This window comes from Procambarus clarkii, chromosome 32 (assembly GCF_040958095.1).
Source record: "Procambarus clarkii isolate CNS0578487 chromosome 32, FALCON_Pclarkii_2.0, whole genome shotgun sequence".
Taxonomy (NCBI): Eukaryota; Metazoa; Arthropoda; class Malacostraca; order Decapoda; family Cambaridae; genus Procambarus; species Procambarus clarkii.
Genome location: NC_091181.1, coordinates 37,671,171 through 37,791,170, shown reverse-complemented (window position 1 = coordinate 37,791,170; position 120,000 = coordinate 37,671,171). Strand labels below are relative to the sequence as shown.

At 39.1% G+C, this 120,000-nt stretch overlaps 4 protein-coding genes across 7 annotated transcripts; 3 read left to right on the top strand and 1 right to left on the bottom strand.

Annotated features, from left to right (window-relative positions):
* The first annotated feature begins 2,520 nt into the window (after positions 1 to 2,520).
* Positions 2,521 to 20,491, top strand: LOC123759459 (glucose dehydrogenase [FAD, quinone]). Its single transcript, XM_069335256.1, is given in 14 exon segments — positions 2,521 to 2,875; positions 7,423 to 7,679; positions 7,882 to 8,084; positions 9,700 to 9,892; positions 10,629 to 10,760; positions 13,480 to 13,604; positions 14,362 to 14,418; positions 14,641 to 14,754; positions 15,193 to 15,349; positions 16,264 to 16,421; positions 16,917 to 17,094; positions 17,207 to 17,280; positions 18,126 to 18,277; positions 19,071 to 20,491. Coding segments are annotated over 13 exon segments (1,827 nt in total). The 5' UTR covers positions 2,521 to 2,875; positions 7,423 to 7,540; the 3' UTR covers positions 19,216 to 20,491.
* A 2,908-nt stretch (positions 20,492 to 23,399) lies between these two features.
* LOC138370640 (ribosome biogenesis protein SLX9 homolog) lies at positions 23,400 to 31,870 on the top strand. Its single transcript, XM_069335254.1, has 5 exons — positions 23,400 to 23,577; positions 24,350 to 24,526; positions 28,073 to 28,245; positions 28,945 to 29,149; positions 31,273 to 31,870. The coding sequence occupies exons 2-5, from the start codon at positions 24,378 to 24,380 to the stop codon at positions 31,391 to 31,393; spliced, it is 648 nt and encodes a 215-aa protein (XP_069191355.1). The 5' UTR covers positions 23,400 to 23,577; positions 24,350 to 24,377; the 3' UTR covers positions 31,394 to 31,870.
* A 1,174-nt stretch (positions 31,871 to 33,044) lies between these two features.
* Positions 33,045 to 39,498, bottom strand: LOC123759458 (uncharacterized). 2 transcript variants are annotated; one of them, XM_045744550.2, is made up of 5 exons: positions 39,153 to 39,498; positions 38,000 to 38,110; positions 36,856 to 37,011; positions 34,348 to 34,456; positions 33,045 to 33,158 (listed from the first exon to the last, which is right to left on the bottom strand). In XM_045744550.2, the coding sequence occupies exons 1-5, from the start codon at positions 39,279 to 39,281 to the stop codon at positions 33,085 to 33,087; spliced, it is 579 nt and encodes a 192-aa protein (XP_045600506.2). In that variant the 5' UTR covers positions 39,282 to 39,498; the 3' UTR covers positions 33,045 to 33,084. The 2 variants fall into 2 exon arrangements, with proteins under 2 accessions (XP_045600506.2, XP_069191356.1); XM_069335255.1 differs by lacking the exon at positions 39,153 to 39,498 and adding an exon at positions 38,905 to 39,050.
* An 8,644-nt stretch (positions 39,499 to 48,142) lies between these two features.
* Positions 48,143 to 107,351, top strand: LOC123759456 (LIM domain kinase 1). 3 transcript variants are annotated; one of them, XR_006773043.2, is made up of 19 exons: positions 48,143 to 48,298; positions 49,339 to 49,444; positions 52,750 to 52,864; positions 56,422 to 56,552; positions 58,518 to 58,600; positions 58,781 to 58,889; positions 70,098 to 70,127; positions 78,414 to 78,546; positions 79,872 to 79,980; positions 81,381 to 81,507; positions 83,557 to 83,692; positions 87,728 to 87,823; positions 89,379 to 89,636; positions 91,224 to 91,330; positions 93,296 to 93,401; positions 93,891 to 94,045; positions 94,608 to 94,714; positions 95,890 to 96,668; positions 102,989 to 107,351. XR_006773043.2 is itself a non-coding variant. In XM_045744546.2 (18 exons), exons 1-18 carry the CDS (start codon positions 48,271 to 48,273, stop codon positions 96,309 to 96,311), a joined length of 2,358 nt encoding a protein of 785 aa, XP_045600502.1. In that variant the 5' UTR covers positions 48,143 to 48,270; the 3' UTR covers positions 96,312 to 107,351. The 3 variants fall into 3 exon arrangements, 2 of the variants coding, with proteins under 2 accessions (XP_045600502.1, XP_045600504.1); XM_045744546.2 differs by having other exon boundaries at positions 95,890 to 107,351; XM_045744548.2 differs by lacking the exon at positions 70,098 to 70,127 and having other exon boundaries at positions 48,144 to 48,298; positions 95,890 to 107,351.
* Positions 107,352 to 120,000: the final 12,649 nt, after the last annotated feature.

Here is a 120,000-nt window from a genome sequence, read left to right as displayed (position 1 = left end):
CTTCCATACACACAAACAAGAATAAATAGTGTGAAAAAACAGTTGAGAGGCGGGCCCAAAGAGCCAGAGCTCGACCCCCGCAAGCACACCTAGGGGAGTAAACACACACACACATACGCACGTGTGTGTGTGTGTGTGTGTGTGTGTGTGTGTGTGTGTGTGTGTGTGTGTGTGTGTGTGTGTGTGTGTGTGTGTGTGTGTGTGTGTATTCAATATTTCCAAGAGTATGTCAGGTAATTATTATACGAAAGCTAAGGTAGGGAGATGGGTGTGGCATTCTTAATAAAACGAAAGTGGACGTTTTAGGAATAGTCAGACGGTAACACATACACAGCAGATGTTAACACGATGTTCCAATTACATATACGAAGACACCAACAAACCATGCAAAGATGAACTACAGAGTGCACCAACAACCGTACACAGTACACCTTACCTGAATCTATTAGATTCTATTGAATCTATCTACCCCTTAGAGGAGAAATGACACCATGGCATACTCCAGAGACAAGAAAATTATCAGGAGAACTGTATAAACTACTACGTCCATATAGCAATGAGAAAGAATATGAGGACAAGGATATAAGAGAATGGCGCCCAACCACTTGGAGGTCGGGAATCAAACACTGACTTGCAGGACGCGATACATTGCTATACCGACCAGTCCAAATGCTTGGGTATCACACGCCAGAGTCGAATATACAGGATAACGTTAGCAGCATACCCTAAACTAGTGAGCATAAGAACAGCTTTCAAGAACGTCAATAAAGAAACATTCAGAACACTGTACACCACCTACGTGAGATCAGTCCTAGATAATGCAGTCCCGACGTGCAGTCCTATTTCTAAAAGCACACAAGGAAATTTTTTAAAAAGTTCAAAAGAATGTAGCAAGACTCGTCTCAGGATATCGAGGAAACTATATACAAAGGAGTCGTATAGATGTGAGAAAATTCTTCAGTATAAAAGTCATAGGATAAATATATTAACTAGAAGAAGAGGCACTAGAAGCTACCTACCCACATCCCCAATTATAAAATTACACATGATCATGTGACCCAAGAAGATTAGGAGTCATTGCATTAGAGGACCAGCTGAAGAGTCGGGGCGCAAGAGCTGATCCTCGACCCCCTGTTGGTACAAATACATGAGCCCAAATAAGCAAGTACATACTTGTGGCCGAAACCACCCAGACAACAACAACGTATTTTCTGTGGAGCGTTTGAATTTCCTACAAGGTTAACTATTTTTTTTTCTGAAGCAGAATCATTGTTGTTATTCGGTTTAATAACACATCATCGCCCAGGGTGAGTGAATACCAAGGTGAGACATCAACAGGGGTGAGAAACTAACACGGTGAGACATCAACAGGGGTGAGAAACTAACAGGGTGAGAGACCAACAGGGGTGAGAAACTAACAGGGTGTGAGGCTATTTCGTTAACTTACGTACGAGACCACTAGGCGAGAGACTACCAAGGTGAGAAACCATTAGAATGAGAGATCACTATGTGAGAGACTTATTAAGGTAAGAGACCGGGTAAGGCTACCAAGGTCTCTTACAGATCACCAAAGAGACTTTGCACTAGGATGAGAGACTACCAGAGTGAGAGACCACCATGGTGAGAGACACCCAGGTGAGGACCACTAGAATGAGATACTACCAAGGTGAGAGACCACGAAAATGAGAAGTAATCAGGGTGAGAGACAGACTAGCATGAGACAAAACGAGGGGGGGGTCGTGAGTCGGGATGCGACGTAGTATACATAATTCGTTTTGCCGAGGGACAAGAAGCCTGTGTTGTGTATGGTGTGTGTGTGTATATATATATATATATATATATATATATATATATATATATATATATATATATATATATATATATATATATATATATATATATATATATATATTCTATAGTAATTAACTTTTTTCTTCACCTTGAAATTACGAAAATGAGTTTTGGAGAACTCTTTCAGCTAAGCCCTGATGCTAAGAAAATAGTTAGAGGGATAGAAGCCCTAAATCAGTAGTAAATACAGAATATGCGGTCATATTCAATGAGACATGTTTAAAGGAAAACCTGCTGCCAGTATACACCAATATATATATATATATATATATATATATATATATATATATATATATATATATATATATATATATATATATATATATATATATATATACTCAAGAAATATGGACCAATAGGCCCTTTTCAGTTACTTCCATTCTTCCCTTTAACTTACAAAATATTATACCCACTGTTTCGTGTTCTGTCTTGTGTTGAAAGTTTGTTTTCATCTCATCCAAAACTGTTGTAATATATATATATATATATATATATATATATATATATATATATATATAATATATATATATATATATATATATATATATATATATACAAGACTTCGTAGAGACACAAATATATACACAGTATATCCGTAGAGACCTACCAATAACAAGGACTTTATAATTAGGTGAATGTCGCGCGTAGAAAGCAGGAAGCACTCTGCCAAGGTGAGGGACAGGGTTAGGTGAGCGCCGGGCGTGAGCCGGAGTACCTAGACCTACCAAGGGTGGCCAGTTCGTCTCTAGCAGTCACTTGTCGAGCACGCCTTGACGCGTCGCTGCCTCACTCTGGCTCCTTGTGTTCACCGCTATTGAAAAAATATAGAAGGTTCTGTTAACTCGGTGTTTGTGTGAAACTTAATGTTATGCTTTCAAAACGTGATGAATTAAACGTCCTGATCATCAGTTTCCGCTAATTTAAAAGTGTAAATATGCATAATAATAATTAACGTTTTTGGAAACTCTTGAGAAAATTTAATTTGTTATCAGTGATAACCCATCAACACAGACTAAACTAACAGGTGAGTTTATTTTTAACGTTGTAAGATGGCCAAAATTATTAGGCTATTGGATTAGGCTAGTGTTAGACTACTGGTCGGGCTACTGGGTCAGACTCTGGGTTGATGAACTACTGGGTTAGACTACTGGGTTGAACTACTGGGTTAGACTACTGGGTTGAACTACTGGGTTCAACTAATGGATTGAGCTACTGGGTTAGACTACTGAGATGACCACCGCCAAGGAACTTCATTAGCAGCTTTTTACAATAGATATTCTTCCTGTAAACCATGGCAGCCTCATCTTAGCCAATATTCGGGTTACATAGCAAGTTTTGGAGACTTGACTCATTGAGTCACCAAAGCGGAAGCTCGGGTGAGGAAGTCACAGGAATTTCAAGTCTAGGAACCGAGCTTCATTTTGTAGCAACGGGCGGGTGGCCTTGTGACATATGCTGGAGTCATACAATCCTCAGGACAATGTCAGAGCACAATGTGTTAAACGCTGACACCAATGTCATATGTTCTATCAATATCATGTGTTGCGCTAGTGTAATAAGTTGCGCCAGTGTCATTTGTTGCACCAGTGTCATATGATGCAGAGGTGTCAAATGATGCACCAATGCCATATTCTGTGTCAATGTCATGTACTCTATCAGGTGTTCTTATCATTCAATCTGGACACTCACTAACCATCTGGGAGACCACAGAACAATTCGGACGTCCCCAGATCGGTTAGGACGTCCACAGACAGATCAGGATACCCACAGACCATCTGGACCTCTCAGCTTATTCCTCCGGTCCACACACTAACATTGTGTGTTGAAACACACTCACACACACACACCGTAGGAGACCAGTGGGTAGCAAAGTTAAGAACGCAAGGCAAAAACAAAGAGAACGAGGTAGATCTGTGACTGATGAAGGTCAAGGGGAACAATTGTCTTTAAATATAAATGTGACAAGACATCCAATTATAACTTGATTTCATATACAAATATCTGCTACAGAATATATGTTTATATATATATATATATATTGGTAGCAGTCTTTCTTTTCAACATATTTCGTTGAAAACGACAGAAAGTTTTAGATTTATTATTCTGGTACGAATCTTCTCGATAGTCCTTATGTTTTTCTTCACTGAAGCAGGAAGTTGAAAAATTAACTCTCCAAAGTTCATTTTTACTTTTTATTTTCGTCTGACGCCTAGTGATGTGTTTCATAAAGTCTCACCTCACATCCTCAAAGACAAATTCTACTGTGTTGTTGTTGTTATTGTTGTTTAAGATTCAGCTACTGGGAAACAAAAAGTTCCAAGTAGCACGGGCTATGGTGAGCCCGTAGTGGACTTACCTGGCACAGGAGTGGGTGCTCTACTGTACTTAGTGTCTGGTTATATCCTCTTATGGTGAGGTGGTTAGGTGACATATGGATGAATGACATTACATGGGGATATTAATAAAGTATTAAATGTATTAACATAGAATGTTACATGTTGGCAGCTTATGTTCTTGCTGCTTCCGTTCCTGTTGCTTGCAGGGTCATTCGGTCCAGCTTCTGCGTTGGCCCGGGGTCTTGAAGAGGGTAGAGTGTAACTGTGTATTAGCTGGTCTAGATGTCTTGATATGCGGCGCTTCACTGATGTCTAAATCGTCTGTTGTCATTGTATCTATCAATTATTTCCGTGTGGCTCGTCAAAATATTCCTGGTGATCGTCTCGTTGTGTGTAGCGATTATATGTTCCTTGATGGAGCTCTGTTGTTTGTGCATTATTAATGCACAATTGTTTGTGCGTTGTTAATGCACAATTGTTTGTGCATTGTTAATGCACAATTATTTGTGCATTATTAATGTACAATTGTTTGTGCATTGTTCCACCCATTGTTAGCTCTGGGTGGAAGCAGGTGGATGAGGAGTTATGTAGAATAAGGCAGATTTGGGTTAATAATGGTTTCTCCAATGGTTATGTCGAAGACATCATAAAAAGGAAGGTGGTGAGGTGTGCAACAGGCGACGGAACAACCCATATCACAATACCCGTTCTTCTAATGAAATTGTTCTACAGAAACTTCTTTTCCACGGCCTACAAAACGGAGGAAAGAGCCCTAAAAGAGATCATTGAGAGGAACGTTACCCCAACTGACGTCAACCAAAAGATAAAACTAACAATATATTATAAGAATAAGAAAACCGCCAACCTGCAAGTAAAGAATTATCTCGACACCAAGAAAAAGGCCTTGAAAGAGACCAACGTTGTCTACGCCTTCACGTGTCCACTTGGGGATTGTCAGCCGTAACGAACTCAGTATATAGGCAAGACAACAACGTCCCTCTTTAGGCGATTAACAATGCACAAACATCACGGCTGTCCACTCCACAAACAGTGATGAATATTGGAATATTTATAGTAATAAATATAATTTTTTGTGAAAAATTTCTGAATAATTTCAATCATATTTAATAACCCTGACCATTTGCTTCTGACTCAGCCGGGAATGTAACCCGGGCCCTTATAATTACGAGTGCTGTCCGTTCAATGCGTGTCAGTGTGCGCTCACATGCGTCCGTACATGCGTGTGCGTGTTACGGGCGGGGCAGAGTGTGTTAACAAGTGTAAAGATTGGCCTTCCCAACTCAATGCTTAATCTACGTATTCCCCACCACCACCATTGGTTGTCTTGGGAAGGGTTTGATACGCGCTCTTTCCGGTACAATCCCCATGATAAATACCAGTTAGAACCAATGATGGCTCACTAGGGACAGAGAGCGCCCTGCTGGACAGCACCTGTCTTACAGAGCACGCAGTACAGACAGCCCCCGGTGTTTACCAGCGCACACTACATAGCCCAGGTGTCTACCAAAGTACACTACACAAACCAGGTGTGTCTACCTGAGTACACATTCCTGTGTACCCAGCCAATCAAACCGGCGTCTGGGTTGATAACTTATACTCATTTTGTTAGTGGCAGTGCACATCCGTACTCATCCTGTAAATGGTAATTTGTGTACATTCATACTCATCCTGTGAGTGGTAGTTCATTGAGCACATCCATGCTCATCCTGAGTGGTAATTTATCATACACCCCATACTCATCCTGAGTGATAGATAGCCTATTGTGCATAGTCATACTCATCCTGAGTGGTAGTTTATTGTGCACATTCATACTCATCCTGTGAGTGGTAGTTTGTGCACTCCATACTTATCCTGTGAGCGGTAATTTATTGTGCACCCCATACTCCTTCTGTTAACAGTTTTATATTGTGTGCTCAATACTCATCCTGTGAACGATAGTTCATTGTGCTTGTAGTACTCATCCTCTTAGCAGTTTGGTATTGTGCACCCAATACTCAACCCGTGAGCGGTAGTTTATTGTGCACTCCCATAGTGTCCTCATACTAAAGAAATATTTCCTCACATTATGGCTCATCTGAATTTTCGAAGTGCTCATGAGGTCAGTATTCTTGTCCTGTGACTGTAAGGGTGAACTTGCGCATACTGATGTCGAGTTCCTCATTAATCTATGCATTTCTCACGCTAGATCACTGACCAGTCCTTCCCTTGCTGCTAATATCATGCACATAGCCTATCGGCAAGTCATTTCCGGATGAACAAAACAAACAGAGCATGTGTGATCACCAAACAACAGGTATCCAAATAAATATTGCACAAAAACATGCACAAATACGAACACTGTCTGTCTTATCACCTGCGACAAAACTCCAGTTAGGAATTTATTTATTAGCGAATTTTTGTTTTGTTTTTATTATTAAATTAAGGCGCAGCGTAGGACAGGAATGTCAGTGGGTGTGGGGCACAGGAGGGGAATGGGGAGGAGAGAGGGGAATGAAGGTGAGTGAGGAGAGGGGGATGAGGGTGAGTGTGGAGTGAGGGAGAGGACGAGTAGGGAGAGAGGGTGAGTGGGGAGTGAGGGAGAGGGTGAGTGGGGAGTGAGGGAGAGGGTGAGTGGGGAGTGAGGGAGAGGATGAATGGGGAGTGAGGGAGAGGATGAGTGGGGGAGTGGGTGAGTGGGGATGAGGGAGAGGGTGAGGATGGAGGGAGAAAAAGACAGGTTGATTATAAATCGAGCGTCTTAGGAATGAGGTCAGCGGCATCCTACAGACAATACTGTTTGAGATCGTCGCAGCACACAATCCCTCACCGCGAAAAAGATGTTTCCATTATTGGGTGGGTACAGGTGTGTACATTAACATAAGGTGATTACACAGCTGCATTTCCTGCCGTCCCAATGCTTGCCATTGCCGCCCTGAAGGAAAAGTTTGGATGGGCGCACGCGTGAAGCATGGAAGGTGAGTCTTGTTCACCCTGATAATGCTTACGCGATAACCTCACGCACTCCAGAAATAGATTTAGGCACCTCTAATAAATATTATAATTGCACTTAAAAGCAAACACGCAGGCGGTAACCAAGAGCAGGGTTCAGAAACTTAACCAAAGAGCTGTAGTTCATCCCCCACAAGTACAACTAGGCGAGTGCAGCTAGGTAAGCACACAAAACAATGAGCATGTGAAGACAAAATATGTTATATTTAACGGTTTATCATTGCAGGGAGACTGTGACGTCGGCCGGGGAAGATATAAGAGTCGTCACAGCAGGTGAAGGAGCGACTGAGGAAGCGAAGGGGGACCAAAGATTTTTTAAAGAACGAAGGAAGCAGCTAGGGAAGATGACCCAGTTATCGGGGGCGCTGCGAATGATTCCTGCAGCGCTCCTGCGGCTGCTGGTGGCGTCCTTGCTGCGGGAGGCGGGCGACCAGCTCCACGACCAGTCCCACGACCTCTCACCGGCCTACGACTTTATCATTGGTACGAGTCGCTTATGTGTATTTGGGAATTTAAACCAGGTGCTAGAACCTGTTAGTTTTTTAAGAGAATATCATGACGCGTGGGGCTTAGAATGGGAGAACTGAAGTCATCGTGAAATACACTGTTATCGCTGATGTTACATTTACCATTATGCATGATTGTCTACAGAAGTTGAAGGTAAATTAATATGTGTGTGTGGCAGTGGGCGGCGGGTCGGCTGGGAGCGTGATGGCGGCGCGGCTGGCGGAGGTGGCGGAGTGGAAGGTGCTGCTGCTGGAGGCCGGCGGCCAGCAGCCTCCGGAGAGTCTGGTTCCAGCCCTCAACGTCGCCTTGTTCCAGAGCGACGTCGACTGGAACTTCCGTAGCACTCCTCAGAAATACTCGCTTAAAGCCTTCAAAAATAATGTGAGAAGTTATTTTGCTCTTAAAATAATTCAGACTTGGTGTATTTATATCTCTATACCTATAAATTAAAATGTCTCTGTTGTGCTAGGTTGCCTGTTATTAGCTGTAATAGAGGAGAGCCGGGAGGGGTGGGGGGTGAGAGTGGAGGGAAAGCTACCGGGCCGGTAGTTCACCCTGGCCCAGGCGTAGCACAACTACCCCCCTTCCCTCCCTACACTCCTCCCCTTCAACGATTGTTTTTTATTGATTGTTGCCGCCGAAGGCAGCTAGTTTATTGTGAACCCCATACTCATCCTGTGAGCGGTAGCGCAAAAGCATTACAGAGGGCACAAAAGGTCTTTATCAGACCTCATCTTAGATTATTACAATTTCATCTATCCTTCACCCCTTCAACGAGTGCCAAACGTACCTGGGCACCGGGTCGACCCGGACAGAGAAAGAGACCCGAAGACAGAATCAAAAAGAGTGAGAAACAGACAATAAACACGCAGACAGAGATAAGAAGCCAGAGACAGACATAAAAACCACAGGTCGATCTGCGGTGACTGGCCACAGCCGGGTATTCCATCAAGAGTGTGTGTACACATATAGTGCACTAAACTATTTAATAAATACAATAGGATTAACTTAAAAGCAACAGTAAATATTAAATTCTCCAAGGAAGCACAACTCTATTGAACAATAAAAGTTATAGCCTAGCCATCCTACATGTCAAATAACATTCAAGGATCACCTCACAAATACATATAAAACCCAGATATCTTTCTCTAACTATCAGCCACTCTCCAGGTGCTAACATGGCCACTTGGCCACAGCAAGAAGGGTACGCGAACAAGGGGACACAGGTGGAGATTGAGTACCCACATGAGCCACAGAGACGTTAGAAAGAACTTTTTCAATGTCAGAGTAGTTAACAGGTGGAATGCATTAGGCAGTGATGTGGTGGAGGCTGACTTCATACACAGTTTCAAATGTAGATATGATAGAGCCCAGTAGGCTCTGGAACCTGTACACCAGTTGATAGTCGGGACCAAAGAGCCAGCGCTCAACCCCCGCAAGCACAACTAGGTGAGAAATGATCCAACCTTCACATAGCTCACAGTATTTATCTGTCTACACTCTACTACTAACACCAGTAGCTCTCAACATGCAATATTACTTACTACAAAGGAGAATAGGGAACATCTCTTCATTAACAAACCAGTTTTGTAGAGTTGGGGGTGACCAGAGACGCAAACCACACAACTACGCTCCCCCATGACGAACAGTGACTGCTGGCGCCCTTCCTGCCTCGGCGCCAAATTGTGTAAAGGGATATCAGCCTATTTGTATATGTTCGTTTTTTTAATATTTTACTTTGCATTCCAATGACTCCTGATATTACCATTATTTACTGTTAGACAAGTGCTGTAGTCTGCCTTATTAACGAACGATTATTAACGATTAAGTTGAGAAATATTTGGAATTTACAATTAGCAGTTAAATTAAAATTCTTCAAACAGCTGGTGTGATAAGGTGTCATGGTCGCTAATTTAAACACCGCTGAGAGACTGTCTCACTGCACATTTATTTGGCTATGTGATTACAAGGTTTATGGGACCCCTACCTCGGCCAGAGTATACCATACCCCCGGGGGCGCACGGCTGGCGGTTCCTCCTCTATCAACTCCATGATCCACGTCCGTGGCAACCGGCGAGATTTCGATAATTGGGAGGCGCTAGGCAACCCCGGCTGGCGCTATGACAGCGTCCTCAAGTACTTCAAGAAATCAGAGGACTTTAAGGAGTGTTAAATAGCGAAACAGGTATGTGGACAGACATGAGAACTTGGCATAACATATAAGGGAACACCCCCTGCGTACACAATACCAGAACCACTTCTACAGCGATTGCCTCATAGGACTGATTAATGATGGAGCTTATTTAATAAGCTAAACCAGCGATTCGGATGGGTTAGTCCTGGAGTTTATTAACTAAGCTCCACGGCTAACACATTTGTAGGCTCTGCGCGGCCGAGCATGCACCAGGCTTTGATAAAAACTGTGCCCATTTGCACCACGAGATTTCTGTACCTGAATTTTTATTTATCTATTTCTGAATGGAAGGATTGCTTTCTCTTGAAATTAGGGACCTTCTGTTGAGATGAAGACCCCTGTCTATTTAGGTGAAGGACCTCTATATTGAGGGGGAAGGATCTCTTCTGATTTGGAGAATCTCTGTACTGAGGTGAAGGGATTTTCTCCAGTTAAGGAAAGTGTAAATGACAGATTATTTTCTAAATTTTGGAAAGGGGAAATTTTCAGGCTGTAAACAAAATAATCTAAGGTTAAGTTTTCAGAGAGGAGACATTAATTTACGAATAAACAATAACCCAGGTTTTAATGTTCCATACTACTTCTTCCACTAAACATAGCAGAAGAACAAGCGAATTCCGATAGCCTATGTCAATCTAGAACAGCTATATAAAAAAGCAAGAACGAGATAGGTTAAAATCATTAATTTTTCTTGTTGGAAATAACCTTATACTTCTGGACACGTTGCAGAGAAATACCACGGCGTGGCGGACCCCTGACCGTAGAGAACAAGCGCTGGAACACTCCGGTAGCCTGGTCCTTCCTCAAGGCCGGCAAGCAACTCGGCTTTGACGTCATAGACCCCAACGGTCCCGAACAAATTGGTAATTATTCATAATTAGGATTTTTATTATAATAATATTTTTATTGACAAAAATATAACAGGCCTACCATTTTACCTTATTTGCTCTGGGGCTGTTCTGAAGGTATATATATCATCAACCTCGAGGAGTTAACATGAAGGTCGTCGTAACACTTGCTTACTGACCGACTATGGAACAAGTATACTTTAGTCCTGAACATAGTCCACAACTAAAGTAAACTCTCAGTGTATACAAAAAAGTGAGGAACACCTGTCGGTGTATATTCATCTCCGGTTTTTGTTTTTGTCATGAGTAAATCATTAAGTTCTTTACATACACTGAGAATATACAGCCAGTCCTCCTGTTTAGTTATCACTTAATAGTAACGATGAGGACCATAGTACATATATGAAGTAGTGAATAATTAGAAAGTAGAAATTTTTACTATTGAATTTAGACAAACGGGAAAAGGTTTTGTATTTATGTTGCAAAGACAACCTAAACTAACCTAATTAAACCTTCCTAGGCCTAATAAACGCTACTTAAGGCCTAATATAGCACATATATGTGCTCTACTAGTCCTAGGATATTTACGTTTGTTTTTTTAGTCTTATTTGTTTCGGACTATGAAGTGAATAGTACCAAATCCATAATAGTACCAAAGTGTATAACTAGTACCAAGTTAGGCATCTGTTATGGGAGTGCATACAGTGAAAGGTCAATATATACTATACATTGGGGTCCTATATATTGACCTATACAATATGTAGGTAAATTTATATACAGTATAAAACTAGGCTTCCTCGACAAAACGATTTTTTGGCTAAGATTTCTGGCAATACATTATTTTTATAGTAATACACATTTCTTTAACATTGGTGATAGAATTATCTCCAAATTCTACGACTTTTTTCACATTTAATAACATTGTGACGGAAGCAATCGGCTTGAGAATGGTCCAGGACGGACCGAAAGGTCGTCGTCCCTTCACCTACTATTGTGTGGTCTGGTCAACATTTTGACGGAAGGTAATGTCAACAGTTCTGCTGAAAGCGTTTACAATTGTCAGATCTACTTAGCAAGTGATGCAGACTCTCAGAGGAACTTGTAGCCGAGCCTAAGCCGAGCACAACGTCGAGAATCTGATGACCGTATTAAATTACTCATAAATATATGGCGCTTTCTTGAATAACAGTATGACGATAAAATAATAGTGTGAATTTTATTTTACACATGCTAAGGACCCCATCCTCAGTAACTCTATCTTGGAGTGATCACAATGAATTATTATTAACACAACGAATTGTTATTAGTTATTAAAAATTAATAATTATTAATTAGTTCATTATGCCTGTGCTCTGCTTCAGAAGAGGCAGATGGAGCGGTAAAGATATATTCGTTTTCTTTCATAAACAATATCATAGAAACGGGTTTTTGTAGATAGCCTAAATTTTTAAAACATTTATCACAAGAAATATATACAGTAATTCATAATTATATATTTCTTGTGATAATTTTTGTATCGAGGGACAGGCAGCCAGTGTGTATTTAATGTTAGGCTTATATCGAGTCCCCCCCCTCCAAAGTCGAATTACTGATCCTCCCCACAACAATCTGACTAACTCCCGGGAACCTATTTATTTTTAATTTTTATTTATTTATTTGTGTATTTATATATACAAGAGTTTTTACATGCTTGTAAAGCACGCATAGCGTTTCGGGCAGGAAACGCACATTTACTGCTAGGTGAGCAGGAGCAAATAGGAAACGTGCCCAACCATTTCTGCCCTACCCGGGATTTGAACCCGAAATTCCAGATTGTGAGTCGAGTACTTACCCGACTGTACTACTCTTAGTGGCCTCGACGGAAACAGGTAGACGTCGGCTTGTCAAGGACTTCTCCGTTCCTCCTAAGGATTTTTTTTTCTAGCTGAATTTTAAACTGCCCGCCATTGTGGTTGGTTGAACTTGAAGCTGTTGCCCCTTGTGTGCGTATTATTAGTTGACCTTCTAAAGAAGTGATCTAGCTTAGTATCTTCCTACTTGTTCAACATTTTAAAGCTCTTGACGAAAAGCTCCATGTCATGTCTGGCGTGTAGTGTTGTTAGTGCTGTGGTCGGAGAAATGTGGGATTGTAAATTTCCAGGCATAGATACCATAGTTGAGATATGGATAAATGAGGGAATAATAAAGAGCTATCAAGGTAGGGGAAATATGTAGGATCTGATTTTGGAGAGAATGCCTACTGTTTTATAACCTTTTTTGTTTATATTTCGTATATAGCAAAGGAAATTCAGCTTGCTGTCAATGTGAACACCAAGGAATTTTCCATCTACTTTGCTCAAGATTTGGATAGTGTTACTTCTTAGGTTTGTTTGGTTTGTGGACTTGTTATTAATTAAACAATATGTAAAACGTTTTTATCAGTGTTAAGGGGGAGTTTGTTAGCAGTCAGCCACATTTTTTTTTTAGTTCAGTATGTAAAAGGTCATTCAAAATAAGTAGATTAGTATGGGAGAAAAATAAAGGTTGTGTCATCAACAAATTGAACTGGCTTCGAGTGTGGAGTGGCATTTTGAAGATCATTGATGTAAATGAGAAAGAGAAGTGGACCAAGTATACTACTCCGAGGAACGTCAATGTTAACTGGTCTGTATTTCCACAAACCCTTGGGAATAAGCCTCTCGACCCCAATGTATATGTAGACGTGTGTTAATACAACGTGTGTACCCCCCACTAGGCTTCTCCATAATTGACGTGACCATGCGGAACGGGCGGCGATGGTCGACGAACGACGGATATCTCAAGCCTGCAGCCCGGATCAGTCCCAACCTGCACGTAGCCCTCAACGCCCACGTTGTCAAGGTACACTTCCGTTAACAACGCAGCGTTATCTCACACCTGTCGACCACTCGCAGCAGGTGCATCGAGTGTATACCAAAAACATTATATATATATATATATATATATATATATATATATATATATATATATATATATATATATATATATATATATATATATATATATATATATATATATATATATATATATATATTTAATATAGATGGCTGGATATATTTTTGTCTCTTAATATGCCCTTTCGTATTATTCAAATTACTAGTTATATTAGGAATAAATATGAAAGGTATCTGAATCTGCCGAGGAATTTCTGAAATATCTGAAAAAATGCCGAGGTAGGTCATTATTGATCAACACTGTAGCACAGTAGTCTACGTCCTTGACTTACAACCGAGGAGCTGCCCTGTTTGAATGTTACATTCAAATTGCATGTCCATTTTTATCTATATCTCTGCCTGTTACCCCAATGTACACTTACATAATTAATCGGGCATAAGTTCATAAATGCTAAATAAATATTTGAAATTTTACAAGATATGACAAATATTTGTGATGGTGTTAGTAGATGAACGCCTCAGAATATCGGGAGATTGCCTCTCTCACTTGCGCTAGGATAATATGAACACAATTGACTTTGAATGAGGCTATATCAGCGAAAATATGTCCACTGAATACTTCAGAATAGTTTATATTCCACAAGAAATTATTTCCATTCGGCATTTTTGTCAATGAAATTATTCACATACCTAATTGTTTTCAGATACTGTTTAACGAGGAGAAGAGAGCGGTGGGTGTGAGTTTCGAGCAGGGAGGCAAGGTAAGGCGTTATCTTTGTTTTGTTCGTGAAGGATTCGTATACTCATCCAGTCATATGTACTCTTTAAATATTACACATATTATATTATATATAGAGCTCGCTATATATAAATACCAAAAATAGTCTCAGTTGCATGACATACTGATGGGGGGTTTACTCTCAAACTGTTGTACTTCTCTGTGAAGATAATTATAATACAAGAGGACGGTGGATGTTCTACAGGTGCGTACAGTACAGGCGCTGAAGGAAGTGGTGTTGTCTGCTGGCGCTGTTGGCAGCCCACACCTGCTACTGCTGTCAGGTGTAGGACCTGCAGGACATCTCCATCAGCATGGCGTTAGTACCCATTCCCTTACTCTTTTGCCATAATTTATTTCCATAAGTAGCTTACAACATAGGTATAACCTAACTTACGCCTAATTTTGTACCGAAACAAAGTTCAGAAATTTGTTTTATATAAAAAATCAATATTCTGTTATATGGTCAATTATCAACACACCAAATGCGCTTTATTTTTAGTATGAGGCATTTATTTATCATTAGTGCATATTTATGTATATTTAAATGTGGACAGCTTATACATATGTATTGGAACACTTCCCGCTCGGTGGAGTAATTGCCACTGCCATGGGGGGAAGTTATATATAACGTTGGTTAGTTGTACATTGGTTAGTTATATACATCCTTTGACTAAGCAATGGACGTTAACAAACACAATGCCGCGTATCTATAGATTAAGCTGTCAACGTTGGCCTCTATGGGATGCTCCCTTAGATTCCGGTTGTGGCGGATGTGGCCGGGGTCGGCCAGAACCTGCAGGACCATCCTGCCGTGGGTGGCCTGGTCTGGACCGTGAAAAAGGGCTCCTCCTTCAACTTCTTAAGACTCATCAACCCGAAGAACATCCACGACTTCCTCCGCAACGCCCAGGGTTGGTGGTGACTGCGAGGGGTGGTGCGAGTCATGATGATTGAATTGTGGCATCGTGTACCTACCTCTAGTTTAACTTCTGGCTCCTACTCTTGCTATTAGCTTATTTTATCAGAACTTTATGTGTCAATGACGATGGTTATTTTCTGTTGCCAGTGTTGTGCTTGTTTGGCATATATAGGTTTCGAGTCGATAACAAAATTTAATTTTGAGAACTGAGACAGAATGGTTTTAATTATTAATGCATATGCTTTTATGTGAAGTAAGTGATAATCTCTTCCTTTTTTTTGCAAACTGTTATTCTATAATATAAATAAATTTTAACTCAATAAAAAAAATAGATTTTCAAGTTTAAAACAAATTTAATTATGCTAAATTATTTTTTTAGACGCAAATAAAATAACAAATTTGACCAACATATTAACTGGGAATATTATTGTCTTTTTTTCGCTCTCTTTCTTTCTCCGCCAACCCCCTGCCCAACGTGCCCAATAGGCTAACGTGCCTGTTGGGCACGTACTCAACAGCAATTACTCTTAGAAAATTGGTAAGCCTAGCCTAATGCGTCTGGACTCCAATTTTAGACAGAGACAAACAATGAATGGTCTCCAGGCCTTACATCACATTAGAACTCTTTGACCCGATTTCGAATTTGCATTACCAGGGCTCACCCCTTCCCCCCCCCCCCCCACTCCTAGCGTAAACAGTTCCATAACCACTTCACCAGGGATTGCCTCATAAGGATTTGTTAACAAGTTCCAGGAATAACAATTACATGCAATTAACTTCTATTTCTATTATTTTAAATAAATTGAAGGTGTATATCTTTTCACTTATTAGACTTTTCATAATGAGAATGAAATTCCCAAGAGGAAAATACATTCATGTATTTATAGATCCATATGCTATGGACAGGTCCGGTCACATCGCCAATAGGAACAGAGGGGAACGCTTGGGTGCCATCAGCAGTTGGTGACCCCTTATGGCCTGAGATCCAGCTGGCACTTGTCACTGGTACCCCGGCTCAGGACCGCGGCCTCCTCGCCCCGCAGCTTCTCGGCTACAAGGATGAGGTATGGGTGAGATCATTATTTTTAGGTCCTAACCAATGCAGGTCTCATGTTCCTTTTTCGTTCAGTTTTGGCATAAGACTGTCATCGTGTCATAGAATCATATCATGCATAAACAAAAATGCATCGAATATATATATATATATATATATATATATATATATATATATATATATATATATATATATATATATATATATATATATATATATATATATATATATTTTGCCAGCAAACTAAGTGCTAATATATTGTAATTTTTTACGGAGGGGGTTGTGAATCGCACAGTCGTTAACATATTCATTTAATGGAGTGTTAAAAAGTTTTACCTTAAAAATTATGAAAATGTCTGGCAAATAATTTCACTCGGCCCTGCGGGTTGACTAGTCACGTGTTGACTAGTTCATGAGTTCAATCAACTTATTAAAAACTAAAATAAAACGGGAGTTGTAAGCAAACACTTAGGATTTTTTCCCCCGTTGTGACTGTGGTGGCCAGGTGTACAAGGACTACTACGGAGACATCCTGGGCGAGGAGGGCTTCACGCTGGTGCCAGTGTTGAACCGACCTCTGAGCAGGGGCAGCCTCACCCTCGCCTCCCCGCACCCACACCATCACCCTCTCATCAACCTCAACTTCTTCAGCCATCCGGATGACGTTACCACCTTGGTCAGAGGTTAGTGTGGTTATGTATAGGCTTCTGCCGATAATTTTGGTGGTGTTTTATGTTTTCTGTACTCATAGGCAAGATTTATATTTAAATTAAGAGTTTATTCATTTTATTTCAGGTATTAAACTGGCGCTGAAGGTCGGGGCGACTCCAGCATTCACCGCCGACCACTCAGCCAAGTTTCATGATAAGGTGAGCACTCACGCAACACTCACTCCCCGCCCACACACACACACGAACTCCCCCCCACACACACACACGAACTCCCCGCCCACACCACTCGCATACATACTCTCAATAATAATAATAATAATAATAATAATAATAATAATAATAATAATAATAATATTATTATTATTATTATTATTATTATTATTATTATTATTATTATTATTATTATTATTATTATTATTATTATTATTATTATTATTAGGAATTTTAACTGTTATGGTTTTTGCTGACAGTTCTTGTGACAACCGTAACCCTTGGCTGACAGTTCTTGTGACAACCGTAACCCTTGGCTGACATTCTTGTGACAGTTCATCGAGCCTAGATCAACAGCTGACATCACATACAATGACAAGAGTCAGCGGCTGACAGTCCATTTGACGACCGCGCCCTTCAGCTAATAACACAATGATGACCCTAATCAGCCGATGACGTTACACTGGACGATCTTAACCAGCCGAAGACGTTACACTGGACGACCTTAACCAGCTGATGACGTTACATTGGACGACCTTAACCAGCTGATGACGTTACATTGGATGACCTTAACCAGCTGATGACGTTACATTGGACGACCTTAACCAACCGATGACGTTACATTGGACGACCTTAACCAGCCGATGACGTTACACTGGACGACCTTAACCAGCCGATGACGTTGCACTGGACGACCTTAACCAGCTGATGACCTAGTACTGGACGACCTTAACCAGTGGATGACAGCACATAACAAGTACACAGTACCGACCATCGTCTGGCCTACGAAACTCTCTACACTTGGTACTCTGAAGGCACGTATTGGTCGGCAGGTGCTGAGTGGATGCGCGCACGAGAAGGCGTACTCAGACGAGTACTGGGAGTGCTACGTGCGCCACATGGCCACCACGGCCTACCACGCCGCCGGCACCTGCAGGATGGGACCGCCCTCGGACCCCCTGGCCGTCGTCGACCACAGGCTCAGGTGAGACTCTTGGGGTCATGGTCGCTGCTGTGGGACACTGCGACGATGCTACGGGTTGGGATGAGTGGGTCTTCACGCCCTCAGGTCTTGAGGGGGTCTTCAGCAGCGGGAAGTCATGAGCGGAAGCGATAATAGATGATAGTTTATAATTAGAATAAATGTAAAAGAAGATTTCATGTGGGGAGACTTAGTAATCAGTGAACGAAGAGTCCGGTATAAAATAATATTTGGTGCAATAAGTAATGGTAATGTCTTCTTACAGACATAATAACATAGGATAAAAACCTACACGTGTGTTTGTGAGATTTATGTAAAGCATTTACACCGAGTCTTTAGCACTCTCCTGAGTACTGAAGGGCTCACCATAGCCCTTGCTACTTGGAACTTTTTGTTCCAGGTAGCGAATCTTAAACAGCAAACAACATCCTGAGTACTTTGTCATTATTATTATTAACATCTTTATTGACAAAATTAATTACAATTTTGCCTAATCTGAGGAATTTGATAGTCTTATTAAAGTGAAGATAATGCTGGTATTCACTGTCACTGGTATTCACAGGACAGAGGATCATACATAAGACAATAGGTCTAAACTGTAGGCTGAAGCACAAATATATATCATGGTTACAATCAATGTTTTAATATATGGATATGGTCTGAGTGTGTGGTTAGGACGAGACTTGCATCTCAACGTCTAATGAGCTCAGTAGACGTTGAGATATTAGAGAGAGCGACTGGAGTGTAGTGAGATGATAAGGAGGGTGTTGAAGGCGTGTTGTTGTGTCGTACACAGGCTGCGAGGCGTGTCTGGAGTGCGGGTGGTGGACACCTCCATCATGCCACTCGTGGTCTCCGCCAACACCAACGCCGCCACCATCATGATCGCCGAGAAGGCCGCCGACCACGTCAAGCAGGACTGGGGCGTCCCCGGGTCATAGAACTCATGCCCGCCATATTTTTTTACGATTGTTTACGATTTATTTTTGTGATTGTAATTTTTGCACCGTGTGTTTTTATTGCTAAAACACAAGATTTCCTATTTATACTTTGTTGTACCAGGGTTTGATTGTCGCAGGAGGACAGAAACGTCATGGAGAACGTTTCCTTCCATCCGATGTCTTTGTTTACCTAACTAATTTTAATTTGTATCTTCATAAAGGAAATGTTCCCAACCATTTCTGTCCCGCCCAGGAATCCAACCTGAGATCCCTGATTGTGAGCCGATGGCGAAGCCAATTGTACTACGAGACCCGAGGGTTTTCCAAGTGTCGAAATTATGAGTTAATGGCGAACAGAAAATACCTGAATTTCCTTGTCAGTGATCATACTATCATGCAAGAGGAGCCACACATCTATGGTTCATCCAATAAACAAGTATCTCTGGGAATTCTCATTATCTGCCGATGTAGACCTGACCAAATGTAAACTGTGTCAACAAAATTATTCGCACACCCTCCGTCACTATGCGATGGAGCGCGAAAAGATACGTGAATTCAGAGACAATTCTATAACCAATGTTCCAACGATGTGTAAATATTTCATTCAAAATGATCTGCTACCAAAAATTTTAGCCAAATATCCCCAGTTTGCTAACTGTAGGTAGTAACTAAGTGAATGTAACCTATCCACCGCTGCCCACTGGATGGGGGGCGGTGTGCAGGACAAACATATCAATTGTGACACTAACTCTCCACATATGTCAGTTGCTTAATTTAGAAACTGTACTTGTGGTCGATCTCGAACCCATTGTTGATGTGACGAATTATGCTGAATTTTGTAACTAGCTCATCAAGATTGTAAGTTGTTTAGCTAAATTAATTGTGTGGTTCAGTCCCTGAGCCTATTATGTGCCTCTGTAACCCTTTCACTACCACCCACAAGATGAGTATGGGATGCATAATAAATGAACTAAACTAACTAGTGTTACGGAAACCCATCCAGTTACTGGCCAGACCTAACAGTGTTTAATCTGGTTGACCGAACGAGGCGATTAACATACATAACAATGGTTGCATGTAAAATTAACACTATTCTCAGTCAGATTTACATATTTTCTGGGAATGACATAGTAGCAATTTCACTCCATTGGATTCTCTTGTTAAATATATATAAAGATTAGTAATAGAATTTACTAATTTTCACTCGCATGTGAAATAGTATTTTATAAAGTGTACTGTGTTCGTAAATTTTTATCGAATAAAAATTACCAAACCATATTGTACTTTTCTTATCTGTTACTATGTCCAAACTCTGGAGAAAGTATCAAATCCACCTGAAGGAACCACCTAGAGATATGAGATATACAAAAGGGAATTAAATTCACCTTCCCAGGAAATCAGATCAGCCAAAAGCAGCTATGAAAGAAAATTTCCTCAGAACATTAAGAAATATACCAAGTTTTTTGTATGCCTATAAGAAGTAATCCCAAGACAAAAGCCTCGGCAGGCCCCGTAAAAGATTAGACCAACCAAGTTATAATTGACGATAAAATGGCAGCCAACACTGAGTAAATACGTCAATGTATCAGGAAGGATGGTATTAAACAAATAGTGAAACTCTAGCCAAATAAATCCCCAAGGCCAGACGAAGTGTTTGCCAGGGTGCTAAAAGAATGCAAAGAGGAGCTATGCGAGCCGTTGTTTACCATATTTAATAAATCATTAGTCAGGCAGAGTGCTAGAGTCGTGGAAGGTTGCTAATGTGGTACCAATTTTCAAGAAAGGAGCTAGATCACTTGCGTCAAACTATTGGCCAAATAGCTTAACGTCTATTGTGGGAAAGCTGTTTGAATCGATAATTGCAAATACCATTCGTCTTCACTATGAAAAACATAGATTAATAAATGATTCACAACGTGATTTTACTAATGGCCGTTCATGTTTAACAAATTTGCTATCATTTTATTCCAGGATAGTTGAGGCAGTTGATAGTGGTAAGGTTTGTGATGTTGTATACCTTGACTTTAGCAAAGTTTTTGATACAGGGCCACATGAAAGATTGATTAAAAAGATGTGGTCCCGGGTTCGATCCCGGGCGCCGGCGAGAAACAATGGGCAGAGTTTCTTTCACCCTATGCCCCCTGTTACCTAGCAGTAAAATAGGTACCTGGGTGTTAGTCAGCTGCCGCGGACTGCTTCCTGGGGGTGGAAGCCTGGTCGAGGACCGGGCGCGGGGACACTAAAGCCCCGAAATCATCTCAAGATAACCAAGATAATATAAAAAATAATAATATAAATAATATAAGAAATTGGATAAGTTTAGTTTTAGGAAAGACCTGGGTAAATATTGGTTCGGTAACAGGGTTGTTGATTGGTGGAACCAATGACCGCGTAACGTAATAGAAGTAGGATCCCTTGATTATTTCAAGCGTAGGTTAGATATATATATATAAATGAGATTGGGTGGATATAAGTAGGAGCTGCCTCGTGTGGGCCAATATGCCTTCTGCAGTTACCTTCATTCTTATGTTTATATATAATAAGGATGGAATTGAACTTACATAGTATTGGGGGATAGAGTTCTTGAGAAAAATGTAGCTTAGGCGATTAGACTTATGGGAGGTGGGGGAGCTAATGAATTAATCCAATTAGGTCAATTGGTGGGAAGAAATTAGTTTTAGTTTAGTTTATTTATTATGCACCCCATATCCTTCCTGTGGGTAGTGGAAAGGGTTACAGAGGCACATAATGGACTGAGGAACTGAACCCCCAAAATTCATTTAGCTAAGCAAGTAATAGTCTTGATGAGCTAGTTACAAAATTCAGTGTACATCGTCACATTAACAATGGGCTCGATACCGACCACAAGTACAGTCTCTAAATTAAGCAATTGTTTTACCCGAGGGCTACTAACACTTTAGCGGCCTCGAAGGAAACCGGCGGCTTATCAAAGGTCCCCCAATTTATCCTGTGATCTTTTCCAATTGGATTTTAAAATATAACAGTTTTGGCATTTACGTCTTCGGCGGGTAGGTTTTCCAATGTTTTATAACCCTATGGGTGTAAAAGCATCTCCTGTAAGTCCTATACTGTGACTTGTTGAGCTTGAAACTATTGCTCCTTGTTTGTGTTACATCTAACCTTTTGCAGACGTTGTCCGCATTAACATCCTCCAAATTGTTCAGTATTTTAAAAGCTTCGATGAGATCCGCCCTGTCATGTCTGGTTTGCAGAGCTGTTAGCCCAGTGGCCCTCAACTGTTCCTGGTATGAGAGTTCACTTAGCTCTGGAATGATTTTTGTTGCCCGATGTTGCACTTTCTCTAGAACGTCCTTCTTAGTGTCCTTCTGAAGATGATGTCTCCATGCGTGGATACAGTAATCCAAATGTGGGCGCATCAGAGATTTATACAATTGAATCACTACCTGCTTTTCCTTAAAGTCAAAGGTACGTTTGATTATTCCAAGTGTTTGGTAAGTTTTTTGACTGTTACTCCTACCTGTTGTTCAACTTTCAGTGAATGTTGGATTTTGACTCCAAGGTCCTTTTCTTCATCAATTTGCTGCAATGAAATGTTATTAATTTGGTAGTTGTGCAATGGGTTGCTATTCGCCATATGCAAAGTCTTGCATTTATCGATATTAAAAAGCATTTACCAGTCTACTGAACATTTGTGGAGTTCATGTAGATTTCTTTGTTAGGCTTCAATATCATTTTCATTTCCCACTTTACCATAGATCATTGTGTCATCTGCAAATTTGATGATATGGTTTGTAATATTCTCATCTGTCATTGATGTATATGACAAAAGGGGTTGGCCCCACATATGTCAGTTGCTTAATTTAGAACCTGTACTTGAGGTCGATCTCGAACCCATTGTTGATGTGACGACTTATATTGAATTTTGTAACTAGCTCATCAAGATTGTAACTTGCCTAGCTAAATGAATTGTGGGGTTCAGTCCTTGAGCCCATTATGTGCCTCTGTAACCCTTTCCACTACCGCCCACAAGATGGGTATGGGGTGCATAATAAATGAACTAAACAAACTAACCTCGTCGAATCATATTAATAACACCATTATAATTGTGTATTGTGCTCTACATATATTACTCTGAAAACCGTACCAATCGCTAAATAACAAAATTGGGCTACTTTAGTTACAAATTCGCCACCTTTAGTCCCTCAAGTGGCCACTGTGAGCCAGAGAACACGTTGCCACAACAACAGTCGCTGGCAGGACCCGCCTCGGGCAGCATCCCATCCTCCTCAACCTGATATAACAACAACAAACTAGTCGCCACACCATCCCCTGCCACACCACAACAACCACAGTAGCGTTGCATATAACACACACAATTAGGTGAGTACAGTGATGAGCATTGCCATACCACACCTATACAGTGATACATGCCACACTAACCACAGTGACGAGCCACACCACATCAACCATAGTAACGAGCTACACCACACCAACCACAGTGACGAGCCACGCCACACCAACCACAGTGATAAGCCACCCCACACCACAGCAACCACAGTGATGAGCCACCCCACACCAAACCACACCAACAACAGTGACGAGCCACACCACACCAACCACAGTGATGAGCCACCCCACACCAAACCACACCAACAACAGTGACGAGCCACACCACACCAACCACAGTGATGAGCCACCCCACACCACACCAACAACAGTGACGAGCCACACCACACCAACCACAGTGATGAGCCACCCCACACCACACCACACCAACAACAGTGACGAGCCACACCACACCAACCACAGTGATGAGCCACCCCACACCACACCAACCACAGTGACAAGCCACACCACACCAACCACAATGACAAGTCACGTTAAGGATTGGTGACCATTTATCTTTCTATGCTAAGGGTTCAAACCCTCGCCAATATCAGTCATATGCAGAGGTGAAAGGGATACATAATCCAGCTACACCAGGGAGTTGGATTTCGGTATCTGTTGGGAAGACATATTCATCGTGTGCTTTTGCAGTTCCATTCAGTTATTAAAGTTTCATTTAAGTGTATATTCCCTAAAATTATAATAATTATGCTCATTAATTTAGCAAGAATTTAATATTAATCCACATTTCTTTATTCCCTTTCAGGAAATTACATTAATCAAACTTTCTCAACATGGGTAAAGTAAAAAGACTTAGACAGAAGTTCCATACTAGTTTGGCAAAGGAAAGAAAAAGCAAAGAAAGCAATGATCTTCCTGCTCCAGGGATTTTACAGTTGGTGCCTATGGTTAAGAAAATTGAAAGTGATGAAGCCACTGCCAGGTACAATATACTATACAATTAAACATGTAACTGCTGCAAGTTACAGGTTTAGTTTTCCTTATGTAATCATAATGGAATGGGGAAGAAAAGGTGCCCGACCACTTGGAAGGTCGGGGATTGAACGCCGACCTGCAAGAAGCGAGACTGTTGCTCTACTATTCAGACCAAGTGGTTGGGCACCATTCTTTTCCCCCCATCCTATTCCAAATCCTTATCCTTTCCAATTGTTATATAGTCATAATGGCTTGGTGCTTTCTCCTGATAATTCCTGGGGTCAGAAATTGCCATTAAAATAATTTTTATAATAAAATGTGTAGAACATTGGTATGCTAAAATGTATTGGTGTTGCTAATATTAAATTCTTAGAACTACAAAACACAGTCTTTGCTGTTATTACACTGTATACACACATTAAATATAACTACATTTTTTATGCACCACTAAGCAGGTGTGGTGTTTTCATAATCCAAGCATAACATAGTGCCAGTCAGTTGGCAGTGGCACCTGACAAAGTAATGTGCCTCTAAATATACTATGCACAATGCTACTATTTTTATCAGAATCTTAGGCCATTAAATATTGAATATAAATAATTTTCCACAAGTTAATTTTCTAAAAGAACATGAGGTACCGTTTCATGATGCATACACTCTAAGCTGCGGATCTACCTTGCGCTGTGAACATCATGACCAGCATTGGGTTCACTGATATGAGTACTGTACATAGTATTTATCACTTCTATGATCTGTGACATTATCATCATTAAATAATTGCACTTCCTTATTTCATCATTAAGTGATGCAATGGACATGAGCTGCAGAGCAGTACTTTTGAGTTGCTGCATGCACTACTCATGGCCAGGGGCACTACTCATGGTCGTGCTCTCTACTGAAGCCCTCGCACCGAGGAGAGGTGCCCTCAATTTTTTTCCAAGATGGCATCTGTTTACTGGAGGCCTCAGGAAGCAGATTTGAGCTACATGTACCTGCAGGAGTTTTTAAATCTTATGCAGTACAGTACTTTAAAACATTCCTGACTGTGTCGAGCAGTTTACGGATAATTGATGAGAACATCCCTGGTTGTGTCATGCAGTGAAGGGTTAATGAAGCTGGAAGTTGTTTGGAGGGGATAAGATAAAAATCATGAGTACAGTATCTGTATAGTATATTTCTTATTGCAAGTTTATGCATACAGTACAATACTTTAATTTGAAATTGCTGGGATACACTTTCCTGCTCAAAGGGGGGAGCATGGTTAATTCAATACACTAGCATCCTGGGGCTACCCGGATTCTGATTCGATTCCTGTCCTGGTCCAATGATTTTCGTAATGATTAACTATGCATTGGTCAGGTTGCTACAATTAGAAAGGCAATTAAATAGTTGTTTAGAAGTATGAATAAGAAGTACTGATAGTATTGAGCATGCTGCTAAGGCACTGGGCTACCTACCTAGTATTGTACGTACAAATTAAACAAAGAAAAGGAGAATTATTGGTCCATGCTGTCATGCCAAAAACTTTATTTAATACTACTTTACAGTACTTGCAGAACTACAAATATTCTGGGTTTTTTAAATACATTTTGTTATATGTGTACTTTTAGTTAATTATGATGTATTAAATTGCCTACATTGCCAGGGGCTAAATAAATGTATAGCCTGCACAAATGTGTATGTGGGCATATATATGCATAATTGCATATATGTAGACATCTTTGACATTTGCATTTATCACTGAGATAACCTTAATCTATAAGAAAGGTCTTCATACATTCATACCCTAAATATATTTTACTAGCCAGTTTAATTCCCATCAGCACCTCATGATACATTTTCTATATATTCCAAAGCTTTATGCAGTTTAGGACCTCTTATCCAGTTTAGCCCCCTTTTATCCATGCTAACCCCTATCTATCCAGCTTAGCGATACAGTATGTACTTTACTGGTGCAAATTCTCCTTGCAATCCTGTCATCCAGCAGCAGTCTTGATATCAATCATAATATCTGCATATCTATACTGTACCTCCAAATATTTCTTGAATAACTAGTCTATACCTATACTGTAGTTTGTTATAGATGAACACACTTGTGGTGGAGCCTTAATTGATACAATAATCCATACACTAATATTTGAGCTGCTACTGATTGCTTAGGTTTTTTTTCAGCTGAACCTAGGATAGAACTGTAGGCCATTCAATAACTGTAGGTATGTGGTTTAGAATTAAGTGTTCTAATATGTAAAATATGCCTAAATAGGATCCTCCTTCATTTTAGGCACTAGGAAGTGGGTATGTCTAGTTTGTCTTGCACAACCCATCCTCGACTCGAGTCCATTACATTCAGTGGTCAACCCCACAGACGCATTCATAAATTTTAACATGCTGTTCATTCAAAACAGGAATTTTCTCAAATATAAATTAATATTATAATATATTAGCATATTGTGCATTTATAGGCATAGGTTAGGTTAGGTGTTTAGGTTCTGTTGGTGATTATTTCTATTTGTAGTACATTGGTGAAGCATTTACAGTGTTGCATTTCAAACAAAATTCGTCAGTGAAGCACTTGTTCTGGAACTGTTCGAACGTCATCAGTTGTGGGTCGTGTGTAAACTGTTTTTCATTCATAAACAGGGGGTTTAGCGGGTGAATGGAATCACTTTTGGGTCTTTGTTTGGAGGACGGGCTGCTTTGCAATAATCTGGTAAGGTTGGGTGTTCATTTCAGGATTCATTTACAGTCAGCCACGTGCTTTCCGAACCTCTCGGGATTGAGACTGAACGGATAACCTGTTGTGTTCTGATAAGTGGTTCATCATCCTGAAAAGCTAGGTGGAAAAAATTTACAATTTTGTTGCAGAAATTTGTCAGTGTTTTGTTTATACTCACCAATATAAGAAGTTCTGATCCACTTGTTAACTTGAAGATTATAATTGATGGAGCATTTTTATTTAGATAGAAAAGGTGGTGGTGGATGATGTTAATATTGGGTTGACTGAAGTGGAGAGTAATGGTGATGAGGTAACCTCAGCAGACTGCCTTTCACTATGTACAATGATGTACCTAATGCCATGGTAGAGTTTAAAGCTGCCGAGCCATCCATTAGTGTATGAACACTGCTCGAGTGGTGCTGTGTATGGTAACTTGGCAAACTAGTTCCATCTTTATTGCACATTTTTATTCAGACTGCCTGCCGCCCCACCAGTTATCCAAACTAACCCAAATCGGATAACAGGCATTTTTGGAAAAAAGGCGTTCGTAAATAACGTGGCTGACATCACACAAGCTCATTTTTCAGGTTTCATCCTCAGGGAGTTTCATCAGGGAGATGACTGGTATACAGTACTGTCCATATACCTGTTTTCATTAGCAAATTTCCACGTTAGTAGCTTTTGATGCAATTAGTGTAATTTTAAAAGGTTTATTTTGTAACATAACTCTTCAGACTCATATTGAAGTCTATATTTTCAATAAATTACAAAATACTGTAACTATTTAATATATATTTTTTCAAATGTAACTAATTTGCTATATTTTATTTTTTTCAGTGGTAACATGTTTGCAGGTTTACAGATCAAACTAGGGGAAACAGAGAACATGCCTGCCTCTAAAACTGTGGATACATCAGACACGCGTAGTATGACAAGTGTGTCCTCTAATAAGCAGAGTAGATGTACTAAGAAGGAAAGAAGAAGACAGAGACATGAGGAATTTATGCAAAGTAAGTTATACAGTAGTAAGATTGATAATATAATGGACTCTTAGAGGCATTACATAGCAAAGTTGGGGGGAAAAAAGGTGGTGAAGAGGACAGTCATGATCAGCTTAAAATAAATCATTATTAAGAGCATAGGTTAACCTATGAATACAGGTGCGTACCCTAAACAGCATACATTATGGTGTGAATTCGGGCACACACAATTTCATGGGCTGCCAAGCCAACACTGAATTCTTTGGCAAATGTTACATTATTTTACGTAAAAAGTCACACCTTTAAAAGTACTGCACTGTACAGTACTTTTACAGGCCTTTCCTATTGATATAATTTTGCTTGATCGCGCTTATTTAAGTCTAATTATATTTGGAAAAATCCAGTCCTGATCAATACACTTAAAATAAAGGCATGTCAATGTGTGTGAGAACGTGGCCTCATTTCTTAAATCAGTAGCCTTTGCCCTTACATCCTAATTTGGCCCCCCTGGTACATCATCCTCACCATGGAGGTTCTTTATCCAGTTAGTTTCCCTGTGGCTGAAGTCACCATTTACAGTATTAATTTTGTTTCATTTGACAGTGTTATTGGTCTTCCTTATCTACATTCCCTTCACATTTTCCTCTACACTTCTGCCTCTCCACCCCAATGGAAAGGTGAATTTGGGAAATGTAAGTGATACTAATTTGTGTCATTATTTTCAAATAGAAATCGACGTCATCCGGGCTTCAGCAAAAGCCGAGAGGGAGCGCAAGAAGCGAGAGAAAACTGCCATTGTTGGGGATATGCATCCCTTGCTTAATGCTTTGCCCTCATTAGAAGAATTAATTGCTACTTCCACTAGTAAAACAGATGTGCAGGCATCAAAGAAAGTTAAAGGAACTAAGAAAGTGAAAGAAAGGCAAAAAGACTTGTAAGTAGATTACTATTTTTATTGCTATATTAAAAAAAATTATTACCACAAAAATAATAATTGTATAGTACATTTCATAAATATTAACTTGTTGCATGTTTTGAGTAATGAGGGGCTGATTAAAAGCATTGTTTTTTGTTCATGTTCAGTGTCTTCTTGTCACATATTTTATTTAAGAGTTGGACTGTTCAAAATCCAGATTACATTGTTTCAGATCCAGTCCAGATTTCCAAATAATTGCCCTTTTCTTGGAGAGTCCCTTGTGGCTCCCCAAGAAAATGTTTTCTTGGTGAACATGATTAATAATGAATTTTAATCATGTCTGCCACCACTGGGGAAGCTCCCATAAAGTCAGCGAAACAAAACAGACCATTGCTGGTTATAAGAAATATTGATACCTCAAAATCACTAAAAGAACTCTCCCAATAATGTTAACAAATAATCAGAACTTCTTGCCCCATCTTGTTTGTTGGGAGCAGGGAGGCAGACTGGGTCAGCTGGCTTCTTCACCCATAGTTCTGTGATGATGGAAAAAACCATCCTTGACTTCCTGGGGAAGGAAGGGTGGCCCACCCTCATCAAGTAGGTGGTGCTGCCACCTGTTGGTGGGCAGCCATAACTATTGGGTTAAATCTAGTATCTAAGGGAATCATTTGTGGACTCATTTGGCTGTTTCATTACACTGTACTTTACTTTCTGTGAACTTTGCAGTTGTCTGTATTTCTGTGCTTATTTTCGGAATGTTTTCTCAACTATGGTAATAACAATAATCCCCTGCTCTTTGTGCCCCTGTGAGGTTGGGGCCAGGTTCTTTAAAATATTTTGTTCTCTTTTTCATACGAGATCTATCTGTAGGTAGTTATCCCAGTCTGCCTCCCTCATCTCACCAAAAAAGGTGGGGCGAACGAGCTTATGATAAACGATGAATTTTTTATTGTTTGTTTACGTTGTTGGGAGAGTTTTTTTTTTGGTGATTTAGAGGTATCAATATTTCTTATAACCAGCAGTGATCTGTTTTGTTTCACTGACTGTAGTTTCATGGAGCCACACTGTGCACCCCTAGAAATTAGGAATAATGAAAATATAAAATTCTAATAATTCAACATAGAACTTTGTACAACACTTGCTTAACTTTAAGACACATACTGCTAGGTGAATAGAGGCATCGGGAGTAAGGAAACGTGCACAAATGTCTTGTCCTGTATGGGAATTGAGAGATCTTCCAGTTGTAAGCTGACTGCACTGACTACTGCACTTGAAGTCGTGTATGTAAAATGCACGTAATATCTAACTTAATTTTACTGTAATTTAAAAAAAAATGCTGAAGAAAATACTCAAATGAGTTCAGAGATAAAAGACTAAGGTGTTTTATTAAACGCACTTATTTTTTTCTACAAGACAGTCCTCACAATTTTATCAAAGGTAGTACAGTACCGTTATCTATACCTGTATAGATAAAGGTACTATGCACTCACACCCACTCTTGCACATCAATAATTCTGAACCACTCACTCATCAAACATCTGCACATTATTTTAAATGAAGGCATTTTTGTAATGTACAGCTTTATCATATCTTTGAATGTGACTGTTTTTCTCACATCTTTCAGTTTATAAATCACATTTAATAAAACACACAGTTTTCCCAAAATGTGACTTCATTGTTATAAGTGTTGACTGTTCTTAGTTACCCTGTTCATTAAATATATACAGTAGAGTATGCACAAAATTATTGTTTTATCACTATTCATGTGAAAATTTGTAAAAACTGCCAGTCTTCAAAGACAGTATAATACATGAGTTTAGTGTTCATTTATTAAAGAAAGTAAAAATGTTGCTCCTCTTTGGTCTATCCTGGACCATTTGAAAGTCCCAAGTTTTTACTTGGTCAAGGATAGAGTGAAAGATCATGGTTTTTACTACTATAATGTGTAGGTTTAGTGTTCATTGTTCTTGCTGTACTGTATTTCAAATGTATGTTTTGTCCTGGGTTTATTATAAGGTCCCAGCATAATAATAAACACTGCCCCATTGCTTAGGCATTCTAGAGGAATATATGTTGTTAATTTTTTCTAAAGTACCATAGTTTGCTTTGGAATGCTAATAAATTTGTACTCCTTTCAGCATATCAGATGTACAAATGTTTATGGCAATACAAGAAGATCCAGTCTACAAAAATGACCCGTTTGGTGCAGTTAGTAAGGCGATTGAAAACAGAGTATTAAATGCGCAAGAAGATTCTTGATTGTGTATTGATTGCAGGAATTCAGTTAAGTGCTGAATACAATGCAAGTTGGGTGTGTGGGTTGGAGGAATTCACACAAAGAATATTTAAAGTTGTGAAATGAATTAATGTCATTTTTTGTTTTTAACTTTTTTGTATGTTGCTCTTCCCTTATCTCTGGAAATGACTTATCATTAAGTGAAAGTAGAAGTTGGGTTTGTAATGATAGTTAATTCAAACTTTTTCAAAATATTGTGTGCTCATAATCATGTTGAAAATTTGTGTCATCATATTCAAAAGGGACCATTAAAAAAAACAATTTTGCATAATGTTTTACGGGTAATTTTAAAATTTAAAAATCAAATCAAGCAAACCTTAATAATACTGCACTTTGATAATACTGTACTTTGTAAAATGTTGAAATATAATTTGTGATATTACCAATTTTACAAAATGTAAATTTGTTGGTTTATATTAAAGAGCTTTCATTTTAACAATGTTAAATTGTATTTATTTCTTACTGGCAATTTCTACTGGATACAAAGAATATAAATTGTTAGTACTTATTTTATTCACAGGAATTCCAAAGGATAAAAGTTTCAAGGATGTGATAAGATTATTGGATTTATAATACTGAATAATGACAGCCATTATAAGAGTACTGTACTAGTACCTGTACTGGGTAAAATTCAGACTCGCAATCTATAGTCTCTCACGTTGAAAATAGCAACTGCAGTCATTAGAATGTTCTGGTGTTTTGAGCAAATGACGACTGTAGGTGTTACAAAAATATTAAAGGATTAAGAAAAGCTGCTGGTGAAAGTACTGTAGTACTGGATATGAGAGATATGGTATGAATGACAGGGCCAAGACGATGAAATGTACATGTTAGTAGAATCCCTGGAAATTGTTTAAAAAAAAGGGGGGGGGTGGATGGTAGAAGCAGATAACCAGTAATTTGGAGTGGAACAATGCATGAGAGCGAGTGTGATTGATGGGTGCCTACTAATAGTCTCAGGAGACTATGGAGTTGTGCTCAGGTTGTCGGTCTGGAGTGGCCTCTCCAGAGTGCAAAGTCAGGGTAGGTTGATACAAGGGAGTTTTACCTTGAAGTTGGTAAAAAAAAAAAAAAAAAAGACACAGGGACTCCAACCCAGAGACCACTGTGGTCGGTGCCAGAGAAAAACCACCCCAGCAAGGGCAAGAACGACTAGCCTCCTAAAGCAGAGCTTGGGCCGCATGAGCCCCAGGAGGTGGATGTGCGAGCCCCGCACCTATGGGGTCCAGACAGAGATCGTCACAGCCCTCCTTTCACCCGAAGCCACCTTTTTTCATGACCCAGCAGAAAGAAGAGTAATAATTATTAATTACAACAATTATTATTATTATAACAAGAACCTCCTGGAAAAGCTGTGGCATCCTCCTGATGGGGAGCTCCTAGGAGGAAGTAGAGAATTGAGGCTATTTATAAATATAGCCATGAAGGCGAATACTTCAGAAAAGTATTATCATTGTGGATGTCGATATTAGCCAGGTCAGTATTCAAAGTGTATATATATATATATATATGAGAGAATATTTTATATGGAGATTTCTTAACTTGCATTACAAGTTTCAGTATTATTCAAATTATAAAAACACTATGTAGAATCAATAGATATTGTTTACAATGTGGAAAGTTAAACTTTATTATTACAGTACAGTACTCCTCCTCACTCCTCAAATTTGGTCTCCATGTCATCGTCGTCGTCGTCCTCCTCGTATACCTCGGAATCATTAAGCATTCCTGAAATATAAACAGAGCATTGAAAACCAAAGGAAAAATATAATTAAAAAAAAAATTATGCTAAAATTTAATCGAATGATGCACATAAAAATTAAAATTATGTGCATAAATTAGTAGTACGTGCAGTTGTTTTCATAATACAATATGTGAAAAAGCACAGCATAAATTTTTAAAAGATCCTCTAATCAGGCATGCCAAACTGAGGGTCCCCCCGAGGGCCATATGGATCACATTTGGGTTTCATGAAGGCTCTGAGTGTAGAATCCGATTGCATTTCTAATGGTTCTTTCTTCAGCCTTGGCAACATCAAAGGTGAATAATGTGGGCCACGTGCAGCCCGTGGGCCTCATGTTTGACATGCCTGCAGTTGTAAGTGGATGGTAAATACTTATTCTCAGAGTAACCAAGAAATTGTACGTCAATAAATTTTAGCTTTGCTGCTTTCGAGATGCGTTTGTGCTGTACTACAGTATCAGGGATTTTTTTTTTTTAGCTGGTATCACATCTTGATTTAGAGCAGTGCTCTTGCACCAAAGCATCCATTTGGATTAAGCAATTCATTATAAATGCTGGTATTTATCATTACAGTATTTGATTTTTAGAATTTTAGTGCAAACTATAAACATAACAAATTATTTTGAAAAGATATAATAGAAAATTAGGGCTATGACAATAGCCTCTTTTTTTTAACTTTCCTATTAATCAAGCCCTACCTGTACCCAAACCTGCCATACTTAACCCTCAATATATACACTTACACTATATCACTGTTCTGAGGCAATTCTCAGTCTTGCCACACACTAATTTATCATCACAAACCAGTGTTGACTGCTTCACCAAAATGTCAAATTAACATGCAATTTATTTTGCAGATATTTAAACCCTTTAATTCTTGAAGGGGTTGATATACTGGACATACACAAACTTCTAAATAAAGTCACCCTCATCAACTGTAATACAGTAATATTCCCACATAGTAACAATGAATTTTGGAGGGTCGAACCTTGCAAAACATTTTCCTTCATTTTCCTGTTCCGCAAGTGTTAAGTGAAAACCTATAAAAAGTGTGAAAGTTTCTTGCATTATTTACTGTCTACTGAGTTATGAATGGAATAAGAATAACCGATATATTTAAACAAATTTAAATAACAATATTATGTAATGCAATAAAGAACTATACTGTACTAACTTTGAATAAGAGGTGCAGCATCCAAGTTTAGAGTACTCTGGTTAATTTGAAGTTCATTCATGATTATATTTTGTACACCCGTTTCACGAGACATATTATTGAGAATCGTCTGTAAAACAATGAACAAGATTATTACTACCGTACATAATAGCACGATAACTACATCATCCTCATCATCACTGCCCTACTTCTCACCTTCAAGGGGTAGTGATGTCAACACACAAGAGATAGGAAAGCAAATATAAAAATTAACATTAAATATGGTTAGATCTTGGCTGATCGAGAGGGGGGCAATGTAGACCCATCCACATCAGTGTGGTGTAATGAATACAGGTGGTGCAGTGATTACAGAGCAATGTAATGGGCACAGGGATACAGGGGACCGAGATTTGGCTCTTTATGCCCAACTTTCTAGCCTTTTATACCTATACGCTTGTTTCATCCCTTGATGTTCAAGTTCTGATGGAAATTGTGGTTGCAAGATTGGTGGTGATGGTACAGGTGGGAATAATGGTGGTAACAGTGGTAATGATAATGGTGGTAGTGTCAATAATGATGCTAACAGTAATGATACTGATATTGCAAATGGTAGTACTGTAGTGGAAGTGACAGTGATGATGGTAGTGATGGTGATGATAGTTTTGGTGGTAGTAATGGTGACAATGGTGTTACACTGGTAAATGTTGGGTGTGTAGGATAATGATAAGTCATCTCTGCTATTGAGCTTCTTAAAAATAAAAAGTATACTCTGGGAGTGCTACTGCCATAAACTGAAGTCTAAGCATACAATTCAGAGCCTGAGGAAGTCTACAGGTCAGTGTGTGTGAAAAAAATAAATAGTAGTAGTTAGTAACAGTTGAGAGGTGGGCCGAAAGAGCAGAGCTCAGCCCCCGCAAGCACAACTAGTTGAATACTTGTATATGCTTACATCTTCAAGTAGGTCGTTAATATAAATTAGAAAGAATGATGGTCTCAAGGGACCTCGTTCTCCACTCTTCTCCAGCATGACACACTTTCTTCGACTATGACCCTTTGTTTCAAGCCAATATGCTAAATCATTCTCTATATATAATATGGGCCCCACAAATTTGGAAACAACAGAGTATCCCTTTGGGAAATAACAATAAAGATACAAAAACAAAAGATTAGATCAGATTACAATACTCTATACAATAATTTATGTGAAATAATGATTGTAAACAGTGTTAAAGTATATATTTGAAATGCACTTTCAAACACACACCACCAATACAGGTTTAGGGATGGTAAATCTTGCCTCACACATTTAACAAGGCAACAAAACTTAAAGAGAAGGGTGGGCAGATTGTCAGAAAAGCTGGGCATTTTATACTGTAAAACGTCTTTGACACAGTACCCCATAAGAAGCTGATGCATGAGTTACAGAACCAGACAGGAGTAACAGGTCAGGTGCTCCATTGGATAAAGGAGTACCAAGGCAAAAGACAATAAGTTACTATGATGGGGGAGGGGTTATCTCTGAATGGCAAAATGTCACTAACAGTCCCACACAAACTGTCCCACTACACAGTTTCAAATGTAGATTTAATAGAGCTTAAATATGTGTAAATCATTCAGAACCTTGTATATAAGCATACATCCAAGCAATCCTGGAGTATGTGGCTCTGGCATGGAGTCCGTAGTACAAGATGAAATTGGAGAATGTTCAAAGGTATGTTACCTGACTAGTCACAGAACTACTTTGAGGTACGAGTTACAAAGAGAGACTACATGACTTGAACCTCACATCACTGGAAGACAGAAGCATTACGGGAGACTTGATTACCACATTCAAAATTATCAGGGGAACTGATAAGTTAGATAAAGAGACCATTTAGCACAGGTGGAAATAGGGTATCCAAATAATGAGTCAGAGACACTAGAACAAATTGTTTTGTTCAATGTCAGTAGTTAACAAATAGAATGCACTAGGCAGTGATGTGGTGGATGTAGACTCAATACACAGTTTCAAATGTAGATATGATAAGCCCAATAAGCTCAGGAACCTGTAAACCAGTTGATTGACAGCTAAGTGGCCGACCAGAGCCAACCTTTGTAAACACAATTAGGTGAGTATATGGAAGTAACAAAATTAGCTTCTAAGTATGACTTTGTGAACACTCCTGACAAGCAAGGATTTTTCCAGTCCTTTATACTGTAACCTTCAATTATTTCTAAAGAAAATATATGTACATTCATTTTTTTTGTTTTCACCACAGAAGATGTAATTAATTCAGCAGTCCAAGGCTAAATTAGTTTATCTTCAGTCTCAATAGCCTTTCATAAAGATTTACTGACTGTACTCTATATCTTTCAGTGGCATTATCATTATTTACTCTTATCTATCTTCCCAAGAACAATATATCTTGAGAGGAGTCCATTTCTACAGCTTAACTCTTAATTTTATATGCCTTTATCAGCTCCCATTGCTTGTTTCTCATGATTAAAGCCATATTTCTCTTATTCTAAAAAGTACTGTACAGAACTAACCTGATTCACATCAGAGTTGTGGGGAGCATCTATTAGCGAATGATTGAGGGAATATGAGTGGGCCTCAATTGCTGATTCTAGTGGAGTATTGTTTCTTGACTTTAACTCAACATCTTGTATGTGGCCCAACTGGCTTCTTATAGTTAGCTCTTCTACCTGATAATATAAAGCAAACAGAAAAGAGAGGGTTAGATTATGAATATGTTTAGAAACTCCTGAAGCTTTGTGAAGCTGAAAAAAAGAAGATGAAAAAAAAGAGTATTGATGCGATCTGTCTTTCTCATATTGCATGTTATTTAAACAATTACCACTCTTCATTATCAAACTAAAATTAATAAGATGAAATAAGAAATGATATGTATACAGTACCATATATGGAGAGAATAAGATAGACTTGTGTTATCGCATGGTCTGGAAAACCTTTTTACGTCAACATCAACATTTACATCAACAGTTTGAAGTTGTCTAGAGATAAAAAAAAAAAAAAAAAAAAAAAATCACTACATAGTCTTCACTGCTTGGTGCCTTCTTGTGACTTTTGTTAACTTAGGGAGAACAATCGAAGGAGGCTTGCTCAGAAATAAAGCATTAAAATGCTCATTTCTGAGAAAGCCTTAATTGCAATACTGTACTCACATTCTGACTCTTTTTGTTCCTGGCTTGCCCGAGTATGCTTGGATGGCCTGGGCTTTATGAAAGATCAGCTGGTCCCCTGAAGTTTTAGTGTGGCCTAACAACCTACTATTTGCAGTCAGATGATGACTAGTTAAAAAGCTTGCACAGCTTCAATTGCACTGATCTATTCCTTGGTGAAATAGCAAACAATAGATCAATGCAATCTATTGCATTGATAATCAGGAAAGTGCAATGCAATCAGGTAAGACTGATTTGCTCTCTACCCAAATGAAAAGTTACTTTTACAGTATTCATAATTGTTATATTTTTGTTCTCTATCCAAAACTTAACAGATATGGTCGGGTTACCTGAATACAGTATCATTACAGTATGAATTTATAAACAAATAAAAAATCACCATAAAACTTGAAATACTGAAGGTAGAGGGAAATGTCTTAAACCTCACCTGGAATGTATTTTCTGGTTGTATCCTAATAAAATAGTTTGTATTGCAATAAATAGAACTTACTTGGAGTCTGTTCAGGCTATTTCTATACATTTCAATTAATTCTCTTACAGCTACTTCTTCCTTCTTTAGAATCATCAATTCAGCTCTTCGCATTCGGTCTTTATTGGCCATCTGAAATTACAATAATTTTAACATTAATAAAGGCTCTTGATCAATATAAATTAAGCCTAGATGCATCCCCTATCACCTATCCCATTATATCCTGATAAAAATAATTTTATGATGTAACCTTAAACCATATGCCTGAAGAATTTTTTTTATTACAGTACTCATTAATTAATAAATTCATATATTTATACAAACAACATAGAGGATGGTGAAATTGGTTATATCAGTCTCAGATGATTAAATGGTACATTCTCACAAAGCTGCAACATTACTGTATAACCCATGTAGTGTATTATGAAGTAATTATCTACCTATTGTAGGCTGCATCTTGTAGATATATATATATATATATATATAGCTAGCTAAAATCCAATTTGCATTTTTAATGATTTTCCATAATTTGTGTTTTTAATAATTTTGCACATTTGGGAAATAACAAATTGAGAGTCGGGAAGTTGGTACATAGCTCTTGGACCTTGTCAGAGTATACCTGAAACTGGAGTCCATTTAGTTCATGAAACAGAAGTTTGCAAGGTTCCTCATTTTGCACAGCTAAACAATTTTCCAATAAAATCCATAATCTTATTAGTTGATTATACTCTAACTTGTTTCCTAATTGTTTAAACTGAATATATTGTTAGGTTAGGTTGGATTAAGTTATGCTAAGATTAGGTTTAAATAACATGTCTGGCAAACCATCTTATATACAAGAGGAGCTACAACCAGTGACAACAGCACAGCCTCGCTCCTGTGTCAGGTAAGTCCACTACGGGCTCACCATAGCCCGTGCTACTTGCCCCGCTCCTGTGCCAGGTATGCTATGGGCTCACCATAGCCCGTGCTACTTGGAACTTGTTCCGAGCAGCTGAATCTATAAACAAAACAACAGTGACAACAGTCCCATGCGACACTGCGCTTTTTGGACACAGGTCGTCCAGGTTTCCCTAAAAGCGCACAAAATTCCAATTTGGTAACAGTGTGACATTCATGATGGCTTCATGCTGTAATTGTTGTACTCTACACTGGAGTAATGATGAAACTGTACCTTAGAAGCGAAGGAAGTGTTTGAAGGAAGTGGATCACAGTACACTGCTCTTGCTTGACCACAGTCCGGATACAAGTCAGCTGGTACAGAACACGGATCACGCGCACACATATATATTTTTTTTACCATTTATTTATTTATATACAAGAAGGTCTGCCCGAGACGCTATGCGTGTTAGTGGCCTTACAAGAATGCAAAACTTTTATGCTCTATACTCTCATAAGCCCAATGTACCATCTTGTATAAATAAATAAATAAATAAAGGTACATTGGGTTTATGAGAGGACATAGCATTAATGTTTTTACATTCTTGTGAAGCCACTAGCACGCATAGCGTTTCGGGCAGCATGACCATTTCGGACACAAAATTTGTACGTTCCGTATACAAATAATTGGGCAGTATTTAACCACAATATAATGCTATTAACAGCTAAAAGCTTCTACTTAGCATGTATATAGTTATGAAATGAAGCCAATTCACGCCAGTGTTAGTTTAGTTTAGTTCATTTATTATGCACCCCATACCCATCTCTTGGGCGGTTGTGGAAAAGGTAATGGAGCCCGGTCGGCCGAGCAGACAGCACGCTGGACTTGTGATCCTGTGGTCCCGGGTTCGATCCCTAGTTTACTTTGAAGATAATGTCTTTGAAGATAATGATCGCCGGCGAGAAAAATTGGGCAGAGTTTCTTTCACCCTATGCCCCTGTTACCTAGCAGTAAAATTAGGTACCTGGATGTTAGTCAGCTGTCACGGGCTGCTTCCTGGGGGTAGAGGACCGGGCCGCGGGGACACTAAAGCCCCGAAATCATCTCAAGAGGAAGGTTACAGATCAAAGTATGTTTATTGAGACAAGACAAAAATACACCTCAAAGAGATAGAGTAGTTCAGGCTATTTCTATCCCCTTCTACTTCAAGTCCCTCAAGGGGCGCACAAATTCAGTGAGTACAAATACACAAATCACAATACAAGAATCCCATTTAACATTACAGGTTAATATAGGAAGAACAGCATATAAGTGCAAAATTGGGGCAAAAACTCTTCGGGCAAAATTCTTGTAGCTCCTAAGTATTCTGTCTATCATACCATTTTCAATAATTTGACACTAATACATAATGTTCTAAGGTGAGGGCGTGCGGCATACTACATAATTTACACTCATTATCTTTTTCACTGACATCAACACCGTATTGCCAGATATATTTGTATCCTAATCTTAATCACATGTAAATTGAATCCTTCCAAGTACACTTTCCCCTACCATAGGTGAAGAACGAATTTGTATTTATTATTGCATAATTCTTACGTGTGTTACGTAAGAATTATGCACTATTTTCCATTCTCTTTACCATTTCGTCACCAACTTGGATCATCTTGTTTCTTGTTTTTATTTGTTTCAAATTTATCTGACATACAACATCAACAAGAGTTTTTTTTTCCGTGGCTCTCTTCGCTATCTCATCAACTACCCCATTCAACAGTATTCCCACACGTGCAGGAATCCACATGAATCTTACTTTATATCCATTTTTTTTAATTTCTTAACATTCTCTCTACTCTCTATCACAATATTCTAGTAAACGGGTCGTCTGCTATTTAAAGACTCCAACGCTCCTCTACTGTCAATAAAGAAGCAGGCCTTTTTACCACATTTGACTACTTCCTGTAATCCTGCTAATACATCTTGGAGTTCATCCTGCAGAGACATTGTCAGTTAAGCGGCGTCCAATAATAGTATCTACAGTGCCGATGTCAGTTTACTCCCTGATCAAGACTCCACATCCTGCCTTACCATCCCTAGCTACTGACCCATCGCAATATACATGTAGAGTGTTTTCTGTAGGTAATTTTCTAATTATACAATCATATGTTGACCTTAGCTCTCCTATCTCATACATACTTTTTTTCTTTTGCAAGGGATTAATTACTACATCTACATTACAATCCTCCCACGGTGGTGTGAATTGTCTCTAAGGCAGAGCAATACATTATGTAATAACATCATACTTTATAACATTAGAACATAAGATACTCATATATGTTCTCTTCTTTATCATTGTTCATTACTTCCCACCTTTTGAACTGAGAGGATTAATTCATTAGCTCCCCCACCTCTCATTAATCTAATGGCAGAGGCTACATATAAATTATCTCTGAAATTCTATCCCCAATGCTCTTCAGATTCAACTCAATCCTCATTATCTCAATCACAGCATTTCTTGGGCAGCCTAAGATAATTCTCATGGCTTCATTTTGTACCTTCTCCAACTTGCCCATCCTACCTTTACCAAAACAAGAAATGACAGATGCAGCATAATCAATAAGGGATCTTACAGTACTCAAGAATATCATTCGTAGCACAGGGACTCCCACTCCCTTTCCACAGCATGCAAGGCCTTCAGAGGTTGCAATCTCTTCCGACATTGATCCAACAGTCTGTTCATCTCAGCATCCAAACTCTCATGGGGTATATCCAACATATATGCCTAAATATTTATATATATCCGCACTCTACTTTCATACATGATTAATAATAAAACTACCTTTGCCCTATCCGTCACATTCCATGCGATACGAGAGTACCTTATAGACTTCCTCCCAACACTAACATTTTTGCTTTCTCCTCACTTGCACAACAATTACTAACATCGAAGGTAATAATCTATTTTCTTTTTTATTTCTGTATTCCGTTATACCTTTGTTTCAACATTTGTCACTACAGAAGGTAGCGAGAAATCACTAGTAGTCACCGCTAACACTACTAGAAAGGGCATTTTCCTAACTATCCTCAATCATCGATACGTCATGCTCTTCCTTACTTTCTTCTACGCACGTTTCACTTTTCATTTCACGTCCTGTTTCACCACCATCTTCACCCCGTCTACTCCCCATAGCTAATTTTTCTAATGCCTCAATCATCTTGTCTAATTTTCTTTAGATATTCCAATATTTGAGTACCAACTTCCGACTTCACTATAGTGTCCTGAACCTTATCTCCACAAGATTTCATTTGTTCAACTGCATTATCTACTTTCCCTAGTCTTAATTGCTTCCGTTCCTTTCTCCCACACATTGTTCATAGGGGCTGTCGTTGGCTTCCGGCTGTTTCCTCTATGTTCCTACTGTACAATCTTTTCCTTCGAGGATACATCTATACACAGAAATCACAATAGCGAGATGCATCAAATGAACAAAAAGGCAGCGTCTGGGATGCTCTCGGACAAAGGTTCGAATCCTCGTTACGGCCTTTTTGGATTTGTTTAGGATACATCTATATCCTGCTTGTAGGACCCGTCTTGGGAGTCTCTCAGATGAGGCTTCATGGGGCATAGATCGGAACCAGCATTGTGGCTGCCTCGACAATTGCAACAAGATGGGACGAATTTTTCACCTTTTTCAATCTTGACTCTACACTCTCGCAGGTCGTGTTTCTTACCCCAATACCGACACCTGGGGTCAAACTGGCATTTCCAAGCCAAATGTCCCCAACGAGAACACTTCATGCATAATATGGGCTCCTCAATATATTTTGCAACTTTCCTGTAGCCTAGCCCTTGCACAAAAAGTCTTTCTAGAGCCTCATCCTTTACCAAGGCAACAACCTGGCTGTATAAATTACCCGAATAAACATTTGAATTTGAATATGCATGCAACTCCCCTCATCCATTGTCCACAATTTGTTCATTTGATGCATCATGCTACTGTGATTTCTGTGTGTAACAATGATTTTTTTTAACTGGGAGCAATGTTCAGAATTATTAGCACAGATGTTGCTGAATTCAACTCTAACCTTAGAAATCTAATAATAACAAAGAAACATTTATTTATTTACTGTATTTATATACAAGAAAGTACACTGGGTTTGTGAGAGTACATAACATTGGTGTTCTTACATTCTTGTAAAGCCACTGACACGCATAGCGTTTCGGGCAGTAAAGATGCATGTCTTCAGTACTAATATTGGAGTGGGTAGCACAAGATAAAGTGTGAGTTAGAAGCACAAAGAAACTATGAGGATGAAATTAGGTACTTTTTGGTTTTTATATTTGAATAAATCATAGGTTGGACAATTTTGTAATTCATTAGGGAGTGAGTTCCATTGACTGGGCCCTTTTATTTGCATAAAGTGTTTGCACAGATTTAGTGTGACTGGATATCAAAGAGATTTATTTCTGGTGTGGTGCTCTTGGGTTCCCTTACATCTACAGAGGAAAAGTTTCAGATCAGGATTAGCAAGTAGGAACAAGATTTTGTACATGTAAATAGCACAAGAGAATGTGTGGAATGAGTGTATGTTTATCATATTTAGGGATTTAAACAGAGGGGATGAGTGTTGTCTGAGGACAGTTTGTTATAGTTCTGATAGCGGATTTTTGCTGGGTGATGATGGGTTTGATGTAATTTGCAGTAGTTGAACCCCACGCACAGATACCGTATGTAAGATAGGGACAGATTAGCGATTAGCAAGTTAATTCCACATAACTTATCCCTAAGAACACCACATTCCTAGTTCTACACTAATCCCATGTGCACTAACCAGGGAGGAGTAGAAATAGCCTAAGCTACTCTACCCCTTTGAGATGTATTTTTTTTTCTTGTCTCAATAAACATACTTGAACTTGAATGAGCACTAATTACAACTGATACTTCTTCCCAAGAGTTCCAGGAATCACTCAGGACCTCTGAAAAGTGACCAGCAAAATTATGGTCAACTTATGGCCTAATCAAGTGAAGCGCTAATATAAGCCGTCAAGGACGGAGCTGCTTCAGTCTAACTGCAACAGTGGTTCAGTGACAAACGCTCTGTATATACTTCGAAACTTCAACACCATTGACATTCACCCGGTAACAGTCGACACGTCTAGTTTCTGCTCTCACAAGACGATACAACCTCTCTGCTACCCCGCCCGCATTTAGCTTTATGGACAGCTTCAAAAGGTCAGATGTAAAACAAAGAGCAACGGTTTCAAGTTAAACATGCCACAATGTAGGATAGAAAACATAAGCTGTTTTTATCACCCACAGGGCTATAAACCAGAAACTCGCTGAAGCCGTAAATGAAATGTGTTTTAACACTGCTGAATTTTAAAATCATTAGGAACAATGTGGGGACATTTGATAAGCCGCCGGCTTCCTGTCCTCGTCGAGGCCACTTGTGAGATATTGGCCTTCGGGTAAATTTTAACCTAAGTGGTTGGTACACGGGCGGGAGTGAATGCCTCCTGTCAGAGACGCTTGCAAAAGTGGTTATGTCTCTTGGTGGTGATTACTGCACAGATGGCAGCGAGTATCTCTAGGCTGATTATGTTTGCATCGGAATCAGTATCTTCTGGCTATGCCAGCATGGATGGAATATTGCCTCCTGCTGGCGATGTTTGCACAGATGGTACTGTCTCCTGTTGGTGTTGCATGCACAGATGGTGCTGTCTCCTGTTGGTGATGCTTGCACAATTGGTACTGTCTTCTGCTGGTGATGCTTGTACAATTGGTACTGTCTTCTGCTGGTGAGGTTTGCACAATTGGTACTGTCTTCTGCTGGTGAGGCTTGCACAATTGGTACTGTTTCCTGCTGGTGAGGCTTGTGCAGTTGGTACTGTTTCCTGCTGGTGATGCACGGATGACATCACTAGCATCACTTTGCACGGATTGCAGTGAGTGCCTTCTGCTGGTGATGGCTACATGGGTGGCAATCTACTAATGATCGCTGCATTGGTGCAACCTCCTGTTGATAATACCTGCATAGGTGGCATTGCCTCCTGCTGGTAATGTTGGCATAGTTTTCTACTAGTAATACTTGTACAGGGGCAGTGAGAGTCTCTTGCTGGTGAAGCCTGTACAGGTGACAGTAATAGTACTGTTCATAGCATTTTGATGTATAAATCCCATAAGGCCAAAAACTGATGTACTAAAAATCGTAGCGCCTCGCAAAATTGACGTGATGTTCTGTTTTCTATTCATGGGTCCTGGGTTATGTTAGGTCCAGGCAATTGAATGCATCAGCAGCCCGTCCTCTAAACGAAGACACAAAAGTGATTCCCAACCCGTCCTCTACTAAAGTTCATTACATCCAGCGGTCGACCACACAGACGCATTTATAAATTTTAACATGCTGTTCATTGCAAACGGGAATTTTCTCAAATATAAATCAATGATAATATATTTGCATATTGTGCATATATAGGCATAGGTTAGGTTAGGTTAGATTAGGTGTTTAGGTTCTGTTGGCGATTATTTGTATTTGTAGTACGTGGGTGAAGCATAGCGTTGTGGTTGGAACAAAATTCGTTAGTGAAGCACTTGCTCCGGAAGTGTTCGAACGAAATCAGTTGTGAGTCGTGTGTAAACTGTTTTTCATTCATAAACAGGGTTTGGCAGGTGCATGGAATCACTTTTAGGTCTTTGTTTGGAGAACGGGCTGGTATTTGTAGTACGTGGGTGAAGCATTTACAGCACTGTGGTTCGAACAAAATTCGTCAGTGAAGCACTTGTTCCGGAATTGTTCGAACGAAATCAGTTGCGAGTCCAACCCGTCCTCGACTCAAGTCCATTACATCCAGCGGTCGACCCCACAGACGCATTCATAAATTTTAACATGCTGTTCATTCAAAACGGGAATTTTCGCAAGTATAAATTAATATTATAATATATTAGCATATTGTGTATATATAGGCATAGGATAGGTTAGGTTAGGTGTTTAGGTTCTGTTGGCGATTATTTGTATTTGTAGTACGTGGGTGAAGCATTTATAGTGTTGTGATTCGAACAAAATTCGTCAGTGAAGCACTTGTTCCGGATATGTTCGAACGTCAGCAGTTGTGAGTCGTGTGTAAACCGCTTTTCATTCATAAACAGGGGGTTTGGCGGGTGCATGGAATCACTTTTGGAACTTTGTTTGGAGGACGGGCTGGCAAGTCGCAGCCCGTCCTCCAAACAAAGATTCAAAAGTGATTCCATGCATCCGGCAAACCCCCTGTTTATGAATGAAAAACGGTTTACACACGACTCACAACTGATTTCGTTCGAACACTTCCGGAACAAGTGCTTCACTGACGAGTTTTGTTCGAACCACTTCGCTATAAATGCTTCACCCACGTACTACAAATACAAATAATCGCCAACCGAACCTAAACACCTAACCTATGCCTATATATGCACAATATGCTAATATATTATAATATTAATTTATATTTGAGAAAATTCTTGTTCTGAATGAACAGCATGTTAAAATTTATGAATGCGTCTGTGGGGGCGACCGCTGGATGTAATGGACTTGAGTCGAGGACGGGTTGCGGACGTGTGTAAACTGTTTTTCATTCATAAACAGGGGGTTTGGCGGGTGCATGGAATCACGTTTAGATCTTCGTTTGGAGGACAGGCTGGTCTGGGGACGATGGCTGCTGCCTTAAACAGCCTAGTGTGAGGACGGGTTAGTTGGTGATGCCTGTATGGGCGGCAGTGTCAATCCTGCTGGTGATGCCTGCACGGGTGGCACCGAGTCAGTCCTGCTGGTGATGCCTGCACGGGTGGCACCGAGTCAGTCCTGCTGGTGATGCCTGCACGGGTGGCACCGAGTCAGTCCTGCTGGTGATGCCTACACGGGTGGCACCGAGTCAATCTTACCGGTGATGCTTGCACGGGTGGCACCGAGTCAGTCCTGCTGGTGATGCCTGCACGGGTGGCACCGAGTCAGTCCTGCCGGTGATGCCTGCACGGGTGGCACCGAGTCAGTCCTGCTGGTGATGCCTGCACGGGTGGCACCGAGTCAGTCCTGCCGGTGATGCCTGCACGGGTGGCACCGAGTCAGTCCTGCCGGTGATGCCTGCACGGGTGGCACCGAGTCAGTCCTGCCGGTGATGCCTGCACGGGTGGCACCGAGTCAGTCCTGCCGGTGATGCCTGCACGGGTGGCACCGAGTCAGTCCTGCCGGTGATGCCTGCACGGGTGGCACCGAGTCAGTCCTGCCGGTGATGCCTGCACGGGTGGCACCGAGTCAGTCCTGCCGGTGATGCCTGCACGGGTGGCACCGAGTCAGTCCTGCCGGTGATGCCTGCACGGGTGGCACCGAGTCAGTCCTGCCGGTGATGCCTGCACGGGTGGCACCGAGTCAGTCCTGCCGGTGATGCCTGCACGGGTGGCACCGAGTCAGTCCTGCCGGTGATGCCTGCACGGGTGGCACCGAGTCAGTCCTGCTGGTTATGCCTGCACGGGTGGCACCGAGTCAGTCCTGCTGGTGATGCCTGCACGGGTGGCACCGAGTCAGTCCTGCTGGTGATGCCTGCACGGGTGGCACCGAGTCAGTCCTGCTGGTGATGCCTGCACGGGTGGCACCGAGTCAGTCCTGCTGGTGATGCCTGCACGGGTGGCACCGAGTCAGTCCTGCTGGTGATGCCTGCACGGGTGGCACCGAGTCAGTCCTGCTGGTGATGCCTGCACGGGTGGCACCGAGTCAGTCCTGGTGGTGATGCCTGCACGGGTGGCACCGAGTCAGTCCTGGTGGTGATGCCTGCACGGGTGGCACCGAGTCAGTCCTGGTGGTGATGCCTGCACGGGTGGCACCGAGTCAGTCCTGCTGGTTATGCCTGCACGGGTGGCACCGAGTCAGTCCTGCTGGTGATGCCTGCACGGGTGGCACCGAGTCAGTCCTGGTGGTGATGCCTGCACGGGTGGCACCGAGTCAGTCCTGGTGGTGATGCCTGCACGGGTGGCACCGAGTCAGTCCTGGTGGTGATGCAGTGTCACACTCAGTGTTTACAGTCGGAGGCTGTGTCAGGGCGGTGATACTCTCCCACTTTCCAAGACATTTTCCTCTCCTTAACACACTACTCTACTCTTCCCTCTTCTCTTCTCTGGTCTACAAAACTGTAAAAATAATGCTGAAAAATAATTTACTTTGATTTTCAAAACAATGACTATTTATCGTTCATTTCTGAATTCAATGCGAGAATTCATTTTGTGGCAGCTTCGTTATTATTAATAAATGTAACTTTTATCATTAAATATATTAATTTCTATATTTCAAATTGTAAATGCATTATTGTGAAAACGATATAAATGATATAATGGCGTAGGTATGAAGCAGCAGGATGTAGCTTCTTCAGTGTCACAACCATTGCAAAAACATGGAAGAAGAAGAAGCCACTTCACATGGTAAACTAATATATTGTTTTCTCTTTCATTTGTCGTTACATGCACTTCATGTGTGATAATAGCATGTCTTAATACCTTACCTTCCAGCTGTGCGTGTAACAGACTAAATCAGTTCAATTTATTGGTTCTGGGATTAAGGATGGCCAATGGAGTCTTGAGCCTTCACCTCCGCCCCCATAACCCTCTCACTTGATGCCTCTAACCTCCAAGCTGGTGTCGTGTGGGGCTGACGCACGCGTCTCATCCCTTCTTACTCATGTGGTCATGTTATTACCTTGTGACTCCAGAGTTTTCAACTTTATCTCTGCCCCCTTTCCTCCTACCATAACCTTTGCCCTTGGGGCCCCACGACCTCTGTCCTCGGGGCCCCACGACCTCTGTCCTCGGGGCCCCACGACCTCTGTCCTCGGGGCCCCACGACCTCTGTCCTCGGGGCCCCACGACCTCTGTCCTCGGGGCCCCACGACCTCTGTCCTCGGGGCCCCACGACCTCTGTCCTCGGGGCCCCACGACCTCTGTCCTCGGGGCCCCACGACCTCTGTCTTCGGGGCCCCACGACCTCTGTCCTCGGGGACCCACGACCTCTGTCCTCGGGGCCCCACGACCTCTGCCCTCGGGGCCCCACGACCTCTGCCCTCGGGGCCCCACGACCTCTGCCCTCGGGGCCCCACGACCTCTGCCCTCGGGGCCCCACGACCTCTGCCCTCGGGGCCCCACGACCTCTACCCTCAGGGCCCACTCTTTTCATAACCACTTATCTGTGTCTACAATCTCAAACCAATCAATTTTTGTTTTATCAGATGGATTCATATTTTCTCATGCTGCAGTCTATATAGGTGTGAGTCATGTCTCATTTAAAACCTTAACCACTACTTAGAGGTCTTCAGTATGTACACTACAAATGTAATGTAAACTTTTTTTATACCTTGAGTCTTGCTTGCTGTTATAACTTGAGCAAGAATATTTACTTAAGTTGTTGTCCCACGTCTTATTGGTCTCTAAGAGTTACAAAATAAAGTTTATAACTAATTTTGTTTTAGATGAGAGTAACGAGGAGACAACAGTATGTGCTGGATGCATGAACGTCATCGACGAAGACGAGTTCTTCTCAGCACTCGGGCAAGATTGGCATACTGATTGTTTTAGGTAGGATTTCTGTGACTTTGTAATGGAAAAAATGTAGCCTATTGAAATTTAAAGATCACCGAGTACAGTAATATAAATTTGACAGACTATTGTTATTTGTTCAGTTTTCTCTTATTTTTTATATTGATGAATACTGTATATAGGTACCGTATATTAATTATACTGTAATCCATATGATTAATTTGTTTATATTTAATGGTGTGCTCCAGAATATGAGGATATGTTCAGGACATTGCTCCAAGTTTTGTTTTGGGTCTGTGTTTGATGTACAGTAACTGTAAACCATGATCTTGCATGAATATATGGTGGATAGTACTCTGAGGCAAGAGTTATCAGAGAAGAGTGTGAGTGGTACAACATTACAGTAGGTTGTAAGGGTTGTATATGTTACTACTAGGTCATGATGATACTAGAAAAGCACTGGAGAACATTCATTCATTCATTCATTCATTCATTCATTCATTCTAGTCCAAAATGACCTCTGTAAGGTTAATTCACAAATACTCAAAGCCCCTCCCATCACATGGACCGCAAAGTAGTGCATTCGCTAATGACCAGTTGGCCTATTATGCCAACTGCGACCAGGTCCTAGTACCAACATCACAACAGATAGGATGGCACAGTACCCAGCTCTGGGTAGATGGAGATCAGGCATCTTGTGCCTTATTTTCCCTGACAAACTGGAAGCTGGTCTGTTGGTCTCAGGTTCTCGAATTATTAGTCAGATTTCCCAATTTTAGTGTTGTATTGGCATGGGAGTTCTTGGCCTTGCAGAATTGTGCCCTGTATGTCCCTAGTCCTTTTCAACGTGCAGTCTTCTGGCAGCCAGGTGTCTGGGTTCTCTAATTCCAGTACTACAACATCTCATTGTAGCATATTTTAAGGGGTGCACTTGAACGAGCAATGTAATTAGGTTCTTTACCCACCAGAAACATTTCTTTTATCTCTAGTTTTGAAAATCTTTGTATAGCTCCAGTTTTTTCTACTAAGAAGTAGACATGTATCTCGGCTCTATTCTGGTTCATATGCTCTTGTATACATTGCACTCTTACCCTTAGGTGTTCCTTTACAACAGTGTCTTCTCTTTTTATGTCTTCCAATTAAGTACAATTCATTTGTACAATTCCATGTACGGTATTAATGCCTGTATCTTCCAGGTGTTTTGCAGAGTATTGTAATCAAGCCAGCTAAAGGTGTACCCTCGAGCAGAAGAACTGTAGATGTGTCTCACATACAAGGTATCCTTCTCGGCAATGTCCAACCCTGACATCTGAGCTCTTGGCTCTTGAAAGTCAAACTGTAGTTCATGGACCATTATCTTTTCCACTGCAGGCCAGTGTTTTGTGCTTGGTTGGTTTGTCTCTTGCTGATCATCTTGTCTTCAAGCAGGGGTCTTGGTCAGTGATGGAAAAGTGTTTTGGGAACTAGGTACACACTTTGGCTGAACCCAGGGTTTATGCTCTGGGATCACAAGAAGGTCCAGCAATAATTATAATAAATTGACAAGTAATTTTAATCAGTAGAGATTTGACAAAGGATAGCTAATTAGTAGTCTCCATTAGCACAGAAATTGAACATTAAAAAATCCTTGAAATTGAGAATTAGGTAGAGTATATGCTATAAACCTGCACAGCCATTATTCCCATCACTGATCTTGGTGCTTTGGTCTCTGGATGCTTCCTGCCTCTTTGCTTCTCCTTTGCCTTCAGCTTTTTATTTTTGTCTTAAATAGCAAGTAAATAGAATAGCCCAGAAAAATCCAGCGTTGAACATGAAGTGCCTGTTTTTGGCGTGTGTCTTGGTGCTTTCCCCGTAGGTACCTTCTGGATAGCGCTACATGTCACACCAGGCCCTTGCAAGTCATAAAAGCCTACCAGAGACCAAAGTTTGGTCTATGCAAAGAGGCACAAGGTGCAGGGGATACTTTACCACCCAAAACAGAAAATATGCCACCAGAAGGGTAAAACAAAAGAGGCATTGCATTATATTTAATGCTTGATTTCTGGAAAAACCCAAATCCAAAGGGCAGGAGGTAAAACAAGAGCACGAGCAAACAAGTTCGCTCTACATGACAGATGGGTTGACCCTAGTTGGCTCGATCATTAGCTCCCTGGATTGCCTTGTGGTGGTAGGGGTGTGTAACTAGTGGGGGTTAGGGGGACACCCTAACTACAGTACTGTATTTGTAGTTGTCAGAGTTGTTCATATTTTCCTTGCAGTTGTCTAACTTCTTTAAGTCTATCTTTCTGGTGTCTTATTCTCTCAGTTTTGAGGAGTTTTGAGGGATCTAGTATTCCCTACTCTTTGTGCCTCTTTGAGTGGACCAGGCTTTGACTTCTGATCTCCTGTAGGCTGTTTGACTCAATGGTCTGATGTGATATGCGTAGAGCTATGCAGGCAGTAGCTACAGGCCCTGCCAGAAAAGGCTTTGAATTTAATGAAGTGCTTTTTTATGAAGATTTTACTCAGTTGCTCTTGTTCTTTTCTTTTGCATCTCTGCTTTCCAAATATGCAGTTTTCTTTGTATCAGGAACTATGAGGGGGAAGCTTGTGCCAGTGAACCCTGTTGTAGTTTTTGTATTGCCACCTGTTGGTAGTCAGGGGTAGCAACCTGGCAGGCTAACTGGCTATTGGTGAGAGCACTACTTGTGGGCCCTATGATGAGTAGTTGAGCTGCGAGTTGAAATGAATGAGCCTTCTGGAACTTGTATCAGATGGGGGTGAATCTTCTCCAGTGTTTCCCATAATACTATCACGCAGCCCGTCCTCGCATACAAAGATCCAAGCTCATTAATCCAGCTGCCAAACCCCATGTTTATGAATGAAAAAGCGGTTTACATGGCTCACAACTGATGACGTCCGAACACTTCCGGAACAAGTGCTTTGCACACGTCTTCTATTCGAACCACAATTTTATAAATGCTTCACCCACGTACTTCAAATACAAATAATCACCAACAGAACCTAAACACCTAACCTAACCTATGCCTAAGTACATAGCATTTTTATGTATTAATATTAATTTATATATGAATACAAACCAATTTTTAATACACAGTATGTTAAAATTGATGAATGCATCTGGGAAGGATGGTCACTGCTTTAAACAGCCTACTGTGAGGACGGGTTGTATTATGACCCAGCAGGAACATATGAAAGGTTCCCTGTTGTGTCGACACAAAAATGTTAACCTTCCTTGGATTTTCATGATCTTGTCCAATGGGTCCAATAGAATATTGCTCCCAAGAGAGCCTTTCATAATATTTCTTTCTTTCGAATACTTATTCTTGCATTTGTTATTTCAGATGTAGTGCTTGTGATGTAACTCTCAGCAGCTGGTACTTTGAGAAGGATGGTTTACTTTTTTGTAAAAATGATTATTGGAAGAAGTATGGGGAAGCCTGTCAAGATTGTGGTCAGGTATGTGAATGTGATTCATCGTTCATAGCTTTTATGATAGTCAAGTACAGTGGTACCTCGCATAACGATCGCCCCAAAAGACGAACATTTTGGGTAACGAACGGCCCGATCGGCGTCAAATCGTCCCGCATGACAAACGCTGGTTTGAGTAACGTGGTGGGGGCGCGCTGCTTCTTGCACATTCTTAGACGCCTCCGAGGATGCACATAAATTATGTTGTTCTTGTTTAAAGATGCTAATGATGCTGGGATATAAAAGGGTGACTGCTGAGATGTTGCAAAGCATTGACGTTTTTGTAGGAAAAAAGAAATAAAATGTCTGATATACAACAAATGTCAAAAAGGTTCGTTCGGTGTTCGGCAGGTAGGCTGCTCCATGTTTCTTACATACAAAAAACATAAATAATAAAAAAAATGAAGAATTTTGAAAATCAGTACAAATGTCAAAAAGGTTCGTTCGGTGGTCTACAGGTCGGCTGCTCCATGTTTCTTAAATAAAAAAAAAACGAAAAATAAAAGAACTGTTGAAACAATTTGAAAAATGGACAAATGCCATAAAGGTTCGTTTAGTGTTTGTCGGGTAGGCTGCTCCATTATTGAGACGTAAGTGACAAATACAAAACAAATGGAACACATTTGAAACAAAGAAAGATTGTCATAATGGAGCAGCCTACCCAACAAACACTGAACGAACCTTTTGCTATAACGAATATGAAAGACTAGGGCTGCTGGCTGGGTTAGTACTGCGTGAACAACCATTTGTAGCACACGTGCCTCTGGCTCTCAAACACCTGTCCCACACGGTGTTGAAAGACTGCGCTCAGTCGGTGCAATTCAGACCCTATTGTTTGAAGAACATAAGGGTCATAACATTGGTGAAGCTAGGCGCAATAAGGGCTTAACACAACAGTCGGATGCCAGTGATACAGCACCTATGAGGATGATACAGCGAGCGTATCCAGGTGTAGCTCTGAGCCCCACCCTTGCCATCTCGAATTTATATAGATGATACATATATGAATCGTTTTCTGCGTTCAGTGATGATGCATCTGATACAAGTAGCATAGATGAAGTGTTAGCGGCTTCCATGGTGGTGTTGTTCATTGATATTTTCAAGAATACCTGAATCTCTTCGTGACTGATGGACACTCTTTGAGGCTAGCTGAATCTCTTCCTGTGTGGGACCTTACAAAGCGATCTTTTCAAGACTACCTTACAAATTGAGTTTTTCCTATAATCGTTTCAATACTACCTTATGCTTTACAAGCTTGGCTACATACCACCTACAAGTACTAAAGCCAAGGGTGCACACGAGTGTGTTATTTGCAAGCACGCAGAACGATGAAACAGGATCGAAAATCTATCTGTAGCTGGTGCAAGGAGAGCAAAGTCACGGTGTGTACCATGGACTACTTCGTTGACTATTACGTATTACGCACCTCCAAAGTACTGAGTGTGTAATACAGTGTGTTACTGTGTAAATAGTATGTGAAACTATACATATTGTAATTTTAGTGAATTTTTACCACGTAATATTGTGACAATAAACATTTATTGTAGACACATTACTGACACATGTATCACAGTTCCATGGAAAATTATGAACATTCTACTGTATACATATTGTAAAGGTCACAAATATGCATCATATACGATAAAAGAAACAAATAAAACCGCATTGGAAATGCATAGAAAAAATATTTGAAAATATATTTGTGGCAACACGCGGTGCTTGAATGGCCTGCGCGACCATGTCTGGGAGCTTCACACACGGGCCACCAGCCCCTGATGACGTCACAGCGCACCTTGTCCATGCCCTCACAGTCAAAGTAAGTGGAATTTGGTAATTATTTTTACATAGACATGTTCAGGGACGGTAATTTATCATTATGCAAAGAAAAATTATATTTTGGGGAACATTTGATGTCATGCACTCTGGGGGAATTTCACAATAAACACAGTGCATCACACTGGTTACATGGGGGGACACTCGTTTTGTATGACGTCCGTTTCACATGACGAACATGGAACGGATTAAATTCGTTATGCGAGGTACCACTGTATTTACTTATTATTTTATATATACAGGTACAGCATTTATATATTAATTAGGATGGCAAAGAAGTCTTTAATTTACAGAAAATAATAAGGAGAGAAAAAATCAAGAACGAGCCTACATTTCAGGACACTATTTTGTGTATGCCCAGCCTTCTACCCCCTGTGTATTTAGTGCATTTTTCTATTCTCTTGATGTTTAAGTTCTGTGTTGTGTCTGTTCTTGAAGTTGTGGATGGAGGTTGCTTCCATGACTTCTTGCATTGCATTCCGTTTGTTTACCACCTGTACAGGGTACGAGTATTTTCATATATTTGTTTTGACTCTTACTACATTTTCAGCTTCTGCCTATATCCTCATTATATTTTCTCTATTTAAAAAGGCTGTTGTTCTCCACCTTGTCATGTCTCTTCAGTATCTTGTATGCAATAGTCATATCCCATATACCTCTTCTTTCCTTTAGTTGTTAGATTGGGCTCCTATAACCTGTCTTCATAGATTAGTTTACTTGATTCAGATACTGAGTGGATATTATCTGAAAATATTGTCTGAAAATTTAAGTTTGTCCTTTAGATTTTTTCTCCTGCTATCTGTTTCAGGTCCTGATCAAGTCATAAAATGTTTTCCTGTTATAGCATAGTTGACTTTGGCTTTGTTTTTTCAATGGTATTAATGCATAAAGCTTATCAGCTCTTATTTGAATTATTGAGGTATCATGTTAATATAAACAAATCCTCAAGGGCTGTGATGAGGGTTCGAACCTACTCACTGGATGTTTCTAGATGCATCTTAGTCAACTGTGCCACGACATGGTCAAAAGAATTGCAATCTAGAGTGCTACTGCCCTAACTAGGTTCCCGAAGCTTCTCCGAAGCACAATCGGGGTTTCACACAATTTCCCCGTGCACCCGTGCTCTGTTAACCAGATATTCTACTGCTATGCCCTTACTTCAGTACACACAGAAAGCACAATAGCCTGATACTGTATATCAAATGAACAAATCCACAAGGGCCTTGTGGATTTGTTCATTTGATATATCATGCTACTGTATTGTGATTTCTGTGTGCATATTAATATATACAAACTCACAAATGCATAGATCATATTGAGTCTTATTAATACATGTTGAGGATGTCGGTGTACATCTCCCAGGAATACTTAATGAAGTGCAAACCTGGATGTAGAGAGTTATAGAAAGTTGGAAAACTTTAAATGAGAAGGCAGTGAATGCCAAAACTATCACTAGTTTCAAATCATCATATTATCAAAGATTACTGAAAGTATGGAATCCTACGAGTGTTGTTCTTATCCTGTAACTACACATGGATAATTACTTAGTAAACTACTTGTGACATTAATCACAAGGGATGTATACTATTCAACCTTACCAAATTATTTACAGTATTATTTAAAATGCATCATGTGCTCCTGGTCTCCTTGTTTTGTTTCCTTTACAGATCTCTCTCTCTCAAGTCTTATTTCATTGTTTTGTACTCCTTCAGATCATCACTGGTCCAGTCATGGTTGCAGGCGATCACAAATTTCATCCAGAATGCTTCATATGTACCTCATGCTCAGTATTTATTGGTGATGGGGAGTCATATGCTCTTGTTGAGAGATCTAAATTATACTGGTAAGGAAAACTTGAATATTTAAAGGTTGTGTCATATACTAAGCTTATTTAGAGTTATGAATAATTTATATAAATATTATAAAGTCATAATTTATTTTTTTCTTTATTAATTTTATGGACATAATTTTTTGGTTTTATTAGTGTTCATGATAGCATATTATTTTGTGTATATTTTGATAGCAAAATTAATTTAAGTAGTAAATACTTTTAGTTAAGAAATAGTGTCTGAGTTTATGAAATTCTTCCGAGGGTCCCTTGATTGCTTCGTGAGTCAGGTCCTGGGGCTACCCAGGATACCACATTCTCGTCAATTTTGTATGCTTATGCTCCACAGTGACAAGCAGCTTTGCAAATGGTCTTGCCACATCATAGAACAGATTGTAAACTCAACACACTTTCCAAGATTTAACTGTAAACACACAGAGTAACAGTTAAAACTGTAATGTACAGTACAGTATGCTAAATACAGTATTCGCTATCCGGACAACCACAAGATGGAAGCAGCACTATCACTACTGAGTCTGAGGAGCCTTGAGTATGGCAAGCTTATACAGGTCATGTTGCTGGAAATAAATCCACTGGTTTAAGGAAGAGTGTGACAGAAGGTTGCTCAAATGCCCGGCAGAGCAGCCACAGACTATAGGACATGATGTATAGATGGTCTCACAAACTACACTTGCACAAGTGTAGGGCTCTTCCTGAAAAAAAAGACGTCTCATTCTATGCTTGGAAGGATAATAAATAATAGGTATAACATGGTCAAAATTTAGAAACTAAGGACAATACAGCAGAGCATGAAGCTTGCCATTCTAGCAAACAGTAGTCAACAGCACTAGGTACAATGCCTGAAAATTCAGATACTTAAAGTATGACTACACACTGAATCTAGGAAAAGTCAAGATGGGCATGAAGATGGCAAGACACTATCCTAAGACAGGACAGCTGGTTGATGAAGCAATGGAGTGTATCCAGAACCATTCTCCAGATAAACATTGTCCTTCCAATCAAGCCCCTGTGACCTGCAAAACAACCATTGTTGTAACGTACATGTCTGGTTGAAGAGAGCATGAGGGTCAGATTCAGATTGGCTGACCAGGAACTACTGCAAATCCACATCAAAGAATGAGGGCAGAAATGGCTTAATGCCTCACCACCCAAAAATTGTGACGGACAGCAGCAACGCTTCAGTATTAAAAACAGCAGCCAATTATATGGCCTCGGTATTTATTAATAGATTCATCATGTTATTTTTCATTGTGCCAGCATTATAAGCTGTTGACAGGACTGAGGCTTGCAGGACCATGATCTAAATATGACACAGAACACACCTGTGACTGAAAACAGAATTACACCACACAGATGGTTTCAAAAGTACCATGGATGACCATGCATCATCCTCGCATGGTCATATAAATACATAGTGATGTATTTAAGAAAAACTGTGCCACTGTGCAGAACGGCACCATGCAGAAGCTGACTCCGTCTCGAGTAGAAGTTCCATGTCTTCAACACTTTGGAGAGCAAACTAGGCAAGCTTGGTGGTATTCCACCAAAACCCACCCCAGAGAAATTCTGAAGAATTTCTGTCACAAGGCTTATGCTTTTTTTCTTTGTGCAGATGATTCCCTGCCTCATAAAAGTTGGAAGAGGGGTAATGATAATTATTAAATGTTTGATCATGTGCTTTACAGTGTCATTCATGCTAGCTTTATTAAAGAAAACAGTGCTTTAGGTCTTATTAGGCAAGTTATCTCTCCTTAATATGGATTGGCTAATTTTATTCTTTGTTCTTTATAACAATAAATAAATATATTAACTAGAGTAATTTAATTATTAGCAGCAATCATGTCTTGTGTGTTAGATACTGTTGCATATGCCATAATTACAGAAGTGCAGTTTAATATAAAGCATAAAAGCAAATTTATTATACAGTACCTGTATGAAAATAATTACTGTATTTTTTAGTGGATTGTGTTACAAGAGGCAGATGCAGCCTTTGAACAAGTCTACATCGTTCACAAAGATACCTCACAGTATACAACTTATTGGTAAGTTTGCCTGACTTAATATCAAAGTAAAACTTAGATGAATTGGAATACTGCATCAAGATAATTTAATCTATGATCTATATTCATACCTGCATTTTTTTTTTTTGCAGGTATTGCTTAAAGGGATTTATTGATTGATAATGATTGTAGTGTTAATTGTGTTTACCTATTTTACTGCAGAGTTACCAGCAAAGTCGGATAATCAGAGAAGAATCAAGCTTAGCGTTGACTCGAGAAAGGGCTTCCCTCTGGCAGGACTCAGTAATTATAGAGGCCTACGTATTGCAGAGTAAGATCTCATGGTTTAAGTCAGTATTAGTACAGCAATGTACTTGCATTGAAGAAAATAATACAAAACTTGGATGTTGTATTGCTCTTACAGGTACAGTATTGTGCTTCAGTACTGTCAAGCATTGCATTCTGAATTTTGTCGTGATATAGCATAGGGAAGTAATGCTGATAAGAGATGATTAATAACATTAGCAATGTGCTAGAGGTAATAATAATTTATATAAGAGCACTCTGCAGATAATTTATCTTTGTAACATGTGGCTTATCATGTTTGTTGATTAAGGCCATTTTGTAAAACATGTTTAACATCATGCTCTCTGTTAGTTAATTTAGAGAGGAGCATTTTGTGATAATACTGCTAAACCTGAATGTAGTGACTTGTGATGTGTAATCTGTAATATATTAATGGCTTCAATCCAGAGTTTACATTATCTTTTATCTAGGTGTTACCTTGACATTTCAGAATGATGCCAACATCTGTAGTGTGTATTATTTAGGAAGATGATGTGACACTGTGTTACAAATGATATGAGTGGGGCTTCTATGGGGTACTGGTACTATTAAGGGGTATAGGTAGTTAGAAGACAGGAGTATCAAATATGGGAGAGCTAAAAGGCCCGGCCCCCAAAATAAACTATCCACAGTAGTAATAACTTGCTACAAGACCAAATATGTTAGTCTAAGGGTTGATCACTGCGCTCCCACCTTGGAAGAAGAGATACTCTGTAATTCATGTACTTATTTATTAACCCCTTAACAAACCCCCATACACTCACACCAATAACAATAATAATAATAACTTTACCACACTATCTTACGTTAAAAGCCTTGGTCCACATAGGCAGGATACAAGGTTTACACTAATAACAAGCTAGGGTAAAGTACTACTGGATAAGCACTGAAGCTGGATGCAGCTTAGGGTAGTGAAACCACGTGGGACCCTAATACAAAACACAACACTTAGGGGTACCCAAACACTGGCAAAATACTATCCCCAGGTCTCACCAATCGTTACTACCAGAGTAGGCACACTCACTAATGCCCTGTACTTAGCTTAAGGATACAGGAACTTCAGGTAAGGGAAATAAGTAAGAGGAGAAGGAAGGAGAGTAGGGATACAGCCACAGAGTAGGTCTTAACCTCACGCCACCAGCCAAGAGAAGAGCGAGCTCCTCGCGACCACCTGGCCTCCCTCATGTCGTGGTGCCGGAAGGAGCCTAATTGATCGTGCAGCTAAGCACATTAAAGATCTTCCCCTATGCAACGTATTGTTACTTTATGAGTGATTAGAAAGTATTAGTAAGCAAAGTTGGTGCCTATGTTATTATTTAATAATCAACCCCCAGCTCAGTCTTTAAATGCTCTTTGAGAAACAATAATAGTCTTACGTCTGGCAGGGAAGATACAAACAATTTCCATTCGAAATGCGCCAACTGTACTACTTAGGAAGTTTAATAGCTCAATTTTGACCTCTGGTTTCCACTGGAGAACCCAGGGTCGTAACACTCCTCCCCCTTTCAGAGAAAAAAAAAAAAATGTGACTACTAGAATAGTAGTCATATTTTTTTTTGTAAGAGTATACAGAGAACAAAAAGAAAAACATGACAAAAACAAAAAATCAATCAAAAGCAATTTCTCTGCAAAAAAAATACAAAGGAGTTCTCTGAAAGAAAAAAAAAAACATACACAACAAAAATAAAAGAACAGGGAAGTAAATAAATTGGACACGGAATATTTAATGTCACAGGAGAACCTAAAAAAAAATAACTAAAGCATGACAGTTGGTAAATGGCTTTCTGTGGCTCAGATGACTGTTATTCAGGCAACCGGGACAGAGCGTCGGCTATCACGTTGAGTCTGCCCGGTAGGTGGGTAATGGAAAGATTGAAGTCCTGTAGGTACAATGCCCACCTGAGGATGCGTTTATTCTTACCCTTCATCTGAGTCAGGAAGACTAGTGGGTTATGGTCCGTGTACACTTCCACTATATTACCTGTGAGGTAAACTTCGAACTTTTTACATGTTAACACTAGCGCCAACGCCTCTTTTTCTACCACTGAATAATTGCGTTGCGCCTTGTCGAATTTCACAGAGTAATAATATACTGGGTGTTCCACCTGATCATCCCCAGTTTGCAACAACACTGCACCAGCACCCGAGTCAGACGCGTCAACATGAATTTTAAACGGTCGGTCGAACCTTGGACTAGCAAGCACTGGGGCGGAAGCTAAGATCAATTTCAAATTTTTAAATGCCTCTGCACAGTCTGATGACCACTTAAATTTAACGGCTTTCCGCAACAAGTCTGTGAGAGGAGTGGCAACACTGGAAAAGTTCTGACAAAAACGTCGATAGTACGCACACATATCGATAAATCTTTGAACGTCCTTTTTAGACTTTAGTACTGGATACTCCAGAATGGCACTGATTTTATCTTGCCGAGGTAACACTTTTCCTTGGCCCACTTCATAACCGAGGTACGTCACTGTGCCTTGGCCAAAATGACACTTTTTAGCATTTAAGGTAAGATTTGCCCTTTTCAAGATGGCAAAAAACTGGCGTAACCTAGCTATGTGGTCAGCCCAATTACTGTCAAACAGCACGATATCATCTAAATACGCCCGACAATTTGGCACCTTAGCGAGTAGAGAGTTCATGAGTCTCTGGAACGTGGCCGGAGCATTACGCAAGCCGAACGGTAACACTTGATACTCAAAAACACCCTCGGGTGTCACGAACGCGGTGAGCTGTTTAGCACGTTCAGTGAGTGGGATTTGATAATACCCCCTCGAGAGGTCGAATTTCGAAACGTACTTGGCATTTCCCAACTCGTCAATGCAGTCCTCGAGGAGGGGCAGCGGATAGGCATCCACAATGGTCACCTTGTTGAGCTGCCGATAGTCGGTGCATAATCGCCATGAGCCGTCTGGTTTGGGGACCAAAAGGCAGGGCGAGCACCAAGAGCCCTGGCTCGGCCGGATGAGGCCGTGCTGGAGCAAGAAGTCGACCTCCTTCCGTATGATGGCCTTCTTTTCTGGACTCATCCGATAGGGTTGAAGGCGAATGGGAGTGTAGTCCGTCAACTCGACATCATGGCAAATGGCATCAGTCTGGGTCGGGACCTCCCCGAACAGACTGGAGAATTCATCAACCAACGACTGCACCTCTTCACGTTGGGCCATCTGCAAATGGGACAGTTCCTCCACAGCATTCACAGAACTAGAATTATTGAAAATGAGATTAGTTGGGTCCCCAGAACAATCATCCCCTCTCTCACTGGAAATGGAAACATTGGTTAGTGCAATGGGCCTGGGGCCCTGGAACTTCTTCAGTCGATTTACATGTATGAGCATTACCTGGTTACGTTTGTCAGAGTGCCTCACTTTGTACGTGAGGTCCCCAGTCTTTTCTGTCACAATGTAGGGGCCTTCGTACTTGTGGGACATAGTGTTCCCTAGTCGAGGCTTTAATACCAGGACAGGGTCGCCAGGCTGAAATACCCGTAACTTAGATTTAGCATGGTTACGTTCTTTCATCTTTTCTTGGGCCTTGCCAAGATACTTTAATGCAGCCGCCTTGCAGTCCTTGAGTCTCTGGTGGTGTTGCGCAAAGAAAGCCGAACCTTCGGATAACGTTACGTTCCCTAACAGATTCTCCTGTAACATTTGCAAGGGTCCACGAACTTTATGGCCAAAGACTAACTCAAAAGGAGAACAGCCCAGTGAACTTTGTAATCCCTCTCTAGCCGCAAACAAAACATACGGTAAATTCTCATCCCAGAAGGTGTGGGAACTCTCGCACGATGTCTTCAACATCTGCTTCAGAGTTAGATGGAAACGTTCAATTACCCCCTGACTCTGTGGATGGTATGGGCTGGAAACCTTATGAGTTATTCCATGTTCCTTACAAAATTGCTCGAAAACATCAGACTTAAAATTAGTACCATTGTCAGTTTGCACGACCCGAGGCAGTCCAAAAGTGGAAAAAAATTGCAACATACGAGCAACAACAGTTTTTGCTCGGATGCTCCTTACAGCAAAAGCCTCTGGGTAACGAGTAGTGATACACATCATCGTGATTAGGTAAATATTACCAGACTTAGTTCTAGGTAATGGTCCAACACAGTCCATTACCACATGAGAAAATGGTTCCTCTGGCACGACAATAGGCCTTAGAGGAGCTTTAGGTGGAGTCTGGTTTGGTTTCCCAACCAGTTGACAAACAATACACGCATTACAAAATTTTGCCACATCGCTTTTCAGCTTGGGCCAGAAAAAATACTTTAAAATTTTGTGATACGTAATATTAATACCTTGATGTCCCCCCATAGGATCATCATGAGCAGCTGCCAAAACTCTTTCTCTATAGCAGGTCGGCAACATAACCTGGTGGACTACCTCCCACTCATTTGACAAGGGAGCACTCTGTGGTCTCCATTTTCTCATCAAAATCCGATCATTGTAGTAGTACCCAGTTGCTGCTTCTACAATTTCCTCCATAGAGACGGCTGTTTCATGACAATCTGCAAGAGTGGGGTCAGCTTTCTGTAACTCACTCAAGGAGGCATCTAGGCCTTGGTCAGATGCCATTGGCCGAGGCTCAACAGTGTTCTCCACCTCCCCACTACTCTCGGTAGATGGCGGTGGCAGGCTCTCCACCATGTCCTCGGCCACGTCATCGAGTCGGGCCATGAATGTGTCCGCGAGGTCCACTTGGTTTTCACCACTCGGAAAGCTCCTCGTGACCTCGGGATTTACCACCTTGGCAAGCACAGGGCTGCCCTTACATTTAAGTCCCATAGACCTGGTCACCGCGCACGCAGGGTACACAACATTATCCTCTGCGGCGGGTGGCTCCAGGCAAACCTTAGGGGTAGGCAACATAATAGGCAGTCTGGAGTCCCCTACCTTATCCCCTGCTAAATCATTACCAACTATTACATCAACATTAGGGAAAGGTAGGTATGAAGTGACTCCGACTGTACAAACACCCTTGTGGAAATCAGATTCCAGGGTAACCTTATGGAGGGGTACTGCCCGAGTATCACTAGTGACACCCTCGACCAGCACCACCTCTCCAGTGTCGAGAGTATTGGCACCTTGCAATGCACTCTCTAAAATTAAAGTCTGGATGGCACCGGTGTCTCGGAAGATCACCACGTCCTTCCAGGAAGAACCCTCAGACAAAAGTAGTCTCCCTTTCGATAAGAATGGGGTAAGCAAGTCCAACCACTGTGGGTTGGAGGTCTTACTCCCTAACCCTTCTGAAAGCCTCAAGCCCTGTGTCACAACTAGAGCATTGGGTCTTTTTTCAGGGTGCAGTTGCCAACAACGGCTAATAGTGTGGTTTGGACGATTACAGTGACCACAAAAACGTCGGGGAGAAGAGACATTACTAACAGAATTACCCTTCGGTTCACCTTTAGGTGCCGTTGGGCTAGACACTTTAACAGGGTTAGTTATGTCTGAAACAGAAGGTGCATTAGGTAAAGGGTTAGAATGAGCTGGTCTGGACTGGCTGTGGGTATAAGGTTTGCTACTCTGTGGGGTATAATTATTTTTATTGGGCCTTTTGCCCGCCAATTGGTAGTTTTCTGCCAACTTGGCCAAATCCCCTATTTTAGAATTTAACTCTATCCTTCCTCTAATATACTGTGAAACATTCTCTGGCATCATATTTATAAAATGCTCCATTAAAATTAAGTTCCTGAGAGCCTCGTATGTTTCGGCTTTCGCCGAGCGAATCCATCTATCAAATAATCGAATTTGATCATTCACAAATTCAGTGAGCGGTTGGTTGTGAGTAGGCCTAAGGTTACGATAAACTTGGCGGTGAGCTTCAGGAGTAATTTCATATGCCCGCAAAATACATTCCCTGACTTTATCATATTCGAAACACTCGTCGTCAGGCATGTTTATAAAAATATCTTGTGCTTTACCCCTAAGTCTTCCCTGTAGGATTTTCACCCACTCTTCCTTTGGCCAGTTCATGGACGTGGCCACTCTCTGAAAATGGTTGAAAAACCTTTCAGGGTCAGACTCGGAAAATTCAGGCAAATTATGCTTTTTCTCATAATGCCTGGGGTTTGAATCCCCGGCAGGTGGAGTTCCAATGGCATTCGCTCTAATTTTAGCCTCCTCGGTTTTGAGTCTTTGCTCCTCTAATTTTATTTTTGCTAACTCTAAAGCTAATTCACTTTCCCTATGAGTTGCACTTTCTGCTTGGCTAGGCTGGCATAAAGGTGTATCACTTGCCAATAGTTGTTCATCAATACAATGTTGTAATATTTCATTCACCAAAGTCCACTTTTTATCTGCGACATTTAATTCTAGGCCAAATTCCTGGCCTAACAATACTAAATTAGACTTTTTAAGTTTCTTTATCTCTACCACTGAAGGCTCCCTTGCCAGGTTCTGCATTTCAGAAGACATCACTAATAATTTTAGCTCCCAGCCAAAGAAAAAATTAAAAAATAAAAATTGGAAAAAAACAAAAATTTGCACGGCCCCTAACACAAGGCCACACTAACCTTAATCGTGAAGGGATCCAGCTGGATGTCCAGTCAGTGCAAGAATGTCCTTTGCTAGATGAGCTGGACCCTAGGCTAGCACACAACCGTTCTGCGGAAATAAAAAATTTTAATTTTGGCACTCAAGAATCTAATTTTTTACACTTATAATGTTCCTCCCGGACTGGCCAACCACTTGTTACAAATGATATGAGTGGGGCTTCTATGGGGTACTGGTACTATTAAGGGGTATAGGTAGTTAGAAGACAGGAGTATCAAATATGGGAGAGCTAAAAGGCCCGGCCCCCAAAATAAACTATCCACAGTAGTAATAACTTGCTACAAGACCAAATATGTTAGTCTAAGGGTTGATCACTGCGCTCCCACCTTGGAAGAAGAGATACTCTGTAATTCATGTACTTATTTATTAACCCCTTAACAAACCCCCATACACTCACACCAATAACAATAATAATAATAACTTTACCACACTATCTTACGTTAAAAGCCTTGGTCCACATAGGCAGGATACAAGGTTTACACTAATAACAAGCTAGGGTAAAGTACTACTGGATAAGCACTGAAGCTGGATGCAGCTTAGGGTAGTGAAACCACGTGGGACCCTAATACAAAACACAACACTTAGGGGTACCCAAACACTGGCAAAATACTATCCCCAGGTCTCACCAATCGTTACTACCAGAGTAGGCACACTCACTAATGCCCTGTACTTAGCTTAAGGATACAGGAACTTCAGGTAAGGGAAATAAGTAAGAGGAGAAGGAAGGAGAGTAGGGATACAGCCACAGAGTAGGTCTTAACCTCACGCCACCAGCCAAGAGAAGAGCGAGCTCCTCGCGACCACCTGGCCTCCCTCATGTCGTGGTGCCGGAAGGAGCCTAATTGATCGTGCAGCTAAGCACATTAAAGATCTTCCCCTATGCAACGTATTGTTACTTTATGAGTGATTAGAAAGTATTAGTAAGCAAAGTTGGTGCCTATGTTATTATTTAATAATCAACCCCCAGCTCAGTCTTTAAATGCTCTTTGAGAAACAATAATAGTCTTACGTCTGGCAGGGAAGATACAAACAATTTCCATTCGAAATGCGCCAACTGTACTACTTAGGAAGTTTAATAGCTCAATTTTGACCTCTGGTTTCCACTGGAGAACCCAGGGTCGTAACACACTGATTCAGCCATTTATTTTCGGGTAGACATGCATCAACCTCTTGAGAAATAGTTTGCAATTACTTTCCTTCTTACCTCCCAAAGTACTTTCTATCTCTTTTCTTCTTTTATGAAATAGGCCTCTATCTAGGGCAAGTTGCCCAATCTGAGTGCAGGGGTGGATTTTTTTTTACCAAGTCAGTTTTCATCCTTATTTTAATTTATCCATGTTCCCTTTAAGATGATAACAGCATTCTTTATCACAAACCCTTGCACTCCACTTGGCCTGGCATGGCATCCTTAAACACCGTGACATCCTGCAATTGGGTAACTGTTTATGGTAATGACCATCTTTGCCTCCATCTGGGACTTGTTTGAGGTCTCATAGATCTTGGTTTCTCTAAATCCTATGAATTATTACCCTTCAATATTTTAGAATGTATCTTTTGGCATCATCATAAGTTTCCTGTACATTCTTGCCTTTATTAATGAGGTTGAGGTTACAACTATATTTCTACAAGCCTATTGCTCATTTTAACCTATCAGGTTACATTTTATTAAGGTGCATATTGTTGGGTGAATGTCACTTAGACTTCAGCTATGTTGGATCTGCAAAACCTTGTAAGTGCTACTCTCATGCACCACATGACCTGTCACTAATGCACTCGTACCTTCCAGGAAGTAAATATTCATCCCAGCCTCAAGCATTAACTTATTTGTAAAATGTTCTCTCGAGTGGACTCGGATAGCATCTGACATAATAGTTGTAAAGCATCAAATTCCCTATTTTATCACTGCATGAGCTTGGATGCCTGTCTCTTGATTCCTAGGCATAGGATAGATATGCATCTTGACCTAAAGATAATCTCTAATAATTCTTCATATTATATGTTGAGAAATCTAGAAACAAGATACACAAGTACAGGGGTACTTGTGGTGTATGTATTTATAAATTAAAATTTGTATTCTAATTAGCCCCCATGCATAAATACCCTGAAAATAACCTATACACAATTGGTTAATTGTTTAAAATCAAAATGCTGTTATATACAGTAACTGCTTAAGAGCGTGCTGCACTATATCTCTAGACAACGATATTGCTCCCATGATTGTAATTATCTTTCACACACCACCCACATTCTCTAATGGGTCATGTATTTAGAAGCTATTGTAAGCATCACTACTTAAATGCTGTTTTCTGTAATTGGTAGACTCAGAATATTTAGTCTAAAGTTTTTACAATTTCTGTGTCATGACATACGTGACTCCCTCACGTATGCTCCTCTTGACTTTTGGATCGCCTTAAAACTTCTTTCAACTGCAAACAAAGAGAGCTCTCAAGTCTTTGTCCTCTTGACTTCGGTCTTGTAAACCTGGTGTTCCTCTTCGTCCTGTCATTTCTTCTAGAGTCTCAGTCGGCTATCTTCTTGCCTTCTGGGTTGCCAAAACTCTTGACTTCTTATCTTGGCACTTTTTTCTTCTGCCCACCTCCATCACTTTCAGGACTTCATAGAAAGACTGCACCTGCAGCCCTCCTGTAACATTCTTAGTTTTGATGTCGACTTTGCTTACTAATGTTTCCCTTGATAACGTTCTCTTTCTGTAGTTGGAAGGCAACTGAAGGCCTTCTTCATCTTACTCGTCCCTCTATCTGGCTTCGCTACGTTGATGACATTTTTGCCTTATGGGCTTGTGACCTTAGTCTTTTCCAGCCTTTCCTCTTTTTTCTTAGCAATCTGGCTTCTATCAGTTTCAAAGCTGAATGGGAATCTAATTCCCTCTTCCTTTTCTTGATGTTTATGTTCACAGCTCTGTGTCCTGTTTCTCTTTCTCTGTCTACCGCAAACATATGCATAGTGGTATGTACATTCACTTCTTTTCCAACCATCCTCCTCCTGTTAAGAAAAGTGTTCTTGTCTCTCTCTTCCTCCACACTCTACACATCAGTGACCCTCAGTTTCTTGATTATGAAATTTCCTTAATTTACAAATCTTTCTTTTACTTTGGTTACCCCTTATATTTTATCAACTGTGCCTGTTCTCAAACTAAACTAAATTTCTTTCATCCTAAACCTAAAGCTGTTTCCAACACTGGTACTACTGTGCTTTGCCTTCCCTTCATATCTGAACTAAAAATTCTCACCAATCCCCTTCGTCCGCTTGACATAAAGCTCCCCTTTGAAAAACTAACACTCTTCTTAGTAATCTGGTTCACACTGCTCCTCCTGCTTCTAATGCTGCTGGTGTCTACTCTTTTTTTCCTATTCTTTCTATCCTCTCCAGTACTTTGGTGAAACTGGCTGTACACTAAATGACAGACTTAATGTTTGACAACACACAAAAGAAGTGTTAAGGCTGCAGATACAAACAATGCTCTCTTCTGTTATGTTAGGAACTCTAATCATCCTATTGAAAGGTCCTCTTCTAAAATAGTCTCTCGTGCTTCTAATCTTCACAGACGCTGTTTTGTCAAATTGAATCTGATACACAACATAGCCAACATGAACCTTAGTCCTGGCTTTGTTGCTGTTGACTCTTCCCTTCATAGTACACATGCAAATGATTTAACCTTCAAAGGTGATCTGACATAAGCCTATCCCCGCCTTTCTTTTCTTATCCTCTTATTCTTACCTATCCCATTCTTTTTTCATCCCATTATTTCACTCATCCCATTCTTACCTTTTAATGTACTCTTACCTTCTAGGAATTCCTGTACCATCATTTCTTACCTGCTCTCCACCTTACACTTTACCTTTACATAATTCCTTCTTCTCTTACTTGCTCCTCACCTCACTCTTGCCTTATTTAATGCCTGTGCCTCCCTCACTCCCACACGGGAGACATCTCCCGTCACGCAGGGTGCAGTCGCACCTCCACAGATCTCCAGTATCATCTATTGATACTGGAAATGGCTCAAAAGGGCTACCACTTATGGGCTATTCATGCCCGTGCCACCTTTTGGGTGGCTTAATCTTCTCTCTCTCTCTCTCTCTCACTCCCATCACAATCAACTTGATAATGGTCCAGAACTGATTGAAACGTCGTCATCTCTTCATCTTCTGGTGTGTGGTTTGGTCATCATATCTTTAACCACATTATTGTGACCTCGTCTGCATGTGTTACATTTGTATTTGTTTAGTGTACATGTTTTGTCCATGTTTGTTATATTTGGTCTGTTGATGTAAGTATCAGAAGTAAACAACAATGAAAATTTTAAACAAGTGGTTCACCACTCATTTTTTCTGGTATAGAAGATAAACACATGTACATAATATTTATTATACTAATCCTTCTGTCTTTTTTTAACCAAAAAAGCTAGACCTATATGAAATAAATTTCATGTAATTTAATTTACTAAAATGTTGCTTAATATTAACAAAATACTATTTGTTTAACTAAAGATAAGTTTCAGTCATCAGTTAATCAGTCACATACTTAGAAGCAAGTTATATAATTGTTTTGATGTCCCAGGAATTGCAAAGTTTCTTACCAACGGAAGGGGTTTACTAACACTAGTCCCTGTGTTTCAGTGTTCCATCCCTCAAAGAAAGATTACAACAGTGAGTATATTGGTGCAGATACTTTATACACACAAATTTTCCCTTAGCATGTTCGGGATGTAGTGTAGAGTGACAGATATCTGTGTCGCTTTTAGGATTGATTTCAGGTTTTTCAGTGTCTTGAAGTGAACAGATACTAAATTATTCTCATGCCCTGCAGAGATAAGCCTGTTCCCGGTAAAACTAAAATAGAGCCCACAGGCCTCTCTTCAATACTTGGTTTCTCCTGCACTGCATGATAAGGTTTCTTTGAAGCACTCTGATGATCAGTATTTTCCTTCAGTTTAAAGAATGCACCTATGGCTCTATGTAAATATCTACTTGCATGTACTTTTCTCAAGCTGACCTTTCTTTTTTACAGGGCATCCACTGAGCATTATCATAGTAGAGAAATGTGATGGTAGCACTTCTAGGGTTGAACACACGGTATGAAAGTTTTTGCATTAGTTTAAGGAATGGCGCTTGTTGTGACGGCTGCATTTGGTAATATTTAGTCCTTGTTTTATTTTATATATACTGGTATTGTAGAATGCATTATGGGTTTTAAATCTAAAAGTCTGGTTTAAAATTTTGTAAAGTTTTAGCTTAATAAGGTAGTAATTGTTTTTGTTTCAATTAGTAGGCAGTGCTTTAAATGTGAATATTGTGTTGTAAAGCTTACTTTTTAAGCAGATTTGGCTATATAGTATTCCTTTTAAAAATAATTCCAAATATGACAAAGGAAATATATTTGCAAAATCATCATTTGCTCTTAGCATGGCCTTAATAAATAACGCAAATTCAGTTAGTGCACTCATAGAAAGCAACTCGTGCGAACTAATATTACAAGGAATTTAGTGTTGCACTATCATCTTTGTAGTTAAATGACACATTTAATTTGCACATACAGTACTGTACTTACAAGTACTGTAAAGTACAGTGGTACCTCGAGTAACGAATTTAATCCGTTCTGGCGCCGTCGTTGTCATGTGAAATGGACGTCATACAAAACATTAATGTCCCCATTGACATTAATGGTAATCAAATTAATCCGTTCTACCACTGAAAAACATCAATATGATATTCGATGTTTTAAATAATGGAGCAGCCTACCTTATATACACTGCACAAACCTTAATGACATTTTTCTTTCTTCAAATTTGTTCAATATTTATTTTTCATTTGTCTTATATCAAAAACTTCGTTCGGTGGTCGGCAGATAGGCTGCTCCATGTTTCTTACATAAAAAAACGAAAACAAAAATGAAGAATTTTGTAAACCAGAACAAATGTCAAAAAGGTTTGTTCGATTGTCTACAGGTAGGCTGCTCCATGTTTCTTAAATAAAACAAATAGTTGAAACAATTTGGAAAATGGACAAATGCCATAAAGGTTCGTTCAGTGTTTGACGGGTAGGCTGCTCCATTATAACAATCTTTCTTAGTTTCGTTCCATATGTTTTGTATTTTTCATTTACGTCTATAATGGAGCAGCCTACCCGACAATCACTGAACGAACCTTTATGGCATTTGTCCATTTTTCAAATGGACAAATGTTTGTTTCAACTTTTTGTTTCAACTGTTTGTTTTATTTAAGAAACATGGAGCAGCCTACCTGTAGACAATGGAACGAACCTTTTTGACATTTGTTCTGGTTTTTAAAATTCTACATTTTTTTTGTTTTAGTTTTTTATGTAAGAAACATGGAGCAGCTTACCTGCCGACCACCGAACAAACCTTTTGCTATAAAACAAATAAAAAATAAACATTGAACAAATTTGAAGAAAGAAAAATCTCATAAGTCATAATGAGATACCAAATAATATACACGTGGAAAATACTGGAGGGACAGGTCCCAAATCTGCACAGTAAAATAACAACGTACTGGAGTGAACGATATGGAAGAAAATGCAGAATAGAACAGGTGAAGAGTATGTTCAGAGCAGAGAACACTGTATAAACATTAGAGGTCCGCGGTTGTTCAGCGTCCTACCTGCGAACATCAGAAATATTGCTGGAACAACCGTGGACATCTTCAAGAGGAAAACTAGATTGTTTTCTTCAAGGAGTGCTGGACCAACCAGGCTGTGCTGGGTATGTGGGCATGCGGGCCGCTCCAAGCAGCAGCCTGGTGGACCAAACTCTCAAGTCAAGCCTGGCCTCAAGCCGGGCTTGGGGAGTAGAAAAACTTGCAGAACTCCATCAAGCAGGTATAAAGGTTTGTGCAGTGTATGTACGGTAGGCTGCTCCATTATTGAGACATAAATGACAAATACAAAACAAATGGAACACATTTGAAACAAAGAAAGATTGTTATAACGGAGCAGCCTACCTGCCGAACACCGAACGAACGTTTTTGACATTTGTTGTATTTCAGAAATTTCATTTCTTTTTTTCTACAAAAATGGCAATGCTTTGCAACATCTCGGCAGTCACCCCTTTATATCCCAGCATCATTAGCATCTTTAAACAAGAACAACATAATTTATTTGCATCGTCGGAGGCGTCCAAGAATGTGCAAGAAGCAACGCGACCCCACCATGTGGTGTTGACGTTACTCAAACGAGCGTTTGCCATACGGGACGATTTGTCGCCGATTGGGCCGGTCGTTACCTAAAATGTTAGCCTTTTGGGGCGATCGTTATGCGAGGTACCACTGTACATCTGTTTGACAATATTTTCCATGTAAATGCATGTTATTGTGACCAATGATTTTAAAAATACATGAAGTTAACTAAGTTCAAAGGGATTACCCAAAAAATTACACAAAATATAAACTCTAATTTGAAAAGTATAAGCTCACAGACAGAAAGAGATACATACACTCAAGCCAGAATGACCTTCATGCTGGGTATGGAGAAATTGCACTCATGAGTTTAGCAACCCACTACAAATTATTTGCCAAGCATCTTTACAAACAGGAAACCTCTCAGACATACTGAAAAAGGCAAATGGTCCCAATTAAAAAAACAGTGACAGGGAAGACCCATTAAACTACAATTAATATCATTGACATATGTGGTTGCTAACTCACTAGAGATGGTAATTAATTTTAAATGGGTGAAATATCTTGACAGAAATGACATAATAGCAGACTGGTAGTGTAATTTTTGAACAGAAAGGTCATTTGTAACAAATTGACTAACTTTAAATGAAAGGCCATGATATCTTACAGAAAAAAAAAAAAGAGACATTTTGTTTGACTTCATCATTTGGACTTAAAAATAACATTTGATTAAGCCCCAAACTAGTAAGTAAGGGTGACAAACTATTAACCTGGAAGAAAGATTTCCTAAATGATAGTAAGGTGATTATTGAGGATTACTGGATTACTGAGAGCTGTTATAAGAGGGGGTGAATTCGAGGGAAGAAATGCCGCTAGTGGACAACACACTATGCAGCTGTTGTTTAAAACTTTATTTCAAAGAACGTGTGGAGAAACGGAGAAACTCCAAAAGATTCAGAGACCTGCTATTAAATGGATTCTGAATCTTAAAAATGTAATTTTTGTGGAAAGGTATGAAACTCCAACATGCCAAAATTGAAATTACAAGGAAACAAAGGGGTTACAGGCAAACTGTAAAAAAGCCAGATTATATAATTTCAGACCCAATCTGGATTTGCTGAAAATTCAAATTTCCCCAAATTTGGCCAAAGTTGGCTATTTACCTTTATTTTTTAATTTTCCCTATAGCAAGTGATACATATTTAGACACAAATAATATATAAACGCTGATTTTGGTGAAATATAAGTAGTATTTGTAATGTAATATACAGAATGTAGTTTATTACTAACCGTTTTTGGAGCTGCGGCTGGTCTTCCTAACGCAGTGGTATCAGAGTGTGCTTATAGTACAGTATAGCATATATAGTTCAGTACAAAGATTGGGCTTTTGGGTGAGAGGAACTGGGTGGGAAGGAGGGTATTCAGGGGTATCGAGATGGAAGGACCAGCAGGCAGGATTGCCGGATATCAGTTGGGTGGGAGTTGGGGAAAGATGAGGGGTTGAGCAGGCAGCATAAGGTTGGGAGGGAGGAATCTGGAGGGTAGGGGAGAATCATGGGGACAGGAGGTATTGAGTGGGCATCCATGAGACATTTATGAAGGGCTTGGGTGGGCAGGAGGGAGAAATTGGGCAGGCAGATGGGAGGAAGGTATCAGATGGACAGGCATGAGGGGTTTAGTGGCCTTGAGGTGGGCAGGCTTGAGGAACTGGGCAGGTTGGATTCATTGGACAGGCAAGCTGGAAGATGGGTGGGCAGGTACAAGACTGATTAACTAACAATGAAACAACCTACAGATAACCTTCCCTATATACCCCTCTCCCTTACTCTATCCATTTCCTCCCATCCACCCCCTCCCTTACTTTCCTTTCTTCCTGGAAAGAATCAATTCTTTATGGATTGGTCTCTAACTGCAATGACAGACATACCTGATGCTCCACCATCAACAAAACCCAATTATAGTTTTGTTAATTATTTTATTTGCAAGGGTAAACTACAGGCTGGCTAGACTTAATGACACTGTACTGAGAACTACCTGAGAAACATGAGCCTTGGAACAAGGAACCAAGGACACCAAATTCACCCATAAAGTGTCTTCCGAGGCAGAATCGGTGGCACATAAGTAATGGCAGAGAGCTCTGAAGGGGGACAACACATGATGCACCCTCAGCCTAACTAATCAAGCATCAATAACGAGACTACCCCTCCAGAAGCCAGCCGACTTGTTCTTCACCAGAAGAGAAGGAGCCATCGAACGCAAGGTACAGCAGCTCTGCCAACATGGCATGACATGAGGCAACAGCATTTGGCATGAAATTCTGATAAAGTAGGAGAGCACTACCCACTCAGAAACCAAAGGATAACGATGAAGAGAAAGGAAGTGGCAAAAAGACCACCAGGAAACTTCATACTGCTGCTTAGAAGAAGAATGTAGGTGGTCACTATCGAAGAAACCACCTGCTTGCAGTAACTATATCAATAGAGATGATGAATCACAATAATATGGCTGATGGTGACCAAACCACACTCCAGAAGATGGAGAGATGATGACGATTCGGTTTGCCATCTTCCCACCATTGTTTCTCTCTCTCTGGCTTCGTTATGTTGATGAAATTTTTTTGCTTTATGGCCTCATGACCTTAGTCTTTTTTCAGCCCTTCCTCTCCTCTCCTCTCTTAACAATCAGTCTCCTTTTATCAATTTCAAAGTTGAATGGAAATCTAATTCCCTCTTTCTTTTCCTTCATGTTCATGTTCAAAGCTCTGTGTCCTGTTTCTCTTTCCTTGCCTACTGCAAACCCATGCATAGAGGTACGTACATTCACTTCTTTTCCTACCATCCTCCCGTTAAGAAAAGTGTTACGGTCTCTCTCTTCCTCCATGCTCTACGCATCAGTGACCCTCAATTTCTTGATTCTGAACTTTCCTTTAGTTGCAAATCTTTCTCTCGCCTTGGCTACCCTTTACATTTTATTAACTATGCCTATTCCCAAGCTAAACAAAATTTCTTTCATTCCAAACCCATTTCCAATACTAGTACAGTACCACTATGCTCTGCTTTCCCTTTATATCTGAACTCAAAAATTTCCTAACACCCTTCATTCACTTGACATAAAGTTTGCCTTCGATAAACTACCACTCTTCATAGAAATCTACTTCACACTGCTCCACCTGCTTTTAATGCTGCTGGTGTCTACTCTATTTCTTGTTTTTCCTGTCCTCACCAATACTTTGGCAAAAACTGGCTGTACACTAAATGACAGACTTGATGAACACAAAAGAAGTGTTAAGTCTGCAGACACAAACAAAGCTCTCTTCTGACATGTTAGGGACTAATCATCCTATTGATTGGTCGTCTAAAATAATCTTTCCTGCTTCTACTCTTCACAGACACCATCTTGTTGAATCTGTTGTTTGATACACAACATACCCAACATGAACCTTAGTTCTGGCTTTGCTGTTGACATTTCCCTTTCACAGTACATACTCAAATGCTCTAACCCTGCTAACAACCTTGACCTAACATAAGCCTACCTCCCTTTTTCTTTTTATTTATCTCCTCTTATTCTCACCTATTCCATTCTTCCTTTATCCCATTTGTATTTTTCTTTGCATTCTTACCTTTTGCCTTACTCTTACCTTCTAGGAATTACCTTATCTTATCTGCTTCTTGTGATTTGGTCATCATAGCAAAAGATTCATAAAAAAAGTCCAGAGGTGAAGAGCAGAAGAGAAGATTAGACATGTATATGAGTGGGATTGGGTGGTTAAAAATAGGAGCTGCCTCATATGGGCCAGTAGGGCTTCTGCAGTTACCTTTGTTCTTATGTTCTTAAGATCGAACCAGAGTTGTACGTCACCGGACTGATCTTCTGAAAGAGGCAGAGCCGTGAAAAACTCTCCGGTTTAAACATCGAGCCAGCAGTGCTTGAAATCAAGGCTGAGCCTGCCACCAAAAGGCCAGCGTATAAGGAACACAGAGTTTAGCTTAATTCCAGTAACTAGAAGTAGGTATTTTCACTCTCACTTGGTAATTCATTTTGTACTCCATTTTTCCATTGGATTCTTGCTGCTCTTAGCCATGCCCTCTAATAGTTCAGTATACTGTATTCCAATTTCTTTTGTTATGTAGTGTGCTATTTTGCAATGTGATGAAGTTGCCCACCGATGATCATGTTTTGAATTATTTTTCTTAATGTGTCTTCATTTCCAGATAATATTTTTTTATATTTTGACCATCTTGATTTAAACTTAAAATAAAATGTGTTGTCAAGCATTGTGGAGTGCTGCATTGTTTTGGGATGAGCTTTCCTTCTTTGTGGGAAATTTCAGTACTGTACTAATATTTTTATTTCTTAATATATCTTTATCTTAATTTATATAATTTCAGATTTTAAAACCCAACACAAGACATTTCTAAATTTTACTATCTTGTTGAAGATATTTGAAAGTGATGTATCATATGTTGTTTATTATTTACTTTTGTTATTCTTCATATACTGTATATACCTGTACATAACAGAAAATTCACACATTCATATTGAATAATACAGTACAGTATAGAGAAATATTAAAATTAATGACTTTTCTGTGGGGAACCCCGTTGGCTCTCTGGAGCTATCGGATTGATATATGCTATATTAGTCTGGGGCTGCAGTCACATGGAGTTCTGCCTTCATCTAGTTTAGCCAGTTTGTGGTCTATCCTTAATGTAATCAAATTTGCAGCTTTGTTGTGTTTGCGAATATGTCTTGGGGAGATATTCAGGTTCAGGGGTTATTGACTTCTGTTCTCCTCTGTCTCTGAGTGCCCATTTTTTCTCTCTTTTTCTCTTTTCTCTGTTCACTTTTCTCTCTGGTTAGATAGAAACAGGGAGCCACCAAAGGAGTCTTCTCAGAAAACCACCATAGAGTGAAATGAAATGCCTTTCTTGTGAGTCCTTGGCTGAACGGTAGAGCGACGGTCTGACTTCATGCAGGTCGGTATTCAATCCTTGACCATCCAAATGGTTGGGCACCATTTTTTTGCCCCGTCCCATCCCAAATTCTTACACTAATCCCTTCCAAGTGTTATATAGTCGCATTGGCTTGGCATTTTCTCCTGATAGTTCCCTTCCCTTTCCTCCCTTTGCCTTTTGACTGATTGGACTTCATCGGCTGAGCTGGTAGCTGCCGATGCTGCCACGTGGTGTTATGCAGCTGCTACTAAAGGAAAAATAACCAAACTACAGTACTGGGTCTATTGGTTTTCGAGTTGTTTAGATTTACCATCCTGTTGTCAGTTTTGTCTTGCTCCATCTTTTCGGTGGCTGTATTCCATGGTTAGTGATCTAGAATCTTTTGCTCCCTGTGTCTCTATAGAGGAAGCCAGATTTTGGCCTCTGGTTCCTGGTAGACTTTTATTGACGCGAAAGTGCCTGGTGCGACTTGAATTGGATGGATCTATCCAGATGGTAGCAGCAGAGAGCCTCCGAGAATCCACCTGTGTGTGCATGTATGCACATGTGTGTGTGCGTATATGTACACGTCTGTGTGCATACATGCTTGTGCATGCATATGCTTGTTCTTTTTCATGTATGTGTGAATTTATGTATGTACCTGTGTGTACATACATGTGTACACACAAACTTTAATTAACCTTTATTATAAATATAGTGTATAGGAACTCCTCATTATGTTAGTCAAACATTTCTCATATCAGTTTTCAAATTTTGAAATTTCTTTTTTTTTTTTTTGCTTTTATTGTACATTTTATAAAAATGATTTAATATGGACTTTCTAAATTGTAAATTTTTGTTTGAACCAGACTGGACTCAGCAGCAGACTTGATGTCTCTGCACGTTGGAGATCGAATACTTGAAGTGAATGGGAGACCTGTTGAGGATCATTGTATTGGTGACATTGAAAATCTTATTACTTCCTCTCAGGATGTGTTGCAGGTTAGATATTAGTCACTTTTTATCTATTGTTTCTTTTAAGTTGTATGAGGATGTGTAGAATTGTACAAGCTTTATTACATATTGTCTAGGGTTTTATGTAGACTGTAGTCCATGTATATTCACCTAGTTGTGTTTGCGGGGGTTGAGCTTTGCTCTTTCGGCCCGCCTCTCAACTGTCAATCAACTGTTTACTAACTACTTTTTTTTTTTCTTTTTTCCACACCACACACCACACCACAAACATGTGTGTTAGTGACGGTCTGATACTAATGTAGGTGTATGCCAGGGGTGTGTAGTAGTCGTACAGTACAGTATATACATCTTTATATATGTGTATGGTCATGAATTAGGACAAGTTAAGAAAATCTGAGAAGGTTTAAACTTGGTGTACATGCCTAATAAGAAGACTTTGATGTTTGGCAGTCGGTGATAGAGATTTATGAAGGATACTTGAAACGTTTATTGCTGTGTGTGAAGGGAAGACTATGGAGTGAGTGTCTACAAAAGTTAAGTTGTGGTGGTGGAATGAAAGAGAAATTATGTGTACAAAATAAATGTGAGCAATGAAGTATTAGTAGTGGTTGATCAGTTTAAATAATATAATTGGGATTATGACTGATGAAAGGGGAAAATGTGCAATTGAAGTGTGATACCAATTTTTATTCATTACTTTTTTCTTTGCTCATAAATAATGCCATTTTATTCATTCATTTGGCAGATTTTCACTCATTTATTTGACAGATTCTTACTTCTTTCACACTATTGTATACAATTTGATTGTCTTTCCTTGCATCTAGCACAGTAGCTTATCCCTTTATGGTTGTCAAGATGATAACCCATCATCTCTCTATTACTCATATTTTCTTTCATCTCTTGATTTATATGTATCTATCCATTGTGTACTGCTCTCTTTATCTGTTTATATGTGTAGCTGTTCCAGGAAATTACAATTTTTACCATAAAAATGCTGATCTGTGTAGCAGTCGAAAGTAAATAAGTTCCTTCCCATGATTAGAGTAGTTTTTCATGAAGCAGCATTTACATTTAACTGATGCATCAGATCAGGTCTGTATGTTTAAAGGCATTTGCATCCTTTCCCAGAAAATGACTGTGCTTTCTATGTTCAGTGTTTAATTTAAAAGGGAGCTCTGGGTGTTGATGCAGTAGTTCAGGGAAATGAAGCTGAAACCCCATTACCATATGTTGTCATCTACTCTGATGCATCAGATATGATTAGTTTAAATTTCATACTTTAGTTTAGCAGAGTAATATTTCTGGAGCTAACATTTGAAGTTTAATTTGTTACATTTGCTTTTTAATTTCAGTTAACCATTGAACATGATCCTGAGCAAGTATCTACCAGACGACAGAGCTTTCCCTTTGTCTCACCTTGTCGTAATATATCTCCGGTTCATGACCCGCAGCAAAAAGAAGGTCAGTAAATCTGAGGTAGTTTCCGAGCTTAGATCCCGTGGGAGTATCTGAAGGACTGGCTCAATATGGAAGATTTTCATTATGTTCGATACCCTCGTTGTGTTTCCAATTTCCACATATGTCCTCTTATTGTTTTTTAACCTCATGTCCACTTTTTCTGTTTCCCACTATATCTTGTATGCTGTGATAATATCCTCCCTGTTCCTTCTTTCCTCTATAGTTATGAGATGGAGTTTGCTTAACCAGTCCTTGTAGCAATTTTCATTGTATATTTCACAGGGTGCAGATTCCATACTGGTGCTGGTATTTTTGATATTGACTATATAGATTGTCTTGAGAAAATATCTGGTGTTAGTGCTGGAGATACATCAACTCTCAAGCTTGTTTCTCTTTCTGGTTCTTATAGCTATAGTTGCTTCCTTCTTATGGTGTAGATTCTTTCTTGTCTCCTCTATTCTTTTATGATCTCCATTACCATACATGTAATGACACACAGAGTGCACCAGTTACTTTCACTCACCATGTATTATCTTGATGCGAGTCTCACAAAAATGATTTCTGAGTTGTATTTGTCATGTTTGTATGATGTGTGTATCTGTATCCTTCTTCTTGCCTTATCATTCAAAGAGTGGGTAGACAACTTTTCAATAATAAAGCTAGTTATCCCTCCCAAATTTTAGCCTAGACTAGTGGGGGCTTCCGAGCTTTCTCTAATGGGTAATGGCAATGTAAGAGTCCTGGGAAAGCAGGACTCCTGCACAGGGAAACGACCATGTATAGGTAGCTTGCTCAGAAAGGAGTTTTTCGTCCACGTTCACAAGCTTATTAATAAAATACACGCATTGTATCTCGGGACAAAAATAGCCGAGGATTGAAATACTGTACCTCCTCAGATGTACCTGTATTGAATTTTGTTCCCAACCTGATCCAGTTTGTTAAACTTCCTCTTGGATATTTCTATACGTTAGAAAATATTTAAACAAAATTTAAATGGCAACTCTGGGGAAGCACAGTACTGTAGTTGTATGAAGCAGTGGGGTTCTCTGTAGCTTATTTGTGCTGGCATGTAATGGTGGTCATTATATGTGATACTGCAGTATGTTGTGTGGAAGATATTCTGAATAGATCGGTGGATTTTTGTGTGTCTTTTCCCATATTGCTCTCCTGTGTTTTCTATGCTGATACCTTCTCACTCATCATAATCAATCATCTCAAGATAACCTCCATTCATGTGTGAAGTGGGATAATGATGATAATGCACTTGTTTGGATTATATTAACATGAATTCACCTCAGTTAACAAAGATATTTTTATTCAAATGCATTTATTTTGTATATTCATACATACATGTTCTTAATATATATAAATGTTCTGACCTACTACTGCATTATTCAAAACAGGTTTGAGAGAGCGTCTTTTTAAGCGAAGAGATGAAGGTTATGTATCTGGTACACAACGCAGTCGTCAGCTAAGACGAGGACGAGGGTGTAAAGAGAGAGCATCCTCACTTCCTAAGCTATTAGACAAGTATGAATTTTTTAAATGAAACTTTAAATATTTATGAATTTGGGAGGAAATTTTATTAGTTGATTTTTACTTGAATTTTTTTTATATATAAAGTGCTAACAGTATGCAGAATACTGTATAAAGTGCTAACAGTATACAGTATACTGTATAAAGTGCTAACAGTATACAGTATACTATATAAACATACAGTATACTGTATAAAGTGCTAACAGTATACAGTATACTGTATAAACATACAGTATGTATTTATCACTTCTGTAACTTGGGAACTTATTCTCTAAGACGTGTTGATTTTTCATACTTTTGGCATGCCTATAACTCGCATCAACTAAAAAAATGCAAAATGTAGGGAATTTGTTTTTATAAAGCACTCCTTTCAGAGTGCCCCCTCTATTACCCTTTGAGCCAAGACCTGGGTCCATCAGAACTCCATATTCCTGTTGGGCTCTGTCACTCTATGCTACGTAGGGAAAAATTAACTTTTCAAGTGGTCTTGCCATCTTCTTGAAGAGAAGGTAAAATTCAGTCCTCCACTAAAGAGCCGCTTGCTATGACACCATCGAGCATAAATAACAGCTAAACACTCCCTCCGAGAAATAATTTGAAACACAAGGAATACAAATTAAATCTCGGTAATTACCAAACTGGTAGTTAACAAACTTCTCTGGGCACCACTAGATGGCAACACCACCACTGTTACAGGGTCAGAAGAGTAAGCTATCTTGAGGTTATGTTGAGACGATTTTGGGGCTTAGCGTCCCCTACGGCCCGGTCCTCGACCAGGCCTCCTTTTTGTTATGCACCCCCAGGAAGCAGCCTGTAGCAGCTGTCTAACTCCCAGGTACCTATTTACTGCTAGGTGAACAGGGCATTAGGTGAAAGAAACTCTGCCCACTTGTTTCCGCCTCCACGGGGGATCGAACCCAGAACCCCAGGACTACAAAACCCAAGCGCTGTTCACTCGGTTATCAGGCCCCATACCCTAATTTGAAGACCAGCCTTCCCACATAGGCACTGAGAATCAGGATTTCAACAGCGAGAAAGGGAATGATAAAAAGGCTGCTCAGAAATGAGCTTTTCACAAATTCAGTACCCTTGTTAAAGGCTTTAAGTGAGGGAGTAATCCCTACTACACCTGTTAAAGATGATGGTGCTGCTATTTGGTGGTCTTTAGGATAACAGTTAATTAGTATAGGGTAGTTTGCAGAGTTTTAGTTGGGATTCATAAGAGTGGGTAGTGAATTTTTGTTGTTAATCTTTGGTGATATTGTGGGCAGTCCTTTGGTGGATGATTTAACTTTTTATCTCCCATGTTTTCCTTCCTCAATTGAGGTGGCAATACTTTTTGCAAAGATGCCTGCCACCATAGGGGCACAGATCAACAGATACTGACAGGACTGTGAAATCCTGGATGGCCACTGGTACTGGTAAGGGAAGTGGTCGAGTGACTGCTAAGAAAAATTGTTTTGTAAACTCTACACCCATCCATTAAGTACTTTGTACTGCTACTCTTTAGTACATTTTCATGCCTACTTCAGCAGCATCCTACGAGGGTATATACAAAACATATACTGTACTGCTATCCTCCTCGCAAGTTCATATTTAATCATAACAGTATTGGATTAGAGATAATAGCTGGGCTTATGCTTGAATGTATTTGTTTGAATTGGAGTATGTAGGTCAGTTTGTGAGGAGCACTGTACACCTGGTCTTATGTAGTGGAAGGGTACTGCTCCGAGTAACTGCTGTGTGCTGCTGCTTGTTTATCTCTCATTCACTATACACTAGTATGAATTGTAAAATGAATGATTGTATTTTGTTGGGTTATTCATAATTATTAATAATATTCTTTTAATGTCTTGTTCCACATATTTGATTGATGTGTCTCTACCATGTAAGAGTGTGAAATGCGGTAATGCTAACGTGTGATTAGCTAACAATTTTGTTTGGTTACATTTAGACCCCTTAATAGGGATAGCGCAAAAAAAGTGTTGCAACCAAAAGGTTAAATTACCTTACCTATTTATATTTTTGTTTATTTATCACCAGTGACTATTCTCGGGAATCTGGCTACTATGACCTGAGCCGAACTAAGTCATTCCGTGTAGAGCCAAAGAATCATCGAATCTTCCGTGCATCTGATCTCACTCAGGGAGAACTTCTTGGCAAAGGTTTCTTTGGACAGGTAAGGCAAACATGTTTTTATTAAGTTTAAAGCAAGGTTTGGTAATGATGGCTCTTTGATTCCAATTACAGTATATTATTGGACATCTTTTGCAATTCATAGGCAGGGTTCCTTCATGATCTGAGCTAGCAGGAATCTTGTTGACCTTCACCCTACTGTGATTAGAAATTTTGCAAATAATCGTGCCAAGTAGTTGAAAAGGGGAAGACAGTGGAGAGTTCTCACAATCCATCACCAAATTTGCTGTAATAATAAAGAGAAAAAATAAACCAGTCAACTCCCCCCCTGCAAAAGTTAATTAGGGTTACTAAGACAGCCAATTATTGTTATGCTAATAGTTAATGAACTACCTGACACCTGACCACTACTAGTTGCTAGAACTAGCTACAGTACACTAGTTGCTGGGTTTTCATTAAGATTTTGCCTCTGTGCCGGATGTCCATTATGTGTGTGTTTATTTCATGGTATGGCTTCGTTCTTTTTGTGTGTCTGACTGTGGGTTCTGGCTTCAGTTTTGTTTCAGGGTTAGCTTCCCTGGTGCTAATTGATCAAAGACTAAATTTCCCCAAAACTATCTTTTCTCAAAGGAGCCCCTTCTGGCTACTATCTCTGATAGTGTGCCATATGACTGGGTCTCATCAGTCACAGTTCTATAGGCCTACTGGGGACCTTCGCCTGAACCCGGCTCCCTTCCTCAAAGAGGCACAAGGAGCAGTGGCATTTATTTATTAAGTTTTTTTTAAATTTTGTTAAGTTATGCCACCTGTGGGAAAGGTACCCAGATAGCGAAACAAAATACAGTAAACCACCTCTGGCTACAAATGAGACCACAACTTTAAGAACTGCATAAACAACTCCCAAATCATGTTAACAAATGATCAAATTTTCATGAAACTAGCATAAGCTTGTTCAACCCACCTTTCCCACTCATTTAGGGGAAGGAGGGAAGCAGGCTGCAATCAGCCAGCTGCGCCATCATTGGTTCTATTCTGATGATAGTGTGCATTGGGCTGCTTTTATGTCACTCTGACTCCAGTGTTGGCTTTCAGCTAAGTGGTGTTTTTTGCCTTTGTGGCTGTTCCTGTACACTTTGGTACAGTGTGAGCAAGGGGTTGTAATGGTTGTAAAGGTTTTAATATAAAGAACCTGGGAATTATGATGTCTGACAACCTGACATTTAGTAAACACAACCAAACAATCGTAACGGCACCAGGAAAATGATAGGATGAATTATGAGAACATTCGAATCCCCCACAGCAATACTAACACTATTTAAATCAATGGTGCTATCTTGTCTTGAGTACTCACTCAAGTACTCAATAGCTCAGTACTCACTTTCCCTTTCGGAGCAGGAGAGATCTCTGAAATAGAAGGAATACAGAGAACATATACAGCACGCATTGAAACGATAAAACATCTAAACTATTGGGACCATCTCAAAGCTCTTAAGATGTACTCTCTGGAAAGGAGATGAAAAGGGTATCAAATAATATACAGTGAGGCCTCGACTTACGATGGTAATCCGTTCCCAAAGATGGATCGTAAGTCAAGCGATTTTTCCCATAAGAAATAAAGGGAATTGAATTAATCCGTTCCCCACCCTCCAAAATATTAACTTACAAATACATTTTATGCTGAATACAATGTTTTTTTCTAACTACAATACAGTACATGTTTATCTTACCTTTATGGAGGACTCATGATGCGTATGGAAGATGGTGAGCAGGGGGAGGAGGAGAGGTGTTACTGTTTGGATGGGGAGTCCCCTTCCATTATAACATCAGGCAGTGATGACTTCTCTGGGGTACACTCTCTCTTATGTTTTGCCTGCATACCACTAGGATCTGGTTGTGATTCACTGCTTGTTTATCTCACTAAAAACCTTTCCAGAGATTTTTGTTTTTCCATATGTTTAAATTTTTGTCTGTAATGAGGCATCACAGTATCATTAAAAAGGTTAAGGCAACTGCCTACTGCACTGTGATTTAGGTGAGTCGTTTCAGCAAAAGTTTGCAATTCTTCCCATGCTGCATCACTCGTTCCAGGGGTTTTCTTTAAGAGGTCTTCATGCAATTTCCTTGCTTTTTCACAAATGATGGCCTCTGAAACTCTATCACCCACTAACTCCTTGCTGTGTATCCAAATTAATAATAACTGTTCAACTTCCTCAAGTCTTTGTGTTCTATGTTTCGTGTTTATTGATACACCTTTTGCCACTTTAGCACTCATAATGTCCTTTTTCTTAGCCAGTATGGTGGATATCGTTGACTGAGATTTGTTGTACTGCCTAGCTAGTTCAACAACCCGCACACCATCATATTTACGAATGATCTCTTGTCTTTGCTCTATGGTCATCCTTATATGGGTTTTCATATGTTGAACCTTACCACTGACTTTCTTGGGACCCATGGCATGATATATAATAATTACTTTTATGTTCAAAAAGCAAAAAATCACCACAAAAACAGAATTTCTTATAGGCGTGATCATCACTAAGCGGGCAGCTGTAGTAAACCGAGGTAGGTCGGCCTGCGTGACCGGGAACTGTGCGCTGGGTCGACCCGAACCTGTACCAACAAATATTGTTAGTCGACGACATCATTGTATGTCGAGTTGCATTTTTCGATCAAATTTACATGGTAACTCAAAATTATCGTAAGTCGGGGCAATCGTAAGTCGAGGTGCCACTGTATATACATGGAAGATACCTGTACTGGAGGGGCCAGGTCCCAAATTTGCTCAGGAGAATAACAACATATTGGAGCAAAAGGTATGGAAGGAAATGCAGAATAGAACCAGTGAGGAGTAGAGGTGCCATAGGCATAATCAGAGAACACACGCTGAAGATCAGGAGTCTACGGCTGTTCAACACCCTCCCAGCAAGCACTAGAAATATTGCCGGAACGATGCATGTGGATGAATTCAAGAGGCACTTGGACAGGTTCTTGCAAGAAGTGCCAAACCAACCAGGCTGTAGTGGATATGCAGGCACATATCCACTACAGCCTGGTTGGCTGCCCGCTCCAAGCAACAGCCTCTTAGACCAAGTTATCAGATATCACAAGTCAAGCTTGGCCCCAGGCTGGGCTTGGGAAGTAGAAGAACTCTCGAAACCCTCTCCAGGCATGCTCCAGGGTTAAGAACACTTAAAGCAACATGTACTCAGGGTTCTCTTCTCTCCCAAGCAGCACAAAGGAGATGGCCTATGTCTGCTCTTTTGTATTATAGTGAGCTGCTGGTTTGATTAGAGAGTGAGCAAACTGTCCACTGCCTTTCCTTCCCCAAATACATAGCAATACTATCCGCGAAGTTACTCGTCACATCGAGATAAAGGTTGATGGAAGACTGGCATTCTTATCAGTTCCTTAAGGGGATCCTGGCTGCTGGCTTGAGAAGTGACCATTCAGAAAAGAGCATTTTATATACAGTAATTGAATGTCATATTTATTTACTTTTAGATTGATATTATTTGCAGGCATAGTATGGTTTTATTTGTACTGAGATCTGTAATTTGATACAATATATGTTTTTATAATGCAAACCTTCCAAACTTTTTTGTGTTATGCAACTGCTAAATCATGTTCATTAACTATTTCAAATAAAATATCTTCAGATATGAAGTAAAAGTAAGCTTAAGGTTTAGTTGAAACTTTTATTTGGTAGAATGCAAATGTAAATTATGACATGAGAAGACATACTTTTAAGTGCAATAGTTCAAATATAAGACGAAGTCAAGTAACTAGGGTAAGAAATGAAGGTGTACTAATTCAAGTTCTTGATAGATGGATCTGTCAAAGGTCTTGATAGATCTTTGTCAAAGATGTTTTCATGTGTAGCATTTACAGTTTGATGAGATGTCACCTACGTAATTTTTAAACATCTTAGAAAGTCAAAGATGATTCATTGATTATTATGTAATTCAGCATCATCTGAATACAATGAAAGAACATTAAGTTTTAATATAAAAGCAAGTGTTTTGTCAAGTAAATTGTGGGAAAAAATGGACATCTATATATCTTATTAATATTTTTCCAGGTTTACAAAATGACACACTCAGAAACAGGGGAGGTTATGGTGTTGAAGGAGCTGTACAGAGTAGATGAACAAGCCCAGAAAAATTTTCTTAAGGAGGTATGTGTCACTCTGGTTACTTTGTTAATTATAATTTTGTTATACATTTGCAGCAGATGCTTTTAGTTATTGTTAAATTATTTCTACCCATAGCAGGAATTTAATTCATGGTTCAGGGTACAGTGTATTACCTTCTTTATTACAGACAGCATCATGTTATGAACTTGTTAAACTATGGGCTAAATAAAGCTAGAAGCAGACATTGTTCTTTTAGTTGGCTGGAATGGCTCGGTTGATTCAAAGTGATACTGCGATCAGTAGCTCAAGTTTTTGTTGGGAATGGTGATGTGTTGCCATGTATATATTTTCTAAAATAATTGTGTCACAAACCTTTGTGCTTTTTAAAAATACCTGCTTTAAATCGGAAAATGTTAAGTTCTCAAGAGGGTTTCAAGAACCACCTTAGTGGAAGTTTTTTTTCAATCAACCCTGTGGCTGATAGTGCTTTGGAACTTTGTTGCCAATGTGACACTTGTGAGAAGGAGATAAGTAGCTATTTGTGTTATACTTGATTCTGATTCATGCATCTTTATCTAACTTGGGAATGAAGTCATGAAAAGGGATCATTCCATTCTTCCACTGAAGGCATAAGTCTTCTCTGTAAGCAATGTTTGGCATGTTCCCAAGGGGCTTTCCCTTGCCAAGTTCCAGGATGCAAAACAAGGCCTGAAAGTCTGGATGCCAAGGTGATAGTTCTAAGCAGTCACTAACATAACTCTGTCAGGAGTTCCAACAAAGAAGAGCAAACAATACCTGTGACATTTAAAAAAAAAAAATTACGAAATGGATGGTCATAGCCACTCTTCCAAGGTTTGATCTGTTGGGTACACCGAACAGTGGAATTAAAGTCCGCCCCAATACACACACACAAGGTGATGTAATAACCAAATGGACCCTTGTGAATGAAGTGGTATGAGCTTACCAAGCTAAGCCACTGTTGTGCACAGCTGCCAGAATTTGGACAATGAGTGTTATGTTAATCATCCTGGGCTAAACCAAATCTTCCCCGGTGGCTCCCTAGCACCTTAATGATCTGTAGGGACCACATGAAAAATTCCCTGTGGCACTAGTTCCAGAATGTCGTTATACCTTCTGTGCATGATCTGGCTATAGACTTGATGGATCTTAACAAAGGGAGCAGCCAGGTGGCGAAACTCAGGAAGTTGAAATAAGTTCAAAATGATGTACTTCCTTTAATTAAAATTAACTTTCTTTCCACACCAGAAAAAATACAGTACTGTATAGAGAAAATTTACATAATTTATTGTATATTAATAAGCTCCAGTTAGCTCTTTATTTTTTTAGGGTAAATAGTAACCTTTTATAAGGGAGGCTTCTAGTTATAAAAGTACTGTACAGTAATCCAAGAGCCAAGTGTAGATGTAATTTACTTAGAATTAGGAGATAGATTAAAACTTTTTAGACTAACAAGTTTATTATGAACTAAGTGTAAGTTTTATCATTTTCTCAGATATTGTTTTTGTATTTGCTGTATACTGTATAAAAATGTGAGTTATTTATTACTGTAATGTATTTATCGTTGTAATTTTTTCAGGTTGCAGTCCTAAGAAGTTTAAGTCACAAGAATGTCTTGAGATTTATAGGGGTATTATACAAGGACCGTAAACTTCACCTGCTCACTGAATATATTAGTGGAGGAACGTTAAAGGAAATTATCCATAACCTAGAAGAGACTTTACCTTGGGATCAACGAATTAGTTTTGCTAAAGACATAGCCTCAGGCATGGCATACCTACATAATTGTGATATTATTCATAGAGATCTTAACTCCAACAACTGCCTAGTCAGAGAAGTAAGACCTTGTATTAAGTTTGATATAATAATGAGAAATGCTTGTGAGATTGAAGTTTTGGAGAATTTGAGGCCTGGCTAGGAATGAAGATTTCCCTTCTTATTATATTTTTCTCCACCTCTGCATGTTTACTAATTGTGTTTCCTGGGGTTTTCCTCTGGGCATTTATATAATATTTGGATGTATTTTAATTTGTTTTCTTGGGTTTGTTGGATTAATCTGTGCATATACTTGTACTTTAGGCTTGTATTGAGCTCTCCTCAAGCTCAAACTACTGACCTTCCTTGGCTGCAGCCCAATAACAGTTACCTAGCTCCTTAGTATCTATTTACTGCTAGGTAAACACAGATATTAGGCAAGCAGAAATGGGCCCAACCAGTTCTGTCCCACCCAGGGATCGAACCCAAAATTCTCGATTGTATCACACTAAAAATTTAAACCATTGATATTCTGCTAAACACGTGTCTTTCAGCTAGGGTAAAGTCATGGGTCCCCTCAACTACTTTTTATTTTATAAGAGAAATAAAGCAGTGTGTTCAATAACTTTTTTGGGAAAATATCTATGGTATGAATTGAAAAAGATGTTTAATTATGAAATGGCACATTACTCAAGTCTTTATATAGATATTAACCAAAATACATGTATGTCATGAGTCAAAGGTAGTGTGAGTGTAAGAGTGATCACTTGGGCAAAATTGGTCAGCCAAATAGTTATATCCTGTCTATAAAGGAGTTTGATTAATATAAAAATGTGTGTCCTATTTTTCGTCACCCGTGTGACTGTAATATTTTTAAAGGTGTTGCAATATTGATCTACACTTTAATCCATGGCCAGGATACCTGGTGTTGGGAGTCATCTCCTGGGGTCCTTGGGATTATAAGTTAGGGGTCAACTCACATTCTGATGCTCTTTTACTATAGATGACTATAAAACACCTTTAAATGTATTCTATATTAAGCTGTTAAGCTTAGGAACATTGTATTCCATGTAAATCACTAAGATAAAATATTAATGTCAGAAAATATTAATTGTTTATGTTAAAAGTTCCCAATCCACAAACATCAGGTCATGCTTAAATCTTTCATAATAAGCTTTACAAACAAAATTTGGACTCGGTTTTCTTAAACCTAACATGCTTTTTTTTTTGTTTAATTTTGCATGTTGTTTATTATGTATCTTTTAGATTTATTCATGTTAAATTTATAGACAGTATTTTAAGGTTTTAATTTTGTGGGTTTTGTTTTATGGCATGCTTTTAGCATGGGACTATTGTCCAATGCAACACTTTACTTAACCTCATCCTTCTTTGTATTTATATTTGGTTGCTCAAGCTAACTTCTATAAACTTCACTTAGGCAATATTGCAGCACTTGAGGTATGTTTGAGGTTACTGGTGGCTGAAATGTTTTCCAGAAGTTGTCTGCATTACACTGCTTTACACAAGGCACAGTGTAATATAACTACTGTAAAAATAAGAAGCTTTGCAAATGTAACATTAGGCAACAATTTTTCAGTCATTTGTTGACTTTTCTAATTACGGTACTATATTCTGTGCCTCAGTACTTACATCCTGTGTATTTTTTCAGGATAAAAGGGTTGTTGTTGCAGACTTTGGTTTGGCAAGAATTATGCCACAAAACAATTGGACAGCTGAAAGGAAAAAATTTGGAAAAAAATATGCAAGAAAAAAGAGGTAAAATGCAAGATGCATGTATTTGGTTTCTCTTTTACTCTCATGCATATATCTACCCATTTTTTTTTTTTTTTAGTCATATAGGTGCAAATATCTCATTCATGCCTCAAAAAATTGGTTAGTTTCTGAGTCAAGGCCCATTGAATTTTCTAATGGCTAGAACTCTTATTTCCCACAAGGCTTTCACAACATGTGTGTAGGGACAAAAAACTGCCTATTCTTATGCCTGCTCACTTTAATACAAAGGAATAGATAGTTTCAAACACCCTGCAAGCAAAAATTAGAAATATCCAAGACTGAATTATAGCTTTGGAACCTGCAGGTCTGTAAGTGTATGAAAAGGATATACCAAAATTCCCTGGGTGACACCACTGTTAACACAAATGTTTGGAGGGGCCACCTACTCGCTTTTTGTCCTGGTATTCGACTGTCACACCTAGCAAACCTATCATGTTTGCTCTGCATTGCCGATTAAGTTTTCTTTTGTCTGGGTTCTCCTAGAAATTATATCAGTTCTGGGGATGTTCTAAATTTTGTAGTGTTCACACTGAGGTACACCAGTCTTGCATACTACTGCTGGTAGCTATCTAATGCAGCTATGTTTTAAAATTTTGTTCCTTGGCACTGTTTAACAATGACTGCAGGACCACTGATATACTTTCTGGGGTTGCTTTCAGCTTGATTCAGCCCCTGGAGCTATATCTTGAGTCTGGGCTTTCTTTACCCTAAGTCTTTGGCATTTAATATTGAAACAACCATACTCTTTTGGGTTTTGCTTATGAATATAGTGTGGCTTCTTTTTTATTTTTTTTATTTTTTTTAAGTCCAGTGCTGCCCTAGCCTAGTCTTTATTCTTATTGTAAGTGAGCTAAGTGATATATGCTGAGTGCGTTCCCTTTTCTACCAGGATCCTGCTTCAAGGCTCAATCTGGGTTTGGGGACTGACTCTTGTGTTCTCTATCAGGGCTGGTCATGATTACTATTTATTGCTCCTCAACAGGTGGTTGTGTGTTTGCTGCCTTGCCCTCTGACTTACTGTACTTAAGCTTGCCTAGTGATTAGTCTCTTTAATATTCTTTATATTTGATTGTATATTATGAGAAGATCTAAATCTTTATATTACAATTTTTTTATTGCTTATAGAGCTCAAAAAGTATGGCAGCCCAACTACACTTTTCTCTTGCATGGTTTGCTTTATGAGGCCTGTCTATGAACTATGCCTCATGCTTTTATACTCAATATTCTGTTTTTGGGGCTTGGTATACACTTTGAGTGTATACATGTGGGAGTGCTCAAAGTGCATACCAAGTGCAGTACATCTCAATACTGCTCTGCTTCTAATAATAGACCTCTTTGAGTATGCATGTGTAATGAAATTGTATGTATGTCTATGTTGATGGTGGCTTGCATTAGACTGCCTGTAATCTACCTTTCCTTGGTGCATGATCTTCTTGGGGTTATCTTGAGATGATTTCGGGGCTTTTAATGTCCCCGCGGCCCCGTCCTCGACCAGGCCTCCACCCCCAGGAAGCAGCCTGTGACAGCTGACTAACACCCAGGTACCTATTTTATTGCTAGGTAACAGGGGCATAGGGTGAAAGAAACTCTGCCCATTATTTCTCACCGGCACCTGGGATCGAACCCAGGACCACAGGATCACAAGTCCCGCATGCTGTCCGCTCGGTCGACCGGCTCCCCAAATAATAGTAACACTTGCAAAAATCCGTCACTATGAAAAGTGGTGAGAGTGTGGCAGGTAATACAAGTCTTGGTGAACAATATAGATGCTGGCTATGGCAGTATCTGAGGGTCATTCATGTTTCACTGTGCTCAAAATGCTATTTATTTGTGTCAGATAAGGCAGACTGGCTTATATCATCATCATCATCATAAGACATCATTATTAAACTATTGATTTAAGATTAGTGGCAGTGTAAAAATTTCTTTGTTTGTAATTTACAATAGATACACTGTTGTGGGCAACCCCTATTGGATGGCACCAGAGATGATGAAAGGAAACAAATATGACGAGAAGGTGGATATCTTCAGTTTTGGTATCATTTTATGTGAGGTAAGTTCATAGTTACAATTACTGTCTTTCTGGAAAATATTTTTCATGATATTAATATATTGTACATATTTTAGCTCAAAGAGTTGTAATGTAAATTTTTTTATTTGGAGACTTTTTAAATGAAAATTGAACTATCAGGTATCAAGTCTTATTCATCATTATTGTATTTAGCAGTGATTCATTTTAAAATGTTCAGAAAATAATTGTGACATATAGTTTACAAAGGATTACAAAGTATTCAAGCAACAGACTAGATTCAAACAGCTGGTTGTGTATGGAAAACTTATGGTGGTACACATTATACAAAGAGTGAATTTGAAGGGAAGCCTTTGTGTAATCTGCTTTAAAATACATACATGCTATTACTCTGTACATATATACATACATTATCCTTACCATGTTTCCTACTTAACAATGTTTTGGAATATGTATTTAATATAATAATTATTTAATCCTCATGTATATTCAAAGTTCCTTTTGGTATAACAGATTATTGGGCGAGTTGAAGCAGATCCTGATTACATGCCACGCTCCATGGATTTTGGTCTTAATGAAACAGTCTTTCATGCTAAATATTGCCAAGATTGTCCTGAACCGTTCTACAAGATTGCTTTCATGTGTTGCAATACCAATCCAGATGCCAGGTATTTTTGTTTACTGTTCTGTGGTACACAACTCAGGTTGTGCTGCAAATAGGTGCCATGTAAATAGCTCATATATGTGTTTCATGATAATCTGTTAAATGAATATTATCTTTGTTGACCAGACCACACACTAGAAGGTGAAGGGACGATGACGTTTCGGTCCATCCTGGACCATTCTCAAGTCGATCGACTTGAGAATGGTCCAGGACGGACCGAAACGTCGTTGTCCCTTCACCTTCTAGTGTGTGGTCTGGTCAACATACTTTAGCCATGTTATTGTGACTCATCGCCTGCAATATTATCTCTATCTTTTTATGTGACTTATGCACTTCATTTATCTAAAAATATCTTTACATCTTTTATGGTAACTTTCAATAAATCATGTAAAATAGTGAATTATTTTTTGTTATTTGTATAATATATCTGGTATATCTGGTTTTTCACTTGTAAAGCTTTTATATAATAAGGAAAATTTATTATATTAAAATCTTGGAAGATTTTATCTGAATAATATACATATACAGTATGTGGATAAATTTTATGATTGTTTATCCAATTACAGACCAGCATTTGAGATACTGGAAGTTTGGTTAGAGGGATTAGCAATGCATTTTGCTGTTGGTGTTCCTCTTCCTGCCAATCTTCTGGCTGACATATATACATTTAATGGTATGATCAAAATGGATTATATTCTTATTAATGAATTTTTGTTTACCTGAGTAATCATCTAACATTATTGAATTGAATTTCATTAAATTTAGGTTTTATGTATATAATTACAGTAAGTCTTTGCAAAAATAAATTGATCTTACTCTAAAGTTAGCCCTCAATATGCACATGTGTAAAGTAACCACCAGGTAAATCAAACTTGTTACATTGTAAACTTTCTTATTCAAATTACTGCATATTACAAGATGTCCAAATATGAGAGTTAGCCTGATAGTAAACTTTTCCTCATTTGTACAATTTTTCCTCCCCTCCCTCTTCCCCACACTCACTCTTTTTTTAGTGAAATATATGGTATAGATCGTATTTGCCAGAGCTAATTTTTATATATCTTTTTCCTCTACTGTTTTAGAAAGATTTACAAACACTGTAAGGCATATGCGGGCTTACCTTATGATAAATAAATCCATATTAAATTAAAAGTCACATTAAAATACTGTACTTAGTGGCATTTGTGACTCGGTGAGAAGACTAAAGATAAGCAAAGTTGGTATATGGCCTGTTTTTACCATATACAGTGGAACCTCGAATAGCAAATTTAATCCATTCCGGTACCGAGCTTGTAATGTGAAACGGTCGTCTTTCAAAACGAATTTCCCCATTTAAAATAATGGAAATCAAATTAATCCATTCTACCACCGTAAAACATGAATATGATATTCGATGTTTTAAATGATGGAGCAGCCTACCTTACATACACTGAATAAACCTTTATAACATTTTTCTTTCTTTAAATTTTTTTTTTTTTTTTTTTTTTTTTTTTTTATAGCAAAAGGCTCGTTCAGTGTTTGTCAGGTCGGCTGCTCCATCTTTCTTAAAAAAAAAAAAATTGAAAAATTTGAAAAACTGACAAAATTCCATAAAGGTTCGTTAAGTGTTTGTCGGGTAGGATGCTCCATAATGACAATCTTTCTTTGTTTCAAATGTGTTCAATTTGTTTTGTATTTTTCATTTATTTATTAATAATGGAGCAGCATACCTGACAAACACCGAACGAAGTCATTCCTTGTTTGGCTGCAATAGAACTATACCTAGTTCTTATAATAATGAGCAACTAAAAAGTAAACTCAAATTTCAGTTTAGATGTGAATCCTATTCATCGTATATTTCTTTTCCAGGCCGAAGTAATAGCAGTTCTTCCGAAGCATCTACACCCGAAGCTCCAACATCAGATTCAAGACACCCTCCACCTCTCTTACGCACTATAAGTGAAGGGACTTATTCCACCACTAATAGTCTAAACCGTGATTGTTCATCATCATGTGCCAGGAGAGATCATAGTAGTTTTGATACTCAAGATATGCTTCTTAATGATGCAAGTTGGAAGCTAAGGGAAAGCTTAGATTTAGGAAAACTAGATATTTTGAAGCCAAGTTGGAGTCCTGGTGAAAACCTGGATGAAACAGATTCTGTTACAAAAAATTCTAGTGCAAAGACTGAAGGAAATTTAGATAAAGATTCCATTCCAGATACACTGTCGTCTCTCTCTCGGCCACAGGCCAGCAGCTTGGTGGGGGATGTAGAGTGTACACCACTATGATTTTTTTCATTTTTTTTTAAGAGATTTGTTATGTTTGCAATAATGTACAGGAAAATTTGTTGCAAAAAAGTTAATAATTTTTTCTATGGAATTACATTGGAAGTATTTAACAAAAAATTGGTACAAAGTTGACTTATAGCATTCCCATGATAGTGATGTTAGTGGAGTAGAATTGTAATCCATAAGTGGTTATAATAATAATTATTTATCACTGATGCTGTTTCCCTGTTTGTTGAAAACCCCACAGCAGATGCTCATCCTTGGACAGGTGATGCCTCATATGGAAGACCCTCAAGTATAGAACCCATGAGGAAGGTATACCAAGAGATATCTGCCTCTCACTTGTTAAACTGCAAGGTAAAAAAAAAAAAAAATCAAAGGTGAAAGTGACTTCTTCCCCCTTTAACAATGGTGAAAGAGACTTCCTGTCCTTTTATCAAATGTGAAAGTGACCTGTCCTTTTATCAAGTTCCTGTTAGTGTTTTCCTCCTCTGAACATAGCATAATAGGGGACAGCAATTTCATATGCTTTAATAACTAGAAAACATTTATATTTTCTTTGTGATATCTAAATAATTATTTTCCTTATTGTTAAAGTAAAATAATCATTTGACAGTGTGCCAACTCTTCTCCTTTAAAAACTTCTTCCTTTTCCTATTCTAAAATATAATGCAAGAAATTTAAAATCATAAAAAAATAATACTGACAATCAAATTTGGCAAATCGTTAAAAATGGTGTATTGAAATAGTGATTTTATTGTTAATTGTGCAGGTTACATTAGTATAATATGACAAACCATTATCAATACGCTTTCAGATACAAACATCGTAATTTTTTATATATTTTATAATTATCTGTATATTTATTTATTAATAATTTAGAGCTAGTATGATAAAAAGTAGCCAAGATATAATGTAATAACGAGAATGACAACATATGACTAGTCTTCAGTAATTTTATATTACTCTAATGAAAATTGGTTAGTTTACAGTAATGTTAAGATTGATGATGCATGCAAGTAGTGGGCATGGTATTGACCTTTGTTCAGATGGATTTGTGTGTCTGGGCTGGTTAGATGTGTGTAGAGCTTGCTCTAGTGAATGTGAGAGCCAATCATTAATGTATTAATTAATTCTAGAATTCACCTAAGTTCTGGTTTTGCATGTTGCATCATCTGATTACACGTAATCTGAAGAATATGATTATTTTAATTGTAATTTCAAATTGAAAATTGACATAAAATATTGTTAATCAAACAATGAGACATAAATAACAGAAGTTTTGCTCAAACAGAAGCAGTAGCTTGGAAATGTTAAGCAAACACTTGCTTATGTGAATATCCCACACCTGCCAGAAAATAAATGTATGCTGCATTTGAGGCCTTATTATTGTATTGTAGCAAGCTTAGTGTACCATAGTGAACAATACCTTGCCAACCATGTTAGGATCTTGAATAATAATTAACATTTTAAGCTGAATGTCAACCCTTATCCAGGACAGATTCAGATATGTAACGGTAAAATTTGTTATTGTTAATTTATCCGAATATCGTGTATCCTAATGTGTTAGGCTGTATAGTTAAAAGTGTGTTGATCTCATGATTAACTTTTAAGATTTTATCGGAATAAAAGCAAGCTTGTCTTTCCAGCCTCTTGGGATTGAACCTGGATCTTTGAAGCAGGCTTGTTTTTCCAGCTTTGTATGATTGAACCTGGAAGTAGGCTTCTCTTTCCAGTTTCTTTGGATTTAATCATACTTGTAAAGTATCTGAGCAGGCTTGTCTTTCCAGCTACTGGGGTTGTACTTGGGGTCTTTGAAGCAAGTTTATCTTTCTGGCTTTTCAGGGTTGATCCTGGGTTTCTGAAGCTGTAAACAAAGGGCTTTATTTGTAAACAAAGCACCTTGCTCAAAAATTTCCATGGAACTGCTTGTGTGTTTTAATGGAAAAATAATAGTAATATAATATAAGCATGCACGACTTATAATTCCTATAACTGGAGGCCATGCGTATGAGTGGGCATGGAATTAGGCAAGTACTGTACTCACTGACACCTTCCCATGTGTAAAATATTACCTAATATGTATTGGGATTTATTGTGGTAGCATTGAGATTGAAGAATTGGAGTGGAGGTTATGAATAATATACTGTGTTGTCTTGGTTTGTTGCAGTGATTGATGGTTGTAACTTTGACTCAAGTTGCTAGCTGTATAAGGCATGTTAGATTATAATTGTTGCACGTGACAGGGTTAAAAATAGTGCTGTGTTGTAGGTAATGGTTATGCTGCATGTTGTGGATCCAAGAGATTTCATTGCTTTTCGCAAAAGCGCATGCGATTTTTTACATAAGAAATTTGTATAGGGCTATAGCAGGCATCATTGATGATGGTAACTTCTGCTGTTAATGTTGAGGACATCAATAAATCTTGTGATTAATGGGTACTGCAAGTGCTTTGGTAGGGTGATTGTGGTGTCATGCTGGGACAGGTTCTATAGATGATACATTGCAACAAATGTTGCATTTGCTAGGGACAGTATTCTATTGTGAATATCACATTGTAATGTACAGGGTTGTAAGCTGCCATAGTATTTATGATAGTACTGGCTATATAATAAATGTAATCTATCTACAAATAATTTGTGCTGTTGTACAATATTTTTTGACGTGACATTTATTGGGAATTATGATGCTAAGCTTGACCTTGCTCTTATCAATGCAGAACTTATTACGGTCTACAAATTTAAACTCTGTCGAACTTAGTGAACTTGTAGTGATGTATACATTGCATTTTAATGCTTTGAACATTCTATTTAGTATTGCTGGAATATATATTTGAACTATTTGATATTTAACACTTTATTAATACCAAAATAATGCATCATTGAACCCATAATTAAAGAAGCTGTAAGACACCTGTTCCATAATTTCCAAAAATGGAATGAAATTTTATTTCATTTTGAGGGTCAACTTCAGGGTATGCGAAGATTCTTTGTGACAACTTAACTTAGAATCTTAAGACAATTCTCAAGACACAAGTTTCCTTAGTCTTAGGATAATTCTTAAAGACCTAAAACTTTAAAGAAAAGTCTTAAGCAAATTCTTAACAGACAAGTTACTCTCTTTTTTTTTTCTCATAATTTTTGTTGAGTGGAATTCGAGCATGTCAAAAGCATCGTCTGAGGCTGGGTTAGTGACGGCCAAGTAGCAGCTCTAAGTGAAGTATATGGAAAGATAGTTCCAATTGTGCTTAGCCCTGTGACACCCATGTCTTGTGGGTTGTGGTTTACCTGCATAATCATTGTACCGTAGCCAGCATTGCATGTAACCTATTTAACTTACAGAATGAATAGCTTCTATATACAATAAAAATTAAACTACAGAATTTAAATTAAGATAATACTGTACAGTATATGCATAATATATATATATAATAATTTTTCTGGGGAGCCCCTTGAGGCTCCCCTGAAGCCATCTTGCTGAAATGGCATCCAACTGCTAGCTCAGATCAGTCACAGAGTTGTGTTAGACTTACCAGGGGACCAAAGCCAGAACCTGCCCCCCCTCCCTTCACACAGGTGCACAGAGTGGGTGACACTGCTACTCAACCGGGAAAGCATCCAGAAAGTCCACGAACCAACATAGACCATTTGTCAGGTTCAAAGAGACTGCTGCCTTGAAATTACAATACTTCCTAAACAATGTAAACAAACTATCGAATCTCTCAAAACTAGTGCTAGCTCCATCAGTAATAACCCCTTGCCAATAGGGGGGCAGGCCCAAAGGTCCAGGTCTCCCCAACCTACCAAGCCAGTTCTGTCACTGACATGAAAACCAACAATTGTCCACTGTGGGGTTCCTGGGGTCACCGACAAGTCGCATGGGTCCTGCTGCTACTAAGCTAAGTGCCAACCATCCTAGGACTCTGTCCTGCAGAAGCCATTTGCTTGGTATTATTCTACATTTAGTTTAACGCAAACCAGACAGAAACATGCTCTTGAAGCTATGTGAACCTGGTTTGTAAGGCACTTAGAGCAGCATGTGCTCATGGCTACCTTCCCTGTGTGCTTCCTAATGCTGTTCCTCCAATGACAGTTCTCTTTTCTGGTGTGCTCAATAGCTTACATTTTCAAGGCTAGACCACCTTCGATGCATCAGGGGTCTTTGCCCCCCCCCCTTTCTCCCCCTTGAAGGGGGGGGGCCTCTATCTAGACCCTTGGTTTGAGGCAAATATTTTGGCTGGTTGGAGTGCACTTAAAGCTCACTCGTATTTTACACTGCATGCCGAGGACAACCTTTGCAGCCCCATTAAAGAGGCTGTGTTGGTCTACTTATATAATTACGGGTGAGCATCCCCAGTGCCTCAGTGTCCTGTTTGGTCAGTCCTTCAGTCCTTGGTGATCCTTGTGGGTGTCAGTGTTGTTTATGGATATTGCCTCCCAACCAGCTCACACCTTATGTGAGTTGGAGGACTGTTCAGTGTTCATTGTCTGTGCAACGGGGCGATGATAATTCTTTCTGCCATTGCAATGCTGCCTGTTGGGCTGGTGACATCCACAACTCTGAGGTGTGGGTGTAACGAGCGCAACAGCAAATATGGGACCTGGCCCCTCCAGTATTTTTCATGTGTATATTATTTGATACCTCATTTGTCTCCTTTCTAGGGAGTACATTTTGAGGGCTTTGAGATGATCCTGATAGTTCAGGTGCTTTTTTGTCTATGCCGTATATGTTCTCTGTATTCCATAATGACAAAATTTTATTTAAAAAACTTATTCTTGTTACTTTTTCATTTTAAAAAACTCATATCCATGCTGCATACATAAACTGACAATAAAATTATATAAAAAAATCCTGTTGCTTTCATTTAAAAATACAAAACATAATTTTTTTTTTTCATTTTTATCTATTTCAATTGTTGACTAGCTGAAGAAAAATTAAGTTTGACAACCATTTCAAGAGTGGTGTGGATTCTAATGACTTTTAGAAGCAGTGTGTTATGGCTCTGCTCTATGTCTTCACTAGTAGAGCCATACCGAGATAACTTATCAGGATCTTTTCATTATGGCTCATGACCATGCCAATTGCTAAATACGGCTTTGAAGTGCTGATCTAATCTTTGTCTTTCTTTTAGCCAATGTCGTAATGTTAGTACCAGCTGGCTCCTCATATCTCGTGAATTAATTCCTTATTTTGTGTCCAAGCAGTGTACTGACATAATAGTCTCAAGGCTGAAGAATGTTTTAACACTTCTTGCATGTGCTGAGCGAGGCTATAGCACACTCTTCTCTTTCCACCCCCACCCCCCTAAGATTTGGTGCAGCTTCTGTCATTCATGCACACTTGAATGACGTGCGTTTTTTACCGTGTTTCGGGTATTTTTGACCAGTTACTCTTTTTGAGCCACTCAGTGATTGCCTGTTTGTTCCTGCTCTTTCCCAACAGGTGGGGATTGATGCAGCTGCATGCCCTTGCCTTTTCTGTCAGCTGCCCTTGTGGCAGATGATGTGCAGGCTCACTCATCCTTAACTATGGATGTGCATTTTCTTGCCCTCATTAAGCCCTTTTTTTTTTTTTGGCTCCATGAGAACATTTATTTGCATGGCTAGGAGTCTGGTGCAGGTGCCTAGTTGCCTGCCATGGCTCTCCTAGAAAACCAGCATTAGATATAATGAATTGCCTCTGTTTGGGTGGGTCCCAGTGGTTCCCTGATCTCTCCCTTCCAGGTTGTTGGCTGGGTGTTGTCTACACACCTACTCCAGAATTCCAGTGGAAGGCTGGAGGGAACTGAAAGCTCTGGATCTCCTGTCTTCCCAAACTGGTAGGGGTGGGTAGTGTTAACTGGCCCTTGCTTTTGTAGAGAGATTTGATTGTTTGTTTACATTGTTTAGGGAATTTATTTGGTGGTTTTGAGGCTTTGGTCGCTTTGGACCCAGCAGTGGTCTATATTGGTTCGTTAATTTTCTGGATGCACTTTGTGTGGTGGCAGAATGTCACCTACTCTCCGCACCGATGTGAAGGGGTCAGATTGTCTCTGGTCGTTGTAGACCAAACAAAACCCCCACAGCTGGTGTGACCCAGTACTAGTACAGGTAGTTGGGAGCCATCTCAGCAATATATCTTCAGGGAGCCACAGGGACTTTCCCAGAAAGAGGCATTTCATTACATTCAACACTTTTTTTTGGGGGGGGGGAGTTGTTGACATGTATTTATTCATGATTATAAAGATAACTTGCTTATATACCATTGCAACCACATTAAAAAAGTAAACACGTACGCAGATCATGGGGTAAATATGTAAAATCATAAATTAATGAATCTATTTGCCAATGTTTAACTCTCCACTACAGCCTATTTGTTAAATTTTCCATGAATAATAGTTCAAACTGTTGCATGTCAGTTAGTCATAATATATTTATGAATTGGAATAATTTCCTTGCCTTACTCAAGGCAGGTAATATTCCCATTATGACTCCTCGTGTTAATGTGTTGTGCTAAATGAAAAAAAAAAAGTTTAGCCAGTTTTCTGATTTCTGTATTATTGCTGAGAATTTTTTAAATATTATATATACAGTATTGTATATGAAACAATAGTAAAGTTCTAAGTGTCATGCTATCTAAATTTTTAATTTCACATTTGTTGACACATGTAAACTTTCATTTCAATTTCAAATTTTCAGTCATATTGAGCATCCTAGCAGCAGTTACCTCAATCCAGAACTACCTCTTGTTCAGTAAGTAGTAAGACATTTGCATGGATGTGTATACATATATATATATATATATACTGTTTTTGCAGCACCAGAAATCTTTCAGGCAGTAGAATTTAATATTTTATATGGTAAATAATGTACAGTATATATATATTTATCCTCATGATTTAAATATCTTGGACATATTTTTGTATTTCTGTATATTTGTTTTGATTAAAATTTATTTTTCAAAATACTGTACCTAAATTCTCTGAATCTATTAAAATCTATATGATAGAAATTATTGATTAAACTTTAAAATTAATGAAATTGGATCAAACGGGTTTAGCTTTTGAATTAAATGAATATCTGTATGATACACAAAGTGGGCAAATCATCATGAAACGTAACAGATCGTAGCATAGCTCTGCTTCCCATCTTCAACTACCTCCCTCTAAAATTTTTGGATTGATAAATTTAACAGTCAGATAATACAATAAAAAAGTATGACTGCCAAAAACAAACTTCTTGGGAGGGCTTTCTTTTTCTTGTATTTGCTGCCTTGTAAGTGTTACATGTGTAATATCACACCATGCCCTTGCAAGTCAGAATATAACCTAATGCAGACCAAAAACCAAAACCTGGTCCACTCACAGAGGCACAGGAAGCAGGGACACTTGATCACCCAAATGAAGAGAATAGACTGCCAAAAATGTAGGGCAAGTTGAAATTAAATGACTACAAGAAAATATTAGTAACACTGACAACAATAAACATGGTAGTTAGGTCATTACCCCTGCTAGTTACACACCACCACTACCAGGTGGCAGCTCCATTGAAATTGAAGACCACCAAATCAAAATACCAGTCATGTGCCTGGTGTGGACCCTTCCACAAGTGCTCTTCATGTGGCCACCTTCTTTCAGGTCCCAGTTTCTCCAAATAAGTGTTGGCCATCGTTTGGACTTTGTCCTGCATGGGCCTATGTTTGTATTTGTTAAATTTTCATATCTGCTTCATGAGTATATAGTTTTCAGCTTTCACAATTCACTAGCTGCATGTCTTAAAGGTTCACTTTCCTAAGCATTTGCTGACAGTGCCCCTGCCTTGCCAGTATTGCTTTCCTGGGGGGTTCGGGTGTCTGTTCTTTAGAGATCGTCTTCCTGTTGAGGGGTCTTTCACTTTCTCTGTGTGGGTGGTCGCCAAGTGGATTGCACTAAAAGAACAGGTTGTTGAAGTCAGTTCCATCTACAACTTAAGAAAATTATGATGAAAATATTAATGTTGAGAGAGATAATTTGTATGTCAGATGTAAAGGGAGGCGAGGCATAAAGAGCTAGTTTTCACTCCCCTTTTCGTCACCGATAGGTAAGCACTCCTCTGTGAAAATCGTGGGTAGGGGCAGACGGGTTTATTATTATTTTGAGGTGTGCGAGGGTTAGCACTGGACCTGCAGTGCGCGCTACCTATGCCTTCCTCAGCTGTCCCTAGCATTTGCGAGGGCAATCTTGCCATGGTTGCCTTCTGGGCTTCAGGACCTCATTTGGTATTGGCGTCTTGACCTCAACGTGGTTTACAGATGTCCCCTCCCCTTTCATGGGCTTGGTTTCCTGTTTGCAGTCCCCAGACTGTTTTTTGGCTGTCTGATTACCTTATTCTTAGGGTTGACTTACCTTTTCCTACCCTGCCCTGCACTAGAATATGTTTGTTTGACTTTGCTCTCATCCCTGGCTTCTTCCCTGTTCTACTTTGGTTTTGTTATATTCTGGTGTTGTTCTCCAATCAGCATTTTGGTGGCATGGTTGCCTTGACTTGGTGCTGGATTTTTGCACCCCATTCTGTGGTTAGAGCTGTGACAGCTTTGCTCTGGTTCTTGTCCTCTTTCCCTCCTTTGGGTGGTGGTGGTTCTCTTTGGCTCATATGGCTTGATGATGAGCTGTCCTCACCCATATTTGGATTTGGCTAGATTCCTTTCCCTTGCATCCACCTCTTCTTTTCCCCACTCCTGTTTTGTGTGGTGGCTGAATCAGCAGTATTTGTCTGCAGCTTCTCTGTTATGGTATGGTGCAGTTGGTTTTTGTCCTTGCTGCATTGGGAGGCAGTCTTCCGGAGATTTAGTCTCACCTTTTCCCTGGTTATGGTAGGTGCATCTGGTGGTGCCAGATTTTTTGTGGTTCGTCCCTTTATTTAACAATGCTCTGGGGTGAAGTCTAGCCCATTTCTCTGATTTATGGACTCACGATGCTTGACCCTTCCAGGTGGTGTTTTGGATCTGTGGTGTGGGCGGCTTTTGACCCTCCTCCCTTTTTGGTGTCAGCGGTCCTAGGCTTGTTGTCTCTCCTGCAGCTCTGTTCAATCATTTTGCGTTGGTTGGATGCTGCAGTTAACACCCACTGAGGTCAAATAGGTGTCCCATTCTTGTCCTTATTCTCATGTGGGTCCTTTATGATCCTAAAGTTTATTCCTAGCTTCTCAGGCTTGTTCCTTTATTATCTATCTGACTTTTCATGTGACCACCTTCCGTCTGGTCAACTTCTCTGGTTTGTTCTTTTCAACCTTAGGGTCTATAAGGTGTGGGCTCCATTGGCCCTTTGGCTGCTTCTAACTTGCTGATTCCTCTTCAGGCTTTTCAGGGTATGCTCCTCTGCACACATCCTGTTCCAGGTTCTTTGGCTCTGGGTTGGGATTTTGTGCTAAATTCTCCTCTGGCTTCTCCAGGTGGCTGATTGGTTCCTCTTCATTGGGAGTTCAGTGAGCTCATCACAAGGTTTGGCTGTGTGAGTACCTGTTCACACAGGTCCACACAGAGCCAGAGTCACCAAGGACTCTATTCTTTAAATGGGCCATGGGATGCTTTGAGTGATGCATTGTTTGTTGATCTGGTTTCTTTAGTGCAGTGTTAGAAGGCCAGTTTGCCTCAGATTGTAGCAGTCTTTATTTTTAGCAGGCCTGTGGTCTACTCTCAGGCTCGTGACGTCCATAGGTTAATGGTTTTGTCCCGAGTCTTCTCTCATGTCTCAGGCTCTTATTTTGCTGGCTGCTTTTCTTCACCCCCTAGCAAGGCCTGTTCTTATTTTGTTCTTTCTCTGTGGTTAAATGGCATCAGGGAGCAACCAATGGAGCCTGTATTGGTTGCAATGTTGAATGTAAAGAAATGCCTCTTTCTGGCAAGTCCCTCGGTGGCTCTCTGTTCCTGCCCTTCCCCTTTCAGGGGCTTTGGTTGCTTTGGGAGGTGTATGTCTGATGTGTTGACATTGGAGATCCTCAAGCTCCCAGGGCTGCCACATGGTTGCAGGTTGTGTAACTAACTAGCAGGGTTAATGACCTAACATTTTTTTTTTCAGTTTTATTTTGGCTCACCATATCTTTCTGGTGATCTCTTATCTTGGTTTGGGTGGTCAAGTATCCCTTGTTCTTTGCACCTCTCAGAGTGAGTCAGGTTTGGGCCTAAGGTCTGCTGTAGGTGATATTCTGACTCATAAGGGTCTGGTGTGACATGGTACATATAAAGCTTACCTTGCAGCAAGCACCAGGGGAGCTACCAAGGCCCCCATCAGAAAGGGGCATTGCATTACATTCAACAATGGATTTTTGTAATAGTTTATCATATGCATTATATTCACAAGAATACTTGGTTATTTCAGTAAATCATATTGTTGAATTCTAAAGAAGATAGCCACTTAATAATGCATTATTATTTAGGTGTAATGCAGAGAGTACACAAATTACAAAAAACAATATACTAGGAAACTTGTTAAGGAACTATTGTATGGATAAATTTAACTACACAAAAGAAGGCATGAAGTCATTAAGTTTTGTTTATCTATGACTTGGTAGATAAAACATTTTAAAATGTAATAATTTTTGTATCTGTCCTTTCTATCTGCTGTATGTTATGAAATACATGTGTGTATCTAGAGTGTTTAAGCCACAACTGCAACACTTGCTGTGTAATAGTGTGTGTCAAATCACTGTACAGTACTGTTATTGTGAAAAATTACTGATTTCATGCATTCTGGGGACTATGTTCATACTCATGTTTTAAGGAAGAGGGAGGAAGCGGAGGTTAAGGGAGCTGTATCTCCCGTAACCTACACACCTGTAATAAATGCTATGGAGGGTAGATCTTTAAGCTTAAGTTACATAACATTTGCCCTTATTTTATACCTTACTAAATTTCCTGAGCAAAATCATGCACAGTAATCTTCATTTATTCTGTATGTTGTGCTAAAGGATAGTGTTGAAACACTACACATCATGATGTTCCGTAAAACATCTTTAGGACTACAAGTATAAAAAAAATTCTTATAAGCTTTTTGTTATTTGGTAGAGTAAATTTATATAATATTTATTTGTCGACTTTGTTTCCAGCTCCCCCTAGAAGACTGCACTATGATGCTAGTCCTTCCATCATTGTTTAAGATTGTTACAACACTTTTTTTTCTTTTACTTCTGATAACCATGGCAATTTTAATCTTTAATATTCATTCATTTTAGTACAGTCTCGTAGTCTCATTAATTAATTAATTAATTAATTTTTTTTTTTTTTTTAAGAATTTTCCTTTTCTCAGTATTTGGGCATATGTTTGCTTTTGAATATCCTTTAAAATTGGCTGATGCTATTTTCTGTAATTTTCTTGATTTATGGAGCATATTGAAGGCAAGGTTAGTGCAGATAATACTGATTTACACAGTAAAGTGTTTGCATTAATTAAACAAAAATCTTAAAAGTTTTATTGGCAAAGTTGCCCAAAACAGTTTTAAATATTTTATAAAAAAAATAGTAAATTTTAAAAATTGAATTTAAAGTACAGTACAGTACTGTATATACTATAAGTACTCTAATTTATGAACAATAGCAATGGTTATTTAATGTTTTTCCCTATAATCTACTAACACCAGGAGGTTTTAAGACTGAGCCTTTTAATCACTAGTTAATCTACAAAAATATTTTTGCAAAGCAGCGATGCAATGGTAGGATAAGATTATAACATTTTGTGTTATGCAGAAAATTGAATACTACTGTCAATCCAAAACAGAGATGGCTCGCCATTGAGTGCTTTTAGTTTTGTGAAGGTGGGAGACATTGCACTAAATATCAAATGAAGATATTCTCCAATGCTTGGACAGTATATACTGTATCATGCGCGTCGTGCTTGAGTCTGAGGGCATTACGTTCTTCTCTGGGCTCGATCTTTGTGCTGAATGTAGAGCTTTATTCCTCCATGATAGATGTGACCCGTATTGTCTTCAGCACTTTGTGAAACTCTGCTGCCAACCTCACTCAAATTTATATGTATAGGGTTTTAACCATTATCACTGTTTCTGACTTCACAAATTGTCTTTTACAATCTTTCAGCGTTTGAATACACTTTTTACCTGCATCAATCTCTCTCAGTCTTCACGATATATTTCCACATGTTATACCACATGTTCTAACAAGTATAAATTCTCTTTTGCAAAGTCTCGACATGTAAAAATCAAATTCTTCACACATCCTAATGTTTTAAAGCAACTATTCCTTAAACATTTCAGTATACATTCCCATTCTGTTATTTTCCTTGATGGCTCTAAATCTCCTACTGGCAAAGGGATATTTTTTGTTTTCTCAAGACATCATATATGAGTCACATTTCCTAGGAAACTGATATTCTTACCTCTGAATGATACTCAGTTTTATATGCTCTTAAAAAGTTTGTATTATTAAAACAAATATTTTTTATTGGTGTTGTAGACTACAATAACCTCATCTGGCTATTAAATCTTTTAACCCCGCTCAATGTTTTGGTTATGGAAATACAATATTATTTATGGATATCCTATATTTAGCAACAAGTGATGTTTTGCTTGGTACCTAGTAATGTTTGCATAAACTCCAATGAACTAATGATTTTCCAACCCATTCTCGCAAATTTAATAAGTCAATATTGACTTATTAAATATGTGCATAGGTGACATACTTAACATAATAGATACCCTTAAAAAGATTCATAGAAAACACCAACCTTACCTAACCTACTTAGTATGTTAAGATAAGCATCTTATTGCTTCGTAATTACAATTATTACCTAACCTATAATAGGTATAGGTTAAGTAATAATTGTAATTACGAAGCAATAAGATGCTTATCTTAAGATACTAACAAGGTTAGGTAAGGTTGGTGTTTTCTATGAATCTTTTTAAGGGTATCTATTATGTTTAGTATATCACCTATGCACGTAGTTAATAAGTCAATATTGACTACGAATTTGCGAGAACGGGTTGGATTTTCAGATTGTTCCATACTCTTGAATCATATTCCTTTCACAGATTACTGCCCAGTAATACATTCAGGCCTATTTACATGATGGAGAGAGAAATGTGTAGCTTAATCCAATAATACTCTGCCTTCACACAAAACAAAAATAGGACACTTAATTAGCTCACTTGCATATTGGCTATACTGTACTAGATTGACTCTTGGTCATTTAATTGGAAAAAAATCTGCATGGAAGAAAACCATATGAATTGGGTAACAAATATGGATGAAAGTGAGATGTACTTTGTCCAGGGTGAGTAAAAGAATACTGAATTTGTGTCAGCATATTGTGGGTGTAGCATAGGCCCACTGGATGTGTTAGATTACTAGTGTATGTATTTTTTGCTCAAATTGCTTTAATTTGTATAACTCGGTGGGGGTTTGCGTATGCAGTATACTCTGTAACATTTGTCTCTAAGGCATTCTCAGTATAATTTGTCTGTGCAGCCAAATTAATACAGTCAAGTCTGTAGCATTCTCAATACCATTTGTATCTCCAGCACAGTCAACAGTATTTGTCTACAGAATGGTCAATACCATTTACTTGCCTGCAGAATTGTCAATACTGTACTGTATAATGTAGGTAAAGGAATAACAAAATCTGTAAATTATTATTAAAAGGTGTATATTTCAATACTTAATGGCTTTTTATTAGTGTGTATATTTCCCACACATTGAAGCTGAATTGTGCTTGTAGAATTCCTCTCAGCCATTTAATTTACTGACCACAACTTCATTCTCAAGATCAAGATCTGAAGGCCCAACAGCAATGCCAGAAACTGTTACAGAAGTTCTAAGTTTTGCTTGGCTGTTGAATATAGGTATATTACATTCACTTGTGACATAGAAAAGTAAAAAAAAATAATGGACCAGTTCATACGCCTCACGGAGTAAATGGACGAAAGGAGGACAGGAAACCTATGGTTTAACAGTGTAAGGAAGAAAAGGAAAGGAGAGAGAAAAAAGACATGGAATAAGTAAAGGGACATGGATACAGAAGTAAAAAGGGAGATATTTAAGCAAACAGAATCTGGACAGTACACCAGAATCTGGAGGGCAGCTTAGCTGCAATCTGAAAATGTCACTGCAGCAAAAAAGTCAACCTCTGCTCTATTCCATAACTATGTACAGAAAAAAAAACAGTACAAGTGTGATCATGTGATCAGACTGCAGGGACAGGGACGAACATACTTGGCAAATGACAAAGAAGTGTAAAGAACTCGACAAGAGGTTTCAAGAAGCCTACAAATCAAAACCAGATTGTGTCCAAGGAGAGGTGACAACAGACAACCAGAAACAACATTAAACAGAACTGAAGTTAATGTAGAGGAGGTAAGAAAAACAGCAGGAAGAACTGGATGTAGCAAAAGCATTAGGGCCAGACCAGATATCACAATCATTTCTGAAGAAAGCTACAGGGATATTGTTGTTACCCATTAACTATAGCGCTTAACATTACACTAGACAGCTACGGGATATCTCGAAAAAGGCAAATGTACTGTACTGTAGTTCTAATACAGTATTCTAGAAAGTAGACAGAAAAAGCACTAAAATATAGACCATAGTGATAGATAGTGAGCATGTGTCAATGTTTGCAGATGATGCACAGTTAATGAAGAGGGTAAGAATTGAAGAGGACTGTAGGGTCCTGCAAGAAAACCTTGGCAAACTATGGGAGTGATCGGATAAATGGCTAGTGAAATTCAAACCAAATAAGCATTAAGTAATGAAAATGGATAAGTGAGACAGGATACCTGTATTTAACTAAACTATGAGAGGAAGGCAATTACAAGAGATAATAAAGGAACAGACCTGGGAGTAGACATAATCTCAGCTACAGTGGTTCATGTGAACAGGAATGACATCAGCAGTATATGGGAAGTTATCAAACATAAGAACATCATTTAAGGATCTAAACAAGGAGGCTGTCAAGTCTATACACACTGCCTGTGTAAGACCATTACTTGAGTATGCAGCACCAACATGAAGTGCACACCTTGTGAAGCACAAATAGAAACTTAAGAAAATTCAGAGGCTTCCAACTATTAATACCAGAATTGAGAGGGCACTGCTTTGAGAACATATTGAGGGCACTCACTCTCACAACCTTAGAGAGAAGAAGAAACAGGGGGGGCGGGGGGATAAGAGCACTGAGGGGAATTGACAAAGTGGACAAAGGAAGCCTATTTTAATTAAAAAACAATAGGACAAGGGAACATCAATGAAAGCTGAACATGCAATTGAGACAGAGATGCAAGGACGTTTTCATTCCCTGTACAGGTGGTTGGCAAGTAGAATACCTTGTAGGAAGAGGTTGTTGAAGCCAATTCCATCTACAACTTTTAGAAAAAAATATGATGAAATTTAATGTTAAGAGAGGTAATTAACATGCCAGGTATGAACTGCTAGGAGACAGGGCACAAAGAGCTAGATATTTCTTTTCCCATAGTCATTGATTGGTAAGTACAGTACATGAAATGAACGTGTGATATAACTGAGCTACTTTTGTAACTACAGTATACTGTACATTGGAGAAAAATGTCAGTTGTGGAAACAATACTGAAAGAACAGAAGCAAAATGCCAAAGGAAGCAGCTAGAGAGAGAATTTATGAGCAGTTGCTGACGAAGACTTCCATGGAGCTTGACGAATATATGTGGCATTTAGTGAGTGGTATATATATATATATATATAGGCATATGTGGTGTGTGATAACACACCTCATATGCCTGATAACCATCTCGAGGCAACTAAAGTAAAAGATTTGTCAAGTTTTGTTTTTAAATGTTGATGATATATTTATATCAAGCAAACACATTTTCTATAGGCTGAATGGTGGCTCCCTGAAGCTAGTTCACCAATATAGCTCCTCCCTAATGAGTCATGTCACATCAGCCATAGTAGTCCTGTATGGCCTACCTGGGACCAGAGCCAGAACCTGGCCACCCTAGCAGAGACAAGGGGATCAGAAGATTATGACCACCATCACAGAAAACATCCAGAATTAAGCAAAACAATACAGATACATGCAAAGCTCGGATAAAGTAAATCACTAAAGCCGCCAAATGTCTCTACAAACTATTCACTCAGAAACTAGGTCAAACCTCACTAGTTACTGCTGACCACAATTAGGTGGCAGCACCACTAGGAGCTACCTGCTTCCATATCATCTTAACCTTAGTATTGTCACTAATGTGCTGAAATTCGGACATACCCAAGTCGCCAGTTGTATCAAGTCCCACTTTTTAAGCCAAGTGTAGACCATCCTTTGAACACTGTCCTGTGGGGGCCATTTGTTTGTGCGTTGTTCCTGTCATTGGTATTTGTTTCACGAACATGTTTTTCAAGCCTCACTTGTTGCATGGACTTCCTTTGTTCTTTGCCTCAAGCTCTTGTGTGTTTAGGGCAGTCCTTACTTCATTGTTTATTTGGTATTGCCCTTGCCCTGACAGTGATTTCTCTGGTGGGTTTAAAAGTTTGCCTCTGCGAGGCCAGACTACTGTGTTGAATGCCTTGCCCTGGGTAGTGCAAGGGTCTTTGATTCTATTGCATGGCCCTGTGCTTGTGGGTGTTTGGGTTTTTTGCTTTGGGGTGCACTAGGCTTTACATGCTTGTCTATATGGCATATTACTGATGCCCTTTGCTGCCATGTTTATCATCAGGTCTGTGAGTTCAGCATCAGTTGTTTGTGCCTGTGTGTCCTGCTTGTATGGAGTGGTATTCTTCAGGCCGTGGTAAGCCCCACAGGTATTTCAAGTACAGTAGTTCATGATGGATAAACCTGCCAGTGCTGCACTCAATACTTGCGAGTTTGAAGAGTGCTTGTAGCCTTGCATATGCCGAGAGCTGGACATATGGGATTTACTTTGGGTATGCAACAATGATTTGGCAGCTTGGAATATATTAAAAAACCACTCCAGTTACCATGACTCCTGACCGAAAAATTTAATTTATTGAAAGCCTACCATCCAGGAAGAGTAGGAAACCATACTGGTGCAGGAGCTAAGGCTGTTGACAGGGATGATACTGAAGTAGAAGTTAAGGAAGTTGTAAATTCTGATTAAGTATGCTCAAATAAAGATGACAGTAGACAGGAATGTGTAACAGTTGTATCAAGGCTCAAAGGTACAAACACTGATGGCTCAATAGGTACAGACACTACAATAGATCTTGATAAACACAGACTAGAAAAACAGACATTTGCAAATTCTATGCAAAACACATTTGCACACAGATATTCAGGAGAGAGAAAGGCATTAGAATGCATCTACTCTCATCCCAAAAAATGTCTAAATATACTTAGGAAGGGAAAATGTCATTTTGGATCAACATGTAGGCATTTCCATCCAGACATGCAAACCTCACTCAAGGAAAGAAAATGCTATGACCTCAGCTGCCCAGACTTTCACATGAAAGCACAGAATGCTACACAAAGAGCGGCAAACAGGAAATTGACTGAAGGAAAATCTAATAATTTTTAGACCCAAAAGAAAGAGGTTTCAGGAGGTGGAACAGAGGGAATGTATAGTACTGGAACTGGTTGAGAGAACCATCTGCACACCAGAGAGACGGGTACAATTACACCTCACAAGAGCTACAACTACAACAGGCAACAATACTAACAACCAGTACTGGTCAGAATCGACTAGTGTACAGGTTCCTGAGCTGTATCATATCTACATTTGAAACTGTGTAAGAAGTCAGCTTCCACTACATCACTACCTAATGTATTCCATTTGTTAACTACTGACAATGAAAACGTTCTTTCTAACATTCCTGTGGTTCATTTGGGTACTAAATTTCCACCTGTGTTTCCTTGATCATGTACCACCTGTGTTAAATTATTTGAAATTATAAATTACTTCATCACTTTTACACTTGCTCAAGTTAAACTTCAGTAGCCAGATATAGATGTGATAGATTTACCTGATTTACCTGAGGGCTACTAAACTTAGTGGCATCAATGAGGATAGGAAGCCTGTGGCTAATTGCTTATTAAAAGGTCCCCCCCCCCCCCACCATTTGCCTTGATCTTTTTCAGGTAGATTTGAAAACCTAACACAGTTTTGCGGATTCGGATGCCGAATTTACGGATTTGGCATGTATTCACCTAGTTGAGCTTGTTGGGGTTGAGCTCTGGCTCTTTCGGCCCACCTCTCAACTGTCAATCAATCAATCCATTTTTTTTTTCCTCCCCACACGGTAGGCAGTTCCATGTGTTTATAACCCTGTGGATGAAAAAGCATCTCCTGTTCTCTGTCCTACAATGTGACTTGTTGAGCTTGAAACCGTTGCTCCTTGTTTGTGTTACATCTGACCTTTTGAAGAAATTGTCTGGCTCAACATCCTCCAACTTGTTCAGTATTTTAAGTTTCAATGAGATCCGCCCTGTCATACCTTCTTTACAGTGTTGTTAGCTCTGTGGCCATCAACCGTTCCTGATATGAGAGATAACTTGGCTTTGGAATTACTTTGTTGCCCGATGTTGCACTTTCTCCAGAACAGCTATGTCCTTCTGAAAATGAGGTCTCCATACAGTAATCCAAATGGGGGGTGCACCAGAGATTTATACAGTTGAATCACTACTTTCTTTTCCTTAAAGTCAGAGGTACACTTTATTATTCTAAGGGGTTTGGTTAGCTTGTTTAACCTAACTTGTTGTTACAGGTATTTAGTTTACCCTACCCTATACCTTTGTCTTTACCCTATATAGATATGATAGGGTAAATAGGTCACTTGGAGGAGTAGATTTGTATATAGAGAGGACCCTATATGCTCGGAGGTGGTACACATGAGGAGGTACAGGCTCCAGAGTAAAAATAAACAAAATAAACTTACCGGTAGTTATTATTCTTATATGCAAACTGCCAGATACAAAAGTTGATGAATTCACAGAACAGATAAACAAAATAGAGAACAGCCTCAATAATCTAGCAAACCTAATACCAGATACAGGGTTACCTCAGTTTTCGTAGTTCATCCGTTCCTAGAGACGGAACGAATACCAAAAAACACGAATACCAAGACAAATTTTCCCATAAGAAATAATGTAAATTGAATTAATCCATTCCACACACCCCCAAAATATTACCTAAAAAATACATTTTATTCAGAAAACTACTCATAGTATCTTACCTTTATGGAGGACTCTAGTTGGCATATGAAAGACGATGAAGAGAGGTGTTAGTGTTTGGAAGGAGAGTCCCCTTCCATTATAACATCAGGCAGTGATTACATTTCTGGCGTACTCTCTCTCTCTCTTTTACGTTTTGCAGGCATACCACTAGGACCTGGTTGTGGCTCGCTGCTCTCTTGTTTTACTAAGAATCTGTTATAGACACTTGTTTTCCCTATGTTTCAACACTTGTCTGTAGTCAGACATCCCAATTATTTTATGTCCACTTGCCAGCATGTTGTTTATTGTGAAGTAATGTCAATTATTGTGTTGGTGTTTTGATGCTAGTCATGTGCTTTTTAGTCGAGTGATGAGGCTATGTTTCTTTAACAAATACTGATGTTTAATATTTAGAAATATGAGTGCAGATATGTATTTGCAAATATGACAAACCATCATAATTTTGTGTGGAAGAGTTATTAAATAAGTGACTTATGACAAATTTTGTTTGTTTAGTGTATGAATATATTTTTCAACAAACTTTTTCTTTCAAAATGTTGTGTAAAGAATGGAATCAGTTATAATATACCGGTATACATTGTATCTAATATTTTAAGTGGTAAAACATATGGTCTCATTTTCATTATATTATAGATCACAAGTGATTAAATAATTGTATAAAGTACTGTATTTTATAAAAAATGGTATGTATTGTTTTGTAATTGCTAACTGAAATGATTAAATGATATATACTGTATAAGCGAGTTATAACATTAATATGCTACTTACAGTTTGTTAACATATACATCAAGTCTATTCGCAGCTTTGGTAAATTCAGCCTAATTAACACAAAATGTTAATTACAAACAAGTGCAGTCCTTAAAAAAAATGAGGATTGGAAGCATTACATCCTGCAAATAGTACTGTTAAAGGTTTTTGACATTAGTTACAGACCGGTAAATTTACCCACTTGTAAGAATATGATATAATTAAAAGCAATGAATGCATGTTCCACATAGTATGTAAGGAAAAGTGATCCTTTAAAAGTGATATGATCAGAAGCTTTGTTTTCCAAATGTTCCTATTCACTTCATCTTTTGCTAAAATCCTTACATCTTTCTGCTCTAATACAGTACTGGCATCCTGAATAATATCTAGCAACTATTGAATAAGAACATAAGAATCAAGGAAACTGCAATATTTTATAATATACAGTACTGGCTTAATATTTTTTTGCTTATAACTTGCATTAGAAGTGATATTAAAATATGATGCTGCTGCATGAGAAATAAGATTTGGAGTTTGGGTTTAATACTTACCAAGAGTGGTATTAAGGTTCCACCATGATAATTAAGAATGTTAGTGATGTGAGATATTGCTTAAATGTATAGTATAGGATCAATTTTTAACATTGATAATAAATTTCATAGTACTGTTATCTATATTTTGAGGTTATCTTGAAATGATTTTGGGGCTTAACATCCCCACGGCCCGGTCCTCGACCAGGCCTCCTTTTTGTTACACACCCCCATGAAGCAACCCGTAGCAGCTGTCTAACTCCCAGGTACCTATTTACTGCTAGGTAACAGGAGCATCAGGGTGAAAGAAACATTTTGCCCACTTGTCTCCACCTCCACCGGGGATCGAACCCGGAACCTCAGGACTACGAATCCGAAGCGTTGTCCACCTAACTGTCAGGCGCCTATGCAAACACATATATTATATTAATAATTTGATTATGTCTATACTGTATAGCAAAAGGCATGAAATTAATTTAATATTATTAGAACTTCAGAAATATTAAAGGCAAGTAAAGATGCCGATTCTCATAAAGCATTCTAAGAAGAACAGATAATAAAGGAAAAAGAGATAATCAAAATAACACTGTATTGTATGTTTTACTGTGGTAGAAAAGTTTAAATTAATAAAGGTCACTTAGAATGGTTGAAGAGAACACAGAGGCAAAATTTTACAAATTATCTAGTCTCATCTTCACGTTTCTCTACATTTTTCATTGGAATGATAATGTAATAAAGAATGAGCCAGAGTGAGAGAATATATGAGCAAGAATGAAAGGTTTTATGAGCAAGAGTGAAGGGATTTATGAGCAAGAGTGAGGGGATATATGAGCAAGAGCGAGGGGGATATATGAGCAAGAGTGAGGGGGATATATGCGCAAGAGTGAAGGGTTATATGAGCAAGATTGAAGGAATATGAGAAAGAGTGAGGAGGAATATGAGAGTGAGGAGTGAGAATATATAACAAAGAGTGAGAGGATATATGAGCAAGAGTATGGGGGAAATACAAGCAAGAGTGAGGGATATATGAGCAAGAGGGAGGGAATTGTCAGGGGAAAGTGCCAAGCCATTATGACTATATAGCCCTTGGGGGGGGAAAGCACTTGGAATACAAGCAAGAGTGAAAGGATATATGAGTAAGAATGAGGGGATATATGAGCAAGAGTAAGGGAGTATATGAGCAAGAGTAAGGGAGTATATGAGCAAGAGTAAGGGAGTATATGAGCAAGAGTAAGGGAGTATATGAGCAAGAATGAGGGGTATATGAGCAAGAATGAGGGGCATATGGGCATATGAATATCACTAAGTAATCTTCACATCCATGTATATATTGGAAAGGCATTTGCTAAAGAGTTTCCAAACTGTAAGATAAACTATATTAACTATTTTCATTAGTCATATGCAACATGTCATAAACTTTCAGGTACAAATATGACTGGTCTACACTTTTAAATTTTGTTGTTGGTCATTCATAGTACAGTAACTATCAATGTAATAGAATTCTCACATGTGTAGATACAGTGCTACAGTTAGTCTGTTTTCTGGGCTTCATTCTTATTAATGTGTAGCTCAGCTTTCTTGTGTACAAAGTTTGTCATGTATTGAGGTTTTAGAAAAGTAAAATTTTGGGTGTTAAGACTTGCAGTACAATTATTTTCTTTGTAAGCCAATGAAGAAAATACTGAAAGTTCAGTACTATACTGCATAGGTAATATTTGAGTAATATTCATGGAACAGCAAAAATTGTATAATCACTCTTTATTTGTCCTGATAGATTTAATAATATTGCTCACTAATTTTAGTGTATGTTACTCATTTTATATAACTGATATACTGTAGTTCTATTTTCAAGGCTTTTAGCTGTTTTGTAGATAAATAGGAATTTGTCTTTTATGATGTTGAGCTGATCATCTAAAGAAAGTTGATACTTTATACAGTATTTGATTTATAAGAAGTGCCTCATGTTCCCTAACCATGACTATATTCCATGTCATAATTTACAAGAACTTACTTTAGTCATTCCACTGTTTGACAAATCATTTCATAAGTACCTATTAATGCTGCGAACATTCAACATACAGTAGTGTACAATATACTGTATGAGAAAAGCAACATGTCTCCCTGGATAAAATCAAACATTAAGACTGTGTGCATAGTATTTTTATTTTTATTTTGTTCCAAAATTGTATTTTTGCCATAGGAATTTGTGCATATGTATATTGCAGTTATTGACATGTTTGTAATTAAAATTTGTGTGCATATACATGTGTGGTATACAGTACATACATATGCACACATTACAGTACTTGATTTTAAATGTGCACTAATGCATGAGTCTTGTTGTCTTTTTATTAAATGTTTATATAAATTTATTACTTATAAAGTTTGTAGTGGTCTGATAGTATGCTTGTTTTCGTTAATTAAGCTGGGGTGTTGTTTCGTTCAAGATGGGATTTTGTCATTTTTTCAAGCTTGGGTTTTGTCATTTTGTTATGTTGTACTTAATTTTTTCAATATCATTGGTTTAAAGCTTTCTTTGCAAATACAGTATGTGGTATTTCTAAAGACAAAAATAAAATGTAATTAATGTACAGTGAATTTTATTATGTATAACAAGCATATAAAAATGGTACATGCAGCACAATCTAGACTCTAGAGCATGTAGGTTAATAAAGAGTTCTGGTTCTTTAACTGCCTCCAAGCTAATATTTTTTGTATGGAATAAGAAAAGTGTTTCTTTTGGAAGATCTCAAATATGTAAAAATGTTGTAAGCAATAGAAGAATGAAACAGAGCACAATCATATGATAAGATGCTATTTAAAAACCATCCAAGCCTGATTTAGTTGGTGGAATCCTTGTATGCAAGAAGCATACAAACTACTTTTCATCAGGACAAATTGGGAACCTCTTACACCACTGGCTTCCTGACCCTATATAAGCCACTAGTGAGATGGAGGCCCTCAGGTAAATTCAGAAGCATGGATATCATTCTTCAGTAATATCTAGCACTGATGAAATGAGTCCAAGTCTCATTTGGACCACAATGCAATTTAGTCAGCATACTGCAGAATGGACATAGACTGAAAGATAATACAGAAAGGATGAAAAACCTGGTACCTGTTATAGATCAATCCTAGTATGAATAACTAAATAAAATACAGTATCTACAATAACAGTGAAACATTTGGAATAATTACAAAATTCCATTCTTATACGATGCAAATCCATTCTTATGTATGCAAATTACATGTACACAAATCATGTAAGACACATTTTAATTGGTTGGACA

What these genes read in the sequence shown, in the direction of transcription:
- LOC138370640 (XM_069335254.1), top strand. Translation starts at nt 24,378, where the DNA reads ATGGGTAAAGTAAAAAGACTTAGACAGAAGTTCCATACTAGTTTGGCA. An exon ending in ACATGAGGAATTTATGCAAA is followed by an intron (nt 28,246 to 28,944) that starts GTAAGTTATACA and finishes ATTTTCAAATAG; the next exon opens with AAATCGACGTCATCCGGGCT. An exon ending in AAAGAAAGGCAAAAAGACTT is followed by an intron (nt 29,150 to 31,272) that starts GTAAGTAGATTA and finishes TACTCCTTTCAG; the next exon opens with CATATCAGATGTACAAATGT.
- LOC123759458 (XM_045744550.2), bottom strand. Translation starts at nt 39,281, where the DNA reads ATGGTAAAAAAAATATATATGTGTGCGCGTGATCCGTGTTCTGTACCA. An exon ending in ACACTTCCTTCGCTTCTAAG is followed by an intron (nt 38,111 to 39,152) that starts GTACAGTTTCAT and finishes TTGTAATTTCAG; the next exon opens with ATGGCCAATAAAGACCGAAT. An exon ending in TGCTGCACCTCTTATTCAAA is followed by an intron (nt 33,159 to 34,347) that starts GTTAGTACAGTA and finishes TTTATATTTCAG; the next exon opens with GAATGCTTAATGATTCCGAG.
- LOC123759456 (XM_045744546.2), top strand. Translation starts at nt 48,271, where the DNA reads ATGGAAGAAGAAGAAGCCACTTCACATG. An exon ending in AGAAGAAGCCACTTCACATG is followed by an intron (nt 48,299 to 49,338) that starts GTAAACTAATAT and finishes ATTTTGTTTTAG; the next exon opens with ATGAGAGTAACGAGGAGACA. An exon ending in CCTGTCAAGATTGTGGTCAG is followed by an intron (nt 52,865 to 56,421) that starts GTATGTGAATGT and finishes GTACTCCTTCAG; the next exon opens with ATCATCACTGGTCCAGTCAT.